Genomic DNA, 114,372 nt, shown 5'->3' on the forward strand with positions numbered 1-114,372 from the left:
GAATACAGTACCGGTTCGAGCTTGGTTGTTAATACATGTCCTTTGGCATTCGTCATGGTTGGTGTAGTTCATACAAAAAGTTGCCGGAGTGTGGTCTTACCACTCATTGTACCATGATTTGGTGTTTTTCTCTTTGATGTCAACTGGGGTGTAACTGCAATACCATGGTATAACTGAAACTGTGCGGGTAACTGAAGTTAACTGCACAGTTTTTAGGCCACGCCTCTCACAGATGCGTCAATCATGGTACAAAACAGTTATATCATTGGTTTTGAATCGTTAACTGTATTTAATACAGATAACTCGTCAAAACCATGATATAACTATTACTTAGAATCACATACATGCATTTCTGGGGGTTTGGGTGGTGGATGGGGAGTATCACCGCAAGTTAGGCCTCTCATCTATTTCCCAACAAATAACAAAACTTCCTGGGCGTTGGCCAAACATTTTCTTACATAATCTCCCCTCTTTCTGTATGGGCTTATTAAATGGTAAATTATTAAAATTACACGTTTGATTTTAGACGGCCCGATCCATTGTGCGGCAAAATTTAAAATTATTATTAAGTTATTAATTATTTATATTTTATTTTAGAAAGCGCTTCAGAAAGTTTATTTATCCCATATTTTATTTAGACCATTAATTTCAAAATTGTACTCTGTACTCTAAATGTAAACCTTTGAGTGTAAACTGTAAAACAATGTTAGATCTTTTTGATACATATATCACAAGTATTTTGTGCTATTCATGTGAAGTGTGGGGATTTTGTAAAGGTAATGAGGTGGAGAAATTACATTTGGACTTTTGTAAACGGCTATTATGTGTAAAGAAATCCAACTTGTAATGTGATGGTTTATTTTGAATTGGGAAGAATTCCCATGGAATATATTCGCCTGTTTCGCATGATCAAATATTGGTTTAGATTACTGTCGACAAGAAACATTATTCTGAAAGAAAGAAAGAAAGAAATGTTTTATTTAACGACGCATTCAACACATTTTATTTACGGTTATATGGCGTCAGACGTATGGTTAAGGCCCACACAGATTTTGAGAGGAAACCCGCTGTCGCCACTACATGGGCTACTCTTTCCGATTAGCAGCAAGGGATTTTTTATTTGTGCTTCCCACAGGCAGGATAGCACAAACCATGGCCTTTGTTGAACCAGTTATGGATCACTGGTCGGTGTAAGTGGTTTACACCTACCCATTGAGCCTTGTGGAGCACTCACTCAATGTTTGGAGTCGGTATCTGGATTAAAAATCACATGCCTCGACTGGGATCCGAACCCAGTACCTACCAGCCTGTAGACCGATGGCCTAACCACGACGCCACCGAGGCCGGTTTATTCTTTAAGAAGCATACACTGTACTACTTAACCTCGCAGAAGCCAATGTTAATTGGGTATCTTTTTTTAAAAATAAGTTTATGTCATTAGGTTTTGGTAATGTATGGGTAAGTTAACCATTTGTAAATGACGAATATTTTTTATCATTAATTAAAATTCGTATTTTTGATCATGCTAAACAGTCTTTATTTAGTATGTTACAGAATTCCCCTATGTGTATTTTATATAAACATCTTGTAGATCGAGTGTGTTTACAATACTATTTGCAAAAATATATTCCAAAGCACAATCGTATTGTTTTAACTAAGCTTAGATTGTCAGCCCATTCTTTAGCGATAGAAACCGGAAGGTATAGAAATACAGAAAGGTCAGATAGAATACGTAATTATTGTAATCTAAACAAAATTGAAGACGAATATCATGTTACTAGAATGTCCCAAATATGACGATCTTAGAAGAAAATATATCAAACCTTTTTATTGGAAGAAACCTTCAACTCATAAAGTTGGACTATTATTAAGTATTAATAATATTAAAGTTTTAAACTAGCTTGATAAATACCTCTCTGAATGTAACAGTTTAAGAAACACCTTATGATTAATATCAAATCATTATGTATAATTGTGTATTACGTTATGTTTATATTATGTAATCACTGTTATATTGTTTTTGCATCTCCTGCACTATATGCAGCCGTCATCTTTATTTATATTTTTGTGTTTGTATACTTATGAGCTGTAAAGCTCAAAGTTAATAAAGAATTGAATTGAATTGACAGCGTTACGTCTGTGCTCAATAATATAATCAATAACACTTGATTCAAGATGATTGTAAAATGTAAAACGTCCAATTGTGTCACCTTTTACACGACAATTTGAGACACGCATACCTGTAGTTTGACACACTTATTAGTTTCCTTCTAAATGTGTTAACGGTTAAATCATCAGGGTTTTTTACAATTATATCCGCATCATACGAAAACACGTCAGACAGCACATTTAAAATGGGTTCTGCTACTATATCATTTTCTGTATAATCAAGTAGATTACCTATTCGACTAGTTAGGTCACAGCTAAAAAGATTGAGCCCTTTGTGAAAACACTTAAAATATCATTTGTAATACGTTCAAAAATATCACAATGATATAAATTATAGTATACATTATTTTCGTGTGGTAAATATGCAAAACATAAACAGTAGACGAAAATATTTATTCTTTTTAGTTTTAACCATATTACCGAATCTCCAACATATTTTTCTATGCAAATACAATTTGCAAAGGATTTTTTATAATAAGACCGTCCCCTTTCCTTTTGCTTCTGGGGAAATGTCTACATTCATATTCATCATTTAATAATGATAAATCAAAGCTCAGTATCCGCTTTTATCCCTCATTTTGATAAGAATATAATATAATGTTGCCATATAATGTCCACAAACGCCTGTTCCATGCTGAAACAGCAAAATGTCCAACCCCCGCGTGTTTCTAGGTGTCTGTAGTGTACTGCTGAGTAGGGGGGTTTGTATAGTGCATTATCCACATAGAGTTTATTGTAGACCAGTCTGGTAGTGTGACCTTGTCGTTTCTCTTTCATCACTTTTAACAACTCCTTTATCTGTGAATTTATTTCAGGGTGGGGGGGGGGGGGGGTACTGTTCGTTTATATAGAAATGTGTTCCTTTTAGATTTCAAGCTTTACTCTTGACGTTTTGACTTTGCTTGAAATAGCTAAACTTCGCGATGATCGCTCAAGGGCGGAGGAGCTACACTCATATTCGGTAAGGATGTTTGCATCATGGGCAAATTGTACATCTGCATATATTGTGGTTTGCTCATGGGAGTCGGTGTAGATGTAAACTGTTGTGGTAGTGATATACAGGTATTACTCTGAGCAGGCGACTGCATGTTGGTGGCTTCGTACAGTACAGAGTGTTTCATTCATAACACTACTCACCAACTTATTTTCACTGCTATCGCTGTTACCGCTGTGCTCACAGCTTGACGTTTTTCTTTCCTTCTTTGGTTTTCCCATTAAATGTCATTTTTCACAAATCAAAATACTTACAAATGCATACACAGACTGTTTCTAGTGAATTTCTTTAACGAGTTAGATTTTTAACACACATTATAATGTCAAATTCGTCAGAGCTCCAAAAACACAACCACACTTGCCGCCATTTTGTTTCGATAGTAATATCTTAAATCCATAATAAAACTCCATAATAACCTGTTAAACGTAAAAATTGCTATTTGTCGATATAATAGTATCCGCTCTGCTTAAACTATTAAGTTTCACGTGATGAATACATTGAGACCATCCCCTTTGTTTTTGTTTCTCTTGACTTCCCGCCTGTGGCTTAAGTTCAAAAGCCTCATGACATTGTTTGTTTTGTATACCTGTGCGAGCGTGAGCGATAGCGTGTATGAAAGATGCGAGTTTGTGAGAAAAAGTTGGCAAGAATGGTTTTTGTATTACTTTAATGTTGTATTAATTAATGTTGACCTGGAAAGAGAACTTCAAAGCCATAAAGTTAAAAAACTAAACAATACTATGTCAAAATCGCTAGACCTATAATGAAGTCACTAACGTTTTAAAGAAAATAAATAATTTTAAGTCATCTGGGACAGACGGATATACTGTCGAATTTATCAAATTGTTTTGGCCTGATATTAGTTATTTTGTTATTAGAAGTTTACGTTATTTATAAACTATGATCAGCAGCTATTGCAGAAAGAATTAAGAATGTCCTCCCCTCGTTAGTATCTATGGATCAAGATGGATTTATACATGGTCGATCAATGGGTAATAATATTATACTAATATATGATATACTGCATTATAGAACTACACAAAATAAATCAGGAATGGTCTTACCTGTAGATTTTGAAAAAGTCTTTCACACCCTTTCTTGGAGTTTTATAACAAAAGTTTTATCTTATTTTAAATTTGGTGCGTCAATACAGAAATGGATAACAACTTTCTATAATGAATATGAATCGTGTTTATCCATAAATGGTAATATTCCTGAACGCTTTAAACTTGGCAGAGGATGTAGACAAGGTGATCCTTTATCACCCTATATTTTTTATTTTGTGTGTCGAAAATCTTGGGATCATAGTAAGAAATAACAACGACATAAAATGGATTGAGATAAACGGTAAGGAATTTAAAATATCGCAATTTGCCGATGATACAACATTACTATTAGATTGGTGTGAAAAATCTCTTACAACATCCATGGAAACATTACACTATTTTACAAATACTCAAGTCTAAAAGTTAATATAGATAAAACAAATATAATAAGATTAAGCCAGGATAGAACTGATCATAGAAAAATGTGTCCAAAACATAAGTTAAAACAGACTACTGAATTTACAGTCCTTGGTGTGCGATTCTCTACTAATATTTATCAAATACAAGAAATAAACTACATGTATAATGTTAAGCTGAAAGAAGTTAAAAACTTACTTGAACAATGGTCAAAACGTTCTTTATCAACAGTAGGGAAAATTGCTGTAATTAAAAGTCTGGCTTTATAAAAATTTGTTTAACTTTTTCCTTCACTTCCAAATCCAACAGATGCTTTCTTCAAAAAATTAGAAACATATTTCTTTCAGTTTAAAAAGCCTGATAAAATAGCTAGAAAAAAATGTAATTAGTTATTATCAAAATGGTGGTTTAAGAGCAGTAGAAGTTAAACTATTTTGTAACGCACAAAAAAATATTATTGATCAAAAGTGTGTATTTAAACCAAGACATTGGCTGTTTATTGAGTAATTGCTTACAGTCTAAAGCTTCGTTAGTAACTTTTGGGTCAGCTTATAGCAAAACAAAATCATTGACATGCACAAATCCGTTCTTGTAAAATGTGTTAAATATATGGTCAAACGTTTTAGAAAAAATGTGAAGCTAGAATTGACCAAATAAAAGTACTTAACCTACCAATTTTGTATAACTCGTATATTAAAGCAATAAGAATCGTGTTTATTATAAGACATGGGCAAATAAAGGAATCATTTTCTTAAAATATCTTTATAATAATACCAACTGGCTTACATATGATGAATTCTGTATGAAATATGACTACCATTTACAGCTTATACTGGGTTGATTTTAGAAATTAAAAAAATATTATAAATTGAATGTGTATACAGAATTAGTAACATTACAAATAACGATAATACCTACAAGAACGTCTTAAAGCAAATGCTTGTAAAACGTTTTAAAATTATTGTGTAGACAAATATACATCTAAACAGAACATAAACGCGCAAGTAAAATGGCATCATATTTTTGGGATAGAGTTCTGTGACAAATGGTGGGGAAATTTCTCACTTTTAAGCTTACTACGGACACAGTGCTTCGTTACTTCCGGTACAAGATTGGTTTATTTATTTTAAACTTCTAAAAACAATGCATTCTAGTTTGTCGTAATATTTTTCTGCAAACAGGGCCGCCATAAAAGAGGCTTAATTTTTGAGTAGGTGGTCACGGAAAGGAAACATTTGTCCTCATTGCTAGAAATGATCATTGGAGTATTGTGATCATGAAATTTTTTTTCAAGATGTTCCAAAATGAAACATTCATAACTTTGAGGCTATACCAGCTAGAGATATGTTTTGGTGTCAAACCCTGTTTTTGTAGTCACAGAAGATGTAAATAATATTTTAAAGATGATTTAGGTGAACATTTTACTCAGATGTGTTGGGGAGGGGGTTTAATAGACAAATAATGGGTTATTTCCTTTCTAAAAAACAAAACGAAAAGTGGCCTTCCTTTCAGACGAACTATATAACCGGTCTCATTTTCATCCCATTTGCACCATTCTGCACTAAATATACTACCAAGGAACAACTATCCTCTAAAACAGCGTAATTGTTATGAACATAAGACCGTCCTCACAGAATTGACCACAAGTTACTTAAGTGTTCCCAGCTCATTTCAGAATCTCATATAATAAATAACGGATTATTTCCTTTGTAAACATGACGAAAAATGGGCATATCTGTTACACGAGCTATATACTCGTTCCCATTTCCATCTCGTCTTCACTAATTCTACATTTATTACACAACCCGGGAACTTTACTTGCCTTTAAAAAGCTTAAATGTTTGAGGTTCAACTATAAGCCCATACTAACATAATCTCAAACATTGACCACAGGTGATATCCCTTTATTTTTCCCCATTACCAGAATCTAATATAGAAATTATAATGCCACATTCCAGGTCAGTCCATGAAAAGCAAAGTTCATGGCTCGAGCGTACGTTGCTAGGGCATTATACACCCCACAACTAAAATCCCAAAGGGATAAATTCGAATAACCCATATTTTGTGATATACGAATTCTTCCTCCTATCCCTTCTATCGCTATTTGTAGTATGCCAAGTTAGCATCTAACCACACATGAAAGCCACACATTGCCAATCAGTGTGTCCAAATATTTTTCAATCAACGGCAATAGTTTTGAAAACCACACATTGACAAGCAGTGTGTTCACACATTCTTCAATCAAAGACAATAGTTTTGAAATCCACGCATTGCCAATCAGTGTGTCCTAACATTCTTCAATCAAAGACAATAGTTTTGAAAACCACGCATTGCCAGTCATTGTGTCCAAACATTCTTCAATCAAAGACAATAGTTTTGAAAACCACGAATTGGCTATCAGTTTGTCCAAACATTCTTCAATCAAAGACAATAGTTTTGAAAACCACGCATTGCCAATCAGTGTATCCAAACAATCATCCAGCAACAGCAATGGAAGATAACGTTGATGATAACAGAGTTCATCTATTGTAGTGTATGTACCATCTTACCCTACCGTCCAGTGTACGGATCATCAGTAGAGGCGCTCACGCCTACTCAGACGTGGAGGGGTGGATCCCTCTCGCGTCCAACAGTTTTTGTAAGTTGGCTTCCTGGGCCACATCCTCAGCAACACATCAATGCGGTGTTCGTCGCATCTGCCCTTTGACCGGCCTAGCCATCCCTGTGTCTGTGCGATGTGGTAAACTCACTCAAGTAAACATTATTCCTGGCGAACAAGGCCTAGTACGCTTCTAGAAAGGTGGCATAACTGACCACCTCCTCCTTGTTCATCTCTACTCTTAACCTATCATAGATGTAGTCTAAGACGTCGGGTACACACACACACACTCACACACATACATACACACACACACACACACACACACACACACACACACACACACACACATACCATCCAAACTCCGAAAGCATCGTAGGGCTACATTTTCCTGTCAACCACTGTTCTTTGGCAGTTCAACTTCTATTACTTCAGCACCACCGATGTACCGCCAACATCGGTTATGGATACCTTCGATCTATCCTCCGCAGCATGCATGCAATATGTGTGGTATGGCATGATCACTAACAACAATATGTTCTCTATGACAGACTCCACCATGAACTCAATAATGGGTCAACTCACAAAGCAAGCACCCACACCGAACAGCCGAGTACGGTGGTAACCCAACCTCTTCTACCACTGCCACTTTTGCCACTTGACTGTCCGACCGGCCCACGCGTTATTGAGATAACGTATTCTCCTATGGTCAACATACCCTTGTGCAAGTCGAAATTCCCCCTTCACCCACAAGCTCTAAACATATTGAGGCCCAACAACATATCATCCTTGATGGGCACCACGTACACCTCAATCTCAAAGTCTCTCCCACTCAATGTCAACCAGACCGGATCGATAACTTACGACCCGCCATATTCACCGAATGATATTGAGTTCAACTTTCAACCTTTCCCATATGTTATCCACTAGGACAATGACATCTTCCCCGCTATCTACTCTGAACTTCACGCAGCACCACTCTACCTGTACAGGCCTCAATGATATATGGGGCCAATACTCACTGGTTTAGGCCTGATGATTTGTGCACACAGTCCGCAGAACTGTCTACCTCTGAACCTACAGTACCCTCCAGTATCTGTCCCCACCTCAGGACAAACCTTACTGAGTTCATATCAGGGGCACCACCCACCACTGAGCTTCCCCGTGTATCCTCCCTTACCCCATCAGAGACTTCCTCTATATCTACCACACCTGTTAAAACTAGTATCTCCTCAGCAGTCACTCGTCTCCCTCACTTCTATGCCTACGGACCCTACGGACCCAGATCTGGCAGGCTTTGGACATCAATAAACGAGAAATACATTGAGGTCGTAGGGAGAATATGATGGAGGATCGAAGAGTGACAGTGTGACAAATGGAACATATTCGGGGTTCAGTTATTGCTCAATGAAATCCATTCTCCATGAACTTTTGTTTTAACATTTATGGACCTATTATTTATTTTTATTTTATTTTTTTATTGGCCCAGAAATGTCGATAATGTCAGGGATGGGGCCCTGAATCAATATCTTACAGATAATGTTCAACAAAAATACTATTAAAGGGACACACCCTAGTTACGGCTATTTGTTAACCATTACGGCGTTGCTTTTCGCTATTAAACCCCATTTTTCACAAATAAAATTGCACTTTACTTACATTTTATTATTTAGAATACACATTTCCATTCACCTGAAGTGCTTTTTGGTAATCCTGATGTTTGTGAAACAACGAAATGCATTTTTTGCATTTTTTCACAAGACGTTCTGTCGAGAAAAAACCGTTAAGCAAGCGAGTTCCAATCTGTTTTTAGAGGGGATATTTCCATTTCAGTGTCACAGACGTTGGTATATCACGTGACCGTTATCATTTTGGTTCGGTTTGTTTTCTCGTGCACGGTTCGCGCAATCAACATCCGATTTGTTGTTGTCCATTTGTGAGATTTTTCTTCACAGTTCGTGAACATTTTCAGTAACAATAAAGTTCAGACAAGTAAGTGTCTCAGTATAAAACGTTACAAACCCTTAAAACCAATAATTTTGCTAAGTCTTACGACATCTGGAGAGGGGATACAACCAGGACATAACGGTTGGAACATGTCCAGGAGAGGTGAAACGAATGCACCCCAAGTCTGTGAACTTTATCGTGACGTAGGCATTGTTGTGCTTCGAGCGACATCTACCGGTGACATCAGAATACTAACTTTCAAAATTATTTCAAGCAATTGGGACATGGGGATTCCCATGGTATTTATCGATATAAAACCTGCTTTTTCACTCCATTTGATAAAAACGTGATCTAAGTGTGTTACAGGTCTGTAGATTAACCAAATTATAATTTATTTTCGCTGGATGGAACTAGGGTGTGCGGCTTTAGATATATATATAATACATAAAGAGTATTGTTAGAGTAAATATGTTCAGATTCACTGTACATGTTTGCATACAAAGAGGAGGTAGAGAAAGAAGATATATATATTATCTTACATTTTCAGTGCAATCAAAGTATGTGATATTTTTCAGATCACATACTTTAAGAATTTGATAACTTTGCAAATTAGATGTAAATTAGTCGAGGTCTCGGCACTAGGTTTATTGACATTTAAGCAAACGTACATGGTGACACTCCATGATTGACGTATGCATTCATAGTCATCAAATAAAAACATTTCAATGGCAATTTGACACTGAAAGCTGTCCAGCTTCAGAAAACAAAAAAATGTTAGGCATAACTTTATTTTGATGTAAGGACATCCAAAATGACGTTATTCGAGTTTGACGTCATTTCCATTCAAAAATACACCGCGCCACATATTCTTACGTCATTTGAATATCTAGTAATGGCGGACTGGAATTAAAGTTGCGTGTACAGTTTACAAAAACACGTATTAAGCTTGAGCTTATATGATAAAAAGATTATTACCATCGTGTATTTCGGTATCGTCAATATCATATATTAGGAATAAAAATAATGTATTATGCTCGCCAGATATATATACAGAGAGAGAGAGAGAGAGAGAGAGAGAGAGAGAGAGAGAGAGAGAGAGAGAGAGAGAGAGAGAGAGAGAGAGATGAAATAAAACAGGATAGCAAGATAGTATTAACATTAAAAGGCAAATGAGCATACACGCACACATACACAAGCATGCAATATAGTTTAATGAAAATTGTATACATATCATTCGTTTCCTATCAGTTGTATTGTAGTTCGATTAAACATGTTCAACTAACTTGGTAAAACAAATTGCTAAGACTGTTCTTACTAAAAATAAAAGTTTTTTCTGTAGAGTATCTTTATTTTTATTTTTTATTTTTTAAATATATTTAACTTTATTTTTATATATGAAATACTAAGCTACAAGTAGCAAGAGATCAAAGATATTTTCTTTAAATCCAAATATGACTAGTTCGAGAGACGGTTTTAAGTTACATAAGTGATTAAAGTACTTCCATAACCAGTTTAAAAACGAATTCCAAAATGTTTTAATTTAAGTTGTTTAAATTAAGTTACATTGCCCAAAAGGATGTTGTATTTTTTCTTTATTTATATTACAAAAGGTACATGTCTCAGTATCAATAACTTGTAGCTTGAAGGCAAAAATATTTACTTCTTTAATTTCAAACAGTTTAGAATTATAGTTAAGTTTAGTAGTTTCAGCTAGATCAGTACTAAAGGTAATCCCATGTGATTTAAAAGTGGAAGGATTCCATTTTAAATGAAGCTTTTGTAAATATTTGACTACACCGTTCTTAAATGAGCCAATCCATATGACTTCAGATTTATCATAATTAATTATTAGTCTAGATAATTTCGCAAATATATTCAAAGTATTTATTGTCAATTCGAGGGACTCTCTGCTGCCATCAAGTATAAAATCTGTGTCATCAGCGTACTGTGAAATGAGATATGCTTTATGTTGTACTGACATTCCTTTAATTTTCATATTTTTGGGTACAAGTCCTGCCAGTATTTCTACACAAAAGAGGAATATACAAGGCAGTAATGGGTCCCCTTTAACATTTGGCTTTCAGCAACGTCTGTGCTCACTGGGTGTCAAGAATGCTGACTTCCGAAATGAAGCGAATGCAGATTGAATGTTCGGAGGAGAATCTCAAGCTGACGAATCTGAACAAGGACAATTTTATGCTGCATTTAGTAACCAGGGATGAAACATAAGTCCCAAGAAATATTTCAAACCGTTGATTTAGTTTAACAAAGGGGTGGGACGTAGCCCAGTGGTAAAGCGCCCACTTGATGCGCGGTCGGTCTAAGATCGATCTTTGTCGGGCTATTTCTCGTTCCAGTCAGTACACAGCGACTGGTATATTAAAGGCAGTGGTATGTGCTATCATGTCTGTGGGATGGTGCATATAAAAGATCCCTTGCTACTAATGGAAAAATGTAGCGGGTTTCCTATTTATGATTATATGTCAAAATAACTAAATGTTTGACATAGCCGATAATAACTCAATTAATGTGATCTAGTGGTGTCGTTAAACAAAACAAATGTTTACGTTTAATATTTTTAAAATATCAATATAACATATCATGTACACGTCTATATCAAAACACTTTAAAATATTAGTACCATAAATTGAACAACCTCACTGCAATTGCAATTAAACATTGCTTAATTATTGTGATGAGTATACTGATTTATTCAACACGAGGTGTTTCGAATGCAGTCTGTGCGTTTTGCATATGACTAAAGAAACAAAGAAATGTTTTATTTAACGACGCACACAACACATTTTATTTACGGTCATATGGTGTCAGACATATGGTTAAGGACCACACAGATTTTGAGAGGAAACCCGCTGTCGCCACTAATGGGCTACTCTTCCGATTAGCAGCAAGAGATCTTTTATTTGCGCTTCCCACAGGCAGGATAGCACAAACCATGGCCTTTGTTGAACCAGTTATGGATCACTGGTCGGTGCAAGTGGTTTATACCTACCCACTGAGCCTTGCGGAGCACTCACTCAGGGTTTGGAGTCGGTATCTGGATTAAAAATCCCATGCCTCGACTGGGATCCGAACCCAGTACCTACCAGCTTGTAGACCGATGGCCTACCACGACGCCACCGAGGCCGGTTTGCATATGACTAGGTGTACGAGTAAGATGTATTAAGATTACGTCTGCACCAGATGTCATTAGACAGTGATGGACAAGGAAACCAAACAGGAGAACCTTCAGCTAAATCATCTACTGTCACGACGGCATGACGTTGGAGACGGTGACGACGTGCAAGTCGAGTCTGACGATGAAAGAAAAGAGAGGGGGCAATGGGGAACAAAGCTGGATTACATACTATCAATGGTCGGTTATTGTGTTGGATTAGGAAACTTGTGGCGGTTTCCATATCTTTGTAACAGAAACGGAGGAGGTACGTTTAATATAATTATAGTAGATGATAATCATAATCATGATGATGATGATGATTATGACGACGACCATGATGATTGTGACGGTACATGTTCTTAATTTCTTTTCGCCTGTGGCGATATTAATTGTTTTAGAGGGCCGTGTGCAGTTCCCATGCACTTAAGCCCAGGTGGCCAGTAGTTACGTAATACCTCCGCGAGTGCGGTTTTTACAACCGTGTTTTGGCGACTGGCGACAGAATGTCTGGTCATCTAAGAAAATATACCGACTCTGGGAGAGGTGGAAATATCAGATGATAGGTGAGGTACCGCCTTGTACCCCCAGGCGATATTCGCTGTCTCTGAGAGTTTTGAATAAATAGCTAGGGTTAGATATATCGGGGAGAAACAAAAGGAAGGCTCCAGGGGATCGCTGTCCGTCCGGACTGGTAATTATATATTTTCTGCTTTGTGTATAACCTTGATGTGATTGATGTGACTTTAAATATTTTAATACTGTATTATACCAATATTATTTAGACGGTGCTGCCGGTCATCTGACGTAGTAATACTGTAGGCTCTCCGTTCTGATATATATATATATATATATATGTATATATATATATATATAAAGCTTAACCAGTCATCCTGGAGGACCTAGGTAAACTGTAGGTTATTGTCTTTATTGTGATAGGTACCAGTATTAATTCTGTGTTACAAGGTTACTGAATGAGTAGTTAGGGTTAATTAAAAATTAACCAGTTTGGAATAGAGTTGTAATTCCTTTATTAACTAAGTTCTCCTGGAAGCGTTTCTCCATTATCACACGTGTCTGTGTTAGCGTTTCTCAATTATCACACGGTACTGAACGAGTAGTAAGGGTTAATTAGAAATTAACCAGTTAGGAATAGAGATGTAATTCCTTTATTAATTAAGTTCTCCTGGAAGCGTTTCTCAATTATCACACGTGTGGGTGTTGTGTCACGGTGAAGTGATTAGCATATTGTGTAAACTAGACACCTAGAGATTAACTAATTAAGTGATCAGTTCTGGGTTGTTATTATTTGTTGTTGTTAATTAACTACTGCGTCAGTACATTTGTCAGCGAGGGTTAATACAGATTCCAAAGTGTATTGTGTTTTTGTTGTGTTTTCTAGTGAACTAAACGTGCTATAATAATATATACTTTATATAAGATCTTATCTCTGATCATACCCAGACGAGCCAGCGGGTATAACTGCCTGTTACAGAGAGATCTAATAGATATACAGTTAGGAGAGATATTTGGACAATCGTGTTTCATTCAGTTACGGGTATTATAGGATCCCCGTGACAATGATGTTTTATATTACCAAGTTTTATTCTTTTTAAAATTGTTTTGTTTTTTTTATATATATTATATTTCTCTTCTTTTTTTTCAGAAATATTAGTTAGGTTACAGAAAATTAATTTTTAAAAACAATAAATAATAAAATGAATAAAAATTGGTAATATAGAATATTTAATTACAAAATTTGTTAATGACATTGACATAATAGTGATATGAGATGGAACAGAAAAAAATGGCGACATCTAACTAATTTTTTTAATCACCCTTTCAATTTTGTTCGCTTTTCAGATCTTATGGGCAAAGATCCAAAATTGATTCAAATACGATTTTAAAAACTAAAAAAACAGTAGTAGGTGTGAAAATTACCAAATGTTTGACATCCAATAGCCGATGATTAATATGAAATGTGATTGGTCACAGTAATTTACTTTATTGTGGATTGACTTTCACATCAATTTGGAAAATATGATAGATAACTTTCATGATAAATTTAAATCTGTTGAATCGCTTATACATATTTGGTCAAGTAGAACTTTCACACTGGTGGGATGAAATGAATATTAAAATCTCTTGAAAATTGAATCATTTATTTTCCTCTCTTCCAAACTGACCCATTAGCCGTATACAATACTTTCAAAAAAACAAATTAAATTGTTATTTGGAAAGGTAAAGCATTATAACATTAATACAGATGGAGGAATTAAAGTAGCAGAAATCCAAACATTTATTACGGCACAAAACGTGTTTGGGTTAAATGACATTTTAAACCATCATGTTCTTTTAAGTTAATTAAACAGTATTGCAATAAATTTTTAACAATTAAAAAATAAAACAAAAACTATTTTTGTTTTTTTATTTCACCATAAAATACAAAATAGAACTGATTCCTATTGATAAAAATTAAAAGAAAGTTGCCAAATCCCAATAATAATTTGAATCTTAACATAAATTCCAAAGGTATTTAACACTTTATAACATTTTTTAAATAAACATTTTATTTAAAATAGGAGGAAGGATTAAATTCGCATATCAATACTGATGACTAGGAAATTTATAAACACAATACTTTTTCTGCACAGACAGTACGAAATGAAACTGGTTTCCTTTAAGTCTACTCATAGAGTACTCCTAAAAATTAAGTTTCACTCTGAATAATAATAATAAAAAGAAGAAGAAGAAGAAGAAGAAGAAGACGAATAAACCTGATACAATATAGTCTAGGCAGTATAGTGAAGGACCCATCACAAATTTCAACTGCATTCAACTCTGTATGTGGTACAAAATGTAGGATATAAAAAATATTAAAAATGTAGGATACAATACTCAGTAGAACAATTTTACATTTTACATTGACAATATGCTAGCTAAAATAAGTTTGGGGACACTAGCATTTTAATTTTATGCTTTTGTATTCAAATGGAAAACTAAATTATGAGAATAACTTTAACAGCTACCTAACACTTCAAAACTGTTCCAATATTAATGTGAATATGATGATGTGTAATATGCTTACAGTACAGGCTCCAATGATGTAACAGTTGATTCATCGGTCCAAAGGCTGGTATGTACAGAGTTCGAAATAATTTTCATTGTCACTCGCTAAAGCTGAAAATTATTTCACTCGGGACATAAAAAATATACGAAATGGAAGCTCGTTTAATATTCTATAAATGCACGGAAATCAGTTTAAATTAAATGAAACTAATAAAAACCTTGAAAAAAAAACGTCAACAAATTTTGAAAATGCGTCTAGACTTCGTGTCTCCTTTTTTGCCACCGAAGTTAGTTTGAAATGTGCCTAACTTTAAATAGCGTATTAAATATTGTCGTGCCCGTCATTGGAGAGATATGTAACGGAACATGTTACCTGTTGTTTCATGTGGTCAGTAAGTTCGTAATATTAATTTGAATTGGTATCAGTGTATGTATTTACAGGATATAAAACAAGCTTCCATTTCGTATCATGTTTATGTCCCGAGTGAAATAATTTTTAATTGTCGCGAGCTTTAGAGAGTGACAATAAAATTATTTCACAAGGGACATGTACATGATACTAAATGGTAGCGAGTTTAATATCCTAATTATTACCCATAATCGATCTTAATTTATATCACTCAACTCGTTTGGTTGACATTCCTGTCTGGTTGTAGTGCGCAAATCGATGACGTCGAAGTGTTACGTCCTACTTGGCACTTGGCGTATCACTTTGATCTGGTCCAAAATAGTTTTAACCATATAGGTAGTAATAAGTGCTATTACACATGGAACACGTACAGAGTGTCACAGTGTCTGTGTGGAACGGCATAGTCAAGGGACCTTCTAAAACTTGCATCATAACATCACTTTTTCTGATGTGTGTGTATATATATATATATATAGAGAGAGAGAGAGAGAGAGAGAGAGAGAGAGAGAGAGAGAGAGAGAGAGAGAGAGAGAGAGAGAGAGAGAGAGAGAGATTATTATACTCGTGTCAGGATTATTGTTACCCGAGCGAGAGCGAGGGTAGGCCTAATACATGAATCCTGACACGACTTTCGTAAAATCAATACGATTCACACGCGAGTGTAATAATTTCTTTATTATCCTCATTATCCTAATTATTATATTTATGAATAGCAAGCAAGGATCATGTCAAAACGTTTCAAATGTAACTAGAGAGAGATGACGAAACGACGTCATTTTCCGACATGACGTCATTTTGGTGAGCGTTTACACACGTCTAAGACTGGGGAAGCCGTATTAATTTATGACGTCGGTTTCCAAAATCACGTCATTTGTTGTAGACATGAAATCAGAAAGTCTATGCCAGAGACCATTGAACATCTATTTTATGATTGTTATTATGTTAAAGGATTTTCGGAATATGTTACAAACTGGATATACAATACTGTAGGAGAGTGCATAAATGTAGATACATATATTGTCGTTTTCGTTTTTGGGTCTGGTAAAGAAAACAAATACATTTGTAATATATGGGTTAATTAGTAACATAAAATATTATATTTATACCATGAAATACAAAAACAAACATTAAACCTGTCTGACTTAAAACCTATAATTAAAGAAAAGATAGAAACTGAAAAATGTATTATTTAAAAATGGTAATTATAAAAAAAAATTAAGAAACGATGGGAGAAGTGGTATAATTTATTTCATGCAGCATAAAGGCTGATTAAATTGATAAAATATTGAGATATATTTATTTCTAAAATAACTTCTTCGCACTTTCTACTCTTCCGAGGCTGAACGTAGCTTAATGGTAAAGTGCTCTTTAATTAATGTGAGTTCGGCCTGGGATTGATCACCGTCAGTGAGCCCATTGTGCCAGTTTTTGTTCCAGCCGGTGCACCACGACTGGTATTTCAAAGGCTATGGTTAGTGCTATCCTCTCAAAGACTAACTATCAAAATTACCAAATCTTTGACATCCAATAGCCGATTATTAATAAATTCATGTACATTTATACATTTAAACAAAACAAAACTTTAATATTGCCATTTTATATTCTGAGGACAATAGAATAAAAAACAATTTAAAAAAGAAAGAAAAAGGTTCGAGCCGCTGTCCTTGCCACACACCTCATGAGTCATCTATCTGTTCAGGACAGCGTCATTAAAACTCGATGCCAGTACACTGTGGCTAAACCACCACCGAGTTTTTCGTTGTTCCTGGCTCCCCGTCGGTGGACCCATTGGGCTATTTCTCATCCCAGCCAGTGCTCCACAACTGGTGTAACAAAGGTCGTGGTATGTACTATCCTGTCTGTGGGATGGTACATATAAAGATCCCTGGCTGCTAATCGAAAAGAGTAGCACATGAAGTGGCGACAGCGGGTTTCCTCTTTCAATATCTGTGTGGTCCTTAACCATATGTCTGACGCCATATAACCGTAAATAAAATGTGTTGAGTGCGTCGTTAAATAAAACCTTTTCGCCCTCGTTCCTGGCAGTATTTACAGAATGATGCATCGTCCATTAAGCGGAACCAAATATTTCGGTCTGCTGGGTTGTCTTTGTACGTGGTGCAGAACTTCATTACCTGATGCTCATTTCAGACACCATCTGGCAACCTTCATATATAATACATGCAAAACCGAGCATAACCTGGGTGATTGTTATTCTGAACATTTCTATCCCGCATTCGTGTTTTATTGTCTTATAATTACCACGTCCTCAACGCCGTACATTATATTAATTCGATCATTTATATGCCTATGCTTGGATTATTTTAGTTTTGGATTTTGTTGTTAATTATTTGGTTTTATACTATTCACTAAAGACTCTTGTTTTTCTGACAACATGAAATGAAGTTTTCAATTTGTTTGTATTTCAAAAACTCTTTCTTTTGCTCGCTAGATACCATTTTCTAATGTACTCGTTCATAAAAATAGTATTAAACTGAAAGTCGTGTAGTATTCTCTATATAGCACACTTCTAACGTAACTTTAGTTGCTATAGCATCTGCAGGCTTGCGACGACCGCGGCTATGATATTGGCATCAATGATCATAACGTGTCACTGTAATTGACATCGCTGAATGTTATTAACCTTGTCGGTGAAGCGATTACAATCGTATTTAACGTTTCCTATAAAGCACACTTTCTTTACAAACTTATTGCCTTAAATTTTACAACTTATCAGCATACATAATAAATACAAACATACATACATACATACATACATAGATACATAGATACATACACATATATATATATGTAATCACTCCCCACCAGTATACTGTACATATCGTGTGTGTGTATGTGTGTGTGTGTGTGAGTGTGTGTGTGTGTGTGTGTGTGTGTGTGTGTGTGTGTGTGTGTGTGTGTGTGTGTGTGTGTGTGTAATGCACGCACGCACGCACGCATACACACACGATATGTACAGTATACTGGTGGGGAGTGATTTTTACATAATATGGTAAATGTCAGAAACACAATTCAAACTTTATATAACCATACACTTTAAAACTAGATTAAATCAAATTATTTCTTAAATTATTTGCCAGAATTACATATTGCCCAAGGTTATTGAGTTCTTTAATGTTTTTAGTAGTTAGTAGTTGAATTAGTTTAAAAATACTAGGCCGTCTGTAATAATACGTTTTAATAAATGTTTGTCTCAGATCAGTCTATTGGTATACTGCAGTATAAAATGGAATTCATCTTTGATTTCATTGGAATTACAGACAGTGCATAGTCTTTGGGGGGTTTTCCAACATTTTTATATTTATCAAATTCTATATTTAATTTATGAGCACATATTCTAATATTTGCTCAATCTTTTAAATAAAGCATCGCTATAGTTTTGTTTCAAATAGGTTGATAAAGACTTCCTTTTGATATTGTTTTTACCCTGCTATAGAATTCCTGTATAAATACATCCCGTAATCTCTCTATTATTATAGTAAAAATATCATTATCTAACTTTTCTAAATTCCATATATAACTTAAACCAATCCTGCTGAGTTCCTGTCTGATATTCGTTAATCAGTTGTCTTCATAATGCTGCATTTCTACATAAAGAGCCCGTAAAATACAATTATTTATATTACATAATTTAATTCTTAATTTCCTCACTATTTCCATAAAAACTATATGGTTCTATTTTTTCCAATGAAGGTCAAGGTCATTTTGACGTTGTTCAAGGTCAGTACCAAAAATTGACAGTGTGAGAGGTGTTTTTTCTTTAGAGCATTGACATGTAGTATATCGATGGATAGCTTGTGGTGAGTATTGTACAGATAAGTCAATATCATGTGTATATATATATATATATATATATATATATATATATATATATATATATATATATATATATATATATATATGGTATACAGGGTCATAAAACATGTTAATTTTTAATTAAATATAGTTTTAAAAAGTTTCTCTTTTATTCTAAAAAGTTTCTCTTTTATTCTAAAAACATATGCGGATTTAGTTTATATTATGAAATTTATATGTATCCAAATTATATTTGTTTCTTAGGCATAATAGGGGAATATATGGCATTTTTATTATGGTGAGCATACTATATTACCTGTCCTCAAATATTATGTATACATTTCAACTGAAAGGTTTCACTCAATATTAACATCATCATCCGATCATTGGAGATTTATTCGATGACTGTTGTGGCAGCCATTTTTTTAAAATGGCCACTTTGGCTGCCATGAAAGCCAGTGCAGGTGTCAGAATTGAAAACATTTATTGTGTTTTACACACTTAATTACATAGAGTTACATATATAAGTCCATTACACATCTTGTAGTTTACTGTTTAATTACAATTGCATGGGGTTTTGGGTTGTTCTTTTTGTTGTTTGTTTGTTTGTTTAATAGCTAACATTAAAGATTTACATAGTTTAAACAGACTAGTATACATATTTCAAGGGCAGAATCATAATTATTGCCAAACGGGGTTCTTTGGAGAAGGGTTATGACAACCTTGTCTCTTTGGCAAACATTCGCAGGATTCATATTACACTGGTTAGTACTTACGCCCGATGCACATATTGCAGGCATGAGCCTTGTAGGGCATATGAGTCACATGCACTTGGACTAATGTTTGAATGGTGTGGTGGGGATAAAAGTGAGATTATTTCGTGGTCTATATTCCATGATAACCATCACCCAGTCAGTACTACCCATGAGGAGAATGCGACCATCATTTCTCTTGTATGGTTTGTTTTGTTTGTTTGTTTGTTTGTTTTTGTTGTTTTGGGGTTGGGTTGTTTTTGTTGTTTTTTGTTGTGTTTTTTTGTTTTTTGTGGGGGTTTTGTTGTTGTTGTTTTTTTGTTTTTTGGGGGACGGGGTTGTGACGCAGCCTATTCATCACTCAATGTGTGTGGTGAAGATGGAAATTAATTGGCATTCTGAATCCCACTACCAAATGTTCATAATCATCCTGGACCACCTGTTGTATGCCAATAACAAACGGATCGAATGTATATTATGTCCGTTAAGTCATAGTGAGTATCACTTAATTCATTATTGTGCTTCTCGCATGCCTTCATATGAATATGACAGCTCTCAATGTGGTAGTAAATCTTCTTGAAGATAGTGAATTAGTGGATATCCTAGTATATATAGGCTAATGTTGCCTCTTTGGGATTCCTTTCCCAAAACAACCGCTATTGTGCCACATCCTCACCATCCTACAGTAGAAGGTATGTATGGTTTATATTTAATGTCGGTCTGGTGCAATCACAGAAGTAAATCATGAACCCCATTCCAGTTTTGTTTTCCAGTTCTACAGTTGGAAATAAAAGTAATGCTCTTTCTCTGAACATTTGAAAAGCCAACCTTTTTTTATATAAGTATTTTATCATTATTGGTTTCTTGAAACAACACAAACTAGGTGACTGTCGGTCCATTTGCAAGATTTGGTAACACTTAATGAATACATTGCTGATGTATATGGTGAATTTTGGCAGGGTGTTTCAAAGTGAAAAGCAACATTATAACCATTCTCTGCGCAGCAACATCAGTGAAACTGAATATTTTTATAGCCATGGTTTTTAATGCTGGAAACACTTTTCGATAACTGGATGTCCACGTGATGTCTTGAAATCTAGGACCTGAGAGGTATCTTTCATTGGCCATGTTACTTTGGCTGCTGTGACAAAATGTTTTTGTTCATTGGTAGGAGCAAGAAAACATACTGGGCCACTGTGAGGCAATAATTTAATACAGATGTCTGTGCTTTAACTAGACCGGCATCCTCAGAGCACGGAAAGTGCTTTTAACCGTAATACAGCATGCAAGAAAATGCAGTTAACCATAATTGCCTTTACCAATTAAATCGACACATGCCTTGCGTTTGAGTACCATAGAGCTAGAAAACGTTGGTGTACCAGGCGTTGGGCACTGGTAGGTACTGCCCTTGCGTGTGCTGTAACCTCACCGTGGTGCAGGGGTGTAACATTCTCTTTGAGAATGGCCAATACAGCACAAAATTGAAGTTTTGAGTAGAATTCAGTATCCGTAAAATTCTGTGATATTTGTGTTTTTGCACAGTTCTTTACACTGTTTTTGTTTGGGTCTTGAGTTTTTGTGTTGATGTTGATCATCACTTTATTTATTTGCATTACCATAGTTTGACACCCAATAGCCGATGTATTTTTCGTGCTGGGGTGTCGTTAAACATTCAATCATTCATTCATTCATTCATTCATGGTAGGTACTGAGTTCTCATACCGGTACACCGGATCACAAAGCCATTACACCGACTTCTATCTCACTAACAACTAACCTACTGTCCTGGACAGATAACTCAGACATCTGAGAGGTGTGTGTGTGTGTGTGTGTGTGTGTGTGTGTGTGTGTGTGTGTGTGTGTGTGTGTGTGTGTCCAGGATAGCGTGATTGAACCGTAATTTGATATAAGCACGAAAATAAGTATAAACAAACAATATACATAAATATATACGATTTTGCTGCTGTGTAAACCAAAAACAAATGAAAAGGGGAAACTGAGAAAGGCAAATGGGTCGACATTTTGTTATTATTAATAAACGGTCGTGTTGTGTTCTAGACTGATGAATCGTCTATTGTCTAAAATTCCAGGCGCCTTCTTGGTCCAGTTCCTGTTCTTTCTCTTGGTCTGTGGTCTGCCAATGTTTTTCCTCGAGGTGACGATCGCCCAGTTCTCTGGAAAAGGACCGACTCGAGTGTGTGACATCTGTCCGCTATTAAGAGGTTAGTCGCTGTTCAGGATGGCAAAACCCTCTTGTGACATCCTATATAACAGGTTATTATGCCTGAACCGGGGTACATTCGGGACTTTGGGAAGATGGGGCAAGACATATTGGGACTACATATACGCGAGGAACATGAAACATAATGCTCTGAACGAGATATACATATACAACATCTTTGTTTACCTCTTGTTCTCCTTCTCTGACGAATGTTATAGAGATATGTCGTATATATTGCTACTAATTATCGTACTGGATATATTGCTACTAATTATCATACTGGATATATTGCTACTAATCGTCGTACTGGATATATTGCTACTAATCACCATACTAGACAGAGCATTCTTCTATTTTGGAAGGACATGCCGCATGCATGTGCGTGTTGCATGTTGCATGTGATTGTCATATGCTGGACTCAGGCGACTTATTACTTCAGAACATAAAACCTTCTACTACGATAGTAATAAGACTTTTTGGGTACCACTTTAATTAGTAACTGATAGTACTGGTGATATTTCCAGATATTTCAGTGAATTCCATATACAGTAATAGAAAAAGGAAAAAGGGACAGGAACGATTATTTGTTTAAAAACACCTCAGCGTATTTTAAACTAGAACTATTCCGTACATATAATTATTGTAACACTTTCTCGAGAGACAGACAGACAGAGAGAGAGAGAGAGAGAGAGAGAGAGAGAGAGAGAGAGAGGGGGGTGAGGAGAGAAAGAAAGAGAGCAATAGGCAGAGAGAGACAGAGAGATAGATACAGACAGAGAGACAGCGAGAGAGAGACAGACAGACATAAGGAGAGAGAGAGAGAGAGAGAGAGAGAGAGAGAGAGAGAGAGAGAGAGAGAGAGAGAGAGAGAGAGAGAGAGAGAAACCGACATATTACTAGTCTCCTACCGAGTTCATTGATGGCTATTGCTAAAACAGTCATAAATGTCGTAAAGATCGATTGGTTGGTGGAATGAGTAAGTGAGCGATCGATCTGTCCATTGAGTGAATGAATGTGCTAATGGTTTAGTGATCTCGTTAGTAAGCTTTCGAGTGAGAGGACGACTTATCGACTGGTTGACTGACTGACTAGAGCGAGAGGAGAGGGAAGCTGAGAGAGAGAAGCAGAGAGAGAGAGAGAGAGAGAGAGAGAGAGAGAGAGAGAGAGAGAGAGAGAGAGAGAGAGAGAGAGAGAGAGAGAGAGAGAGAGAGAGAGAGAGACCGACCGACCATGAAGTGAAGTAAAATGAAATGGAGCCAAATTTGGAATTATACATTTCCAAAAAGGCACGCCATAAGCTGTAGTATATACTATAAAATGATTCCTTCCTGTATTTCGGAAATAATATGGTATGTCGTTTTTTTGTTTTGTTTCTGTCTTCTTCTTCTTCTTCTTCTTCTTCTTCCTCTTCTTCTTCTTCTCTCTCATGACCATTCAGTAGTGTACTGTATACACTATATTTCATGACCATTCAGTAGTGTACTGTATCCATTATATTACATGACCATTCAGTAGTGTACGGTATACACTATATTTCATGACCATTCAGTAGTGTAGTGTATCCACTATATTACACCACCATTCAGTAGTGTACTGTATCCACCACCATTCAGTAGTGTACTGTATCCACTATATTACACCACCATTCAGTAGTGTACTGTATACACTATATTACATGACCATTCAGTAGTGTACTGTATACACTATATTACATGACCATTCAGTAGTGTACTATATACACTATATTTCATCACCATTCAGTAGTGTACTGTATACACTATATTACAGGACCATTCAGTAGTGTACTGTATACACTATATTACATGACCATTCAGTAGTGTACTGTATACACTATATTACAGGACCATTCAGTAGTGTACTGTATACACTATATTACATGACCATTCAGTAGTGTACTGTATAAACTATATTTCATCACCATTTAGTAGTGTACTGTATACACTATATTTCATGAGAGGTTGTTTAGATAGTCGGTCGGTCGGTCGGTTAATAGATTGATTGGTTGATTTGTCATGGGTTGGATTTTGAATGGTGATGGTGTCTTTCTTGATGTGGATGTATTACAACATGATCACCGCCTGGTGCATCTACTACATCGTTCGCTCGTGTAGCGCGTTGCTGCCGTGGACGACGTGCACAAATTGGTGGAACACGGCGCTTTGTAAGGAGGAAACAGCACCGACAACATCAAACATCACTAACATCAACTACGTCAATAACTACTCTGATCACTTGACTATGTAACCTTTCCTACTGGTCCTGTGGGCAGCAACGTCTCGGGTGAATCTGTTCTCGATGTTGATGCCTGGAAGAACGACACACTTTCATACAATTCCGTGGAGGAATTCTAGCAGTGAGTTTTAAAGGCTGCTTTCTCTAGAATAATCATCGAGGTCTGTTTCGTACCTACGATGCTTTCTTTCCACAGAATAGCGGGCTGCCAGAATCTCCTTAGTTTTGTTCCGAATATAGATATGCACAGGCGTGGAATTCCTCACTAAGTCAACTTTACCAGGATCGAGTGGGGATTAAAGATTTATCCTGAATTTTTTAGCGTGCGTCACTGATGTTGCCATAATGATTACGTTGCAAATCATTTGTTTTGAAATACCTTCTCTATATGGCCATAATAAATAATAAAATAATATAATTTAATAGTGGAGAATCTTTAATGGACGATCAATTATCGATTAACCCACTATCCTGATCAGACAGCTCCGATAGCTGATTACTATGCACTTACACTATACTATCTAGGCCGGTAAGGTTATATTGTTTTCATTATTATATCATTTGTGTATATGAAATCCATTTAATCAGACAGTTTCAGGTACAACACTCTGCGTATTTCGGGTGGACTGGAGGAGATGGGTGAGCTACAGTGGCATCTGGTTCTCTGTTTACTGGGGTCGTGGATCATCGTCTTCTTCTGTCTGATACGCGGGGTCAGATCAGTCGGAAAGGTAAGAACAGAATGCACGTTTTTTTCTTAAAAATAAAAAAATAAATCACCTGTCATTTTCGGCCTTTGACGGAGATTACTTTTGGGACTTGTCATTGGTTGCTCCACGGTGATAACCTAATCACCACAGCAATACCATTCAATTAATAAAACACGATAGAAATTGAATATATATATATATATATATATATATATATATATATATATATATATATATATATATATATATATATATATATGTATATATAGATATGTAGATATAGATATAGATATAGATATAGATATAGATATATATATATATATATATATATATATATATATATATGTTTATTTTGTTTAACGACACCACTAGAGCACATTGATTTATTAATCATCGGCTATTGGATGTCAAATATTTGGTAATTTCACATATACTCTTAGACAGGAAACCCGCTCAAATTTTTTCATTAGTGGCTAGGGAGGCAGGATAGCACATACCGCAATCTGATTTAAATTAGCTCTACTGGTCTACCACATGTAATAGTGGAGCTAAGTTTAATTAGATTGACTGGTTCTCTAAATAAAATAAAATAAATAAAACATCAAATTTATGTTGGTATACGTAATAACGATTGTTTTGGATCTAATGGTTTTTTGGTTTTACATATTTCCCATAAAATGTTTCTACTTTTATAAACAAAAGTATGAGTATATCTGAAGACAGTTGTAGCTATACTTAAACAGTTATTCAAACCGGCCCGGGTCGTGACGTAGCCCAGTGGTAAAGCATTTACTTAATTTGCGGTCGGTCTGGGATCGATGCCAGTCAGTGGGCCCATTGGGATATTTCTCGTCCCAGCCAGTGCACCGCGACTGGTATATCAAAGGCCGTGATGTGTGCTAACCTGTATGTGGAATGCTGCATATAAAAGATCCATTGCTACTAATAAAGTGGGTTTCCTATATGTCAAAATTACCAAATGTTTGATATCCAATAGCCTATGATTAACAAATCAATGTGCTTTAGTGGTATCGTTAAACAAAACGAACTTTAACTTTTAACGTTTCAAGCCAGTCCTTGTATTTGAAGAAAAATAGTAAGTTCTTATCACATAGAAATATATGACCTGCAACTAGCTCCCTTTATTATAATAATATCTGTTTATCAAGTAATTAAAAAGTTCATTCATTTTAACACATTTTCGTACTTATATCAAATTAACGTTTAACCACGCTATCATGGGTAGCTCTACGGATTGTCTGTCCATGGGTTGAATGTTTAGTAATAGAAAAGACAATGAACAATCTTACACCTCACCACCACACTGAGTCGTTACAGTTAACTGTGTATGGGAGCCCGGTACCGAGAAGTGAACCCTGTACCTACCAACTGATGGCTTAACCCATACGTCACCAAGGCCTATTATCACACTTTTTATTATTTTATTTTATATATACTACTGTTAATTCGAACAAACACATCGGTATTTTCGACTATCGTCAGCCTTTTGAAGGTTTACTGGTCCCAGTTCCTTGTAAATTTACTACTGGCTACCGAGATAAATAAAACTGATACGGCCATTGTGACGATATGTGCAGTGTAATTAATTGTGAACGGATTTGCCAAATTCGTTGTTTACATTCTTGGCTTCATTGTTGGAGCTTTTGGATTTAGTGCACTGTTTTATATTCAATTTTGAGGTCCCGTGGGAATTTTTTTGAAGAAAGCAAACGACCATCATAAATTGATTTATTATACCTCACTGGCTGGAACGAGAAATAGCTCAATGGGTCCACTGACGGGGATCGATCCTAAACCGATCGTGCATCAAGCGAGCGCTTTACCACTGGACTACGTCCCGCCCCATCGAGGTGTGATGGATTCTAGGGTTCATTGCCTTTGATAGACTCTGGTTCTTTTTCTGTCCCAACTAAGGGCACATGTTTAGACTATCAAGATTTAATAACGAAGAAAATTGTTGGTGCCAGTCTTGTATTTTTGGCAACATAATTACGTCATCAAAGATGGCGGCCATTTTGAATTTCGCGTTTATCAAAAATCGACGATAGAACATATATTTATCGATCAATGTTCACAAACAAAATGATCAGAATTAAGAGCTAAAATAGTATATTTGAACACCAGAAGGTAATTGCCCTGCTATCAAACTAATTATCAACGTCACCATGAAAACTAAGGCTTAATCAACATTACCCAGACTCTATATCCCATACAATATATATGTTTTCATACAACAGATATATATGTTATTAAATGGCAGTACAGTCAGCTGAAAACATGCACAAGAAATGCTGGGATAATGTATCAAAAGTGACGTTTTAATAACAAATATTTTTTTCATGTTTGTGACATCATAATTTATGCAAATTAGCTCCACAATAACAATAATGGAAGCTAATATTTAGAAGATGATCACACCTTTCATTCAACACCAGAATTGTGTTTTTAGTTTCTATAATAAAAACGTTATAGGAGTTTTATCAGTGGAAGATAACTGCTCCACTACCAAAATTGTCATTAAAGTTACCATGAAAACTAAGGCCGAATCAACATTATCAAGACCTTGCATCCCATATAATATACAGTTGTTATACAACAGATATATGTTCTACTAAATAACGCTACACTGAGCTGGAAACATGCACCGGAAATGCACAGCTAAAACTAAAAAGCTACTTTTTAAAGGACACTTTTTCATGTTTATGACCTCATAATTTATTCAAATTAGTGTTCCACACTAACAATAATGGATACTAACACCTAGACCTTTCATTCAACATCAAAATTGTGTTTCTAGCTTTTATAATAACAAAGTTATAGGAATTAGAACGTATTTAGTTATTAGTTGTAAGTTTTGTTGGTAACCATGGAAACGCGTCTGTAAAAATAATACCCGCACCACTTTCAGACCCTACATCCACCCTAGTGATAACCTCCATAGACACCACTAACAGCTGGTACCACTGGCATTTTTGACAAAAATGCTGAATCCAGATTTGGCTGGTAGACTAATAATAAAGCTATGGTCATATAGGGTTTTTATGAAGTTTTCTATGTTTGGTATAATTCAAAGGTTGTATGCCTAGACATGAAACTAATACTTTCTTTAATGTGCATGTGTATCAAATTAAAGGCACTAACAAAGTAGCCCTAGTTATTAGGCACTGTAACATTGGTTTGGCTATTACAATTCTTATCATTAAAGTGTTTGTAATATTATCAAGTGAAAAAACTATGTACCTCGGTAACTTTGTAAAGTCTGAATATATACTTGTGTAGTTCGTGTTAGCGGAGTTTTATCGGATCATGTCTGTTTTCACCTAGTAACCCGAAATTAATTCTGATACACTAGTTATTGTTATTTGAAATTGTAATAGGCTACTGCGCAAACATTTATTATATCATGAGCCATTACTTTACCTATATCCGAAACTGTTTGCTTGGCAATCGAAAACCTTTTTAAAAAAATAGTTTTTATTCTTTCATAATGTTTTACGTAATATTGGTACCGTAAATACATGGAATCCTGAAAGCACTTTGAAGGGGTATTGATGGGATAACTTGCCAAAGACATTGCATCATGTATTAGTTTTAAGAATGTCTCTCAAGAACGTTTTGTTTCGCAGCTCCACGTTATTTGCTTTCAAACTGCATTAAGACCCTGCAGAAAGCTAGTTACCTTAGCAATAGTCAGAGAAAGCTAGTTACCTTAGCAATAGTCAGAGAAAGCTAGTTACCTTAGCAATAGTCAGAGAAAGCTAGTTACCTTAGCAATAGTCAGAGAAAGCTAGTTACCTTAGCAATAGTCAGAGAAAGCTAGTTACCTTAGCAATAGTCAGAGAAAGCTAGTTAACTTAGCAATAGTCAGAGAAAGCTAGTTACCTTAGCAATAGTCAGAGAAAGCTAGTTACCTTAGCAATAGTCAGAGAAAGCTACACTCTCACAACACTTTATTTGACACCAACTGACGCAGTATTCCTAGCAATGACTAAAATATTCATGATCATTTTCTTTAAGCCAAAACATAAGTATATTCTAGGTAACATGGCAGACAGACACGCATATACACGCGCGCACGTACACGTACATAAACACACACACACACACACACACACACACACACATACATACACACACACGCACATACGCATACACTTACATATTCTATACACTTTCTGGTCCTTGTACGACAGCGAAAACCTGTGGGGCAGGATAACTGCTGTGTATTTCAAAGAACAATAACCAGGGTATAATTAAGGTGGTAGAATCACGCTGACTAACACTCACACGAGTGCATGACAATATAATGATTTGCTATCATTTTTCATAATCTTCAGTTTCAAAGACTATGAAGTGATTTTTATGTCGATGATGTTTAAAAATAATACTAGATCAAGTTGATGAAGTAATCACAATTTGTGAGAGGGGGGGGGGGGGAGAGTCCAAATCGAGCTTATAAAATTAAAGTAGGGGTAAACATTCAGGTGGCGTCGTGGCAGGCCATCGGTCTACAGGCTGGTAGGTACTGGGTTCGAATCCCAGTCGAGGCATGGAATTTTTAATCCAGATACCAACTCCAAACCCTGAGTGAGTGCTCCGCAAGGCTCAATGGGTAGGTGTAAACCACTTGCACCAAACAGTGATCCATAACTGGTTCAACAAAGGCCATGGTTTGTGTTATCCTGCCTGTGGGAAGCGCAAATAAAAGATCCCTTGCTGCCTGTCGTAAAAAGAGTAGCCTATGTGACGACAGCAGGTTTCCTCTAAAAAAATATGTGTGGTCTTTAACCGTATGTCTGACGCCATATAACCGTAAATAAAATGTGTTGAGTGCGTCGTTAAATAAAACACTTCTTTCTTTTTATATATGACTATATTTAAACCATAAAACACAATATTAATTATAAATATATTTCTATATTTATTTGAAATGTCTCGTAGTGCACCTTTAACCACACCGAGAACAACCATAAATATTTTAATAAAAATAAATGGTTGGACGCACCAGGGCTTTAATATCTGAGTTTGTTATTATCACACTAATCGTGCTAAATTTAAAACACACTATCTGCAACCTAACCAGACTAGTAATTAGTTGCATGAGATATATAAATAGTTGCTATTACAGGCACGACGGAAGCAAATAGATATTGGGGGGATTGCCTGAGACTGAAGGCGCAAAGCATAGTATTTATGGGGTTCGGGGGTAGACATAGTAAGCATAGTATTTATGGGGTTCGGGGGTAGACATAGTAAGCATAGTATTTATGGGGTTCGGGGGTAGACATAGTAAGCATAGTGTTTATGGGGTTCGGGGGTAGACATAGTAAGCATAGTGTTTATGGGGTTCGGGGGTAGACGTAAACATTTGAAAACTAGATGTCTTGAAGTGCAATTCATTGTATTCTACAAGTAAAATTCATCTTTTAGGTTTACAAATATGTTTTATGCACACACACACACACACACACACACACACTCGCGCGCGCACTCACGCACACAACACACGCACACACACACACACACACACACACACACACACACACACACCCGGTTGCGTCGTGCCTGAATTATTATTATTATTGCTATTTCTATTTCTAAAACTTAGTGAGGTCATGTAGACTCTTAATTACGACAGATAAAGAGTTTGATTATTCTCATTATCGTCAGGTTGTGTACGTGACGGCCACTCTGCCCTATCTTCTTCTGTTGATTCTTCTCATACGAGGATTGACGCTGCCAGGCGCCGTAGATGGGCTGATATTTTACTTAAAACCAGACTTCGGCAAGCTACTAGAAGTTCAGGTACGTCGCGCATTCGAAATATGTTTCCTGATGTCAGTTGGATAATATCATCTCTCTCTCTCTCTCTCTCTCTCTCTCTCTCTCTCTCTCTCTCTCTCTCTCTCTCTCTCTCTCTCTCTCTCTCTCTCTCTCTCTCTCTCTCTCTCTCTCTCTCTCTCTCTCTCTAATTGGTCAAAGGCCGTGGTATGTGCTTCCCTGCAAGTGAGAAAGTGCATATTTTATATGATCCCTTGCTGCATTAGGAAAAATATAGCGGGTTTCGTCTGTTGACTACAAGTTAGAATTATCAAATGTTTGATATCCAATAGCCAATGATTAATTAACCAATGTGCTCTAGTGGTGTCGTTAAACAAAACAAGCTTTAACTTCTGTCCTCTTCTTTCTTTGTATAAAACTTTCTTTTGTAGGGGCGGGACATAGCCCAGTGGTAAAGCGTTCGCTTGATTCGCGGTCGGTCTGGGATCGATCCCCGTCGGTGGGCCCATTGGGCTATTTATTGTTCTAACCAGTGCACCACGACTGGTATAGCAAAGGCCGTGGTATGTACTACCCTGTCTGTGGGATGGTGCATATAAAAGAACCCTTGCTGCTAATCGAAAAGAATAGCCCATGAAGTGGCGACAGCTGGTTTACTCTCTCTATCTGTGTGGTCCTTAACCATATGTGATGAGTGCGTCGTTAAATAAAACATTTCTTTCATTTCTTTCTTTTGTAATGTCCTCCGCTATCGTGTGGCGCACCATATGAGTATGTTGTAGACATTTGATCGTGGGTCATTTCTTGTAGGTGTGGCTTGAGGCGTGTCTCCAGGTGTTCTACTCTCTCGGTCCAGCGTGGAGCGGCCTCATCACCATGGCCAGCTATAACAAATTCAACAACAACTGTGTAAGGTAAAGTCGTTTGTCGTTTATTTAATAATAAGCGGTAATGTCGAGATTGCTCGTCGTAGTTAAATATGGATTGGCCACAAGTTTACGAGACAGGGGGCAGAGATGGAGTAAATACTCAAATTCGGGCAAAAACGATAAAGATTTTCGGGCAAAATGGCCATGAAACCTTTTCACTATGTGTTTCCATCATTCTACATGCAATATTAGTATTAGTTGTAATAAATGTAAAACTGCGTAGTGTTTCGTTTGCAACCCTATATAGCTGTTTGACAGTAATGCTAATATGAATAAATTTTATTCAGATTTGGGCATTTTTGTTTAATGTGGGCAAAAAGCAGCCTCCATTCCCCCCCCCCCCCCCCCCCCCACACACACATGGGATTGACCCATAGACCCATGGGATTCAAATATCAGAACCACTGAAAAGCTCACTCTTTTCGTGTAATATTAGTAGCTCAAGTCACCTCCAGCGCTCTCCTTATTGATATTGATATGTAGGGGATATACATATCAATATGATTCAATAATGGGAGGGCTGGAAATGACTTGAGCTAAATGTTAAAAGTGTGTTAAATATAAAATCTTAGCTACACCAGTGTTTCACTTGCACTGTTTTATTTCTGTATCGTTAAGTCAACCATTTCACTCTGTCTATACTTCATTGTGTGATTCTTTCATTGCAGAAGGGCGGGACGTAGACCAGTGGTAAGGCGCTCGCTCGATGCGCGGTCAGTGTGGGATCGATCTCCGTCGGTGGGCCCATTAGGCTATTTCTCGTTCCAGCCAGTACACCACGACTGGTATATCAAAGGCCATGGTATGCACTACCCTGTTTGTGGGATGGTACATATAAAAGATACCTTGCTGCTAATCGAAAAGAGTAGCCCATGAAGTGGCGACAGCGGGTTTACTCTCTCAATATCTGTGTGGTCCTGGTCTGACGCCATATAACCGTACATAAAATGTGTTGAGTGCGTCGTTAAATAAAACATTTCTTTCTTTCTTTCATTGCAGAGATTCAATTATAGTTTCCTGTATTAGTGAAGGTACTAGCATATTTGCTGGCTTCGTCATATTTACAATCCTCGGAGGTAGTCTCATCCGGTGAGTTTTCATCAGTGATCTGTTTCCGTATGAAATTTACCAACCGTTTTGGTAATTTTGAAACAGCATAATTATTCGCAGGGGCTGCCATAACAAACTAATAGAGAGAGAGAGAGTTTGAAAATGTTTATGTTTTGAGTTTGTATTTTATTTTATTTAAAAAAAAAAATATTGCATGTTTTAACGTCTATTATGTTTTAGTGCTTTGGTCAGAAAATTCTGTGATTCTTTGGGGAAGTTTAATGGTGAAAACATTTGAAAGTGTTCGAATTTTTTAATTTTAATTAAATTTTAAAAAATTAATTAGAAATTTAACATGGAAAATTAGAAAGTATCTAATGTACCTTTTAGGTATATGTCACATTGAAATAGTCACCTTGTTTCAAATAATAAATTGCTTGCTTGATATGCGGTCAGTCTGGGATCTATACCCGTCGGTGGACTCATCGGGCTATTTTTCGTTGCATCACGACTGATATATCAAATGTCGAGGTATGTACTATCCTGTCTGTGGGATGGTCCATATAAAAGCTCCCTTGCTACTGATGAAAAGGGGTAGCGTGTTTTCTCTCTGAGACTATATGTCAGAATTGCCAACTGTTTGACATATATCCGATTATTAATAAATCAATATGCTCAACCGACGTATGTAAATCTGACCGACAAAACCGTCATCCTTCATAAAAACCGTATCTCTGCACAATGCAGAATCGAAAGGTAATTTAGCAAAATAGTGGTTGAATCCGTGAATTTCTATCTAGTGCCTCGTCTATAGGAAAGTCACTCCTGAGATCCTTTACTGGACAACGCACCTTTAAATTTCCTGTACCGCTTAAAGAGGACTGCCACTCTCAGACTAGTTTACTAAATCGAAACTAGCATCAAACAGAGCTCATTAGAATACATATAGCTGTCATAACATGCACTCTTAAATCACTCTTATAACAGTGATGGTATCAAGTGTTCGCGAAAGGTGAGCAGAACCTGCCTCACCGGTGTCATCCGTGATGAGTCCTGCTACCACAGATGCAAATTACTTTCGGTAATGCTTTGAAGATCAAATAAATCGTCATCGCTGTTTTCTTTATTTCAGATTAATAAAATAACAGCTTACGTTAATTGTTAAAAGTTGAATTAGTAATTGTTATTAAATGTGTGTATTAATGTATAAAAGAATGTGAGAGTTACCTTATTCGGATAATGACGGGAAATTCCGAACCGAAGAATGGGCATTTCCCTCATTCTGTGTACTAATTTCCCAAGTGTTACCATTTTAATTTTAGTGACTGTCACGGGGATTCTATAATTCCCGTAACTGAATAAAACACGATTATCAAAATATCTCTCCTAACTGTATATCTATTAGATCTCTCTGTAACAGGTGGTTAAACCCTAGTATGGCTCGTCTCTAGGTATGATCAGAGATACGATCTTATATAAAGTATATATTATTATAGCACGTTAGTTCTCTAGAAACACAACAAAAACACAATACACTTTGGAATCTGTATTAATCTACGCTGACAAATGTACAGCCGTAGTAGTTAATTAATAACAGCAATAATAACAACCCAGAACTGATCACTTAATTAGTTAATCTCTAGGTGTCTAGTTACACTATATGCGAATCACTTCACCGTTACACCACACCCACACGTGTGATAATTGAGAAACGCTTCCAGGAGAAGTTAATTAATAAAGGAATTACAACACCATTCCTAACTGGTTAATTTTTAATTAACCCTTACTACTCGTTCAGTAACGTGTGATAATTTAGGAACGCTTCCAGGGGAACTTAATTAATAAAGGAATTACAGCTCTATTCCTAACGGGTTAATTTTTAATTAACCCTAACTACTCATTCAGTAACCTTGTAACACAGAATTAATACTGGTACCTATCACAATAAAGACAATAACCTACAGTTTACCTAGGTCGTCTAGGATGACTGGCTAAGCTTTATATTACCAAATACTCGTATAATGTTAGAACAAAAAGTCTACGATTTACTTCGTCAGATGACCGAAGACACTGTCTAAAGAATATTGGTATAATACAGTATTAAAATATTTAAAGTCACATCAATCACATCAAGGTTATACACAGAGCAGAAATAAAAATATTTACCAAAGTCCAACGAACTACGTTCCCTGGGAGCCGTCCTTTTTCGTTCTCCTCGATATCTCTAAAAACTAGCTATTTATTATAAAAATCAGAATTCGCCTGGGGGTACAAGGTGGTACCTCCCCCTATCATCTGATATTTCCACCGCGACCAAGCGGTATTATTTCTCTCTGATCGTCAGACTTACTGACGCCATCGTCGCCAAATCACGGTTGTAAAAACCGCACTCGCAGAGGTATTACGTAACTACTCGCCACATGGCCTCCACAGCTGGACTAAGTGCATATTGGAATGCCCGATCGCGCGAAGTATTACGTAACAAGTTGCCCATCTGGGCTTAAGTGCAATTAAACTCAATTAAAATCGCCACAGGCGAAACAAATTTAAGAGCATGTTCCGTCACAGTGACAATATACTGAACTGACGATAAACATTGTTAACTGACGTAATAATTCCCGTTTTGAAGGTGTTTTGTTATGAGGTTAACAAACCAACTAGATCAAGAGACGTTAGTATGGAGTCGTTATGGGCTGTCGGTGAACATTAATTTGGTAATTATAGGTAAACAAATGTGAAGTTTAAATATTCGTATGTGAACAAATTGCAATACCTTTATTTAATGTATATCTTAAGTACATACTTGTTTTAATTTTCACATTGTAAATGTACCATAACCTGCTGTATTTAGTTGGTGTAAAGCCCGTTCGACGACAATAATGCGTCCATGTTTTAAAAAAACTTTCGTGTTTTTGGAAATCGAAACCATGATGTTGGCCGTTTCTTGGGATGCATTGCTGTTACTGTTGCAGTTAAACACTGCGCAGTTAACCATCGTATAATTACGTCGACAGTATATAATAACACTAATTATCTTGTAAATTAAATTTCCGATAAACCTGGAGACAAAAAAAAAGAAAAAAGACGACGACTAAAGGCACAACCAAAAAATCAACACGTGTACCGGTATTGCTTGGTAACTCTCACCGATGACGTATTGCCTCGCTTTCGTTCAGATCTATGCATCTTCCACTTCTGTTTTTACCCCAAACCTGGCCTCAGACCACAATTAATTTCACTATGTATTCTTATGTAGCCCCAGTGGTTGTAGCACTTTTATTAATTTCACCAGGCCATTAGCATTTCACAGGAAACATTACCTGCCTGGGCCCAAGAACACTTAAAAGGACGACCTCTGTTGTCCAGCTCTTTTCCGCGTTATATCAATGTAAACAAACACACGTGGGCTAAGGGACCTATCACACCCATTTCTGTGCATTTTACACAAATTTTGCATGACTTCAATGTGCTCTGGGGAACATTATGCAGTATCCAGTGTAAACCAAGTGCACATATTCACTAACTGCATCCTCTCACCTGTCAAATCCAGTGTAACAATCCAGTATACAAAGCAGCTCCCCAGCTATTAATCACATAACAAGAAAACTATATTTTCTCGCATTAGTTTCCGTATTTTGGACAACCAAATGGGTGGATAACTCTAGTCTGATGCCACCTAAGACGCGCAGCTGACCGGTGCCTCGCAGCGAGCCGGGCGTTATAGGTTGGACTATACCAATTCAAATCCCATAGGCGACCATGTTAACGTTTGAGTTCAAAAACACTATATGCAATATATCAACCAAACTGTGACCCATAAATATCAGTACTACAACCCCTACCTCAAAGTATTAACTGCAGAAAATGGTACCTTTCATGGCTCATTTTCGGTATAACCAGATGTTTCTGCAACACCCCTAGTTTCGCACAAAATTTGAGTACTTTTTTTACAGGTACCCCATACATGTTCCAAGCACAAGGCTACTCGACACGGTGGTACTACATCAAATAAAATTGCATACATTTTTAGCCCAGATGAAACTAATTTTTTTTACAACCAACACACTCACATTTATAACCAATCACAGGACTTGTGGTGTTAACTTCTCTATCAAAAGTTCGGTGCACCTTGCACCTCGAACTTCGACCCAGCCGGAAATTAATTCATATAGTGCAACCTATAGTAATGCGGTCTTTGACGCTAACTTAATCCATTACACACTACATGTCTTTTGGTGTCCGGTCTCCTTTAATAAAGAGCTCGACTGTTGTCTTACAGTATTTTATATTGGTGAAATAGTTATATACTTCGAATTATACTGTTCAATTCGTAATTCACAATGTTTAACTTTCAGACATAATACACTACAATGTTTTAGGCATAGCTCCACCCAACTCCCACTTCCCAACCCCATCACATCTTTCTTTTCCTCGAACCAAATTTTATATTTGATTTGCCCCTCGTCCCGAAACAACTCGAAGGCAGTGTGGGTGCACCCCCCCCCCCCCCCCCCCATGTGCTCCTCAAAATAACATCCTGACTACGCCAATGATTGTTAGAGGGTCAGCTATTTTTTTTAAATACCAAAAATAAAGTAGAAACTAATTAGTATTTACTTTCCTATTAGCAAATATGATATCTATTTTAATACACACCAAAATATTTTGTTTTTGTTAGAAAAATGTACTTGCTACAACTGCAAATGGCGTCTATTCTTGTGATGATGTTTAATAATTTGCTACCTATGCCTGTTATTCAGGTCCTGGGTTGGGGTTTGTCGCCTACCCTCAGGCTCTGTCCGGTCTGCCCATCCCTCAACTCTGGTCTGTCATCTTCTTCGTCATGCTGCTCACACTGGGACTCGACTCACAGGTAACTCGACTCACAGCTAACTCGACAATATGTTGATTATCATCTATGTGATAACAGTCGTATGAACCTGGACAGTATATTGATTATCAACTGTGTGCAATCTAATTAAAATTAGCTCCACAATTACATGTGGATCTAACACCAGCCAGTTGGAGCTCATGTCCACCAATCAAAACCTTACTTGCAGAATCCTGCCAGTGATTTAAAACTAACAACACTGCGTAGTCCCCAATGTCCAGGTAACATTTCGTCTGTAAATAATAATTTAAATATTGACCAATCACACTTCGCCTTTTATAACGTTTTTTGGGAGCATACAAATTCTAAAAATATCGGGCGAGTCTATTTTAGTGGCCGCATTACAGCGAACCATACCAATACGTACGGGGTGGGTTATCAGTCTTCAATTTTACATTAAAAATTATTTATTTATTTATAAAAAACCCCAACTAAATCAGTCTTCAGTTTTACATTACAAATTATTTATTTTATAAAATAAAACATGTTTTAAGGCATTCGTAATTCACACGAAACATGTAGTATACCCTCAGGATAATTCGGAATGTTTTCAAATTATTTTTAAATCACTGGCAGGATTCTGCAAGTAAGGTTTTGATTGGTGGACATGAGCTCCAACTGGCTGGTGTTAGATCCACATGTAATTGTGGAGCTAATTTTAATTAGATTGAACTGTGTGATAACAGCCGTATGTAACTGGACAATATGTTGATTATCAACTGTGTGATAACAGTCGTATGTAACTGGACAATATGTTGATTATCAACTGTGTGATAACCGACGTATGTAACTGGACAATATGTTGATTATCAACTATATGATAACCGTCGTATGTAACTGGACAGCATGTTGATTATCAACTGTGTGATATAACAGTCGTATGTAACTGGACAATATGTTGATTATTACCTGTGTGATAACAGTCGTATGTAACTGGACAATATGTTGATTATCAACTGTGAGATAACAGTCGTATGTAACTGCACACTATGTTGATTATTAACTGTGTGATAACAGTCGTATGTAACTGGACAATATGTTGATTATTACCTGTGTGATAACAGTCGTATGTAACTGGACAGTACGTTGATTATCAACTGTGTGATAACAGTCGTATGTAACTGGACAGTACGTTGATTATCAACTGAGTGATAACAGCCGTATGTAACTGGACAGTACGTTGATTATCAACTGTGTGATAACAGTCGTATGTTACTGGACACTATGTTGATTATCAACTGTGTGATAACAGCCGTATGTAACTGGACAATATGTTGATTATCAACTGTGTGATAACAGTCGTATGTAACTGGACAATATGTTGATTATCAACTATATGATAACCGTCGTATGTAACTGGACAGCATATTGATTATCAACTGTGTGATATAACAGTCGTATGTAACTGGACAATATGTTGATTATCAACTGTGTGATAACAGTCGTATGTAACTGCACAATATGTTGATTATCAACTGTGTGATAACAGTCGTAGGCCTATGTAACTGGACAATATGTTGATTATCAACTGTATGTTAACCGTAGTATTTAACTGAACAATATGTTGATTATCAACTATATGATAACCGTCGTATGTAACTGGACAGCATATTGATTATCAACTGTGTGATATAACAGTCGTATGTAACTGGACAATATGTTGATTATTACCTGTGTGATAACAGTCGTATGTAACTGGACAATATGTTGATTATCAACTGTGTGATAACAGTCGTATGTAACTGGACAGTACGTTGATTATCAACTGTGTGATAACAGTCGTATGTAACTGGACAGTACGTTGATTATCAACTGTGTGATAACAGTCGTATGTAACTGGACAGTACGTTGATTATCAACTGTGTGATAACAGTCGTATGTAACTGGACAGTACGTTGATTATCAACTGTGTGATAACAGCCGTATGTAACTGGACAGTACGTTGATTATCAACTGTGTGATAACAGTCGTATGTAACTGGACACTATGTTGATTATCAACTGTGTGATAACAGTCGTATGTAACTGGACAATATGTTGATATGTAACTGGACAATATGTTGATTATCAACTGTGTGATAACCGTCGTATGTAACTGGACAGCATATTGATTATCAACTGTGTGATATAACAGTCGTATGTAACTGGACAATATGTTGATTATTACCTGTGTGATAACAGTCGTATGTAACTGGACAATATGTTGATTATCAACTGTGTGATAACAGTCGTATGTAACTGCACAATATGTTGATTATCAACTGTGTGGTAACAGTCGTATGTAACTGGACAATATGTTGATTATCAACTGTGTGATAACAGTCGTATGTAACTGGACAGTATGGTAATAATCAACCATGTATAACTGTCGTATGTAACTAGACAGTATGGTGATTATCAACCATGTGTTATCAATTGTAGGGGTGGGATCTAGATTCAAGGAATATTTTTTTATTTATTAGTCTCCTACCGGTCAACTCGAGGGGACCGATCTAACCGGATAGAACTCCATCTCCGTTCTTCCGTCTGTTTGTCCGTCTGTCCCACTTATAGTTTTCCGGATGTGTTTTTCACAATGCCTTGATATACTGAGCTGAAATGTTGTATATGGCTTTATCATGTACTGGTTGCGGGACTCGTTTGATGCGCAGTCGGTTTGGGATCGATCCCTGTCGGTAGGCCCATTGGGGTATTTCTTGTTCCAGCTAGTGCACCACGACTGGGATATCAAGTGCCGTGGTATGTGTTATCCCGTCTGTGGGATGGTGCATATAAAAGATCCTTTGCTACTAATGGAAAAATGTACCGTGTTTTCTCCTTGAGACTATATGTTACATTACCAAATGTGTAACATACAATAGCCAATAGCTAATATATCAATATGCTCTAGTGGTGTCGTTACACAAAACAAACTGTCTTTTTTTGTCCTGTACTGTTACAGAATCAAGTTTGACTTTAAACTTAGGAGATACGAAAATGTGTTTTCCGGACTTTTTAAAAAAAAAAATGGCAATGCCTCAAGATATTGAAATTATATATATAGCTTTATCACATTCTGTCACAGATCAAGTTTGACTTTCGTGGTGATTTACCCATTTTTGACAGTTATGGCCTTTGAACTTAGGACATACAAAAATTAGTTTTCTGGGGTTTTGTGGGGCCAATGCCTCAACATATTGAACTGAAATTTTGTGTTCTGTTAAAGATTAAGTTTGACTTCATGGTGATTTACCCATTTTTGATAAGAGCTTTGATATGGCTCTTGAAAGTACATACGAAAATTAGTTTTCCGGATATTTTTGGGTCAATGCCTCAACATATTGAACTATAATTTTGTGTACAGTTTTATCATGTTTTGTTACAGATCAAGTATAACTTTCATGGTGATTTACCCATTTTCACAAAGTTATATCCCTTGAACTTAGGAGATACGAAAATGTATTAGGCTTGTATTGCTTTAGCCGAATTTTTGTTTATTTAACGAGTTTACATGGTGTCAGACATGGTTAAGGACCACACAGATGAGGAGACCGAAAACCCGCTACCGCCACGTAATGGGCTATTCTTTTGGATTAGCAGCAAGGGATCTTTTATATGCAGCATTCCACAGAAATGATAGCACATACCACAGCCTTTCTTACACCAGTCGTGGAGCACGTGTGACTGGCTGCAACGAGAAATAGTCCAATGGGCCCACCGACGTGTTTGATTCTAGACCAACCGCGTGTTAGGCAAGCGCTTTACCTGCCTCCTGTTTTGCACAAATGTAAGTATCTATTAGTGGTGTGGTGGTTACGTCATAGATCTTAAGGCTGGTAGGTACTGGTTTCGCATCCCGGTACCGGCTCCCACCCAGAGCGACTTTAACGACCACTATACCGACTTCTGTCTCAGTAACTACTAACAACTAACCACTATCCCCAGGACAGCGCGTGGAACTGGATATAAGCACAAATATAATATAAACAACAAACTGGGGAGGGCGTGATTCACGGGTGTGAATACAGTCTTCGAATATAACCTGTTTATGAACGAAATGTCTTTCAAATTGTGGCTGTTTTTGCGTTTGATGATTATTTCGACAGTTGAGAGAGAGAGAGAGAGAGAGAGAGAGAGAGAGAGAGAGAGAGAGAGACAGAGAGACAGAGAGACAGAGAGATGGACTGCAATGGATCTTTTCCCAAAAAAGTACATACCACAGCCTTTGATGTAATATTCTGGAAACATTATTTCGTCCAAATCTGGCTCCATTGCATTTCACATCAGTTTGCTGCTCCTCTTTGCTCTTTGCTTTATTCTGCCGGACTTTGATAGATATAGGATAATAATATAATTTATATAGGGCATTGTCTCCTCTTCAAAGACTAGTTTCGTTCCAGGGAGGAATCTACATGTTCCAACTGTCCGACTGGTACGTCGCCGCCCTCATCCTAATCATCAGCATCATGGAGTGCATCATCGTGGCCTGGATATACGGTGAGACATTTCTTACTTTAAGGTGATATATCGAGAAATGTTTTTAACTTTGAGCCAGTGAAGATCATCCTCTTTTGATAATATATATACTCTTCAAAAAAAGAAACGCAAAAGGGTACAAATGGGTTATAACTCCAATTTTATGTTTCCTACCGGTTCATGCTTTGTGAATATAAGGTCATTGCATGTCCCAAACACATTCCCACGGTTACATTCGATAAAACGCAGCTACTGTAAAATAAAGTTTCAAAATGTGAATATTCGCAAAAACGCAGCCACGTGCAAACCATGTCACCACTGCACGTGCGTTGTCTGCACGTGCAAGATGAACACCCACAGTATAAAAGTGCAGGGTGTTCGCTTGCCTGGCCTCTGTATCTGGCCGACAGTTGACAATCCAGGACATGCCACGTCTCAGTGAACCGCAGAGAAACAATGCCATCGGCCGACTAGACGCAGGCGAATCCAGAACGGCCGTTGCCAGGGCATTCCATGTGTCCCCAAGCACCATCTCCAGACTGTGGGACCGTTACCAGCAACATGGATCAACACGTGACCTCCCTAGATCCGGTCGACCACGGGTCACTACGCCCGGGCAGGACCGCTACATCCGGGTACGCCACCTTCGGGAACGATTGACTACTGCCACCTCCACAGCCGCAGCAATACCAGGTTTGCGCAGGATATCCGACCAGACCGTACGGAACCGCCTACGTGAGGTAGGAATTCGTGCCAGACGTCCAGTTCGAGGTGTCATCTTAACACCACAACACCGTCGACTCCGACTGCAGTGGTGCCAGATTCATCGACAATGGCCTCAACTGCGATGGAGACAGGTGTGGTTCAGTGACGAGTCCCGATTTCTGCTCCGACGTCATGATGGAAGATGTCGCGTGTATAGGCGTCGTGGTGAACGTTATGCGGCAAACTGCGTGCAGGAAGTGGACAGATTCGGCGGGGGTAGTGTCATGGTGTGGGCAGCCATCTCACACACTGGCAGAACTGACCTGGTCCACGTGCAGGGCAACCTGAATGCACAGGGCTACATTGACCAGATCCTCCGGCCACACATCGTTCCAGTTATGGCCAACGCCAACGCAGTGTTCCAACATGACAACGCCAGGCCTCACACAGCACGTCTCACAACGGCTTTCCTACAGAACAACAACATTAATGTCCTTCCTTGGCCATCGATATCACCGGATTTGAACCCAATTGAGCATCTATGGGACGAGTTGGACCGACGCCTCCGACAGCGACAACCACAGCCCCAGACCCTGCCCGAGCTGGCAGCAGCCTTGCAGGCCGAGTGGGCCACCATCCCCCGGGACGTCATCCGTACTCTGGTTGCTTCAATGGGCAGGCAGTGCCAGGCAGTTGTCAACACACGCGGAGGCCACACCCGGTATTGACTCCAGATGACCTTGACCTTGGTGGTGTGTCCTATCACTTACTCACAATGGACTAGAGTGAATTGTGAACAATCCTCCAACATTTGGTAATTATCGGACTCACCATTCAATAATTAAATCAATTCTCCAAATGTTACGACAATGTGGTTTTGCGTTTCTTCTTTTGAAGAGTATATATATATATATATGTGTGTGTGTGTGTGTGTGTGTGTGTGTGTGTGTCTTTATATATATATATATATATATATATAGATATAGATATATATATATATATATATATATATATATATATATATATATATATATATATATATATATATATATATATATATATATATATATATATATATATATATATGTATGTATATATATATATATATGTATATATATGTATATATATATATATATACATACATACATACATACACACACATATATATATATTATATACATATACAAATAGACATATACATACATATACATACATACAACCTCGACATACATACAATATATAGATATTCATACATCAATACATACTAGCCAGTGCCAGGTCTGCCAATGCCAGGTTTCATGCACGTAAGCGGGATCGATAGCTCAGAGCCTATCGTGGTTAGTCTTGCAATTTGCGGGCGAGTCGGTGCCACAGGTTCGAGTCGCAGCATCGGCATGGGACAATTTGTGCGCCAGTGCGTTAATATCTATGTATGTAACAGTCAATCTCGACATACATACAATATATAGATATTCATACATCAATACATACATATATATATATATATATATATATATACACGCGTATATTTATTGCAAAGGAAAAGGTCACCCTTTATACATCATTGTGTGTCTCATAATGCTAAAAACATTAATTTATACCATTCATTTATTCTTTCATTCATGGTATTTATTTATTGTGTTTGTGTTTATTTGGGGGGGGGGGGGGGGGGGGGGGGGGGGGGGGGGGGGGGGGGGGGTCAAACAATTAAATTTTCAACACTGTTACCTCTTTCTTTATGGAAATAACAATAATATCCATAGGCTGTTGGTGTGCTCTGGTCAGTGTTAAATGACAGCAATGTCTTCTGCCACGATATAGACAAAACACATGTTCTGCTGTTTTTGTGTTTCAGGATTCAAGCGGCTAGATGAAGATCTGGAATTCATGATAGGAAGGAAAGTTCCTAAACACTTTTTCATAACATTTTCCCCAAAACCTCATGCAAATTTCGCTCCCTCAACTCAAACTTTCCATTTGTATAATTTTGTGAACCACCTTCACAAAATCCTGGATCCTCCCCTGGACGAATTCATTAATTGTGACCACCTGAACATGTTTGTTTGTTTAGTTTAATTAAATCATCGGCTATTGGATGCCAGACATTTGGTAACTCGGACTCGTAGTCATCAGAGGAAACCGGTTACATTTTCACTAATTCAGCAAGGGATCTTTTATATGCACTTTCCAACAGACAGGAAATAACATACCACGGTCTTTGTCATGTTGTGGTGCACTGGTTGCAACAAGAAAAAACGCCAATCAGCTGAATGGATCCACCGAGGTGGTTCGATCCTGCGACACAACCACTTCAAGCGAGCACTCAACCGACTAAGCTGAATCCCGCCCCACAGTGATTGTCGACAGTAATCGAATTCTTTAATCATGACCAAGAACGTGGGGCGCCTCAAATAAAATAACTCAAAAACTCCGACCTCCAAACAGTTTAAGCAGTAAGAAAAATCATCTTCCTAGGAGAGGTATGTCAAAAATCATCTTCCTAGGAGAGGTATGTCAAAAATCATCTTCCTAGGAGAGGTGTGTCAAAAAATCATCTTCCTAGGAGAGGTATGTCAAAAATCATCTTCCTAGGAGTGGTATGTCAAAAATCATCTTCCTAGGAGAGGTATGTCAAAAATCCCAACTTTAACATTTTAAGCCTAAACAAACATTATCTTCTTATTATAGAGTAGGAAAAAAAACCTGTACCTTTTCATCAAGTGAGGGACACAGCACGTCCCCCTCCGACCCCCAGGGGTGTCAGTGTCACGGGAACCATTGTCCCCACATTTTTCCTCAGTGCTCAAAAGGCTGGAATAAAAAATTTGTTCTGTTTAATGACACCACTAGAGCACATGGATTAATTAATCATCGGCTATTGGATGTCAAACATTTGATAATTCTGACTCGTGGTCATGAGGAAACCTGTTACATTTTTTGTAATGCAGCAAGGGATCTTTTATATGCACTTTCCCACAGGCAGGAAAACATATGCCAAAAGGCTGGAAATGCCATATTTCAATACCCAAAATAATTTCTTTAGAAAGCATGCCCTCAAATTCCACTGAGGTTAGTACCCTCATGTATTTTCACCCCCAGACCATCGAATTGCCAAGGAAAATGTACCATTGAACACAGGTGAACCTGAATTTACAGGCCTAATGACAAAACAAAACGGGATAAAACAAATAATGTTTTTTTTTGTTTTTTTTAAAAGGCTTCCCTTTCCTTTAAAAACTGAATGTTTGTCCTGACCTGGTTTTCACAGTGATTACAAATGTCTTACATTCTACTTAAAGAAGCAACGTCACATCAAAGGCGTTTTTAAAAAATCCCAAAAAGACATACTGTGTAAAAAACCTTTTATTTACATTTGTATACATTATAACATAATGCTGTATAATAATGAAGCTGAAATACAGAGTATATATATATTTCTAATATTTAATCACTTAGAACACACCCTCAGTTTTTGTTTTCATCTCCCATAATGTACAATTCTTTAATTTCCTTTACATTCAAAAGCAATTATTTTAATAAAACTGACACTTCATGACAGAAAATATATTTCCAATGAATATGATTTCTTCATAAATCAAAGTAATGTCGGTAGACAACAGTTACAAATAATTCCACTGGTGAACTGTTTTAGTGTTAAAATGCAACAAGTAGTAGTTTTCGAAATACTAAGAACATGAGAGTATATTTAAACTTTGTATTAAATGTTTGTACCTTCCAGCTGTGAAATATGCTACAGAACGGAAAATGTAAAATAAGATGCCCAAAACCTTTTCTTCATGTAGTTGCTCCATACTATTCATAAAATTAGTTGTAATCCATGTAAAAATGCTTAGTGACTCATTTGTAACCCTATTACATTTGGTAGTAATGCAAATATGAATAATCACTGTTATCCAGATTCAGGCATTTTCGTTTAATTTGGTCAAAAATCATCCTCCCCCCCACCCCAACTAAAAAGGAAACCCCATCAGCCATCATCCTGGTGTGGAGACTTCTCTAGTTGCCAGGTTCCGCAGTAAAATGATATTACATAAAATGTCAATGCAGTTCTTGTCATCTTGGGTTAGCTGCTGTTGAGAAACGGTTTTTGTCATATGTCTGTTCATATCCTGAAAGTAAAACACCATGTAATTACCTCAGTAATAGTTTTCATTAGTAAACATATTTAATTGGATATTTGGCATTTCCAAATAAAACATCTTTCCACTAATTTTAATGTTTTGAATTTAGTCTACAAAGAATAGTAAATTAATATAAATTAAGAATTACTATTTAATATAACTAAAAAAGGACTGAGCATTAACTGGTGTCACTTCTAATATTAAAGGTATATAAATGAGTGATTTATTACTTACTAACAAAACAAATTCAGCTACATTTATAATGATGTGTGTAATATTTTTTATCATATGGACAACACAAAGACCAGCCAAAAGAAAAAATACGAGTTTAGAAAAGACTTTTAAATAATACAATTACTGACAGTTGGGTCAAACCATACCTACCATATGGAAAGTAGCGTACTATCATCTGAGTTGTTGTATTCATCTTTAGAACCCGCACAGCCTGAGTAAAAACAAATAATCAAATTAAAAAGTCCACAAAGACAGATTTTCATATTTTCAATTTAAATTATTAATACAAATACATGAATTAAAAATGTCTCAAGTATATCTCTATCATTTTGCGGAGACTGCCCCAGACGATCATTGAACTATTTCAGAACTGTCCAATCGAAATTGTAGAAGATAGGCTTTCACATTTTCAATGTTAAATTTTTATTTAATTGTTTTTTTATTTAATAAGAATTCAAAATGTCCAAAATATGTGTCTACTAGTTTTGGAGACTATCTGAAAGAAGCATTGTATGACATTTCAGAACAATCCAATCAAAACTCTAGAATATGAACAAAACCCATAATACATGATCAGGACCGTATTTATATGCAGACTCAAACTGGCAAAATAGTGGATGATTCCATGAATCTCTATCTAGTGTCTCTCTATAGGAAGACAGCCACACCCCAGAACATCCTTTACTACAGATTTCATCCTTCTTGCACTGCCACACTCAGACTAGTCAACTAAATCAAAACTAACACAGGACAGAGCTCACTGGAACAAATACAGCTGTGATGACACGCACTCATGAGTCACTGTCAAAACAGGGTGATATCAGGTCGTTGGAATAAGTCAGTTGTGATGACATCCACTCATGAATCACAGTCATAAATGAAGATAGTTTTCAATTTTGAAATTCTATTTTAAAAGTTTTACAATTTAATAATAATATTGATTTAATAATCATCCGTCCCCATACAACCGTAAATAAAATGTGTTGAGTGCATCCTATCCTTCCTTCCATTTGCTATTGGATGTCTAACATTTGGTAATTTTGACATATAATCTTAGAGAGAAATCGGGTGCATGTGCAGGAGGAGGGTATTGGAGGTCGAAACCCTTACTTGCCCAAGCTTAAAAAAAATTGAAATGTATTTTTTGGGGGAGCATGGCCCCATATAAACTTCGCTTAACACAGTCTATAACCTCTACCCCGCTGAAATCCGTGCACACGCGCCTTGGAAACCCGCTACATTTTTTTTTGGCAAGGGATTGTTTATATGTACCATCCCACAGACAGGATATCACATGCCATGGTCTTTTTATACCCGCTGATGGGGATCGATCCTAGACTGACCGCGCATTTCCAAAAAACACCTTTTTAGGTCTAAGTAATGAATAAAAATAACATATAGTCTTGAAAAATGTTACGTAAATCGAACACAGTACCCTCTTCCTCTACCACTAGAGTGTTACGTAATTAGTAACACCCCCTTACATGTAACGCGTATGCCAACAGCTGGCCATGTCAAAATTTCAAGGCAAATCCCCCACTCACCGACCCCTGGAAAGGCGTTGTACCATACCTCTATGGATATAAATATGTTTTGGAGATATGAGACGACCCCTCAATCAAGACAGTTAAAAAATTTCAAAAATTGCGAAATCTCACGTGATCTCTTGTTGGGGAATTGTATACTTGTGATAAGCCAATGAAAACTGAGATCAGTACAAGCCCGTCAAAAGTGTTCCACTTTCAAAAATCATGGCTTTGTTTTTGACCTGGATAAGCCAGCGTAGTGAAACCAATGCGGAGTGCGGCGTCATATATGCACCAAACGCAATTGGATTTTCTGTTCTATATGCTTAAATAATAAAAATATTCCAGGGAATGTAGTTTTAACCTCTGAGCTCCATATCCAAACTAAGTTGTATATAAGCAAAAAAACAAGTTGTGATTGTCTCTGTTAATGTTTCTTGGGTAACCTGTCAGATAAAACTAAGGGACGGGACATAGCCCAGTGGTTAAGCCCTCACCTGAAGTGCGGTTGGTCTAGGATCCCCGTCAGTGGGCCCATTGGGCTATTTTTCGTTCAACCAGTGCACCACAACTGGTATGCCAAAGGCTGTAGTATGTACTATCCTGTTTGTGGGATGGTGCATATATAAAATATCCCTTGCTACTAATAAAACAAGAGTACTGGTGAAGTACATGATACACCCATCAGGAGTTTGATGGAAAACCATATCTATATTAATGAATATGTTACGGGTATGATTCAATTGTAATTATGTGAAATTACAATGCGATGGATGAACAGTTTGTTTTAGACCAACCACTATTCTAAGTTGTTCCTACAGGATTTACTGTTGTGAGCAGTAGACCGTGAAACGTAGGTAACAGAGATCTAGTAATAGTACGCGACACACTGCCATCCCAAGTTGTTCCTACATGTGAGGTTTGATGGTCCTGTATGGATCTGTATGTAAGATACGGTCCGGACATGGAATTAATGTTATGTGCAGTAGAACGTGAATAGTAGGTCACAGTGATCTAGTAATGGTATGCGACACATTGCCATCCCAAGCTGTTCCTACATGTGAGGTTTGATGGGCCTTTATGCATCTGTATGCAAGATATGGTCCGGACAAGAAAAAGTTGATGGACGGACGGACAACGCCATACCATAATACAACCCATAGATGGGCGTATTAGAACGTAGCTGGTTTATTTTCTAAAACTGTATGTCAAAAATTACCAAAGATTTGACACCCGTTAGCCAATAATTAAAGGGACACACCCTAGTTACGTTTATTTGTTAACCATTACGGCATTGTTTTTCGCTATTAAACCCCATTTTTCACAAATAAAATTGCACTTTACTTACATTTTATTATTTAGAATACACATTTCCATTCACCTGAAGTGCTTTTTGGTAATCCTGATGTTTGTAAAACCACGAAATGCATTTTTTGCATTTTTTCACAAGACGTGTTGTCGAGAAAAAACCGGTAAGCAAGTGAGGTCCAATCTATTTTTAGAGGGGATATTTCCATTTCAATGTCACAGATGTTGGTATATCACGTGACCGTTATCATTTTGGTTCGGTTTGTTTTCTCGTGCATGGTTCCCGCAATCAACATCCGATCTGTTGTTGTTCATTTGTGAGATTTTTCTTCACAGTTCGTGAACATTTTCAGTAACAATAAAGTTCAGACAAGTAAGTGTCTCAATACAAAACGTTACAAACCCTTAAAACCAATAATTTTGCTAAGTCTTACGATATCTGGAGAGGGGATACAACCAGGACAGAACAGTTGGAACATGTCCAAGAGAGGTGAAACGAACGCACCCCAAGTCTGTGAAATTTGTTGTGACATAGGCATTGTTGTGCTTCGAGCGACATCTACCGGTGACATCAGAATACTAACTTTCAAAATTATTTCAAGCAATTGGGACATGGGGATTCCCATGGTATTTATCGATATAAAACCTGCTTTTTCACTCCATTTGATAAAAACGTGATCTAAGTGTGTTACAGGTTTGTAGATTAACCAAATTATAATTTATTTTCGCTGGATGGAACTAGGGTGTGCGGCTTTAATACATCAATGTGCTCTGTCATATGTTATATAATAAAAAAAACCTACTAACTGACATTTAGGGATTAACACTGTCAATGGTAACTGGTACTTGAGACAGCAATGTTTAATACTACAAAAACTCACTTCTGCATGTTCAATGACCTCAAAGCTGAAATCATTCACCATTAAAATCTGCAATGATAAAGGCATAACTTAAGGTCTTGAAACTATGAACAATTTTGAATCAATTATTATTAGTGCTTATGGTTTGAAAATCGTTGGTGAGTAATGAACTGCCCTTCTGAATTTATATAGGAGAGCAATTGCTGTGTCAAATTCACGGAAATTTTGAGTAAAATAAATCCACAATATCTGCATGTGATGAGGTGAGACATACATTGTAGCAAACACACTTGAATGGGAGCAATTGCTCATGTTAAATCATAAGGACTATTATTAATATATATTATTATTAAGTTTTGAAAAAAGCTACTAAAAATATCTGGACTACAAAAAACATTAAATAGATTTCACCTCAACATTTTATCATCACAACAATCATATATGCCTCACCGAGTGACAAGTCACAGTTTGTCACAAATTATGGTGTTTATTTCTCTTCATAACAATTGAAATATTAAGTTCCGAATTTACAAAGCCTGTTTTTCTTAAAGGCAAGTGTTTAAGTATTGTAAATGTACGTAGTACATGTAAGACATAAACAGGCTTTGTAAGTTCAGCCCAAATAATCTAACAATAACTGAGAAGGTTTAACTGATGTTTTAAAGCTCACCTGATCTCCTTCCTTTAGACCTAGCCGGTCAGCTTCACTGTTAGGCATTACCTAAAGCACAGAACAAAGTAAAGGGTCTGTGGAATATACTACATCTGCCGGTCAGCTTCAGTTAGGCATTACCTAAAGCACAGAACAAAGTAAAGTGTCTGTGGAATATACTACATCTAAGTTTAAACTTTTACCAATTTACTGCTACCATTACTGTGATAAAAGTGCACGCCTGATGTGTGGTTGGTATAAGATCGATACACGTAGGTAGGCCCATTGGGCTATTTCTCATTCCAGCCAGTGCACCACGACTGGTAATTCAAAGGTCACGGTATGTTTGACATTCAGTAGCCGATGATTAATAAATCAATGTGCTCAAGTGGTGTCGTTAAACAAAACAATTTTTTTAACCAATTTAGTGCTACTGTATTGTACATGAATGATGCATCAAGTAAATCTAGAGTTTGATTTCACTTTGAAGGTCACTTTGAAAACAAAATGTTCTTTGGGTGATGATGCTAAATATTGAATGTCAGTAATATAAGTAATAAAACCAGTCAAATATGTGTACTGGTATGTTTCAGGACTGGTGTTAATACTCTCAGTCGTTTTTGTAAATAGCAGATTGTAAGTTCAAACCAACAGTCACTATTTTTATCTCTTAGATAATGACGTAAATAAACACATCTGTATTTAAGGATTGTCTGTTACTTTTTAGATTCATTGGGGTATGAAGCAAACAAAAGGCATGAGTAAACTGTGTGAATTGGTGAAATGGTTCACACAAATGTTTGCCATGCTTTTTCTTTCATCAAAACACAATAGCAGACAATCATTAGAATTAAACTTGAAACATACTTATGAATAAAAACACCAACAACAATGTTCAATAACACTAAGTACAAATATAAAGTGACATCATCACGTATGACACTCTCTGATGATGAAATAGTTTTATGTTCATCGAGAAATGAACAAACTAGTATTGCTACGGCTGGAGCAATTGAATGGTGTTAAGCTGTAATGATTTTAATTATACTTTGATGATGTTAAAACATTTTATGTCACTAACCTTGGACACATAAACACCACAGTGATGTTCTTTACCACCTCGAATGTTGAACCCCAGCTGTAATAATAAACCACAAAAGCTACAGAAACCAGGAGATCATCATGTAGTTACTGTTATCGCTAAATTAAGTAAAAGTCCTTCTTTGGATGAACTTCCATTTGCCTCTTAGAAGACTTTAGGTCTACAGCAACTAATTGACAGTGTACGATTCATGAACAAAACAAAAACCATACACCTGTACATTAACATGCATTTACATATATAGACATGTATGTGTGTGTATATATATATACAATTCAGTTTCTCTCCAGTACAGTAAGGATTTGGACAGCAAAAGAGTGGCAAACTCATCCTTATGCAAAAGACATATTTAATAATAAATTTTCTGAAAGGCTAATTTAAGAACTGATATATTTTGCAGGGTTCACCATAGATAATAAAAAATAGCTAAATGGTTCTATGGCATAATTTTCACTAACAATTATAGTGCTTATCATAAGCTACCAATATCTCAAGATGTTTGGTTTGATCCCTTTAACATCCACAAAATGTTTCACTGTATATACTAGATGACTCATACATGTATGTATCAACATGTATGTATCCACTAAAGCTGGGCGTTATACTGTATATACCATTCATTATCAGTATCATGTCAATACTGATTTACCATACCTGGCAAATTTCAAAATTACGAAATTTTGGTATTGAAAAATATTTCATGCCATTTAGTTTTTAAAGCACTAACAGTATATCTGACAAATGCAAAACGGGTTGGGTATAAATTAGACAAGTCTTGTGTACGTAATTTAATTTTATTTAGATGAACTTAATGGGTGAGCCTTAACTCGGGCATGCATTTAAAGCGGAGTATACTAAAAATACCACTTGATATCAGTATCAATATTGGTTATGTGTCAATACCGAATACTGTACCAATACTAAGGTAGATCACCCAAAAAATAGCAATATCGATAGCGAACCTCAAATTTCAATACTGCCCAGCTCTAGTATTAACATGACTTACTGCTTCAGATGCTTTGTGTCGTATTAAAACCACTTTTCAATACCGCCCAGCTCTAGTATTAACATGACTTACTGCTTCAGATGCTTTGTGTCGTATTAAAACCACTTTTCAATACCGCCCAGCTCTAGTATTAACATGACTTACTGCTTCAGATGCTTTGTGTCGTATTAAAATCACTTTTCGAGGAAGGAAATCTCTGACATCATTGTTGTAATCTAGATGATCCATCCTCTGAAGAGACAAAATTCAGCTGTACATAGGGCTATTTAATATCTAACATTTTGATACTTAGGGGAGCGGGAGCGAGTGAGAGACAGGGAGAGAGAGAGAGAGAGAGAGAGAGAGAGAGAGAGAGAGAGAGAGAGAGAGAGAGAGAGATAGAGAGAGAGAGAGACACACACACAGACACACACAAAGGCAGAGATGAAAAGGGAGACCAAGAGATATACATGTGGATACACACAATTAAAGAGAAAGAGATTTAGACAGACAGAGACAAAGACAGAAACAGAAAGATGAGGGAAACCCACTTTCTCTACATAGACTACTCCAGCTGATCTTTTATATATGCACTTTTTTATAAACAGGACAGAACATACTATGTACTAATTATACTGTTATTATGACCTCTGGTGTATCACAAAAAGAAGTTTGTTTTGTTTAACGACACCACTGGAGTACATTGATTAATTAATCATCAGCTATTAGATGTCAAATATTTGGTAATTCTGACAAGTAGTCATCACAGGAAACCTGCTACATGTTTCCTAATGCAGCAAGGGATCTTTTATATGAACCATCCCACAGACAGGATAGCACATACCACAGCCTTTGATATACCAGTCGTGGTGCACTGGCTGGAACGAGAAATAGCCCAATGGACCCACCGATGGGGATCGATCCCAAACCAACCACGCATCAAGTGAGCACTGGGATACACCCCATCCCTCTGGTGTATCAGTTCAGAGACACTGGCTCCTACAGGAAAATGCCTTAATCCCTCAATGGTGATCGATTCTACAACATACCAGACTTCAAGCAAGGCTCTACCATTCAGCTTAATCCCACCCGCCTGCAGGAAGGATATCTGGAGTAGGGAGGGGTAGCAAATACTGTAGTGAGGGGGTCACAGCCTCTAGTGGGGGACGCTATTCAAATGTTTACCTTCATATAGAGTAGGAGAAAAAACATATTTTTGTCCTTGAGGTGGGTGGCTAGAATCCACTCAGTGAAAAAAACAAAAACACAGTTGGACTTTTTTCCTTTAATTCAAAGTGAAGATCATTTCAAAGTAAGTATTTTTAGGTCTCCATGAGCTAGAAATAGATCACAATACACGATTAGTGTGTGAAAACGTAATGGTAGTGAATATTTTGACCGCAATTCGTTCCGAGTAAAATTCCTCGGAACCGTTCAGAAATGCTAATCGCTTAATGGCCAGGCAGGATAAACCTCGCCACTGTGCTTGCATGCGAGGTTAATCTTGATGAACTAGCTATGGTCCCTCCCAGCCTCCACCATGAATAATGATTTTTATAAATAATTTCAGTTTGGTTTGACATAAGAAAAGTAAGTGTTTGGGAAATACCAAAAAAGATACTATTTTTGTGTGCAGTTTAGAAAACAATCGGCTCAGAAATAAATAACGTGTAGTACGTGTACTAAATTCGATGGTATAAAAAAAAGGCGTTCCCCGTGGGATGACTTTTGACAGAACCTATTTATTTACCGTCTGTAAAATACCTGTGCGTAAGGAATCCATGGTGGTGGGTGTTCATATGGCGGCAGAACAGCTTGGGCTATGTCGGGATACTGTTCGGCTGACATATGTGTTGTCATGCTGATTATATCTAACTAACGTTAATTTGTTTACAAAGCCACCGCCTTTAAAACTGGAAATAAAGCCGGAAGTTTACCGCCGACAGACAAAGACTACTATCACACAACTACGTCCAAATCATTAAGTGTGTTGTAAATCCCTCCTTTTCGTTTGACACTATTATTTGACAAGTGGACAAATGCATGTGTCGTATGTTCTTTTAGCCAAATCAGTGTATAGCTAAACCATTTTCTATGTCATAGGCGGACCCAGAAAATATTTTAGGGAGGGGACCAACATGGACAAAAAGGCACATGGACCGACTCTCTGAAAAGAACACACACACACACACACACACACACACACACACACACACACACACACACACACACACACAAATAATAATAATAATACAAAAATTCCAAACAAATTGTTCAAACAAAGAGACACTTTAATTTTTAGGATGGGGTAGAGCATCCTGGTTTCCCCACTCTAATCTGGCCTTGTAAGCATAGGTAAATCGTACAACGATCAAATATGGTCAAGGTGCTACATGGGAGACTCATAATGTTTGGTATCCCACAATCAATCTACCCCAACCTCAACCTACTTATAGTCTAGACTAATGTATATGTATCATAACTACAATATGTTTAATACCTAATATATAGTTTCTATTAAATGAATATGTTTTTGTTTTTGTTTTGTTTTGTTTGTTTGTTTGTTTGTTTGTTTGTTTGTTTGTTGTTGTTGTTTTGTTGGGGGGGGTTTGTTTGTTGTTGTTGTTTTGGGTTGTTGGGTTGTTTTTGTTTTGTTGGGGGTTTTTTTTGGGGGGGGGAGTTCGGGGATTTTTTGTTGTTGTTTTGGGGGGGGTTTTGTTGTTGTTTTTTCAGTGTGCTAGTAGATGAAGCGTAGGGTCTACGTAATACAATAAACATAATAAATAGAGAAAAATACACAAGTTGCCGTTTCATACCATTTATCTCACAACTCGTTGTTTCAAAACATATCTAACGAGCGAAAGCGAGTTTGATACGTTTTTAAACAACGAGTTGTCAGATAAATGGTATCTAACGGACATGAATGTATTATTTTATTTCTTACATATCCTCAAAAACCAGGTTTTAAACAAATTTTAACATCTTTTTGGACTAAAAGTTATTTACAGCCGTTGCACCTGTAGCTGACTTACGCGTCACAGACACATGAATGTCAGGTTATCAAAACGTCACAGTCTAATCGATTTCCATCATGTAGTTTTCATTGGATGCATGGCACTGGTGATCTGGTCGTCACCTAGGAGCAGCCAGTCGTATGACTTGAAATTGTACATATGTTAACAACCATGTGTAACCAAAAATAACGCATGGTGTTCTCACCAACGGGTGTATAAGTATTAATTTTATTTCTATCTCATATTCAAAATACAACTTAATGTTTCAGTTGAATAATATAAGTTGTAGAAGCATCACGAGGGGTATATTGATTTTTATGTACCCTCTGTGTGTTCTTTCACCCCGAGCCGAAGGCGAGGGGGTAAAAGAGCACACAGAGGGTACATAAAGAGCCATATACCCCGAGAGATGCTTCTACAACGAATTTATCTTGCCGACACGTTAAACCATATAGCCAAATAATCAAAATAACGCCAGACAATAATTGTTAACATTTTATTAACGGAGCGGTACCACGCGGACGCGAACGAAACCACTTGCCAGTGACGAAAAATAGTTCCATCGATAAACGAGTTTTTAACTTCAAATGTTTGTAATACGAAATTGTCTGAAACAGATATAATAACAGGCCATAAATTTTATTTCCTAATGTCAGCTGATGATCAAAATTTAAACTTTGATTGACAAATGGAAAATACATTTTACATTTCCCACAATCCATTCGCGCACACAAGTAACTTCCTTTTTTAATAAAATTGGCCATCATGGCGGTCGGAAAAAATAAACGACTGACGAAAGGTGGCAAGAAGGGTGCGAAGAAGAAGGTGTATGTACCCAAAACATCTTAATGTAGTAAATTTATGTTTATTTAATGATATTTTGCTTTAATCGGATTTCGATGTAACTACACAAAAACGGATTTTTGATGGATTGTTGTCGTGGTTTACGTTCCACGCGAATGTTATGGTTATGCACTTAGGTTATATAATGGCCGGTAAATGTTTGTTTTTTTTATAAAGAAAACTTTTAAATCTAAATGCTCAGTATTTCTGTCCTTTAGGGCGTATTGCTACTATACATGCTATGACTGAAAACTGCTAACTATTTTGGGGGTAGGGGGTATACAAGTAACTTGGGCTTGCAAACGTTAGATCATGAGAAAAGATCACATGATACAAATTGACAAATTAGTTATGCTATATACACAGGACATTAGTGTGCCAAATGTAAATTTGTCGCTTATCACATTTATTTTGGCATAAACATATGTTACTCTGTGGTAAAACATGGAAGGTGTAGCATTGATTGCCTGAAGTGGTTCTGCTGGTGTTTTAATAGAGTTTCCTATGCAAAGGGGTGTTTCGGGGCTTGAAACTCCAACCGCCTCCATCATTTTTCCTTCTTTCTTGATGTATTTCCAGGAGAAGCATGAGTTTTCCTATATGCTTCGATCACCACAGTTTAAATCATCCTCACATTTCCAGAGATGTCAACCATTACAAATTTGGCAGAATCATTCAGAATTTAAAGCATAGATTACATTATTATGATTGTCTTGTTCGAAATTCTGATTTTTTAAAAGAAAATCGTAATTTCGCATATAACTTGTGGATTCCTAATAGCGAAAATGACAAGCGTGGTGGTATAGAAAAAACCAGTCTAGCAACCAGTTTTCCAAACAGCCTATATGTTTGCCGATTGGTTACTGCCCAGAACTTGACTTTACCAAAATGTAGAAAAACCATCACTGACAATATTCCTATTTTGGGGTGTGGGATTCTTATTTTTGAAGGCCTGGATTCCTATGTCGCTCAAACTAGGTTTGGCATCTCTGCAGTTCCGAACATTAATTCAGAATGTGTATTGTACAATTTTATTTTCAGAGTGGACCCTTTTTCAAAGAAAGATTGGTATGACGTAAAGGCCCCTTCTATGTTTGCTGTGCGGCAAATAGGCAAGACTCTTGTTTCAAGGACCCAGGGCACACGTAAGTATATACATAATGCAGACTAAAAAGGCAGTTAGTTTCCATTCATTCTGACTGCTGCTGCCGATTGGTACTGGTAAATATGGGATATCTACTTACTAATGCTGCATTTCACAAGGATCTTTTTGCACTGTCGAGTTGACTACCATACACATGCTAAATATTTCATACAGATGAATTCATATATTCAATCACTATGAAATCCACCATTTTTTACACTTAAGATAGAAGTGGCAAGACATTTCAGCCCTGTTTATTTGTAGTGGTGGTGTCAAAAAAATTAAATTTAACCAAATTTACTGCTTCGCATTACAATTTAAATCAACTGGTCCACTTTAAGATCTTTTGTTTGTTATGTTTATTTGTATTTTTTTAAACATTTCAGGAATTGCATCTGATGGTTTAAAAGGACGAGTCTTTGAGGTGTCGTTGGCTGATCTTCAGAATGACGAAGTTACGTTCCGAAAGTTTAAGCTTATAGCTGAGGAAGTTCAAGGCAGGAATGTACTCACAAATTTTCATGGAATGGACCTCACTCGTGACAAATTGTGCTCCATGGTCAAGAAGTGGCAGGTAAGTACTTCGAACTGCAGATCTTTGTCCAGACATTTCAAGAAATTAATTTCATCTTGGTGAGTGCACATCATCAATTACTGCGTTGCATGACAGGTGAACTTCTAAAAGTAGTTGCACGATTACCTGACTTCGATGTGTCGGGGATTTATCCAGGCATTCTGTGGGTTTGAACATAGCTGCCTTTCCAAAAGAAAGTGGCACAGAAGATTCTTAATTTCTATGCTAAAAATTCCTAATATATGTAATTGTCTGTTCTAATAAATGTATTTAACAGGAGTTGTACATCATTTAATATCCCAAGTATGATTTACTGGTGCTACTTTCCCAATCTCATCGGGCAGGGAGCCCTTTCAAATCATGGATAAATCCCAAGAATGTGCACTACGTTTTTCATAACTAATAATTGCTACCATATAGCCTGTTTTGTAAATAGCTAGCCTGAATTAAGCATATACTCTAGTGGTGTCGTTAAACAGGTCAAACTTCAAATTGTTTGGGGTCAGGTTTTTTCCTTATCCATCATTAAGTTTTTAAACCAAAATATTTAACAAGTTTCACTGTGTGGTAAGTTGATCACAATGTACAAGTACGTTTTTGTGGTTCCCGACAAGTTTGCTGAACAGGCAGACGACATATCGGGGAAAGAATGGCAGAGCTCATTAGAGGGAAATGTTGAAAGACTAAATAACTTACGTAAAGGACTATAGATTATATGGGCTATGGACTGAAACATGGAATGAGTTAAGAAGTCATAATTTAGTTGCTGAACTGACCACTGACAGCATGGACTACACAGTTCAATTAATAGTTGTTCACTGTTTAATGCTGAAGCATTGGAATAAAATTTGTCATTCATTCATTAACCTTGAAGTATATTTTGTTATTGAAGAGATTATTTTGTATGTTACATTTACTGCAATTATAGGTCTTAAACTTTCTGAAATTTGGTATTAAAAAGTCTTTAAAAGATCTTAAATGTGTTGGTCTATAAGTGCAGGAACCCTGTTTTTGGATAAATTAGATGTGTGCCAGTGTTTCTGCTAGAAAGAAATGTTTGGGTATGGCACTATGAAATTGAATATTTACAATGTGTGCTGAATGAATAGTGGGTATGTGGGCCTCCCCTATTAAAAAATTGGTTATGTTTAGGGTTAAGGTTAAGAAAATCATACAGTGATGTTAAAGTGTCATTAATTTTGTCAAACGGTCGACTTAAAAAAAAAAATTGGGTATGGCACTATACCCATTTTACCTTCTGGCAGAAAGCTTGCATGCATTTTAAAGTAATAACTATTATCCTGTTCAATTATTTAGACCCAAAGTTTTTTGAAAATGTTACGTTTATTTTCTATTCGATAATTGATTTCTTCGCATTTACATGAAAACAAACCCAAACCCCGACAGATTTTATATACAAATCATCATATAAAATGCACTAAGTTGACTTAATTCCACTTTTTAAAAATCTCTGTGTCTTTTGAATGCATGTTATTTCTCCTATAAATAACTACGGTCATTTGCATATCAAAAGCATCATTCTATAGTGCATTTCAAACTAATGTTCGGTTCTATCGTCCTATCCGCACAAATCGTAGTATGACCTATATTTAAGAAAATATCTGTAAACATAAGCAGGCGCGGATTCGGGTGGGGAGTTCAAGTGACAAAACCTCAGTTTGAAAAAAATATGTGTATCAAATATAATTATATTGTGGAATACACAAGCGAGAGAGAGAGAGAGACATCATTTATGTAACGACACACTCAACATATTTTAATCTATGGTTATAGGGGGAGAGAGCGAAGAATATGGTATGCATGTGATTGGTGGAGGTGTGACCCTCTGCACAACCCCAACCCCACTTAAGGCTTCTTTTGTATATGGAGCGGGACGTAGCTCAGAGGTAAAGCGTTCGCTCATGGTAGGTCGACTGATCGATCCCACATGGTGGACCCATTGGGTTGTGTCTAGTTCCAGCCTGTGCATCACAACTGATGTATAAAGGCTGTGGTATGTGCTATTCTGTATGGGATGGTGCATATAAAACGTCCCTTATTGCTGATCAAAATTGCTTATCGGAAACAGTGGCCCATGTGGCGGTAGCGAGTTTCTTTCTCACTGTCATAATGCTCCTTAACCGTTTTGTCTGACGCCACATAAATGTATATCAAATGCGTTGAGTGTGTCGTTAAATAAACATTTCTCTCGTATGTATGTGTAGTCTATATGCATTTCTAGTCGATTAGTTAATAGGTTGTTTGATAGTGAATGATATGGAAATAAATTGTTTTTGGTGTTCATGCATACATTAAAGTAATACTCCTGATGGGTATGGAGAAATAACTTAATCAGTCGACAAACTCATTTCTTCATCACTATCTTCGTTAAGGGGGACTATCACAGGGGGTATTTTGTTTTCTAAAATCTTCTTCGGCCTTTATTACATGTTTAACTGCGTCAGAGAAGAGTAGGAGTTAATGCATGTGCAAGTTCTCTCTGAACCGTGGTCATTTTACCATCATTATGACGAGCTATGTGCCCTTTGACTTGACTCCAGATCAGTTCTATCGGATTGAGTTCAGAATGTCTTGGCGGCAGTTTTAGACACAAGTGCCCATGGCATTCAGCAATATCATCAGTAACAAATTGCTTTGCACATGTGTTACTTTTCACAAGTTCATAAAGAACTGGCTTGTCATGTTACTCTCAAAAGGTATATTTTTTGTTTCGTAGCCACGACTGAATTTCTTCCTTTTTAGCGTTTAGTGCAGGACATCGTGTAATCTCAGTTAATTTGTTGTGGTAGCTTGCGTTATCCATGACGATAACAGAAGGTTCTGGTAGAGAAGGCATACATTGTTCTTCAAACCAGTTGATGAAATTTTCATGATTCATCTCACCATGATAGTCTCCGTCTGTTTTTTTTTTAGCCTCGAAGATCAATTCACAGCCATCTATCAATCCATATTTATCACAGCCAGCATGACAAATAATATAAGTTGTAGAAGCATCACGAGGGGTATATGGCTTTTTATGTACCCTCTGTGTTCTTTTACCCCGAGCCGAAGGCGAGGGGGTAAAAGAGCACACAGAGGGTACATAAAAAGCCATATACCCCGAGAGATGCTTCTACAACGAATTTATCTTGCCGACATGTTAAACCATATAGCCAAATAATCAAAATAACGCCAGACAATAATTGTTAACAATTTATTAACGGAGCCGTACCACGCGGACGCGAACGAAACCGCTTGCCAGTGACGAAAAATAGTTCCATCGATAAACGAGTTTTTAATTTCAAATGTTTGTAATACGAAATTGTCTGAAACAGATATTAATAAAAAAATATATAATTTTTTTTTATCAGAAATGTATGTAGTAAAAAACCCAAAAACCAACTGTTGCTAATCGCGCATTAATACAATAACACCACGACCATAATTAGGTGGCCGAGTTCAACATTGCAGCTTTTAAAAGTATTGAAATAATGTATTTTATAGTAAAAATAAAATTAATTATGTATACTTGATCAATGTTATTTATAATCTAATTATTGCTTTAGCATTAACTGGGGTGGCTGGAAACTGTTGGAAATTACAGACGGGGTATAAGAGAATTTGGCTCCGCCCACAGGGGTATAAGGGATTTGTCCAACGGCAAACAACCAATGAGATTAAAGAATTTTACATGAAGGCGAGATAATAAGTCTTTTTCCCTTCCCAGTCACCGAACAGAGCTTAGGAACTCGATCAGCAGCGTCTGATTTCGGCAGGTGATTGGCGGTCTGTGGGATGAAAAAATGGTTGAACCCATACGAGTCCGAACAATAGCCCTTTTGTTTTTCGCATTACAAATGTAACACCCAAACCCCAAACCCCAGCCCCTAGCACCACCCTAAATACTATATATATATATATATATATATATATATATATAGACACACACACACACGTATGAGTTCCCAATTTAGAGGCAAATTAAATAACATTTTTATTATTATTTGATGTTGGTGCCCTTTGACATTTTATCTCTCTCTCTCTCCTGCCCCATTTCTCCCCCCCCCCCCCCCCCCCCCCCCCGGTCTTCTGGGTCCGGCCCTGCATTAAATTTGGAAAGCACAATCCTGCGGTGTGTGAGGTGATTTGTGTTTATTACTGTGCTACACCTCAGTTGTGTTAGGTTAGGTATGGTATGCAAATATATAATTGATATAATAAAATACATAATACATTAGCTAAATTTATTAAATATAATACACCTACAAGAAAGGGTTACATGTTCTGTTTGTTTACATCTATGTTTAACGGAAAGATTAGACCATGCTGTTACACACTGCAAAACAACAATAACCTTGATTTAGTGAAACAAGCTATAATGGCCTTCACGTAGACTCAGATCCAAATATTTTGATATGCAAATGACCTTAGGTATTTATAGGAGAAATAACATGCATTCAAAAGACAGAGATTTTTAAAAAGTGGAATTAAGTCAACTTCGTGCATTTTATATGATGATTTGTATATAAAACCTGTCATGGTTTGGGTTTGTTTTCATGTAAATGCAAAGAAAACAAATATCGAATAGGAAATAAACATAACATTTGCAAAAAAACTTTGGGTCTAAATAATTGAACAGGATAATAGTTTGTCATAAAATTATGAAGTAATCCCGTCATTGGTGTCATGTAGGGGGTGCGTGTGCATTTTATTTCCTTTATTATTTAGTTGATTTCTGTATGTTCTGAGTAAATTCAATCACCGTTTAACTGCTGATACGAACATTAATCCTTTCCTTTCACTATGTTTGAGATAAAACTGTCGACTAATGTTGACCATAACATTTAACTGGATGATTATTTATTTTCATTTTTTTTTTTTATTATTGCTTTTTTTATGACTTGCTAATTTACCTGCCTGTTCCTGTGACATGACATTGGGGACATTGTTCTGTTTGTAGACATTGATTCAAGCCCATGTTGATGTGAAGACCACAGATGGTTATCTGCTGCGAATGTTCTGCATCGGGTTCACGAAGAAGAGAAACAACCAAGTGAAGAAGACGTGCTATGCCCAACACATGCAGGTTCTCTTGATTGATATGTTATATATATTTTGTTACTCAGTGGTAATAAAAGCTTAGTTCATTACTTCCAAATTAAAATATAAAAAGCATATATTATTTCCCATTGATAAGATTTTGTGCAGAACAAAGTATGGTTCTCAACTTTCTTGACATGTGTTAGCTGCTTGGTAACCACAATGACCAATCTCCAGTTACCTCCATGCCTGGAAACTAGAATTAGTGGCGCATATATATTTATTTATTTATTTATATATGGTTTAGTTGCTGTGTTAGTTTTTGATTGGGGTTTTTTTCCCTTGATTTCTTCTTTTTTGTCTATAAATAGCTGTAGGTTATAAGAATTCATTATACATTCAATGTCTATTTTGCATAGGTGAATAATTGTCAAGAATTCCAGAATTCAGTGCAATCTGAAACCTGTTCCTTTCTTTGTTCTTTGATGAAACCTCCCTCAATTTCAAGACACTGCAATGTTTTCTGAAATTTTTCATCTCTGGTGTTTGTTTCTATATATTTTAAGAATGATACTTTCCTGCATTCCAGATCAAGATGATCCGTAAGAAGATGATCGAGATTATCACACGCGAGGTGTCCTCAAATGACATGAAGGATGTTGTTAACAAGCTGTAAGTTGGCTCACTTGTCAGTTTTCTTCAGTACATGCTAACTATTTTTGTCTCGGTGGCGAAATCAAATAACAAGATAGTTATTTTTCCATGACAGCGACGTCAACTCCTGCTTGTAGCTCAGTGGTACAACGCTCACCTGATGTGTGATGATCTAGCATCAATTCCTGTCGGTGAGCTCATTGGGCTATTTTTCGTTCAAGCCAGTGCTCCACAGCTGGTGTAACAAAGGTCGTAGTATGTACTGTTCTGTCTGTGGAATGGTGCATATAAAAGATACCTTTCTGCTGATTGAAAAGAGTAGCCCATGAAGTGGTCCTTATCCATATGTCAGACGCCATATAACCATAAATAAAATATGTTGAGTGTGTCATTACATAAAACATTACCTTCCTTAGTGCTTTTAACTCGGTTCTAGACCAGTGAGACTTTGATAATAGTTGCTTCTATGAGTGTTCATCGCAGCTTAGTGGTAAAGTACTCAGTTGATCAAGGATTGGTCCCCATCCGTGGACTAATTGGGTTATTTGTCATTCTAGCTAGTGCACCTGGTATATCAAAGGCCTTGATATGTGCTCTCCTGTCTGGGATAGTGCATATAAAAGGTGTCCTTGCTACAAATGGGAAAATGTCAGAATTACCACATTTTGACATCCAGTAGCTGATGATTAATAAATCAGTGTGCTCTGGTGGTGGTGGTGGTTTATTTGCAAATTTTTTTTTTTTTCTTTTACTAGATTAATTATAAATGTTTCATAACAATTTATTTTTATTTAGCAAATCAGTGTATGATAGGCGGGACATTTAAGCGGAAGTCATTTCTGACTAATTTTTTTAATGTTAACTGTGCAAGTTTAATGAAAACTTATAATCCAATTCAGTTACTTTCTGTAAGATATGACTAGCGCGGGCCTGTTCAGGTAGAAGTCGGCAAAGTGATCCCATTAGTTTACTCACCATTCCAGTCAGTATAACACGGCCATTAAGTGATGGGGAATGGCAGAGTAACTCCATTCCTGAAAAATAATGGAAATTATTGATTTCGGTTGTTTGTCAAGAATGGGAAGTTAGAAGAATATTCCTCTACTTAAAATACACCAATAAATAATTGTATGTCTGTAAGTTTGTTTTATGGTAATGTGCACAGACGTTTCGTGTGCAGGTGATTGACAGATTTTCAGTGAAGCCGTGCAGGTTTATTTTAATTACAGCGTAAAAAGCCATGCTCTGAATTGAAGGTTAGGGTGGGCTTAAACAAAACAAAAAAGCATAACTATTGAACTTCAAAAAAATTACAGAAAGTGTTGTTTTCCAATAATACATCAATAATTACATGAGATTAATTTTCCAGATAAAACTACAATTCACCAATTGTTATTAAAATTTGCGGGTGGTGAAACTATCCCTGTATGGAGACAGTGAACCATATTAACCACTGTTCATTGTGACCAGTGATTTCATTAGCCTTAGTGGTACAGCAATCTATGCCCATTGGATCTATTTCTCATTCCAATCAGTGCTCCACAGCTGGTGTACTATCCTGTCTGGGATGGTGCATATAAAAGAACCCTTGCTGTTAATCGAAAAGAGTAGGCCGTGAAGTGGCGACAGCAGGATTCCTCTCAATATGTGTGTGGTCCATAAGCATATGTCCGACACCATATATGACTAAATTTGTAGAGTGTTGTCAAATAAAAATGGTCAAAATTTAATTTTCACACTGGAAGAAAGTTCACAGAAAAACGAGGAGAAAAGAGAAAACAAATTGAAGATGATATTGAGAGCACACAGTAAATATTCAGTTCCATAGTGCCTTACCCCCCAAAAAAAACATTTTCTGGCAGAAGACCTGAGAGTATGTACTTAAATTTTATTTAAACTTTATTTTTGCAGTATTCCAGACAGTATTGGAAAAGACATTGAAAAGGCATGTCAAGGCATCTACCCACTGCATGATGTTTACATCAGGAAGGTCAAAGTGCTGAAGAAGCCAAAGTTTGATGGTAAGATATCTATATCTCGTATGTCATTTTCTAGTCTTTGTAATGGCCTGTACAAAAAACTATTTGAGAACACCAGTTTACATCATAACACATGACTTGAACTTGATACTTTACCTATGGCAGTTTTGAAATAAGCTAGTTTAGGGCAATTTTTAAACCCAATATGTTTTGCAACAAATAAAGACAAAATTAAAAACCAAAAATATTATCACTTTAGCCATTGGCAGTAATTTTATCCAGAGACAAAACGTGCTATCAATAAAAATTCTGACCTGTAGCAATTGCTGTCGTTAATTTCAACCCTGATATATTAGTATTATTGTATTTGAAATCCTAAAAAAAATAATCTTTAAATTGTAATGGAAAGTCTGGTAATTTGGTTCATTCTGTAGTGTGTATATCCTATATTAATCAGATCTACTAAGATATACCTTGCCATTTCATAATAAAATCCTACTTTTGTTATTTCTGTATACACGTCCATCGCTGGGAGTAGTGTTTTCGGTTCAGCACTTTTTTCTTCTTTTTTGTGTACATAATTTTTACATTTGATAATGGTGACATTGTATATACTTTTTGGGTGTGGCTGTATACTGAGCCATGTTTGTGTTGGCTATTTTATGTAGATATCTTTACATAAATGGATAGAGCTAATTTACTGTCTAAAGCATATTTAGCAATCATTTATATATATTTTTTTTTTTATAATGATCCTTTCAGTTGGGAAGCTGATGGAACTTCATGGAGAGGGTGGAGGAACTACCAAGACGGTTGTTTCAGAAACAGGAGAAGTTGTATCGCGGCCTGAGGGTTACGAGCCACCTGTTATGAAATCTGTCTGAAACTGTGTATGCTAAAATAAAGACTGATCTACAGTGATTCGTTTCCAGTATTCTTGTTGTATATTGGATGGGCATTGTGAGCCATTCTAAATAGTGATTTTGGTTCATTATTAGCAATTAATTTTTATTATGAAAATTATATGGTGATTGGCATGGTATGACACTATTGCCATGAAATGACGTAGTGTGTTTCCATCTGTCTTCATGTCAGAATTATAAAAAAAAATTGACATCCAGTAATAAGTTAATGTGCTCTAGTGCAAACTTGCTTTACACAACCTGTTTTTCTTCATCTTTTTAAAATGTGTGATTAATCTTCAGCTAAAGTGAAGGGTTATGGGGGATTACTTGCTCTATTATCTGGGACATGGGGGGCATTATATTATTGACCGTTTATTTATAAAAAGTTTGGACTACAACTGTTGTCATCTTCCATAACACCAGTAACTGTCTATTCAGACTGTACCAAGGCCCTCGATGACTGGAGCTCTAGTAAAATATGCATGAAATCACAAATCTTGACTTTACAGTGGCAAGGAATCTTAGTGTTTTTCCTAGCTTGTTTTAGCATGGTGCAGCACCATGCCTCGATAGTCTAGCACCATCTTGCCTTAATCAGCACCATGCTGCCCTGAGATTGAACAAGCCTTTTTCAGTAATTAATTCTAAAACTGCCTTTATAAAACACCAAAAAAGGTATTATTAATTAATAAAATATGTCTTTTATATCTTTTGCCATTCATTAATTAATGCAAGCACAAATTACATTAATGTTTATTTCAATTAATTTTTGTGTATTTTGAATGAAAAACAAGTGCCCCAAAAGTGTTTCGTCTATCCGCCTTGCCTAATTTCTAGGGAAATCACTAAATCTAGTTAGAATGTCAAATAGAACTTCCTTTATTAAAGTTGTACTGAATGAATGCATGTTTTAATGACACCCCAGCACGAAAAATATATCGTCTATTGGGTGTCAAACTATGGTAAAGGCAAAATATAGTGATGGTCTACATCAATATAAAAATGCAACAGGAGTACAAGTACAGTTTAAAGAACTGGAAAAGGCCATGGATTGGGATTATTTCGCTGTGATAAATAATTGAATGCAACAGAATATGTAGTTTTTGTTGTGAGAATGTGTATTTTTCAAAATTATATACATACGTTTTATAAACAAATATGTAATGGTTGGAAGTGCGTGATGTGGTAAATACGAAGTCAAAATTTACCACAGATAATCGATAATCGCTAATCGCACTCATGAGGATGTATTGATATAACTGAAAATGTATCGCAGACCAAACTAATGTTCGATTGATTGCTAATACAGTTGAGAATAAATCCAAATGGGGGCATGTGTTGATGAGGAAGTGACATTAAAGAATTACAACTGGTTTAGTGCTCCCAATTTGTATGGGTAGGGAGGGTGCAGGCCAAATTGGACGTTTTATAGTCCTGCCGCCGTCTGGATACGTGCATTACTAACATCAGAGATAATGCATTTGTTTTACCAATCTGATTTATCATGGCATGCATATCCTAATATTAGTTTTTGTTTGATGGTATGGAGAAAATATATGCACTTATTTTATTAGCTTGTAGGCCTAAGGGCCAAATGGATATCGAACTATCCAGCAAATAGCCTGTAACCTAAAAAAAAAAGTAATGGACTAATTATCTACCGATAGGGTTTAGTACAATGAGCATATTTTCTTGAGTTAATCTCTTTCTTTTTTTCGTCTCCCATAACAATTTAGAATAATCACAAACCCATATGCTTAAAACAACTATGATGATAAAGAGAAGACGACAGCACATTTTCCCAGTCCCAACCACCTAACGACGACTGGTATATTAAAGGCTTTCCTATATGTTGGAAAGTGCACATAACAGATCCTTAGCAGGTAATGGAAACATGTTATGTGTTTCCTTAAGACTACGAGTAAAACATTACTAAATGTTTGACATCCAATAGTTCCACCAGCCTCGTGGGGTGTAATTCATAAAGTCCTATCATAGTAGTGCGGTCTCAACATTCATTCCATCAGCATCCATATATTTTTGTGATGTTTATTAAAAAAAATAATCATCACGACCCAAAAAACAAAAAACCCTGAATAATTCCACACATTTACACACACACACAAATATTTGTTGCCATGTTACATGTGGAATTTTCAAAAGTAAGAGTAAGATGATACAGGTGAGTGATTACTCAACATAACCTAAAACAAAATACGTGTTGGTATATTAATGACGTACCCATGGATCTGTGATGTGTGGGTATTGTGTTCTTTTGCAATTCTGTTAAAAATCTAATAACATAATATCCAAAAAACAAAGACTGACAGTGTGAAGTGTAAAGTAATTCTGGAACAGCAAAATATTTCTGGTTGTCAAAACTCGACTGACTCGACTAGCCTACTTTGTGGTTTCCTCGACCCTTTACACTTGTTTTAAGCGCCTACGTCAAGCCGCCACCAAAAAGAGTATCAAATGTTGCCTTTTAAGACGGGTGGTTGCCCTTTACAGGTCGGTTCCAGCAAAGATATGTTTTGGAGTAAATTATTGTAAGTGAACATTTTTGTTTTCGTACGACATTGTGAAAAATTAGTAAATCATCGTGAAAAAGTTGTACACAAAATTTCAGTTCAATATCTCAAGGAATTGTGGAAAAAAATATATCAGAAAAACTATATGTGAGACATGGATGGACAGAAGGACAAAGAAGAAAATTATAGTTCCCTTCAATTGGACGGGTAGGGGACTAAAATTAATATAGACTAGCAGGTTTTTTGCCCATGCAAAAGTAGTTTTATGCAGCAAGAGCAATTGCTCTCATCAAACTTCAAGGACTGCTAAACCTAGATCCATCTGAAGCTGGTCTATCGATCACCGTTTACTGTACGGTACTAAAGAAGATCCATCTGAAGCTGGTCTATCGATCACCTTGTTTACTGTACAACCTGATACCCAGATATGGCAAATGTGCTTTGATCAAGAGTGTCTTAACTCCACATGCTATTTTGATGTGAAGGTTCAATAATAAAAACAACAAACTGTAAACATCGTAATTTATTAATTTGTACTGATCTTCCATAAAATAAAGCAATTACAATTGAGCACTAATTTGTTTGAATTACAAATAGAACGTTTTGCTATAATAAAGTGTTGTAAACACAAAATTAGTTGATCAATGTCTGCCAACAATTTATGTTCACATTCAAAAATATGTAAAATAAATTGTTAAAAATTTGAAGCTAAGTAAATTATTAAATCAGTTCAAGTAAAAACACAAATTCTATAGTTGATAATACAATACAATAATAAAAATTCTATTCATACTATATTATAATTAGCTATTGTTTCCTTGATAATAAACTGGATTGTAGCTAGGATATGTCATCTTTCCCAACCAGTGAACTTGATTTGTCTAAATGAAGATTTTAGAAGGAAGGAATGTTTTGCTCAATTTGTATATGGTTAAGGAGGAAACTGGATGCCTCCAGTCCACTCTTTTCAATTAGCAGAAAGGGGTCTTATATGCACCATCCCTCGGAGAGGATAGTACATACCACGACCTTTGTTACACTGGTTGTGGAACACTGGCTGGAACAAGAAATGGAAGAGTCAAAAGTTACAATAACAATACTCTGCTTCCTATAGAATTAAGTACAAACATCAAGCCTAAGTTCAAGTGACTTAATTTCATGTGTTCATTTTCTAATCACCAGTAAATATTGCCTTCAGGATAGACAACTGTATCTGCTGCAACCGTAACATAATTTCAATTAAGTACATAAAGTTTTAAAGTTTCCCAATTACTTTTATTTTAGCTCTCAAAAAAAAAAAACCATGCAATCCAACAGATATATGGAAAGATAGATATCTGAACTGTTGCCCTAAAAAGATGGTTGGGAAATCCTTTTTTTTTTCTTTCTTTCTTTTTTCTGAATAATCTCCAATAACAATATAAAGAGACATTAAGCATTATTTGCATTTTTTAAATTCCCACAATCCATCAAACCATAAAATAACGTGCCCCAGTCACTATATAATTTCTCATGTATATCTTAAAATAAAAATGTATTAGAAAAAACAATTCTATTATGTTCATTGTGAAAGCTACAATAAAATGGCATTTATGACTAAGATTAAATTAGTGTAACGAGTATCCAAACAGGAAACACTATCGTAAGTGTCCAGCTTTATTAATTACGAATAACTATGAAACCGAATAAAATTGTAAATATGAATATATGATATGAAAGACTACAGTACACATCTGTACCTCATATATTTTAAATGCATAGTTCCGTGTACAAAAAGATCTAGATAATTTACACACTAACTGCTGATTTACAGAGAAATGAGTAATATTTACCATATCTTATTATGTGTCATGGTATATCAAACATATATATATATATATATTATTTACAATTTTAACTGATGAACACAAAATACCCTTCAATTTCAGTACATGTATTATATATTAAACAATTTCTCAAAATCATGAATACCGTATTATGTTTACCCACGAATTACATATGGATACATAGCTATGAATCTGTACTGTTTTCAAGCACTGGGATAAGAATCTTAAGTAACTAATACTAACCTATGCCATGTTAGTGAAACTGCAAATAACAATCTAGCTAATAAAGCTTCTATAATCTGAGAAGTGAACCATAGAAAAGATATTGCCAATAGTTGGTTTTGGGGTTGGGGTTTTTGTTTATGTTTTTTAAAATAATCCATTCCATTATTTCAGTCTAGGTAATAATGAAAGCCATTTATTTAACTCGTTGCACATATTTCCATCACAGAAAGCTTTTTATTCATTATCAGGCATGTCAACCAGGAAGAGAGGGGATGTTCTGACCATCATTGGGACATTTTTCTTTAAATTCTGTTCTTAGATTTGAAAAAAAATGAAATCAATTATATTTGCTAGTTTATTACCAAAACAATTCCTTTAAAAAAAAAATTAAAATCAGTTTTATTTGTTAAAAATAATTTTTGACACTCATGATTACTTCAATTGTTTATATTTTCTGCTGCTTCACTGATTTATATCAGTGTAAAATGACACCATTTTGTTTCACTTTAATAATCAATTATTTCAACTTCTTGTACACCGTTCTCTAATAGCATAGGCATTTATTAACCAGATTATATTTTGTGCCTGGATTGTTGCTTTTGTACATGTATATACAGGTACATTATTTAAAATATAGTAATAAAATGTCATTCAAGTGATTTTAATATTGAAAAATTTATGTATAAATACACAATTTTTTTTTTTTAAATTAAACAAAGTTACAACAATCCACAAATCAATATCTATGTTGGGATAATTGCAAAGCTAAAAGCATAACTTTAAAATAAAATAATACTCAAGGGACTGTCCTGTGTTTGTTGAGATTGTAACATTTCCAACTAACATATCCTTTTTAACAACTGAAACTACGAATAACATGTTTTCTTTACTCATAATATAAATGTCTGTGGATACAAGGTGTTTCTGGTCATCCTAATAAATGTAGTAGTGCAGACTGAATTTTATTTTCCAACTAGATGTAACTCAAGCTAAGCATGGGAAAGTTTAGATTGGGTATGGTGTCCCGACACTGTGCTTCCCTTTCAAAATACGACCTCATTGTTGATAGGCCGTCTACATTAGCTGTGGCTATACACGTATATGCAATTTACTATAACTTATTTATTTCTGAGCCAGTTATTTTCTAAATCGCACGCAAAAATAGTATTTTTTGGTGATTTCCAAAACACTTTTACTTTTCTTCTTACAACAAAATTGAAATTATTTACAAAAAAATACATTTTTGTAGCAGGGAAGGACACACTACAGAGGTATTCTGAACAATTTTTAAAATTTAATATGTAATTAATCATTAAAAAAACCCTGTCGGGAACATTTCAACAATGGTGGCAAACTCAGGACAGTTTCTTTAATATTTTATTGAATTTATTGACACAAATTAATTATTTATATAATGGGTAATGATGATAGGATTAAAAATCTGATTAAAGTACAAAGAAATCCTTTGTATTTCAATACCTTAATATATCTTAAATAGGCCAATTAATGAATTATTAAACATTTTCAAATCTTTCTAAAATTAATCAAGCAATATATCATTCAAAACTAAATTTAAAAAAAAGTGATACAAATATTATACTTTAAATGAAAGGAATGTTTAACAACACTCCAGTACATTTTTATTGTATACATTGTATGATTAAAATTAAAAATTTTTTTATAATAATAATAAATAAAGGAAATAAATACACATTTAAAAAAATACAATATAGGTTCTAAATACTCTTCATTTGCCATTTTCAATCTGTCCGGTGCTTTAAACCAATGACCTTATTCAGGATTTATAAAGGACCCATAAAATTAGCAGTTTGGCCAGATAATCTATATCCAGATTCCAATTTCATTAAGCCTATTTTCAAATTATATCTTTGGCAATTAATAATGAAATATATTTGCTATATTCCATTTCAATAAACTTAAACCCTGCGTTAGACAATTATACTGTACCCTGATTTGCCAATCCTACTGATATGTTCTGTAAAAAAAAATGTATTCTGTGGTAATGCATCGAGTCACATTTTTCTGAAACATTAAATCGTAGTTTCTAATAAATTTTTAATTGGGTAGCGGCTGTTTGTAATTACAGATTTTAAAAACAAAATGTCCCTCGCTGACATACGGTTATGATATATTAGTAATTGTATTAAAAAACTAAAAATCAGCTATACCACTATTTAATGTACCTTTAAAATATTCAGTTTGTAGATTAAAAAGTTTCTCTAAAATCATATTTGGTCAGATGTTGCAAGAAGGAGTCTTTTTTTTTGTTGTCTTTTTCTAAGCAGCTACATCCCACTACAATGATTGAACCAATCATAACTATTTCAAATAAAATGTCTGACATACATATGAGTATTCAGAAGCCACATAAATATATAATTATACTATGTACATATTTATAAATCATTTTTAAAATATCAAATCAATGGTCAAAATGGCAAGCCTGATATTTTCTCTGGATAATAAATAATTTTTAAAGCTCGAGTCCACAGTTAAAAGTAGATTAACATCAAGGACAAATAAACAACTTAAAAATTAGATAAATAATAGAAATTAAGTGGTATTTAACATTATACCCATAAATAATTTGCCATCAACTGATGTTGTATGTAAACTTCTGCTGTCCTTTACAGAACATTTGTACAGAATAACAAGTTACTCTGATTTTATATCTTATTTACTGAATGAGCACATTTCAATTTATTTTCATGTTTATATCCAATTAAGGTTCAAGCACTCTGTCCTGGGCAAACACCTCAACTATGTGGGCCGTCTTTCCAGGACAGTGGGTTAGTTGTTAGTGAGAGAGACGCTCTGGGTGGGAGCCAGTACCAGGCTGCAAACACAGTACCTACCAGCCTTGTTTCCAATGGCTTAACGATGACACACCACCGAGGCCAGTGCACAATACTTCAAGTATATAGAAAACAAATAAATCATCTCTCTTTTTAAGATACGGCAATCTGTCATTAGTGTTTCACATATTAATAATTGTATGGGTATATATTAAATAATGTTAAAATAATATTTTAAAATATTTAAATATATGTATGTACAATAAAAGATTAATAGTTGCGAATTTTTACAAAGTGGGAATGAAAACCAACATAGTTGTGGTGCTGAATACCGTTAGCCAGTAACATAGATGATAAAATGCGGCCATGATCAGTATGCTTTAACTCTTTTGCTGTGTATTTATTTTAACAGCATATATCACTAATTATCAGTCAATAATGAATGTTTTAACATTTCACATAATATAAAATTGATGACCCTGTTTAATGTTGACGAAGGTGTTTCTTGCATTATTCAGTTTAAGAACTTTTATATATGACGGTAATGTCAATGTATGTGGACTCAAGCTTTAAGGAAAATGATATAATATATTTGTAAAACTATAAACAGACTAAAACATAAACTGAGATCAAAGAAAATTAGACTTAATGGGTTAAAACAATCAGCATTAAAATTTCTTTAAACAAAAAATTCAAATCTCAATCTCAAGTCTGTGATCATAAGTACATCTGACATGATGATGTGTTACGGTTTCGTAATTTTCTCATTTTCAAGCCAAGGCCCTGAAAAAAACAAAAAAGCATAATATTTTAATTAACATTTCTGGAAACATGTACATAAAATTTATTTGCTCGTCTTACTTGCTAATAGAGACTGAACATTAAAATTATTAAAATATCACAATGGGCTAGGTGTTTAAATGAAAACAAGAATTCTATAGAATTAAATGTTTCGGCTATCATAAACCAATTCAGTGAATAAAGAAATAATTTGTGATAAAAAATGCATGATTAATCTAGTTACTTAACACAGAAAAGAAAAGAAAAAGAAAAAGGAGATTTAAAAAAACAAAACATTTTTAAAATTTTAATTTATTTTCTTAAAATATGCATTGAGATGAATATATGCACATATATAGATGCAACTATAAACACGTTTTATTGATCTAGGACATACTTTGTGAGAAATTGAGTTAGCACAGGAAAAGTAATACAGCGAAAACAAAACATATACTGATGACATGACTAGAATTCAGCAAGCTTAATTTTCGATTGTACGATACATCTAAATTATGAATAGGCCTGTTAGTAAGAACAAAGAAAATGCATTCAAATTATATTCATTATTTAATGTAATATATTAAACAGAATGATGAATTATTCTAATGACAATAAAAGCAATATAATTATAGTAAAATAATAAAGATTTGTGTTAATAAAAGACATGCTTTTTTTTCAAAATGTATGAGTTGACCTATAAGCTAAGTTGCAGAAAAAAACACACAAAAACCATGCTATTGAAAATTCATCACCTACCACGATGCAGTTAGCTTTGAAAACAATATGTACATATATACAGGTTTGCTTTAAATAAAATAATAAATAACAAATATGTCATATTTATACTTCAGAAACGGGCAAACTAAATCACAGCACACTGTACTTCTGTTTAAAGACACAGTGTTCTTCTGTATGTAGTAAGGTTTTCAAAATAAACTGTTTACTGTGACCAGCTGGTAGTGAAGAAAGTAAGTAGCACATTTTTTTTTTTTTTTTGGTTTGTTTAACGACACCACTAGAGCACATTGATTGATTAATCATCTGCTACTGGATGTCAAACATATGGTAATTTTGACATATAGTTATCAGAGGAAACCCACTAATTTTTTTCTAATGCAGAAAGGGATCTTTTATATGCACTTTCCCACAGACAGAATAGCACATACCACGGCCTTTGATATACCAGTCGTGGTGCAATGGGCCCCACCAATGGGGATTGATCTCAAACTGACAGCACATCAAGCTGTCCTGCCCCCCCCCCCCCCCCCCATTTTTAACTAAGAGAGGGATTTATCCAGGGGTTTTCACCAGGGTCCCATGTCTGATAGGACTGGAAAAATTAGAAAGAGTAAACCATACTTGAGATATTTTTCAGGCCAGTGATTGATGCAGTACCACTGTTAGGTTGGGTTTTTTCGGGGTTTTTTTAACACCACTGTTAATTAATTTGTTAGAACAGACATAATTAAATATATATATTGGAAATTTTCAGTGCCACTTTCTTTTTGGACCCACAGAACATTTTGATAAATCCAAATCAGCATAAAATTATGAGACGGAATCACCAAATATCTATATTAAATCATGTTTATGATTCTGGCAGAATACTAGAAAAAAAATCCACAAATTCAATGCCTTGTTCGTTACACTTGCTGTAGATATGGAACATAATATTTGAGCATGTATCAATTACTAACAAGTCAAATGATTTTAACTTCAAATAAAGATATACAGGTAGGTATCCATTAAGTTTTTTATGCCTTTTTCTAACTTTACCACATCGAATTCACGTTCAACAACAGGGGACACCATTTTTTCAAAAGGCAAACTGTTTGCCAACTTGTTACACAGGGAATCATTGATCCGTAACCGTAGGCCAATCACAATACGGGACAGTCAAGAAGTTCAGATTTTAATATTCAACTATTTTCGATATATCCCAGTTCCACTCATTAAAAATTACAAGCAGAAAATAAAAATCGGTAACGGAATATTTAAATTGCAGATTTCCATTTTATAACGTAAAATAATCATGTCTGTTGTAAAAAACCCACCTAAAATTATCATTTTACATTAATTAAAAATGCTAACAAATGTTTTGTGAAAAATAGAATTTAACAAAATGGGAAATGGAATCTGCCAAAATCTAAAATGGAAATTCATCCCCTTTAAATATGGGATGATCCAAAATATAAACCTAAAAATTAAAGTGAAATATGTTTAGTATGTCTTTTTGTTATTAAAACAGCAACTTATAACGAGCTGAAAAATTAGTAAGCATCAGCAGATTTAATTGCCTGAAAGTGAAAGATTTAAAGTAGTTGCAAGCTTATGTAAAGCAGATTTGAGAAACTCACCCAAAAGGGGAGAAAAGCCCAACCACGTGATTTGTCACAGCTTCCTGCAGCAACAGTATCAAAACAGATTGTAACCTAGGAAATGTACTGACAGACGTTGGGTCAGTGGCTATTGTTAGTGGCTACTGATAAAGAAGTCAGTGTAGTGGCTATAAACCACCATATTGAGTGAAAATACTGACTGGAACAAACAACCAGGACCTACTAGCTCTTAACGCAGTGGGTTAAAGTTTGTTTTCTTTAACACCACCACTAGTGCACATTATTTATTAATCATCGGCTACTGGATGTCAAACATTTGGTAATTTTCGCATACAGTCTTAGAAAGAAAACCTGCTACATTTTTCCATTAGTAGCAAGGGATCTTTTATATGCACCATCCCACAGACAGGATAGCACATACCACGGCCTTTGATATACCACTCACCAAACAGATTTTTAGTTTGGAGCTTTTAATAAAACCCTAGATTTGCCTTAATAAACAATGAATGTGGAAGATGAATGTGGAGTACACTGACGAGATGTTCCTAACCAAGAGAGCCCCATTAACAATTAAAACTACCGGTTTAATACATTTTCTCGTTTGGAACATCAGTGTGTTTTTTACCAGTTTACTGTTTATAGCAACTCATATTTCATTTTATTACACACCAGTGTAAGATATTGCTCGTCATAACAATCACTCAATATCCAACTAGTGTAATATTGGCGTGACATGAGCATGACGTAGATTACTTGCTGACAACCAGAAACAAATTGTATATACAGACCAGTTTTAGCCATGAGCAAAATGAAGTTAAACTGAAGATCACTCTCCTTAAATGATGCCAGGTGAGCAATCACATGAAGTATTACATTTTTATTTCAAGGCGATCAATTTACAGTTCTAAAATTGTGGAATGTGGAAGGGAGCCCGAGAGATCACTCACTTTACCTGACGAAGACTGAGACACTGATATTCTAAACAGGAAAATGCATCTAATATATACTTTTACTTTTTCAAAAGGCTCTCTTGGTCAAACACATGTTAGTTACAATGGTAAACTGAGTACATTCTCTGTAAGAGGCAGGATTGAGTGAAATTAGAGATTATCAACAAGAAGAAGAAGAGCACAATGCACAACAGACACAAGACTTACAGCCAACTATAAGCAAAGGATGACTAGCTGCTGTCATACCCTTCGTCCACTCCCAGCACCGCATGCTCCTGGGCAAGGGCAGCCAACTCTTTCAGGAACTCCTCCAGGACCACCGCGCAGTAGACGGCATTCCACGTTTTGAGTGATTCCTCGGGTCTTTCCTGTGTGTCCTCGTCACTGCGGTTGATGAAGCGATATCCCATTCCACCCTGCACGGGTATCCTCTGTAGCTGCGCCAGTTTTTTGTCACCCACGCTGTGTTTTCGATTGGATGGAGACCTCCTGAACAGCAGATCGGAAAATGTGGAACGCTGCCGTTCTGTAAAAGCATTGAAGACAATTAAAGCTGGGGAACCCCTAATTTTTAAGTTATGTCCCTTTTTAGCTGCATATAAAATAAATTGTGAGCTACTACAAACACTAGGGCCCAGTTGTTCAAAGAATACTTCAATTGACCCTGGGTTTGATTACATATGGATAACTTTGGTTGTTCTTAGTGAAGTTTCCAAAATGTTTTCACTTATTATTTGTATAGATTCAGTCATTGGTTTTGAACATTTCTGTTAACCACTGGTTAAGCTAAGAAATGTTTGAACAACAAACCACTGGATGGTCAGAAACAGCTTTGATTGGTCAATATGAACATTTTAAATAAAAATTAATATTTTAAATTAAAATGTTTTAAGAATGGATATTTAAAAAATAAAAAAGCTGCAATAGTCAGAAATATTTTAAACTGCCAAATAACTAAGATCAGTGGCTTTAATGCTTACAACTATTTATATAAATTTACATTAGAAACGACACACAGGGCCAATAATAAGGCTAAAAAATTATACATTGTACCCTCTAAAGACTGTCTATACGGGTGTAGGGCAATGCAAACTAAAAGGTCAGTTACAAGTAAGACAGAAGATTACTTTTAAAATGGGTAACTGAGCAAATGGATGAGATAATATTTGGATTTGTTGTTTTCAAAAAATTAATGACGACTTGAAATAACTTTTGAGCCGAAATAGCATTCCAGATTAAATAGCTTCGACCAAACTATGTATTGAAGGTTTTTTGTATTTTTTACAAAGAAACAATAGAGAATCTGGTGACTTAATCATATCACATCTAATAAAAACATTAATATGCTGATGTGTCATTTAATATGCACTCATTTAATTTATCTGATGGAATAATTCTGATATGCTGACTAAAATACACACAACTACAAATTTAAAAATAAACTGCTATGTCTAAAACAGACTTAATGTTGAAGTATGCAACACCTTTCACATTAATATCCAACACTGGAGAGGACTTATTCATTTAATTTTTCTAAAGGAATAATTACAAATGTCATGGCTTAAATGCAAGTGGCAAGCACTTTAAAATGAAACTGCAATGGCTTAAAATGGAACTGCAATGGCTTAAAATGGAACTGCAATGGCTTAACGAGCCTGCATGCGACACCTTTCACACTACCATCGGACAACGTGGAGGACTTGCCAGGCCTAGATGTGGGCGTGCTGTACGGCGACGACAGAGTGATTGTCCGGTCCCCCAACCCAGGGTTCGATTCCTGCATGTCTTTCATCACAAGGTTCTTCCTCGCTAATACCACCAACCAGTCAAAGCGTTTAACCACTTTCGAATAGTTGTCGAGTTTCTGACGCACTGATGATAATACCTATAAGAATATTAAAAAAGATTTCATTTTTTTATATAAAACAAATGTGTGATGAATTTTGTAATTGTGAGCTTACAATACAATATGTCTATATTATTATTATTATTATTATGACTACTGATTTTGTATTATTATTTTTGTTTAACTATTATAATTATTATTGTAATAGGGCTTACCCATATGATCTTGCATACAAATAAAGAATTGATACCAGAAGACAAAAAGAACAATACATTTTGAAATTATATTGTACTTAATATAAAAAAATTCAGAGGTACAAATATTTGATAATGACAAAATATCCTCTCCAAAATGCATGTTTCTGTTACTTTATAAATAAAAGTAATCTTATCCTGAAAAACAAAATTAGATGAATTTTTGTTTTCTCTTAACAAATGTACTAAAATTCCAAACATCCCGTCAAAATACTCAGTTGTACTGTTGTACTACAGTTTAAAGTCAGGAAAAGTATTATGAAATGACATTACAAATTATAACACGAACTGTCAAGAATGAACAGTAGTGTTGATAATACTTGTAAAACTGCATAGCTGGGCCCCATTTTACTAAGCAATCTTGACACCAAAATCACCATAAATGCCTAAGCTACTTTTGGTGATTTTAGCACTAAGATCACTTTATAAAATGGGGTGCCGGAAGAGAGATTAATGATAACCTGTCAAGAGTGAAGAGTAGAGTTTTTGATCATAGATCATAGAGCTTGGTGCATGTACAGACATTTCCTTTCGGTTTCCACGCTGATGCTGATGCATAGCTTCTGTACTCTGACTTCAGTGAACTTGGTTTGAGTTTGAAGTTTTCCCCATCTCCTAGGAGTTTCTTTTCTAGGATTCTGAGCCTCTCCAGCCCAGTTTTGATTTTGGAGTTTGGTTCTCCTAGACAGTTGTCTTTCTTGACTCACGTCCTTTGTCTGTCCGGTTAATATTAGTCAAGCCTCTACTCTTTGACCAGTCCAGCTTGGGTGAACCTACCAGGAGCTGATGCTCTAGCTGGCATAGCTCTCCGAGTCATAGATACATGCAAGCTGCCTCACCACATCAAGGAACGGACCATGAGATAGATAGTATTTATAAGCCTGCTTACCTGGACGAGAGATTTGACCGTTGGCTGGAAAACAAGGTTGTGGTTGAGGAGGAAAGAACGGAGCAGTGGTTGCGGGTATGAAGCAAGTCGAGCTATAATCCCTGTCAGTAGCAGGTTCATGTACAGTGAATTGTGTATCATGCTGTCCATCTTCGAAAACAGTGCAGACAAGAAGGGCCCTACATGACAGTGAAAATAACATTTTTAATAGCTGTCCATTATGTTTAATGAAGTGATGCAGTCAAATACGAACTAAAGTAATGGTTTCACCACACAAGTTAAAAACTTAATACTCAAGCATTGTGTACAATGAAAACATCAAATTACAGATTTATACATTCACTCACATGACACTGCATGTTTTTGGTATATCACAAACAGATTTTCTTATAGTCCATCCCACTCTCCTACAAAAATTATGTTTTTCGTTAATAATTTCAGTTTGGTTTGACGTAAGAAGAAAAGTAAGTGTTTTGGAAATAACCAAAAAATATATTTTTTGTGTGCAACTTACAAAACAATCGGCACAGAAATAAATAACTTGTAGTAAATGCCACAGTATGAAAAAAGACATTCCCTGTGGGATGGACTGTAGTTTGGTATAAGTGGATTTCAGATATTGTTTTCCAAATGTGAATAAATGCTAATTTTTAAAAATGTTTTTCATTATTAAATTACCAAATGCTAATTTTTTAAAAATGAAATAAGTATCTTTAAAAAGCTTTAATTTTGTTATATTTTATTTTATGAAATCTGAATTTAACTACAGATTTTCTGTTAAAACTACCAATACCTTTATGGGTCTAGCATAAATGCATAAACCCACAAACACCATATAAAATATTTACAGGTTTATTAGTGTAAAATAGCTTGGCAACTGTGGCTAGTACTTTTTAGTCGAGCTACCAAATAATTACTGATACCATGCCCAAAACCTTGAGAAAGGTCCTGTATTACACATGTACCAATACGTGGTGTACTGTGACCATACCAAACTAATATGTACAAATATAAGGTGCACAGTGACCGTACAAAATTATTATGTAACAATATTTAGTATACTGTGACCATACAATACAAATAAGTATGTTCCAATATTTGGTGCCCAGTGATCATACAAAATTATATTGTCGAACCAGTATATGGTGCAGAGACCCTAGAAAACTATATTGTGACCCGAGAAAACTATTATGTACTTATATTTGGATCAGTGACTCTAAAAAACTGTTATGTAGCAATATTTGGAGTAGTGACCCTAGAAAACTATATTGTGACCCGAGAAAACTATTATGTACTTATATTTGGATCAGTGACTCTAAAAAACTGTTATGTAGCAATATTTGGAGTACGACCCTAGAAAACTGTTATGTACCAATATTTACTGAAGTGACCATACATAAAACGTACCAATATTTGGTGCACAGTAATGAAACAAAACTAATATGTACCAATATTTGGCACATGGTGACTACACAAACTATTAATTATTCTGTACCAATATTTGTTGCACAGTGACCATATAAAACTATTACAACTTCCATTTCATATCATGTTTATGTCTCAAGTGAAATAATTTTCAATTATGAAAATGAAAATTACTTCACGAGACATAAACATGATAAGAAATGGTAGAGAGTTTAATATCCTATTTATTACTCATAACCTATCTTTAATTTATATCTTGTAAGGTGGTAGTGCGCCTATCAATGACGTCTTCGTGTGATGTCGAAGTGTTATGTCCCACTTGGTGTTCTAGTGGGACATACATGTATTACTTTGATATGTACTACCAATATAGTTTTAATAATACGAGTAATAATTAATATTATGTACCGATATTTAGTGCAGTGACCCTAGAAACCCACTTGGTGTTCTAGTGGGACATATCACTTTAATATGTACTACCAATATAGTTTTAATAATGAGAGTAATAATTAATATTATGTACCGATATTTGGCGCACTGTCTGGGTATCTGGGAGTGAAGCTGCGGTTTGCCATCTGAAAAGCTGGACTGGCCAGACCGAGCGGTACATCGTCAGGGTGCCAGCTAGGGGACAGCAAGTTGGTCTCGGAAGGACTGGACGACAGGACGCTCAGACTGAGGTGTCTCTGGGGTAGCTCCTGCAGAACCTTGCTGGCCGCAGTCATTGCGTGCGGGTCCAGACCGCTCATTGTGATGTTCACGTAACTCGACACGTTGAAACTCTTCAGGGGTAGGAAGGAGGGTGTACTCGTGCTGGCAGGCCGTGTGATGTGGGTGAAGTCGGTCGTCAGCTGGTTGGAGGAGCAGCCACTCTGATCGGTAACAAACGAAGACATTCCGGTGTCTTGTGAAATGTCTTCATCAGTCCTGTCAGAGGATGCATATGTTGATGATGTGTTAACAGCGGACTCCATGGAATCTAGGAACTGAAGGATGTCTTCGATGGACTCTGAAGTGGTCTGTAAAGAATCAGAATCCTTCACGCTATCTAGATACGATAAAAATGAATCCACATCGTTCAGACTCTGATAAAGTTTTGAAAGATCTGGGCATGTATTTGATGGTTTCACTTTTAATAAATTATTGCACTTATCAAAATTATCCTGGAACAAGTTCCTCGAAACTTGCTTATTGTTGTTAACAGTCTTTGAATCAGCCTGCATATCATTTTCACTTGGCGCCAAATTTTCATGGGAGCTGCAGTGAGCAGCGTTACCATGTGACAGCAGCTTTACACTAGAGGCACTAGAGGTATCCTGAATTAACTTATTTTCAGCACCATTTTTGACATCAGGTTTGTTTTCTCTCTCATCAATTGAAATGTCTTCAGAATGGATATCAGCACTCTGATTTTTGTTCACAGTAACAACCGGCTCCATGAAAATGTCTGGAGGGGGCGTCTCTCCATTGTATGGAGACGACCAGTGTGCGCATGCCGTGGCACACTGCACGAGGGAATCACGTGCATCTTGAAGATAGTTCATATAGCTCGTCTCGAAACGGTCCACTGGGCCACGTGTACCCTCGGACGACGATGTACCCATGTTGTGGATCACATATTCTGGTGACGAACTTCTGAAATAATCATTTGAAAAAACACAACAGTAATAAGTAAAACTGAGATAAACATATGAATTCAGGGTTTTAAAGGTAATGTAATAAGCATTGTGCCCAATATATGTATGCCCAAAATAATTATACCTAAATTAAGTACAAACATGCTGACAACATTTCACCTCAAAACCATTGAAATATTAAACTTTACTGAGATCAAAATAACTTGAAATGCATTTTTAATTATTCACCACTCTTAAGAAGCTGTTCAACATTATTGCACTAAAAAAACCTGTTGCACCCAAATTAGTGAGATTTAAAGTTCTGAAAGTAATGAAGAACAAATATAATATGTAACACATATAAATATAAATACATATTTCTATATATTCAAAACTCTTGTTATTAGTTGCCAATCAGTAATTATTACTAGCAAATCAGCCACATTTTAATGTGTTTATGATCTGCATTTTATATGATATTTAGACTTCACCTCATAACTGGTTACACAGTATACATTCATGATCACTTGCTTTGGGCTTTTGTAACAAGAACCATATCTAATGAAATCACTCAGATAAATAATTTCTTTTGCGAATTATTAATTATATTATCATCAGTATTACTTGTACTCTTAGTCATCCCCCATAAATACCTGATAAATATTCACAGTAAATGTTTTTTGTTTGAACAATAAGAACAAGTTAAGTAATAAATAACCATGCAAGTACAGTATTGTTCTGAATAACAAACACTAACACTATGAAATAAACCATTTAAGAAGGTAGTTAAAATATTAATAGATATGTGGGATGGATCAGGATGCTTTCTACATATTAACATGCATCACATACAAATATTTTCAAAAATTATTTTGAAACATTCTGCCATTAACAACCAAATGACATAACTACAGTTTTTCTAAACATCATAAACAAGTTTTTTTGTTTTTAAGTGATTATAAATAGGATTTTTCAGACACTAATTTAGAATGGGAAAAGTAAAAGTGATTCTCCCTTCCCAAAATAAAGGGTAGAAGTGAACTAGTGATTTGTTAACACATTATTTTAATTTATATCCAATTTACTTAAATTTATTTTATTTGTTTCACGGTTTTGTTTTTAATTTTAAAATAGGTCCTAAATTATTGGTGGCTAAATATTTAATAGTGAAACTCTGAAACTTGTTGCAGGGAACATTTTGTTCAGTATCACGCTGCAATTCGCTACACAAGTTTCACAGTTTGCTACACAATTTTAAAACATTAAACAGTAGTTGCTATAGCACTACCCTTAGGCATAGGACTAACATATTTGTTTAACTCTGGGTCATTTCTGAATTGTACACCAAGTTTCAATAAAAATGCAATTATAGTGTTAAGTAACCAAAACATTTCTGGCTTTAATCAAATAAAGTTGGTCACGAACGAAACAGCACTTGACTGATCAACTGTAAATGTTGTGACAAATGCCAAAGTGGGCTACTTGGTAATAAACACGTTAGTATGTCTGTGCGATGGTGCATATAAAAGATGCCTTGCTGCCAATCGAAAAAGAGTAGCTCATGAAGTGGAGACAGCGGGTTTCCTCTCTCAATATCTGTGTGGTCCTTAACCATGTGTCCAACGCCATAAAATGTGTTGAGTGCGTTGTTAAATAAAAAAATTCCTTCCTTCTACATTCCTGATTTAGGGTACTCTTAAATCAAATATGTACTACGATGAGTCAAACTCAACCCAATAAATTCACAGCATCTAGAAAAGAAATAATAGTGTACAACAATGAATGCAGACAAAAAAATTCCTTCCTTCTACATTCCTGATTTAGGGTACTCTTAAATCAAATATGTACTACGATGAGTCAAACTCAACCCAATAAATTCACAGCATCTAGAAAAGAAATAATAGTGTACAACAATGAATGCAGACAATATCTAAACAACTTACATTGGTGGGCCAGCAACAGTATTGCTGCGATGAAGTCTTGTTCTCTTTTTAAAGAAATTGCCCAGACCGTTTCCAGACTTTATAGCGACATTGTTAGAGCGGATGTTTGGTGTTGAAGCGTTACGTCTGCTACCAGAACTAGGTCTACAGACAAAACAAGTGCACAATAGAAACACAGAAACAGAGAAACCCAAAACCACAGGTTGCACGAAACAAGATGTGAAAAACACAAAACAGAGAATTAAAATGTTCTGATTAAATAAAACATTAAAATACAGAATGTTACACAATCACATGCTCGGAATGGACTACATACACTGATGGAAAGAAATAAGGAAACACATAAACAAAACCAGCAAACAATAACAACAACCAGAAGCCTCATCCATAGTATCAGGAAGATAACTGTGTTCCTTACATTCAATTCACATCACAGACAGTCAATCCCATATGACATCTTTGTGTTGTTATACAGACATTACTATGCTAGTAGTGAACTAAATTTGGTCTACAATAGCCTACCATGTGTTCCCATATTTCTTTCCGTCAGTATATAACAACAAATTGCTAATGGGAGAAAATCAGTCTGTTATATATACATGTAATATTAAATGGGTATATTATATGGGTATCTACAGACTGGCAGATTGTTATCATCTTATTTTTGACACTGATGATACAAAACAGTGCTATTTATATCGGTGACTATCAGTACTGGTAGGTAAACTTAATACAGACAAATTTTAAAAGTGCATACAATTTCTTTTTCTTTCATATTGTTTTAACCAAAATGAAATCATCATATGAGACATAGATCAACTAAGTTATCATTGTGATGGGGTACATATTTCACACCATGACCAACAAGGTATGTTTTGCTTCACACTGAAACCAAACAGTGTAAAGGTTAAAACACATTTTTCTCTGATAACAAGTTTTTTTTACATATTCTATTTCTTTTTGACATTACTTTAGTCTAGCCAAAAGATATACTCACTTTGCACTATATGCATATGCTTAATATACATACATATATCAACTTCAGACATATATGCAACCATATTTGTTTATTATACCCAAGATGGTTTATGATATTGAGCATTTTTCTATCACAAGTACAAATACATACGTCTGATCAGCTAACATTATCACAACTTCATATGAAGTACAGTGGACTCTGCCAAACCAGCATCTGTGTGGTCCAGATTTCTAAATAAAGTGGCACCATCAGTCCCATTAGCGAAAATAGCTTATTGGGTGAAATTTGTTTAATCTGGCACTCATTGTATACTGGCTCATTTGGTCAGTCCACCATGATAAGGTTTGGACAAAATCCATTATACACAAACATGCTATTACAGGTAACAAGAACTCAAACATATATTAATGTGAGGCATTCGATATGTGATAAATGAAAAAAAAAAAAATCCCCCATGTGCCAAACCTAAATTCTAATATATATTCTGTATAAATTCTGTATATTTATTGAAAGGCCTCTTATAATGCAGGCTACCATAATTACATTTTCCCCCACTTCTTTTTTTTTCTTCTTTTTTTTAACATTATACATGTACATGTATGTACTGAATATAACTTAAATGATTTAAAAACTAATAACCCCATAAGAAATGTATGTTGTGAAAAATGAAATCCTTAAAATGCTATTACACTGAGATCTGTGAATGACACAATGAATGAAAATATAAATGCACTCATTATTAAAAATAATAATAATAATACACAGAGAAATATATGCATGCTTTGCTATGTTAAAAAGGGTATGTTGATTTTTGGCATGCTTTCTCAAGGGGCTGCAGTGTACCTGAATGTGGACTCATTCGGAGATGTACCCTTGGGACCATCCATGCTGGTGGACATGCAGCAAACTGGACGTAGGGACAAAAATTTCTCTGCGCTTTTACTGTAAAGATCAAGGTCTTTGACAGACCTTCGTTGACTGACCATGACATGCGTGCAAGGGATAAGATACCTGAAAGAAACGAATCGGGTTACTGAGGCATGTCACTGGATAAACTGATATATGGGAATAAAAACCTGGACCCAGTTGTTCAAAACCTAGTTAAATTAACCCTGGGTTAGTCTAATATTCACTTTTAACTATTTTTGCACAAATACAAAATAAACTTTCGATTTGACTGTGTATGGATATCTTTGATTGTCCTAATTCATGTTTCCACATTATGTTTTCAGTTATTATTTGTATTGATTCAGTCCTTGGTTTGTGAACATTTCTGTTAACCACTGGTTAGGCTAACTAACGTTTCAAAAACTGGCCCCTGACCGTTTGTTTATAAAACTTAAAATTTTCAGAAATGGAAAATAAAAAAAGTTGACTGCAAATGCCTAATGGCAGGTGATATACATACCTGTGTTGCTGATGTAAGTTTAAGTAAATCCTGGTAAATTGCTTATTATTTTTGTATTAAAACTGAAATGGTCAGATCAGTAAACAAGGTGTTGGATAAGTCAATATGTGACTGGTACTTGCCCTGTGCCTAGTTAATTTTGTGAAGAATTTTTTGAACATCTGCATAATAACTAAAATTATACACGAAAATTAATATTCTTTACCATTCTTATATAAAATAATGTGTAATAATTTCTGTTAAACATTGCCGTAATAAACATTGTATTAAAAATATTAAAACTATGCTAGAGGTTTATGAAATGTATTTGTTTTCTTCCACCCATACTGTATTACATTTCCATAAGGTAAGGATAACAGTAGTGGAGTGCCTTAAATAGAATATTGTTTCATAATGTCTTAAAATTACTTCCTTTTTTTTTTTTACAAGATAATATTTTCAATGGAACAATAATTAACATCCAAGAAATTCATTTAAACCTTTCCGAGTTAATTAATATTTTACCAAATAAGGATAAAATATTTTTCTGTGGAATAAATTAAATTTTCTTTAAATATTGTGTAATGGAAAAGGTGATGGGAATGTGCTCAGGAAGGTGTAAATGCAGATCCTGTGTAATTTCTAACATCTGAAATCTTACTTAAACACAAGCTGGAACATGACATCTTCACAGTTCAAACTGATCAGTGTATTAAACAGCGATAAAGATATCAACGATAGCTGAAAAACATAATTTAAAAAATACAATTCACACAGGAACAAAGCATTTGACTTCCTTTAAACAAAACTTGAATACAAAAGTTATAGCGCAGGGCTTCTAGATCATGGTAACCCCACTCCCATGGCTAGTGATATTCAATGTTGGGCTAGTAAATAACTACTATAGCCATGCCAGACGGCTAGTGAAATTTGTTTGTCAAATGTTGCAGTAAAGTCTATTTTGTGAATATGAATATCCTGCCCTCCACCCCAACTCAAATGTTAGTGTTTCCAAGCTATATCTCTCTCTTCAGGTGACATCCATGCAAATTTTACTATTATTTTAGTTGGGCTGGTGAATTTTTAATTGTGGCTAGTAAATTTTTAAAATCACTGATCCCATGGCTAGTGGATTTTATAAAAATTCTAGAAGCCCTGTAGCCATTGTATTACATTGTATTGTAAACTTATACCGCCATGATAAACACACACAAAGAAATAACGTATTCACCACATTTACTCTGAATACATCAATTATTGTCAAATGATTTACTACAGTCAATGGATTCTTGCTGCTGTATTATACACATACAACTATATTTCCAGTGCCCCTCAAGCAGCACAACATGAAAACATTAGCTGCTAAAATGTTATAGGGAAAAGAAAAAAGCTCAGCACATTTTAAACTATGGCTATTTATTATAACGTATTTTTTACACTTGGTTAGAAAGAAAACTCACCGGTGTCTATGCCTACCAAAAGGTCAGGTCAGGTCATAGGGTTTTACGTGCACATTCAGAACAAGCTGTTGTAGCACACACCTGTCATGGGCACAGGTACCGGCCTCAGCCAGCACCTTCGTTCAAGGCAGGAAAGGGTTGGGGTGAATAGGAGGGACTGCTCGTGCTGACAAGTGCATGGGAGCATTAGCAGCCCGACAGAGGTCGGCAGTGGGCGGGGACCTACCAAAAAGCAGCCATGGATCTTTTATATTCACTACCCAACAGAGAGGACAGTACACACCATGGCCTTTATGTACCAGTCATGGTGCACCGGCTGGGACAGGATCCCACCCCCACTGAGCAGGATCGATCACATGACCTACTAACCTCTGTTAAAGATACGCACAAATTAGCTGAAAGATGTGCACACAGTGAAATTACACCTGCTAAAAATATTTGCTTTCATTATAATTTTTCTAAATTCATTGTGTTTCTCACTTTCTGGTGGTTATGGTGTTTGCAATAGCTGCAAATGCATAAATACAAACCAAACATTTTTGAAACTTAAGGTCAGTGACTTTAAAATTACAATATCCAATTCTGATTCATGCACACAAATAAAAATTAAAACTTGGGTTTGTTTTCTCTTTTGATAAATACTTAATCTGACATCTGACACTTTTCCCCATGTTCCATGGACTTGCCCAAACAAGCCAACAGCCAATGAAATGGCTAAAATTTTCCACTGAGTCCATTTTGTTCTGATTATTGTGATAGCTACTTCCTTCTTTCCCCAGAAATCAGGGGCCTAATTCAATACTCTCGCAAATTCGTGATCTTGCAGGGCAATGCAAAAAGACTTGCAAAGAGGTTGCTTTGTTGCCTAGCAGAGCCTAAGAGACCTTTGTGAATTAGGCTCCAGGTTAAATCTGAAAACCAAACCTCTACATGCAGCATTCAGTGTGTCTTACCTTTGAGCTGGAGTTGATTCGTGTAACAAGTGAGTCGAGGATAACTATTTCATCATACTTCTCTGTCAAGATAAACTTCAAGACAGCCTTGATCAGCACAGGTTCCGTGATGTGGCGGAGAAACAGGTCCAGGTAAGCTGTGGCTGTCATCACTTCCTCTCGGGAATTCTGTATCAAGCAGAGAGTTTTATTCAATCAAACAAATAGTCATATCATTTATAAGTCGACATCACCTCCTCTCGGGGATTTTGTATCAAGCAGAGATTTATTTAATCAAAACAAATAGTCATATCATTTATAAGTCAACATCACGTCTTCTCTTGGGAATTCTGTATCAATATCATATTATGAAATAGTGAGTAATTATTTAATATACTGAACACCATTGAAAACGCACCAGGGATAATACACTTACATTTTGGTATATTAATGCACTATAATTATTTGGTTATTCGGGGTTTTTTAACGTAAGGGTTTTATCTGTTTAATTAACAACAGACGCCGACATCAAAGTTCATAGAATTTTATTCAGTAATGAAAACTAGAGTGACTATCAAAAACGAAAAGTCAGTAATTTGTGTGGCCACCTCTAGCATTCACACACGCTAAGCAGCGTCGACGCATGGACAGAATCAGCCTCTGGATGAGGTTCTGGGGTAACCTCTGCCATTCATCTTGGAGTGCCTGCTCAAGATGCCGAACGTTGTGAAACTGACGTTGGTGGAGACGTCGTCCTATCTCATCCCACAAATGCTCGATTGGAGAAAGGTCAGGGGATAGTGCAGGCCATTCCAGGACAGGTATGTTTGCATTAGCTAAAAACTGCATGGTTAATCTCGCAGTGTGCGCTCTTGCGTTATCCTGTTGAAAGGTGTGTGCAGTTCTGGGTGAGCAGCAAACTGGGGTGCGACAATTCTTCTCAAGACGTTATCGATGTAATACTGGGCTGTCACCATTCCATGGCAGACATGTAAAGGTGTTCTATGGTGATAACTGATTCCGCCCCAAATCATAACACTTCCGCCTCCCCATCGGTCAGTTTGGACAGCGCACTCATCTTGATATCGTTATCCACGACGACGCCAAACACGTAGTCCTCCATCAGCATGTCTAAGATGAAATCGAGATTCGTCGGAAAACAAGACACCTTCCCACTGCAGTCTATTCCAGTATCGATGACGATTACACCAGTTTAAACGTACATGTCTGTGACGTTGAGTAAGAATTGGCCCAACATAGGGGCGTCTAGTGTGCAATCCTGCTGCAAGTAAGCGGCGTCGTACAGTGTTTACGCTAACTGGACCATGTCTCCCTTGAATCATAGGTGCTGTGCGGGCAGCTGGTTGTGTGCGATCACGTAAATGTGTGCGGATGATGTAACGAGCTTGTCTTGGTGTTGTAACCCTCTGTTGGCCAGGTCGTGGTCGATGTCGAGTGGTCCCAATTTGTTGTAAACGACTAAACAGTCTCGATATTGTTGAGTGATGACATCTAAGACGTTGTGCTATAGCGCGATTTGATAATCCAGCACCATGCATCCCAACTGCTCTTTCGCGTTCTTGTGGTGTCAATACGGGCATTGTAATAACGTTTTGTCACATAAAGGAACAGTACAAAATTACAGTGGCTTTTATAGGCCGTGATCTAAACTATCACAATTTGCACGCACAGTCACTTGTTGCACATTATTTTTCAGAAGTGCGACATGTGTTGCGTTTTGGTGACCATCTCCAGATTGTAAGGTTTTATGATTTATCGATAAAGTGCATTGTTGTAAAAGTTCATTATTTTAATTTCCTAATGGTAAATTAATAAGTTACAGAATTTACAGTTCACAATTTGTGTGCATTTTCATTTAAAACGTATAACATTGAATACAATACCATGGTGCGTTTTCAATGGTGTTCAGTATATAACAAATCAGTCATACCATTTGTATATCATTATCACCAATCTCGGAATTTCTGTATCAATATCATTATGAAACAGTGAGTATGATTTAATCAAACAAATAGTCATATCATTCATATGCTGTCACACCTTTTCTTGGAAATTCTTAAACAAATCAGTCATATCATTTACATGTCAACATCACCTCTCCTCGGAAATTCTGCATCAATATCAATATCATTATCAAGCACGAGTATTATATAATCAATACATATAGTCTTATCATTTACATATAGTCTTATCATTTACAGACAGTCTTATCATTTAGATAGTCTTATCATTTACATGCCTGCCTTTTATTAATGCCATGTCATTCCAGAATTTATCAAATCTGTTCCATTAGTTTTGACAGCCATTATTAAAAACATTCAAAATAATTAACACAAACTCATTATCAAACAAATATTCCATAGAATTAAATGTGATGGCTTCTTTAACATTGTCCAATGGTGCAATCTCACTTTACATCGGACATCATTAACAGTACTGTACAACACTTCTTATTTTCCCCATCACAATGGCACTTAAACAGGAAATGTCATCATTTACCGTCTTTTTTTAGACCACTGTGAATTAAATGTTGTGTAAACTTATTTATTGGTTAAATGCAAAAATAAATTCAGATAACCCATTTCATTTCTGCATGTATTTGTCAAAAATTAGGTTAAGCTTGATGCACAAAACAATCGTACTTGCAACTGTCAGAGGCTTGGGGTTTTTTATATATACAAACCTATAAGGCTTAATAAACATGTATGTACCACATGCACGTGGATTCTGATAGACAGTAAGCATGCATATTTAAAGAGTTTGTACGAAATACATTCATACTTGTTTAAAGTATAACACTATCTAGTATATATTTCCAGCAAAAGGCACATACGAAATGCACATAAATCACAAGTGACATAAAACATAGCATGCTTATTCAGAAAATGGAGCTTAACAACAATAACCATTCAGCCTACCAATCTACATAATGCACTAACTGAATTGGTTAGGCATGTCAACTTACACAAACTTGCGTGCTTTTTGTTGTTATTTTACCAGAAGCTTTCAATGTGTACACTAATAAGCATTATTAGCATTAATAATGCTTAGAAGCAAATCCTAATGCCTAGTTAACGATTTGTTTCTAATGAATTTATAACCAACATCCTCAACCCCTCCTCCCCCCTCCCCTCCCTCAAACAACATACCAATCTAGAATACATAACATAACAACAATGTATAGGCAGCAGATAAGATACCAATTTATTTTCCTTTAATACCACAAGCAAATTAAACAGCAAATACTGAACACATAATACAAGGTGAACAATGTATTCAGTACATTAACAATCTGCTAGTGGGATATACATGTATGTATGGGAATATACGGCCCACACATACAACACACAGTATTTGTGAACAGCCATCCACATAGAATTAGCCTAGACCAGTACATTATAATTCTGTAGTTACTGTGTATACATGTATATATATCATACTGATTATAAATATTACTGTATTTGTTTAAATTGTAAAACCAATTAGCCTCTACCCACACTGTAGGCTAACCATCAGAGCAAACTTATATCGCCACAATAAACACACACAAAGAAATAACACACTCAGCACATTGACTCTGAATACATCAATTATTGTCAAATATTTACTACAGTCAATGGATTCTTGCTGCTGTATTATACACAGACAACTATATTTCCAGTGCCCCTCAAGCAGCACAACAGGAAAACATTAGCTGCTAAAATGTTATAGGGAAAAGAAAAAAGCTCAGCACATTTTAAACTATGGCTATTTATTATAACATATTTTTTACACTTGGTTAGAAAGAAAACCCACTGGTGTCACAAAGGCTATGCCTACCTAAAGGTCAAGTCAGGACATAGGGTTTTACGTGCACATTCAGAACAAGATGTTGTACTGCACACCTGTCATGGGCACAGGTGCAGGCATCGGCCAGCTCCTCCGTTCAAGACAGGAAAGGGTTGGGGTGAATAGGAGGGACTGCCCGTGCTGGCAAGTGCAAGGGAGCATTAGCAGCCCGACAGAGGTCGGCAGTGGGCGGGGACCTACCAAAAAGCAGCCATGGATCTTTTATATGCACTACCCAACAGAGAGGACAGTACACACCATGGCCTTTATGTACCAGTCATGGTGCACCGGCTGGGACAGGATCCCACCCCCACTGAGCAGGATCGATCACATGACCTACTAACCTCTGTTAAAAGATTAGCACAAATTAGCTGAAAGATGTACACACACCTGTCTACATGTATGATAGTTAATTTTGAAAATTTATTTCAAATTCTAAAGCTATCAATTTTCACAAATGATTTTCTTTTTTAAATAATAAAAAGTTTTGTTTAATGACACCACTAGAGCACACTGATTTAAATATTAATCATGGCTATTGGATGTCAAACATATGGTCATTTTTTACATGGTCACAGAGAGGAAACCCGCTGCATTTTTCCATTTGTAGCAAGGGATCTTTTATATGCACCATCCCACAGACAGGATAGTACATACCACAGCCTTTGACATACCAGTCATGGTGCACTGGCTGTGATGAGAAATAGCCCAATGGGCCCACCGATGGGGATCAATTCCAAACCGACCGTGCATCAATCGAATGCTTTACCACTAGGCTACATGTAAGTCCCGCCCCATGAAGTTTAAACACTGGAAAAAGTATTTGTGCAGATTTACTAAACTAAAGTTATTTATACTTATTATTATGCTTATATCCAAGGTTTCTGCCAAAAAGAAATTTTTGGGTATGGCACTATGGAATTGAATATTTACAATGTATGTGCTGCATGCACCTGCTGTCCCCCCAAAAGAAAATGGGTCAGGGTTAGGGTAATGATAAGTCATTAATTTTGTAAAAAGGTTAACTTAAAAAAATTTATATCTGCAAAAACATTTGGGTATGAAGCCATACCCGTTTTACTCTCTGGCAAAAACTCTGATATCCAATTAAGTTTTATTTACCAAGTTATTTTAGTTTCACCTTCCAACATACTTACCTGTATAGACCAAATATCAAATCACATCCTTTTTAGTGATGTGCATTAACTGTTGAATCAGTTCGGTTTCGGTCATAGAAGAAAAACCCAAAACTGTAATCGTGGAGACAGAAAAAAAAACCCACATACTTTCGGTTTTCCAAATTTGCCATTTTTAGCCTAGCTCGTCCAAAATGGAAAAAAAAAAATCTAGGTGAGTCAATACCAAAATCCACTTCTGGCAATAACCTGCCGAACAACTAATATTTTTGCATTTTGTGATGTTGATCTGCAAATTCGGTACACGTTTTGAACATCGAACAGTGTTGTTTGCAATGCAAACTCATCACAATTTTAACTTGGCGAAAATGAGGCAGAGTTCGGAAACCCCTTTTGTCTGTGAACATTATGTTTATTTTACCGCATTCATGTGATTTTTTCTTATGCAAAAGTCATCCATGTTTATTATTTGTTTGAACCCTTAATTTGTATCTATACTTTATTATTTGTACCTGTATTTTCAGTGGGTTTTTAATATCGGCCATTTTTGTTAATATCCAAGACAAAAGATAGATTCACTGTTAACACTGCGATCTGAAAATGTTTTCTTTTTATCAAGATGACAATTAAGATAGATTGTTTGTTAATCAAGTTAATAGAGTTTGTTAATAAATTGTTTGTAAAACGTTAATCAAGATTACAAACAAACACAATTACCATAATGTCAGCTATTCTTATCGTATTGTGTGACACTACCCAAGGACTTGCGATAATGACCCATTTGAAACATCCGATTCATACCTACATATACACTTCGATCGAGGTATTCCGTTGAGGTTGTTTTTCCCTACTTTTTTTCCCCCACTACTTTTTTGTTTTAGATGCAAAATAAAATCACGCTGACAAATAGATTATTTTATATATGGAAACAAAATGTTCACAAAATTTAAGGGTAGGAATCTTGGGCTAGTGATAATATCTGTAGGCTGATGTATTTTTATATTTACTAACCCAGCTAACTAGTATTTTTTATTTTTTTAATAGACCCACAAGCCTGGAAAATGACTGTTTGACAAACTGTTCTTTTTTAGCTTTGTAAAGCTTTCTTATTGCCAAACCAAATTTTATTAAAATGTCAATAAAAACCGAAATCGAAACTCTACTCAAAACCAAAACTGGCAACCAAAGCCAAATTTTGTAACCGCACATCACTAATCCTTTTCAAGTGCAAAGATCTTAATATATATATATATATATATATATATATATATATATATATATATACCATCCAACATACTCAGACCAAATATATATTTCAAACCACAGCTTTTTAAAGTGCAAAGATCTTACATAATATTTTTATTACAAAATGTGAAAAACAACTTTACTTTTTTCTTTAATAATGATAAAAAGTCACAGTGTAACCATGCATACAAATATACAACCTACCTGTCAACAAATGACTAATTTAGTGACCAAAGTGTATTATTTAATTTAGACTACAGCAGTGCACAATTGGTGCAAATGTTTGGTAATATCGTAAATATCATGGTTAATTCATCAATATATTTATAAAAATAATTTCTAATTAAAGCCGCACACCCTAGTTCCATCCAGCGAAAATAAATTATAATTTGGTTAATCTATAAACCTGTAACACACTTAGATCACGTTTTTATCAAATGGAGTGAAAAAGCAGGTTTTATATCGATAAATACCATGGGAATCCCCATGTCCCAATTGCTTGAAATAATTTTGAAAGTTAGTATTCTGATGTCACCGGTAGATGTCGCTTGAAGCACAACAATGCCTATGTCACGACAAATTTCACAGACTTGGGGTGCGTTCGTTTCACCTCTCCTGGACATGTTCCAACTGTTCTGTCCTGGTTGTATCCCCTCTCCAGATATCGTAAGACTTAGCAAAATTATTGGTTTTAAGGGTTTGTAACGTTTTGTATTGAGACACATACTTGTCTGAACTTTATTGTTACTGAAAATGTTCACGAACTGTGAAGAAAAATCTCACAAATGAACAACAACAAATCGGGATGTTGATTGCGCGAACCGTGCACGAGAAAACAAACCGAACCAAAATGATAACGGTCACGTGATATACCAACGTCTGTGACATTGAAATGGAAATATCCCCTCTAAAAATAGATTGGACCTCACTTGCTTAACGTTTTTTTCTCGACACGTCGTCTTGTGAAAAAATGAAAAAAAAATGAAAAAAATGCATTTCGTGGTTTTACAAACATCAGGATTACCAAAAAGCACTTCAGGTGAATGGAAATGTGTATTCTAAATAAAAAAATGGGGTTTAATAACGAAAAACAATGCCGTAATGGTTAACAAATAGCAGTAACTAGGGTGTATCACTTTAAGAAAAAAATGTTTAAATACACTTGCTTTATACAATATATAATATACGTAATATATTATATAAAGCAAAAATGTTGCAAAAACAAAAACAAAAAACTATTGTATGTTGCCTTCCCATTCCTGTAACATCATTTACTAATTCATGCATTTAGTGTGTTTACTGTCCACATAACCTGTACATCATCAACTTATTATTTTGAATCAGCAAGGTAGCCTCATCTTCCATTTTTAAGTACATTGCAGAACTAAACAGGTAAGACATAAACTGCTCTCAATGTTTTGTCACTAAAGTATATAACCTCAGCAGCCAATATAATGTTATGAATGGTGAATCATTTTAAAAAAAATTATTCTAAATGTTAAAAAAAGGTATTTTTGATTGTAGCTCAAGTAGGACTTACTTAATACTGATCTAGCATTCCCTAAATGTTAGCAATATCACATCAATACAAATTTGTTTCTAACGAGGTTGGTGCATAATTGCAACTTGAATATTATTCCTATCACACTTCTACATCAAACTGTCCCACCCAACTGTACTGTCTGCAAATTACCACATAATCAAGAATTAGTGTAAGAAATAAATATTTTAACAAACATGTTCATTGTAAGTAAAAAAATATATACACTCGAAACAAGCAATAATGCAAATGTAGACAGAAAGATGCAAGACAGAAAGACAAAAAGCACATCATTCCCGAACAAATACTTAACGTGGTCTACTAACCGCGAACAGTTCCGTGTCTAGCAGTGGCAGAGGGAGGCCCGGGATATCCTGGCCATAGAAAAGTCAACCATTCAGATTATCAAATAAGATGGTCAAGTTGTAACTGCTAATACAATTTTACTTAACAACTAATACCGTTCTGGATATGTATATCGGTGATACATTGATGCGTATGCTAATATGATACAATGTTCAAGAAAATAATATCACCTGAAATATATATCCATCCAAATAGGGAAAACTGTCAGATATATCACTAAAAATCTTAGATTATTTTTTAACCATTTCCAGACAATATTGGCCATAGATGTTTGTATCAATCCAAACGATATCAGCCAAAGATAGCCCAGCATTTAGTATGTGAAAAAAAAAGAACAATAAGCCATTGTAAGATTCTGGCTTTAATGTATACTGTGTAGCCTCTGTGAAATATGATAACTTTGCTGTGATAAAACAGTGACTGCTTTTGCTATTACTAATAGTCTAAATACTATACACACCTGATGTAAAGCTGGTCCAAGGACAGGAATCAAGAAACCATTGTAGATGAACTTAATAAGTTGCTCCTTTACCAAGGGATGAGCAATCTGCAAATATTAACACATTTTATTTCTTTAATAAGTTATTTTTTTCTTTATAAACTACTTAAGACAGTATTTTTTAAATTTATAGTATGATCAAAATAGAGGATGTGCTAAAGTCTGTATTCACTTCCTGTAAAATTAACTTAGTATGTAAAAACTATAATGATATGAAGAACAAATGATACCACTTTGTAAGCGATATCATTTTGCTTAAATGTGTAGTTTTAGTTTTGCAAATTTTCTATGGGAAGACTTGCTCGGTTAAGTGTAAAACGAATTTTCCTGTTTGTATTGTTCTGTTGGTTGAAAAGAGAAACTTCTGGTCAAATGTTGACAGCTCCTAAACATGGCCATAAAAGTTTAACCTCCCATCTGTCATGTTGTTGCTGATGACTTGTTCAATTATTGCATGCATGTAATTTTTTTGGCTCCAATACAGATTTTTTCAATTCATTTACAAGACACACATTTTTAAGAAAATCAATTTTTATTTCTATTTGTGCTATGTAACTTTACTTCTTTGTAACTTTACTTCTTTATGTTCATTTTACCTTCCAAGTTTTGTAAAAATCTCCCAGAATACAGAATTAGTGTGGGGAGCTAATTTGTATGTAAAACGGGGAATTTAAGATACGAAGACAAAAAGTTGTCATTCCACCAAACAGACTCTCACGAATAAGGTAACAAAGAAAACTTTACTCTTTGAAATTCAACAGAAAAGAAAAGATTACTGAAACTCATACAACAATGGTTACAACAATCGTAACTGGTACCATCATCAGCTGTGTACCTGAACAACAGCATTGCAGAAGTCTAAAGAGTTCAGAAACATGTGCAAATCGGGGATGCGAGAACAGTCTTCATCGGTTAGCATGTACCAGCTGTCATTCTCGGGTGTGATTTTTCGGGGCAGCGAGGAATAAAGTCCACTCAAACCTGTAGCCAACACCTGTAAATATTTTTATAATTTATAAAATCAAAAATATAAATAACAAACTAATGTTATAACTCTGACAGGCCTCAGAAAATTCAAAACTTTCATAATGTAACCTGAAAAGGAGTGAATAAAAACAATTAGCATAATCTACCTGTTCATGTATACATTTACGTTTTTGTGTTTTATTATTATTGAAAAACAAGATGCAAGCCACACTGCTAATACTAATAATTTTTTAATAATTATATGTTCATGAAAGGTAAAGAGATATGCCAAATACATTTCATTTCAGATGCACCTATCAAACCATCATTTGTGCAATCTGTGACTCAGGCTTGATTTACAACACTTAAAATAAATTTATTTGCAAATTGCATGTGCATAAATTTGCAATATTCATGCTATAAATTGAGACATATGTCTGTGCAACATTTTAAAAACATACTGAACAGGATCATGCGAATTCCAGATTTTGGGTTAGAAGTGTTTATAAGATTATAAGTAGGACATGGAATCCCAAAATATCAGGTACATATATTGCAGTACCTCATTAAAATATCATGTACATCAGTTTTACAATTGCAGCAGATTTTTTTTTAAAAGAAATAAAAATCCAAATTCAGTGCCTTCTTAATATTTTTTTAAATACACAAATGTGTACTAAATTTAATGTATTATAAGTACTCACTGGACAGAAGTCTGAATTCTCTGCCATGTACTTTCCTATATGAGGAATCTTTGCTGACAGGGCCATCAGCAACAATAAGGCATCTCTGGCATTCTGTCCAATGGGTCCCTCGCGGTGGATGTACGGAATAAGCAAAGAAAAGATGAGAAACCTTGTCGGACCATGATCAGCGTTAATGTTGAAGAAGTTTTCAAGAATGACAGTTTCTTGTGAAATACATACGCAGATCTGGTGTAGTACTAGCACGGTCCTGTGTTCGATGTCACTGGATTGGACAACCGAGGAATCTGCACACGAGATGAGAAGCTTCATCAGCGCGCGAATCACCGCACGATGAACCAGCAACACCTGTTTGGACTGGTTGATGGCCAGCTCGAACATGCGCAGCTGTTCATGTTTCAACTTTTCCAGACAGTTCTTACTGTTGCCGGACCCCCAAGAGCAGAACTTCTCAAAAATATCCTTCTCGAGGAGGTAATGAAGTATGGGGCCTGGCATGCCATCAATTCCGTCCTCGCGAACCAAGAATGTGACCATCTGCTCAAAGTTGTGGATGACAGTTTCGATATCATCCATATTGTCGGCATCTTTGTTTTTCTCGATGACAAAGCAGACCTGTTGCCAGTGGTTGCAAAACACCTCCAGCAAAGTGTCTGGGTCTGTGTCGCGGCGATCCCTGGACACAACCTGTTCAACTGGAGAGCTGCTCTGTCGTGACTCTTGTCGAATACTTCCACGCTTGAACCAACTCATTCTACATGTTCTAACTGGATCTCTAAAAACAAAGCTGTTACATTCTGTCACTTCTCAATCTCTGTAAATAGAGTAAGAGACAAAAAAAACATTAATTATTCATACATACATGTGATCATTCATTTCACACTGTAAATTGTAATGAAAATACTATTTTAAGAAAAACTGTCGTTATATGTGTTGATGACATTAAATAAGAACATTTAGAATGTACAAACGCTGGTCAACTCGCCCAAAACACCCAACTCGCCCCAATAATTGGTCAACTTGCCCCAAATGGTTGAGTCAACTGTGAATATAACAAACTGCAACTGGGGCAAGTTGACCAAACACTGGGACGAGTTGACCAATCACTGGGGCGAGTTGGAAAGATTTTTGGGGCTAGTTGACTAAACAGTATGGGACGAGATGACCAACCTCTGCGGCAAGTTGGTTTTGGGGCAAGCTGACCTGATATTTCATGTAATCGCTTTAAGTATAAATTATTTTTCAGGTCATAAAATAAGTGATTTATAGAGTATTTTTCACCAGGGTCCCATGTCTGACAGCATTGGGAACATTAGCATGAGTAAATCATACATGGGCTATGTTTTCAGGCCACTGAATGATGCAGTACACCAATGTTAAATTAATTCATTAGAACAGACATAATTAAATACCGGTATATATATCAGTAATTTTTGGTATAGAAATTGATCACTTTCAGTGCAACTTTCTTTTAGGAAAGGGCCTGTGTTTGGACCCACAGAATGCATGGATAAAACCCTGAAGCTCTGACATCTTGAATGTGAGACCATGATTTTGAACAAACAATAAAACATGAGTTCACAGATCTGCCACCCCTTGAAGGAGAGGACAATTAAGGCATTTGGCCTGGTATGCATATTCAACGATATATAATGCACATTATTGCTTAATATCAACAAGTATAATCGTATAGTTAATTACTAAAATGGTTAAATGTGATGGCTATTATATATAACGGGCGCAGCCATTTTGTACCATCTCAGTGAGTACGCCCTCTGGCGAGCTGGTGGTTACGTAATACTTAACATGCAACATCAGGAATGAGCCTTAGAACTAGAGAAACACAATCTACCTGGTTTTTGTGGGATGATAAATAGTCATACATTGCGATGTTCTGTAATAATACACATCCCAGTAAGCCAGCAATAAGTATATCCAGCACTATATATATTATTTTTCAATACAAAATAAAATACCATTGTTAATTGGTCTATGCTGTTAGTTGCTTCCACCTGTGATTCCTGATTGGCAGGTGTGTATTTGATTGGTAACCAGACGAGCCAATTAATTGAAGCTGTCTAGACACAAAAATACATACCGGTATTGTGGAATATTACCTACACCCATAAAATTGTAATGGACATGGTTTATTACTGTAAATAGTTCTGTAAAACTATTGATTAAGTAGACTTTTCCATCTAAAACCACAGAACTGACCAATTACTTAGTCCCAAAGAAAAGAAAATTATCACTTGGGTATCGTGGGTTGTCGTTTTTGCTTCAACGTAGCATATCAATAGGCCTAATAGTGTACATTTTTCCTTTGGATTATTTAACAGAGAAAAATACTATAACCCCATTTTGTTCCGTTAATGCAACTTGTAATATATTCAGTAAAATAGTTTATTATATTATTACGTCATTTATGCTGTTTTACAAGTCAGGTTGATCAAAGAGAAGCGCCTTGTCGAAAATTACTGCTTTTGTTTACAGTGTACACTGTACATACAGGAGATGGTCAGGAGCTGACGTCACTTAGCAGGAATAATCATGTTTTTTTATTAACTCTAAAATTACGCGTTTTTCATTTGCTAAAGTATCAGTATGTGTTGGTGGTCCGGGTATGTATCTTTCCAACACATAAGGCTCTTGTCTGAGTTGACCCTACCTTTAAAAGACTAAAAACTACCTGTATGCAATTAAAATTATGGTTTTAAAATTGTCATAAACTAAATACTGCCATGTTAACATCATAGTATACATATCTCCTTCTTTAAAATACGTTGTGGTAGTCTTACAACAGAGTTATGATATTAAATCGATAGTCTTAAACTTAAAACCCACAGTGCACATTATCAACAATGGCGACAGTTCTGTACAGACATAAAACTACTACATAAAACCTCACACAGTTCGGCTATACAGGGACGCTATGATCAAACCAAGGATCTAATGTGATAGATATGAATATTACCCTTATAACAACCCTATTCTGGGCGTTGTATTAGCTCAGCCACTTTTAATTAACCACTTACACATCACAGGTTAACATATTGAACTAAATCGCCTGCAAAAAGGGCAAGGTCACAAGTGGTTGTTACAAAATTATTCATGCAATTTGTGACGAATACAGATTGTATTATTACAAGTGCTACATTCGATAGTGAAAAACTTTGATAGTAGGCCTACAAGAAAAACAAAAATAATAATTTGGTTCTTTTGGTTAAATGCTTACCTTGGGGCATATAATCAAACCACATGGCTCCTTCGATTCCCATCCATTTTAAAGATTAAAGCTAAAGAGAAAGTTTCATTTTTTTAACGACACCACTAGAGTACAATCATTTATTAAAGGGACATTCCCAAGTTTGCTGCACTGTAAGATGTTTCCGACTAATAAAATATTTCTACGATTAAAGTTGCATATTAAATATATTTTCTGGTTTAAAATATCAGTGTCTGTATATTCAATGTGTTTCTGGTCGTCTTAATATTTGTAAGAAGCCCAAACTGGATTTTGTCATCAAATACGAATTTTTTTTATTTTAGGAAATAAAATGAAATTTAACCTAGTACAAATATTATAACGATCAGAAACACATTGAATATACAGCCACTAATATTTTATGCAGAAAACTATATTTGATATGTAATTACAATCGTTAAAAAGTCTTTGTTAGTCGATAACATCTTTAAAATTGCAGCAAACTCAGGAATGTCCCTTTAATCATTGCTTATTGGATGTCGTACATTTGGTAATTCTGACTTATGGCGAAAACTCACTACATTTTTCCATTAGTAGCATAAAGGGATATTTTATATACACCATTCCACACCAGTAATACCAGATAGGCCCTATACCAGTCATTTCATGCTAACCAGTGCCCCGTGACTTGTATATCAAAGGTTATGTGCTGTCCTCTCTGCATCTTATGACAGTTCCTTTACAGCCAGACATAATTCAGAGGTGGAGGCAGGATCATTCAACATCTGTCAATATATAGGCCTAATTCTTTATTTTTCCCAGTGCTACATGTAATGACTGACATATCAAAGGCTATGGTATGAATACTTCTGTCTGTGGAAAAATGTTAATGTTTGGCAACACCACTAGAGCATCTTGATTTATTAATCATCAGCTATTGGATGTGAAACATTTAGTAATTTTGACATATAGTCTTAGAGAGGAAGAAGGAAATGTTTTATTTAATGATGCACTCAACACATTTTATTTAGTTATATTGCGTCAGACATATGGTTAAGGACCACACAGATATTGAGAGAGGAAACCCACTGTCGCAACTTCATGGGCTACTCTTTTTGATTAGCAGCAAGGAATCTTTTATATGCACCATCCCACAGCCAGGATAACACATACCACAGCATTTGATATACCTCTCATGGTGCACTGGATGGAGCGAAAAATAGCCCAATGGGCCCACCGACGGGGATCAATCCCAAACTGACCACACATCAAGTGAGTGCTTTACCACTGGGTTATGTCCCGCCCCTCTTAGAGAGAAAACCCGCTACAATTTTCCATTAGTAGAAAGGAATTTTTTATATGCACCATCCCACAGACAGGACAGAACATGCCTTTGATACATGCCACCAGTCGTGAATGGGAAAATATACACATAAAGGATCCTTACAAGTGGTAAGAGTAAGGTAGGATTTTATGTTCGGGGGGGGGGGGGGGGGGGGGGGGGGCAGCAACCACATTGTCTATTAGTCATGTTATAGGGTGACAAGAAAAAAAAATATATATATAACATGGGGAGGATTGGAGGAGCTCCTAAGACTATATATGTCAAAATTACCAAATGTTTGAAACCCAATAGCCAATAATTAATAAATCAATGGTATATCAAAGGCCGTGGTATGTACTACCCTGTCTGTGGGATGGTGCATATAAAAGATCCCTTGCTGCTAATCAGAAAGAGTAGCCCATGAAGTGGCGACAGCGGGTTTCTTCTCTCAATATCTGTGTGATGTGTTGTGTGCGTCGTTAAATAAAACATGTCTTTCTTTCCAACAGCTGATGATAGTTTATCAGTGTGCTCTAGTAGTATTTAATGACACCACTAGAGCACATTGATTTATTAATCATCAACTATTGGATGTCAATTTTTTTTCATTAGTAACAAATTTAAAAAGGAATCTTTTATACATGTATTCACCATCCTACAAACAGGATAGCACATACCATAGCCTTTGATATACCAGTTGTGGTGCACTGGCAATAATGAAAAATAGCCCAATGGGCCCACCGATGGGGATCGATCCCAGACTGCACATCAGGTGAGCACTTTGTCACTGGGCTATGTCCTGCCCCATTGAAAAAACCCACTAGTTAGTTTCTCATGACATGCCATTTTCATTTATATTAGCCATTACTTCCAATCCATGTCACAATACGCCACTGGAAGTACCGAGAGCAAAACAGTTCTAGCTGTATTAAAAGAATTACCAGACTTGTACATTACATAATTCTTAAGGTATTTAGCAATGTAATTATGTTGACATTTCATTTTAACTTATTTTCATGCTTATATCCAATTAAGGTTCAAGCACACTGTCCTGGGCACACTCCTCAGTTATCTGGGCTCTGTCCAGGACAGTGGGTCAGTTGTTAGTGAAAAAGAGGGTGTAATGGCCTTACACATTCCCACTGAGCCCGTAAGAACTTGCTCTGGGTTGGAGCCGGTACCAGGCTGCGAACCTTGTACCTACCAGTCTGTAGTCCAATGGCTTAACCACTGCACCACTGAGGCCGGTTTGTTGACAGCCAAGTTTGTTAAAACTGTAGCGGTATGTGCTTTGCATTGTTATAGATTGGGAAGCGAGATTGCAGTACAAGCTTCATTAAATATGCCAATGCAGTCTTCAGTATTATAACCAATGCCACCTAACTCGTTCCATACACATTCTTGCTCATGCAATAACCTAATACATATTTTCTGTCTCTATCTCATAGTCCACAACTGGTATATCAAAGGCTTTGGTATGTGCTGCCCTGTCTGTCAGATGGTGCATATAAAAGATCCCTTGCTACTAATGGAAAACTAAAAGTATGTCAGAATTACCAAATGTCTGACATCCAATAGCCGATGATTAAAAAATCAATGTGCTCTAGTGGAGTGGTTAAACAAAACAAACTATCTCACTGTCCATTTCCTGACAAGGCGAAGTACAAAGGTAGCTTGCCTGACAATGAATGAAATGGAGATATAAAATGTGTACCAACAGGAGCTTCAGCTCTTGGTAGGGTCACCAACACTGAACGTGTCACGGGTAGAGGCTAGAGTAATATTAGCCACTGCTTAAGACATATGACTGCAAAAAAAAGGGGAAAGAAGAAGAAAAGGCCAACATGTAAATTAGATTTTATTGACAAAAACAAGGACAATAATTAAAACATACATCTGTGTTTTGTATATATGAACCAGTATCTGAAAGTAATGGCCTACCATGGCATATCCAGCTTAATCAATGACTAGAACATTTCTGAAAACTATACAGAAAAAGGTCTTAATTTAGTAACATAACAAATGAAATCTGTATTTAAATATTTTCACCATTTACTTTTTGTGCATTAAAAAAAAAAAATGAAATGCTAAAATGATAGGTTGTAGCAAACTTACTTTTTTTAAAATAAAGAATGGGCCTAATTTGAAACAAATAACCTTTTTTCTTTTCTTTTTCAAAATGTTTTTAAAATCCACAAAAAAACATTCAAATAGCTTTTGATACAATCTCAAAAACCTGTTGTAATTTTTTAACAAGTGCAGTGTCAAATAATAATTGATGAATGTACAAAGGTGTAAATATGCTAAACTGAGAATTTGATTATTTTATTTTTATTTAAAATACATGACTTCAATGGATGATGTTATGTAAAATATGCCATTACTGTATTCTAGAGCAGCCCTCTGAAAAATCCACTAATGACCATTTCATACACACAGTGCTCATACAAATCTGTTTTGTTTAAGTTTGCTTTTTTGTCCATACATTAAATTTAGCACATGATCAGATTGGTTAAACTGGTTATGCCAAATGATTTGGGTCACTGGAAACTTTTTTTGCATAACACTAAAATGGGTTATGCAAATTTTCAATTCTCAGAGACCTTTTTGTAGTTTTTAAAATTTTTATGCCAAGCTTCATGAGACATCAGTTACTTGAGCAAAAACTACATCAACAGAACAATTACAATCAACAGCAAATTAACAACCCTGTCACCCAACGAATAAACAATCAAAGTTTTAAATTTTAGGAATGTTAATATTAGTGAAAAAGGATTAAAAAATCAAACAAATTAAGAAATGTATTCATGAAATTAATGATATATATGTTCAACATAAAGAACTTTTTGAAAAAAAAAAGGTTCAAAGCAAGAGGTTTTTGTTAGTGTGTGTGCCTGTGTGTGATTGTATGTGTGTGTGTGTAATTGCATGTGTGATTGTATGTGTGACTGTGTGTGTGTGTGTGTGTGTGTGTGTGTGTGTGTGTGTGTGTGTGTGTGTGTATTTCTATCTGTTTAACAACACATAACATATCATGTACCTATTCTAGAGAATGTAAGATGGGGGTATGAGGTGGGTATTGTTTGGTTATGGGACTAGTTTTTTAAACAGTCTTCAAAAGTTATGACGCAAGCAAATGAAGAATGCCTACTTTTTAATAATTTCAGGGGTGGGGGGAATGGCTTGTATTCTATCAAGATTCACATTGTCAAGTGGGACTTTGACACCATACAGAATGCATCTCACAACACTTATTCTCAAATGAAATTATTTATAAAAATATTTAAACACAACTATTCTTTTTTGCTAAATATAACTACATGTACATGTATATATCAATTTTATTTCCTAGAAACTACCACACATCAATATAACAGACATGTTATTTGGCACATGATATATTTGTTAATATCTAATAAAACAACAGGCATTTCACAACATATACTGATAATTTATTATTTGGGGTACATCTCAAATCACAACCATCAGTAAATGTGACCAAAACAAGCTGGTACCATATATCACTAGGTCACCAGCCACATGAAGACCACTGCCACAGTAACCGTGAATAAGGCCAACATTAATTATTTTTTAAATGCTTGCTATAATCTAAACAATTTCATAACAAGAATTCCATGGAACTAAATGTCTCGCATACCATAAACATTTTCAGTAGTGCACCGTGACAAACATCCATAGGTGCAACTATAAACCAAGTTTCACTGACCTAGGACTTATAGAGTGTGAGAAACTGACCTAAACACGAAACGTTAAAGTTAAACTTTAATGCCATCATCACCGCCATCAGAAAATACCTATTTCTCCTTTTAACTTTGTAAGGCAAAAACCAGACCAACTAATTAAAAAAAAAAAATTCCAATACACACAAAAGAAAAAAGAATCCACATAAAACAATATTAACTGATTCACTACAAAAGAAACCTATATTAAAGTCGATGAGAGTTTCCACACGATTGCTTTGGTTTCAAACACTGTAAATGTAACATATCTTAATGTAATTGCACTTCATATTAAAAAATCTTTATAAATGGTACAACTTTTTAAATTAAAATATTTATTTTTATTAATAATTTTCAAACAAAAAACTTTCAGTAGCAATTTTGCATTGAAAGTTTTCCAGCTTTCTGAAAATAAAAGCATTATGTACCCAGTTTAATGTTATTGTAGGAAGATGCAAAGTGATGTCATTCAGATACTGACATCATTCAACTTTAAAAAAAAACCCAGCTTTGCTAAATTAAAAATAAATAAATATATAATTGGTTTTTTTTTAAATGTACATCAAACCCCATCAAATAACATGCAGGTTTTATGTCACTATATATATTTATTTTTCATAATTGTAAACAAAATAATTTATTTTCATTATGTTTAAATTTAAAACATTACTGTTGGATATGTTATATTTATTGTGATTAAAGCCAAAATTATGGTGCTGGTTGTCTATTATTAACCTTTGACATTTTATAAAATAGAGATATATATTGCTAGAAATTAGTATAATTCCACTATGCCACATAATACATACAATGTAAATACTTTTGCCAGTGTCTTATTTTTATGTTTATATTGCAGGTACAGTGAAGAGTGAACTAGTTCACAAGACATTATTGCAAATAAGAAACTTCATGATATATGGATAGTACTTGGCTATTGAATATGAAGATACACAATACAATATTAAAGTGAAATAAAATAATTTTAAAACTAAATCACTTGAGAATTTAAAATTATAACTGTTTAAAACCTATCAGCTGCATAAATATGTACTAAAGTATATTAAAAAAAAATCCATTATTAATTTAAACAGTCAGATTTTCTCATTACACATTCAGTGTTTTCTACATATCCACCTTCTTTTGAATGACAGTTATGAATATTCATTATGATTATCCAATTATGCATATACCTACCAATACGATCCAGCTGATGTTAAAAAACATCAATGGCTGAATAGTGCCGCTATTTTTTTTACCTGAATAATTATTTTTCAATTATTTTTCCAGGATTTAATTTTTTTTAATTATTCACTTTCATTAAAAACACAAACAAAAACAGTCTGTGCAATAAAAAGCATATTAATTTGGTTTAAAAGAACCATTTGGTAACCAAGCACTTTAACAGACCCAGTCTAGAGATCACCTGTACAGAGAATATGTCTGATATCCTGACACGAAGAGTTTTAACAATTCTGGATTCTATATATAGGTAGCGTAACCAATAGATGATAACTTACAAATAAGATGCAAATTAATCAGATCACAGGACTACTTTTATTGACATATAAGCAAACATATTATGGTGACATTCCACAGTTCACGGATGCATTCAATCGTCAAAGTAACTAAATGGAATTTTACATTGAATGTTGTCTAGTATTTTGAAAGATACATCATGCACTACGTTATTATTATGTAGGGATATGCAAAATGATGTCATTCCAATACTGATGTCAATCCTATTCAAAAAGACTCCATATAACATATTCTTGTCATTTGAATACTGAATAATTTTGTTTGGACATTAAAACAGTTAGATGTGGTTATTAATGGCATTATATACTCTAAGGGCGGGACGTAGCCCAGTGGTAAAGCACTCGTTTGATGCGCGGTCAGTTTGGGATCAATTCCCGTCAGTGGGCCCATTGGGCTATTTTTCGCTCTATCTAGTGCACCTCGACTGGTATATCAAAGGCTGTGGTATGCACTATCCTGTCTGTGGGATGGTGTATATAAAAGATCCTTTTGCTGCTAATCGAAACGAGTAGCCCATGAAGTGGCAACAGCAGCTTTGCTCTCTCAATATGTGTGTGGTCCCTAACCATATGTCTGACGCCACGTAACCATAAATAAAATGTGCTGAGTGTGTCGTTAAATAAAACATTTCCTTCCTTCCTTATATACTCGCCTTGCATGATCATGATGTAACATAATCTGTACATATATCAATAACTGTCATTTAAAAGATGGACATAATTTAGGAATTTGTTCAATCATGTTCTCTAAGGAAGATAGCTATTGCCCAAATGTTGGGAATACACAATCATGTACATGAGAACACACAAGTATAATAAATTAATTATTAATATTTGTGTGTATTATTTTCTCAACAAGTGATTTCAACAGTATTCTATGTCATATTAAATGTGTAGTTTATAAAATAATTATTTAACTAAAAGGTATTGATATAAAATTCAGTGCTGACTAAAGCAAATTTAAAACAATAAGCTAATACACAGACATTCACATAAAGCCAGCATAAGTCAACATGCCATCACAGATGGGTAAAATATATTGTATGGGACTAACAGAGCACACAGGTTTGTGTCGATTTAAACACAATTCTCAATTTGCCTGACTAAAAGTGCCTCTGCAAACCATTTTGCAACTACTGTATATGTATGTAGGCAATCAATATTTGCCCCATAAAATACAGAAAAGAATAAAAAGAAATACCATTTCCATTAACAAATACAATAACTACAATAAAGATTATTCCACAATCAGAACCAGATGTTACCAACAGTTAAATACAGTATTCATTATTTCCAAATAACCATATTCTAAATTATTGCAGTAAATGAAATTTAAAAAAAATGCATTTGTGGATATCAAATTCAGATGTAATAGTTTAATTTTTGTTCTGTGATAAGTAATGCAAACCATATATAAATGTAACAAATAGATAATAAATGCATGCAAATAAAAAAACTGTGAAGCTATACTAACACTATTCACACCTACTTTAATGTTTCACCACAATGTTAACAATAACAGCACAACACAGACAAATTGTTATTAAAAATTCCATTCCGTACATATACATACATGTAACTTGTGTATCCACAGGTATTAAATACTGGTGCTGTTACACTTTGGCATGTTTTGCATACATTTGTGGTTACATGAAAAGCAAACAATATTAAAGCTACGTATTTCACAACTGAATTTTT

General features: G+C 35.6%; 4 protein-coding genes across 11 annotated transcripts; 2 read left to right on the forward strand and 2 right to left on the reverse strand.

The window, feature by feature from the left end:
- The first annotated feature begins 12,389 nt into the window (after positions 1–12,389).
- Positions 12,390–42,762, forward strand: LOC121374790 (sodium- and chloride-dependent GABA transporter 3-like). Its single transcript, XM_041501900.1, is given in 10 exon segments — positions 12,390–12,612; positions 22,481–22,601; positions 22,604–22,612; positions 25,463–25,595; positions 31,266–31,400; positions 32,187–32,290; positions 33,305–33,394; positions 38,090–38,228; positions 41,451–41,513; positions 42,625–42,762. Coding segments are annotated over 10 exon segments (1,140 nt in total). The 3' UTR covers positions 42,748–42,762.
- A 3,991-nt stretch (positions 42,763–46,753) lies between these two features.
- Positions 46,754–56,150, reverse strand: LOC121376252 (PDZ domain-containing protein 11-like). 2 transcript variants are annotated; one of them, XM_041504074.1, is made up of 7 exons: positions 55,979–56,150; positions 54,380–54,466; positions 53,209–53,265; positions 52,146–52,196; positions 51,497–51,544; positions 47,932–47,992; positions 46,754–47,535 (listed from the first exon to the last, which is right to left on the reverse strand). In XM_041504074.1, exons 1-7 carry the CDS (start codon positions 56,072–56,074, stop codon positions 47,480–47,482), a joined length of 456 nt encoding a protein of 151 aa, XP_041360008.1. In that variant the 5' UTR covers positions 56,075–56,150; the 3' UTR covers positions 46,754–47,479. The 2 variants fall into 2 exon arrangements, with proteins under 2 accessions (XP_041360008.1, XP_041360009.1); XM_041504075.1 differs by having other exon boundaries at positions 55,965–56,132.
- A 1,769-nt stretch (positions 56,151–57,919) lies between these two features.
- LOC121375384 (40S ribosomal protein S3a) lies at positions 57,920–68,383 on the forward strand. The gene is made up of 7 exons (XM_041502806.1): positions 57,920–58,055; positions 59,113–59,216; positions 59,602–59,789; positions 64,750–64,875; positions 65,419–65,501; positions 67,395–67,504; positions 68,225–68,383. Exons 1-7 carry the CDS (start codon positions 57,994–57,996, stop codon positions 68,344–68,346), a joined length of 795 nt encoding a protein of 264 aa, XP_041358740.1. The 5' UTR covers positions 57,920–57,993; the 3' UTR covers positions 68,347–68,383.
- Positions 68,384–71,408: 3,025 nt separating this feature from the next.
- On the reverse strand, positions 71,409–105,947 carry LOC121376070 (FTS and Hook-interacting protein-like). 7 transcript variants are annotated; one of them, XR_005958398.1, is made up of 15 exons: positions 105,845–105,938; positions 102,871–103,684; positions 102,036–102,194; positions 101,162–101,248; positions 100,662–100,709; positions 92,587–92,754; positions 90,835–90,914; positions 89,630–89,797; positions 87,808–87,951; positions 84,772–85,883; positions 82,824–83,002; positions 81,503–81,719; positions 80,042–80,360; positions 78,903–78,946; positions 71,409–76,548 (listed from the first exon to the last, which is right to left on the reverse strand). XR_005958398.1 is itself a non-coding variant. In XM_041503848.1 (14 exons), the coding sequence occupies exons 2-13, from the start codon at positions 103,621–103,623 to the stop codon at positions 80,065–80,067; spliced, it is 3,411 nt and encodes a 1,136-aa protein (XP_041359782.1). In that variant the 5' UTR covers positions 103,624–103,684; positions 105,906–105,947; the 3' UTR covers positions 71,409–76,548; positions 80,042–80,064. The 7 variants fall into 7 exon arrangements, 6 of the variants coding, with proteins under 6 accessions (XP_041359782.1, XP_041359784.1, XP_041359783.1 ...); XM_041503848.1 differs by lacking the exon at positions 78,903–78,946 and having other exon boundaries at positions 105,906–105,947; XM_041503850.1 differs by lacking the exon at positions 78,903–78,946 and having other exon boundaries at positions 81,539–81,719.
- Positions 105,948–114,372: the final 8,425 nt, after the last annotated feature.

This window comes from Gigantopelta aegis, chromosome 6 (assembly GCF_016097555.1).
Source record: "Gigantopelta aegis isolate Gae_Host chromosome 6, Gae_host_genome, whole genome shotgun sequence".
In the NCBI taxonomy this organism is placed as follows: Eukaryota; Metazoa; Mollusca; class Gastropoda; order Neomphalida; family Peltospiridae; genus Gigantopelta; species Gigantopelta aegis.

Excerpts from the sequence above, each read along its gene's own strand:
- LOC121376252 (XM_041504074.1), bottom strand. The coding sequence starts at position 56,074 with ATGACAACACATATGTCAGCCGAACAGTATCCCGACATAGCCCAAGCT. Across the intron at positions 53,266-54,379 it reads GACACAAAGCATCTGAAGCA|CTGGGGTTCAACATTCGAGG; the intron begins GTAAGTCATGTT and ends TTATTATTACAG. Across the intron at positions 47,536-47,931 it reads AGTACGCTACTTTCCATATG|GATATGAACAGACATATGAC; the intron begins GTAGGTATGGTT and ends TTTTACTTTCAG.
- LOC121375384 (XM_041502806.1), top strand. The coding sequence starts at position 57,994 with ATGGCGGTCGGAAAAAATAAACGACTGACGAAAGGTGGCAAGAAGGGT. Across the intron at positions 64,876-65,418 it reads GCTATGCCCAACACATGCAG|ATCAAGATGATCCGTAAGAA; the intron begins GTTCTCTTGATT and ends CCTGCATTCCAG. Across the intron at positions 65,502-67,394 it reads AAGGATGTTGTTAACAAGCT|TATTCCAGACAGTATTGGAA; the intron begins GTAAGTTGGCTC and ends TTATTTTTGCAG.
- LOC121376070 (XM_041503848.1), bottom strand. The coding sequence starts at position 103,623 with ATGAGTTGGTTCAAGCGTGGAAGTATTCGACAAGAGTCACGACAGAGC. Across the intron at positions 101,249-102,035 it reads TCTGCAATGCTGTTGTTCAG|ATTGCTCATCCCTTGGTAAA; the intron begins GTACACAGCTGA and ends TAATATTTGCAG. Across the intron at positions 92,755-100,661 it reads TAGACACGGAACTGTTCGCG|AATTCCCGAGAGGAAGTGAT; the intron begins GTTAGTAGACCA and ends TGCTTGATACAG.